Source organism: Sorex araneus, chromosome 10 (genome assembly GCF_027595985.1).
Source record: "Sorex araneus isolate mSorAra2 chromosome 10, mSorAra2.pri, whole genome shotgun sequence".
NCBI lineage: Eukaryota > Metazoa > Chordata > Mammalia > Eulipotyphla > Soricidae > Sorex > Sorex araneus.
In genome coordinates, this window is record NC_073311.1 from 59786655 (window position 1) to 59930833 (window position 144179).

Genomic DNA, 144179 nt, shown 5'->3' on the forward strand with positions numbered 1-144179 from the left:
TTAGAGAAGAGGAGAAATATGGTTGTCAAGATAATTAGCGGCAATAGCCAAATACATTTTAGAAGAATTACACAAAAGCTTCAGGAACACGATTATGAGTCTCTCCATGAACAACCTTGTTGGGAGAAAAAGCCCCTTTTGGTCTGCTTCAAAGTGCCACAAGCCTGTTGCAATGCATATTTATCGCAGGTCAATGCGACCAGGGGACAGGGTGTATCTAGCAGGTGTGCGATGACAATTTAACCATTGTAATCACACAGGAGAGGTGTTTTTTTCTGACACCGTGAGTACATGACTGTCGCATTTCTCTCCTATATGCCCAGCCTATAAGTTATGCTGATTTTCTAATAAAATTGGAACTACTTGGCCGGACCCCCTCCGTGCTGGTGTGCTCATTTCTTGGTTGAGGAGGCGGCGGCATAGGGATATGCTCTTTCCCCCGGACCCCTCTCTTTATAGGAGGGTAGATCAGCCCAGTCCTGAATGGCAGCCTTTTGCTGGACGAAGGAGCGCACAGAACAGAGGCCAGAAGGAGACCCCAATGCAATCCTATTATAGTTGTGGAATGATCTATAGCCTGAAACGGGTGGTAGTTGCAAAGACACGTACAACACCCAGCTCCCATATCCAGTGTCATGTCACTCACCCACTAGCCTGCTCCTCAGAACTAAATCTCTGAGGAGATGCAAGCCAAGCAGCTGAAATTAGAGATATGATGGTCCCCTTCATGAAAGCTCGGATTCCCTGCCTTGCTGAAGCACCAGTATTTGCATCCAAACCCCACTGTTGCCTCAGTGTTAATGGTTTAACTCCACAGCTTCACTAAGAATCTCTGCAGACTTATTCCAGTTCTATAGATCCTGAAGTTTCTAGACTGTGTGGTTGTATATGCAGCCACACAACAGCTCCAAACCCCACAGCACTGAAATTCCAATAGGAGCACATCAAATTAGATGAGAAAGTAACATAGGAACCAACAAAATTCAACAAACATAAACATCAACGCAGAAAGCTCTAAGGACTTACTAAGATGAACAGCCTAGGAAATCTTCAGACAAAGGTTTAACAACCCCATGCTGAGATATGACAATTTTCTCAAATCTTCTTTTACTGAAGTATTTTTCATAATTTCTTCAGCCATTTTGTTGTTGTAACAAGCAATATAGAACAACTTGTTCTGTGCCAGCTAAGGGGGCAGGCTTGGGGTGTTCAGGGAAATGGGGACAATGGCAGAAGGAAGGATACTCAGATGGTGGGATTGGTGTGGAGACATCAAGTGCTCCTATCAAGTGCATATGAACAACTTTATAAATCATGGTATTTAGATAAAGTAAAAACAACAGCAGCAAAGACCAAGGAGGCATACAAGAACGAAAGAGGCCAAGCCACAGCTTCAGATTCCGGGCACTTTACTTGTGGTTATTTCTCAATAAGGAAGAGAAAAGATCTTGGCAGATGGTCTCGTCTTGGTGACTTTAAAATGTACCCTTTGTTGGAAGGTGAAGCTTCGGTGACTACAAGGATTAAGAGCACGTAACGTTAAAGCGTGTCTCTGCTGAAACTCTGGGCTGCTCCTAAGCGAAGAACTCTCTTCCTGTCTGGTTGAAGCCCAGGAAACTCCAGGCCAGTATTTGATTTATAAGTGAGCGTGTGTCACTTTTGTTGCAACCTGAATTTTGCCAAAGGCTCCCCGTGCCCAGTGGCCTTTTCTAGTGACCATGCCAGAGTGTTAGAAATGTCTTCTCTGTCAAACCCTGGTGGATCCGGATTGAAGTAATTCACCAATATTGCAGGCAGGTTAACAGGGGGACAGGGGTAATATGTTTTTGGGAAAAGTGTCTGAAACCAGAACCAGATTGAAGGCATGAAAGCTTTTGACACAAGGACCATCTCAGGACCCAGGAAAGCTACTGATGAGCAGAATTCCATGCCAAGTGTGGGAGGCTTCCTGAGAGGAGGGGTGCTGGGTACCCCCACTCCCCTCCCCCGGCCAGGAGAGCCTCCACCACTGGAACAAAGGTCACAAAAAGAAACTCAAAAATACCATCAACTGCTCCAAGGCAATCACTCTAGCAACAGACTACGGGGGCAGTTTGGAAAAAGTGTGTATAAATAAGACTTGGACAAAGGAAATGAGCCATGTGTTGCAAGCACATGCTCTCTGTCTTCCCTCTCGAGGTGCATATCTTCATCTTTTCATGATTAAACGCTGGGGTGTGTGCTGGCCCTCTCCACTCTGGAGAAGCTCACGCTCTCTCTTGAGCACATATTTAAGCTTACCTCTCTTGCCTCCCTTTGCTGCCCAATAAGCAGTTGTATTTCACTAGCTGTCCCCTGAAATTCTTTTCTGGGAGGGAAAAAATGATGGATTCAAAAAAAGCACGGGTAAGATCTAGGATGGATTTTCCTTTCCTGCAAAGGGCAATTCCTTGCTCCGGCCTGAGTCCAAGGCTCCCTGGGAAATCGGGTGTTGGGGCCCATCTCCCACACTGCACAGGATGAGTGAGTGGACGTCAGGTGCAGCTTGACGGCTGCCTCCCGGGGCTGGTGGGGTGCGAACTCTGTGCCATGCAGGGGTTCACAGCAGACATTCTTGCCATCCTAGATATCCCAGATGATCCCCAGGTGGCAGAGGCGGACAGAGACAAAGAGGTAGATTTTCTTCTTTGAGGGCGCCGCCTCTCTTCTCCTCACTTCACATAGTGTGACCCGGGTAACAATATCAAGTGCAACATTTCCAAGCTTATGAATGTCACCTCAAAAGGCTGGGAAGCAGGACCCTCAGCACTGCTGGGTTTGGTCTGGGAGCCCTGAGCGTCGTTTAGCTGAGCCCGAGTACTGAGCCATCTGGTCTAGTTAGCCTATCATTAGGAGGAAGCCCTGGGCCCACTGTGGGACCTCCAACCTTTTCCCCACCCCTCTCCCCCCAAAAAAAAATCCCAAAAATCTACTTGAAGGAATGGAACAAAGGCCAAGTGTTCACTGTGTTGAAACACCAACCCAGAGTATGGGTGCCCCCCTGAGGGGGCGGTGGGCCCAAGGCCTGTATCGGGGTGCAGTTTGCCATACAAAAGGGGAAAGTGGTGGGTTGGGATGGGAGGGGCAGAGACAGAGCTAAAGTGTTTCTTGACCATAACGTGGAAATATGATGGTTCAGGAAAGACCCTTGCTACCGTTTCTCCTTCCGCTCACCACCAGAGATGTATTATGGAAACATGAATGAATATGAGAGTCTGAAGACAAAGGCGAGAAAGGGAAACCAGCTACTTTTCAGACTGACTCAGCCCTAACCAGAAGAATCCACACTGGGATAATGAACAGAGAGCCTTGGCACGAGTCCCGAGCCTGTCACATGGAGCCGTGCAGTTATCATTCAATGACCCCCACCTCAGCCCTCCCTTTGCAGTTTGTTCCTCTATGAGAGGAAGAGGAGGAACACAGTGATGTGCAAGTCCTGGGATTTTAAGTGCTGCGTTATCCTGTCTCCTATTGTGTCCTGGTGGGTTCTATACTGCTTCAGCTGGAGAGGGGAAATGTTTCCACTGGGAGCAGGAGGTTGTCATTGTTTATTTTCATGTCTGCCGTAGCAACATTCAAACAGGCCCGGATCACAGAAATATCTGGCTCTCTCCCCAGGGTGCTCTTGCTGACATGCTTTCTGAAGAAGCAAACTGGAAGTAATAAAGGGTAAAATCATGGGGAATTCCTATATCTTCTCCTAAGTCCACGGCTATTGAAATGGCCTATAGTGTCTCTGGTCACCAACTTTCCCCACTTTGGTGTCAGAATTAGAGGTGATTTTCCCCAATGTTATACATTGGGCTTTACACAATGTTTGCACAAGGTAAAATCATTTTACTACAGACAGTTGAAGCGATAGCACAGCAGGTAAGGCATTTGCCTTGCACGCAGCCGATCTAGGTTTGATTCCTCCAACCCTCTCGGAGAGCCTGGCAAGCTACCGAGAGTATCCCACCTGCATGGCAGAGCCTGGCAAGCTCCCCGTGGCATATTCGATACACCAAAAACAGTAACAACAAGTCTCACAATGGAGACGTTACTGGTGCCTGCTCGAGCAAATCGATTAACAACGAGATAACAGTGCTCCAGTGCTACAGAGAGCAAATCTGCATGGAAGGAAGAGCTAAAATGGGCCCAGGTAGTGAAAGCCCCAAGGTTTCAGATGGGAGCTGTTCTTTGCACATTTGAAAATCAAAAGGCAACGTTCAGGAACCAAGCTTAAAGGGCTGGAGCACATATGTGGCATGTGTAGTGGCCTGTGTGTGTCATCCTTGGCACTGCATGGCCTCCTATGCCCTTCAGGCATAGCCTTGGTAGTGACCAGCACTGCTGGGAGGGACCCTCCGAAAATTATGGCAAGAGAAAGGGCGACTAAATCTTGACTGAAGCATCCTTTGCAATGTGAGAATGACACCAAGTAGTTTGGGATGTTGTCTGTGAGTGACCATGTGAGATCCAGCAACTAAGAGGTCATAGACGGCTGCAGGCATACAGGTGTTAAGGTCCCCTATCTATGTCCCTAACGAAACATCTCAGACACACACGTGCAGGTAGGAAATACAAAGTCGGCTCTGAAATCAAGTTCCCAAGACAAGATTAGGACCTTGGGGATCATGGCAGCCATCCCGAGGACAGGATTTGTAGAATGACTGGAAAAATTTGTTCTTAATTCCGGTCTATCCAGGGCCACACCCTTTCCCCCCAAAAGAATAAAACAACGGCCTTAACTCAGAAGCTCGGATGAAAGAGGTGGCTTAAAACAAAAATTTGCGTGTACACAAGAAGCCAGAAGAGAGAAGGGAGTTTACATTTCTCCTGACTTCAGCTGTAACAAACACACTCTGTGAAATTCTATGAATTCTACCAGGAATATAAAGAGGTAAAGATAAATTTCGGTTACCAGCAGGGTCTATTCAATATTCTGTTTACCGTTTCATTTATGTTTTTACAGAACTACCTTTTGCTCCCCCAGCCCAGAGGTTAAAATAAGAACGTGCTTGAGTAATAAGTTGACTTTCAAGTATGTATCACTCTGACTTCTATAACGCCAGTCTGAAAAAACTCTGATTTTGAATTAAAAGAAAAGGACACTCTTCTTTTTTTTTTTTTTTGCAATTTCTAAAAATAGTTTGCTTAGCTAAATATGTAGGTCCTGCAGAATTGGCTAGATTTATGAAACATTCTTTAATAAACCAAACAACGGCTATATAAAAAGCAGATGCAATACCTTTGTAATTCAATTTTATAGTTTAAAAATATTCTACAAGGAAGTGCCAAATTCTGCCCTGCAGAGACACAGGGCTCCCAATGACGTCAATAAGAGCCAAGCACCCTCCAAGGAGGGCAAAACTATGCCCTGAGCACTTAAATTTAGTAATCCATTAGGCGCAGTGAGGAAGAAAAAAGATCAGTTCAAATACCATCTCATCAGCATTTAAACACACCAATGCTGAGTGCTGTTTGAGGCATGTGTAAGCCTACACAGCTTGCAGATGCAGGGAGAAACAGAGAAACCAAAGAGCTAATCACTTTTACACAGTGGCTACCTGATTTTCCGATGAGAAATTTGTGTCGACTTCTGTTTCTAGAGAAGCTTGCTTTCTTTCTTCCATCTTTACCATCTAAAGAGAGTGGGGAGCCCCCTTCCTAGTTTGCAACATACAAGTGGTGCAAGCAAGGAAATGGCTCCTCCTTAAGCCACCAGAAGGAGTCCTTTAGAATGGGAGCCAGCCCCCTGAGCACTCAAGCAAGGAGACCAAGGCAGAGCACTGGGAGAGAGCCTCAGGGATTGAAGCCCTAACTGCAGGGAAGTCTGCAGTTCCACTCCGTGGAGGGCTGTGGAGGTGACCTCAGCTATAAGCTGCTGCGAGTAAGTGCAGATTCTCCTAGAACGTGCAACTTTTCTTTCTGTCTTTGTTTCTTTTTAAGACTAAAATGTCTCTTGGAAAAATGAGCAGCAGAAATATTTTCAATTTCAAGGACCTACCATTAATAACGGTTCCTTGTCATATTCTGTCACCAATGGAATTTTCCACAGAATAGTTAATTCCTTGCCTGCCCCCATGAATTTCAAACATCTAGAGACATGCTGGTGAGATTAATTCGAAAGTATGACTAGAGCTGGACAATCATTACCTCTGCTAACTCTTTGCTCTTCCTCTTTGGGTCAGATTTATTTCCTGATGCCAGAATGGCCCCTCCAGAATGTTATTCCCATTAAAATATGTTTACTGTCTCTCCATAAAGCCAAGGACAGGCAACGCTCGAACCTGACAACGGGGCTTCTCTTTCCTCCAGCCCCATACCCTTAATAGCCATTAATTCTGAATTTTCTCTCCCCATTGCAGCCCCCAAACCTCCCCACTTCTCTCCGTTTGTCCCATCTGCCAATAGCCTGCATGGCCACAGGTTCCCATGTCCCAAGTCCTTCACCTGATGGCCCCAATCCCCCAGGTCTCCCACACAAAGGTCTTTTAAAAACACTTCCCTGCCAAGCTGCCCACAACCCCTCCCCACTAGCTGGATGCCCTTTCTTCCTCCTTGAGCTGCCCAAACTCATTGCTTTGTAACTTTCTTTGCTGCACTGAAGCGTCTGCTCCATTGTTTCAGTCCACAGCTTGTGATTTATTTCTCCAGTTAGCCCACAATCACTTCTGGGACAGGGTGCATATTTTACGAATGCCCTTCATCGTCAAACATCCAGACCAATACTTCCCGAGCAAGACCAGAACCAGAGGGATTTACTGATACTAGAAAGATGAGCAGAGATGCTCTTGCCCCTGGTGTGGGAAGGCCATTAGAAGCTAGTGGAAATAGAATCAAATGCTGGCTCTGTGAACACTCACTCAGAGCCAAGGGGAGCTATAAAAGGTTTTGGAGCAAGTGGCTTCTAGTCTGGCAAGACTTGCAGGGAGAATTTCCTCCCTAGAATCATGACTCCAAGTGTCACGCTCACATTCTCGAGCAGTTGCCACATCACAACCTCAACTCCGAAGACCCGCTGAAGGTGCGGACGCTGACCCGAGAAACGCAGTAGGTTTTGCAAAAGACGTAGGCACTGCCAGGCATGGAGAAAGTCCTTTGCCAGGACCGGCAATGCCCCCTCTCAGCGACTCTCTTAGCTCTGCCACTGGGGAGCAGACTTGGGTGGGAGGGAAAGCGTTCTCGGAGTGTAACGGAAAGGGACAGGAGAGAAGCGCCCGGAATTGGCTCAAAGCATGAAGCCTGCTTAGCTGGTTTGCCTGGGGTCACATCTGGAGCGTGCCCAGCATTTTTGGAGCTAGGGAGATTGGGATTTTTTTTTTCAGGTGTCCTGGAGTCTCTATTGTCTACTAAAACCAGAGATGAAGATTCAATTTCAAGAACTCACTGTGTAAGTCACTGCACCTGCTGAAGATGGCCCGGGACGGCTGTTTGGCTCATCAGAGTAGGCGCTTAGAGTCAGCATGGGAATGCAGATGAAGATGCTTTGCTATGTATCTTGCTGGTTCATCACCTAGAATCTCAGGCAGAATTTGTAGGGAGCAAGAAAGGGCAAAGGCAGCAGGAGTTTGCCCACTAAAAGCAAAAGAGCTATTTTACATTTTGTAAGTGAATCGCCTCTTTGACCAGGATATGGCAGAGTTTTATTAATATAATCAATATTCCCCCCCCAGACACATTGTAAACCAGTAGAAAGAAAGACCTGCATTTATATATTCCCTGGGGGTATTGTTGTACTGTGCATTGCCTGTGCGTTGCCTGTTTGTCATGTTACTTCAGAGTGAAGCAATGGAAGACGGTGAAAGTTACTCATCATTTAAAAGCGAGCAAGAGGACATGTTTTGCTTCTTAATTATAAGGCTCTTATTTTGCATCCTTATATCTTTTAAATATTTTCTCTCTTTTTTCATATCAGAATTTTAATCTTGCATTCATTAGAAAATATCTGTTTTTTTAAATCAAGTTTGCTTTATTCCACAATGCACTAAGTTTTAAAATTTCCTTGAGAAGGTCATTCTCCACCTAGCTAAATTTATGAAGAGACCAGAGTAAATCTGCAGTGAAAAGTAAGGGAAAATGTAATAATTATGGGAACAAGGAGAAAAGTTAAATCTGTGTGGGCTTTAGTCAAATTTTGTCTCTCTCAGCCTACGGAAAGGCCATCATGTAATTTTAGGGTACAGGGTGATGTCAGTCAAAAGAAAATAAGAACAAAGAAAGCATCATAAGGAAGACAAACTTCACAGCAAGTTCAGAATGCTGAATACTTCCCATACCAGACTTGGTTTCTTGATAGTGTCTTGGCTTTGTTGGAAGCCAAGAGCTTCTTTAGGATGGAACTCTGCCAGTTCATTCCAAAGTACCGAGAGAGCAGAAATCATCAGATCTACTGCTGATTATTAATTTTTCCTGAATCAAGATTCAGTATTATAAGGCAGGGAAGAAGTGAGCTGGAAACCCTGGCATATGTAAATGTGTGTAAATGAAAGAAGACTGAAAGGAAAATACTCTAAACTCTTGAGCTTCACTGCAGTGGGTCCTCAGAAGGGTTGCTACCGAGTCTTTCCACGTGGCAGCTGACTGCACACACAGTACAGGAGGGGGTACTGTACATTTTCCTAGTGTACAGCATATTGCTTGCTTGCAGAAATGTTATAACTTACTTCTATGCATAATAAAGACACAAAAAAGCATTATCAATGAGTTGTAAATATTACGAATCCTAGAGTTGGAGGACAATGTTGAAGCTACTCAGTCCAACAGAGCAACAGACAAGGGGTGACTACTTCCTGTGGGAAGTGAGCCTGGCACAATGATATTCAAGCTAGGAAGGCCAGTGGTCAGCGTTACATGCAACATGAGAGTCTCTCCTTGCCCTTTTTTCTAAAATCTCTTCCTATGAGTGGTAAACACTAGAGTAGGGAGAACCAGGGCACTGAATGGAGATATTTCAAACATGGCTATGGAGATTTCATGTCCCTCAATCCAATTCAACATAATTTTTCCTGCATGATATAGGTTAAAACTGTAACATATTCCTGCCAAAGAGTGACTAAATTCTCTTTAACCAGCATATGGGATGGACCATTATCTAGGACCATAAATAATGAATTTGAGGTTAGCATTTGGATGAGGAGGAAGAGTTTTAATTTTTAATTTAAGCAAATCATGTAAAAGTTTATATGCTGAAGATTTGCTGAAGACACATATTTTGTCAGACACAGCTGTAGCACTGTAGCACTGTCCTCCCGTTGTTCATCGATTTGCTTGAGCGAGCACCAGTAATGTCTCCATTGTGAGACTTGTTACTGTTTTTGGTATCTGGAATACGGCACGGGGAGCTTGCCAGGCTCTGCCGTGTGGGTGGGATACTCTCGGTAGCGTGCCAGGCTCTCCAAGAGGGATGGAGGAATCAAACCTGGGTCGGCCATGTGCAAGGCAAATGCCCTAACTGCTGTGCTATCGCTCCAGCCGACAAAATGATATAAATTAATATTAATTAATGCCTGATATCTCTTATATTAGACACAGCTATTCCTTTTTAATTTTTATTATTATTATTTTTTTGCTTTGGGGCTCACATATGGCATTGCTCAGGGGTTACTCCTGGCTCTGCACTCAGAAATTACTCCTGGCAATGCTCTAGGGACCATATGGGATGCCAGGGATCGACTCCGGGTTGGCTGCGTGCAAAGCAAATGCCCTATCCACTGTACTATCATTCCAGTTCCCACAGCTGTTACTTTTGGATCCTGGTTTCTAATTTCTGAGTAGTTGTCCCTGTCCTCATGCCTTGGAACTCCAGATACCAGTGGGCGAATGTTTTAAGAAAAGGATGCAATTGATATTTGGAAAAGATGAGTTTGACTGTATTGTGAAGAGTAAATTATAGTCTGGAAATGGAAAACTCAGGAAACTTAGGTGACTGCTTCACAGGGATCTATGCAACTAAGTCTGGGGTGAAATCATTACCATTGTGTTTAGAGAAAATCAACAGAGATGGCGGGTTTCCTTCTCTCTGCATCCTCACCAACACTTATTATTTCTTAATATTTTTATATACGCATTGGAGGCTCTTTCACAGTCAGGGGAATGAGACCCGTGAAAGAGCCTCCAATGCGGCACCATTAGGAAGGACGAGTAAAGAAAGGCTTCTAAAATCTCAGGGTTAGGACGAATGGAGACGTTACTGAGTCCGCTCGAGAAATTTGACAATCAACGGGATGATGATGATGATTTTTATATACATCTATATCAAGTGGCAATTGTTAGTTAACTTTCATTAAGTTATAATTGTTGAGAAGTAAAATAAAAATTTTCCCTTTGGCTTTATTGAGTAGCTGGGGAAATGGGCTGGCATCCATTTGTAGTCAGGCCAACCGATAGCACTCCAACTCTAACGATGGCTAAATCCACATTATTCATGACCTCAGGGAGGAGAGCTTTAATTCCACACTCAGCGACCAAAGCCCTTTCTATTCTTCAGTTTCTAATAATCAGGGACACCATTTGCTCCGCATCTCCTTCCATCTTTGCTTCCTCTGTCTCTGACACGTGGCTGTTTCTGTGAAGAATATTTGAACAGCATTGTTTTGTGGACAAAACCCTACGTGCTACATTTCGCAGAGGGAGCTGGATCAGCCAAGCAGAACATATGACGAGGCTAGCCAGGGACCTGCTACCATGGTGACTTACTCAGAGGACTTACCCTACCAGAACGCGGCAGAATTGAATTCCTTTCACCATCCTGATTGTCGTTGTCAAAGCTACCTCTTGCTTTTGTAACTAGTGGCACAATTGGGCAGAACTTTCAGGGAAAGCACAAGACCAAAGTTACTATGTGAACTTGTACAGGACGATCAGGAAATCATTTTCCTGCAGTGTCCAGGCAGCAGAGAAACTAACCCCACAGCTTGGGGAAATATTTTGCAGGAGAGTGGATACAAATGGTGTGGAGGAAGCTAGATGGCATTATTCAACAGCCGTTGCTGCAATTAATATTCTTGTTGCGTACACAATGTTTCCTCTAGAGTAATCATGGCTCTGGTTTACCTGGCCGTGGTTCGACCCAGCAGCACTTCATTCATCTTAGTTTTTGCAATCTGTTCTGCTTAATGCCTGTGTCCTGTGGCTAGTCAAACACAGGGTCAGTAGAATTAATGCCCTCCTGCCCTACAGGAGGTGCCCATAAAAGGAGTCAGGTGACTTACTCTGATGAGCTCATGGTTCGCCAACCAGGAGATACCTCTGTGCAATCGATTTCTTTGGGTTTAGCCAGGCTTTGTCTATCTGCAAACTGCGTCATTAGCAGCCCTGGGCTCTGGATCTGTAAGAGATTAGCATTCCTCACAGAGAGGCAATCAATAACGGGGAGCAACATCCGCTGTTCTCTCCACAGAGACAATATCTTCTTGTTTTTCCAGCATTATGCTTCTCACCATTGAATGTGTGTTACGAATGTGTGTGAGACAAAAAGATTGGAACAGCTAAAAAAGAAAACTCTAGATTCAATACCTAATTAGTGTACCACAGTTTCTAAAAGTTTCTCTTTACCTCAATAATTAAGCTTCATCAAATCATAGTGTTGGATTTATTCTAAGGACAACAGGTTTATCTCATTAAGTTTTGTGTTATTGCTACTCAGAACCAATGGAAAACAAAAGTTAGGTCAAAAGGAAAACTCCCTTCATGGACCTATATTTTATAATAAAACTGAAGGCACCTAAATAAGCCAAAAAAACATTAAAACCCTAAAGTAGGGTAACCGTAATTGAGCACCAGTTTTAAGAACTTGTCTCTCCCTGAAATAAATGAATTTTTAACAAGGGAGCCATTGAGCACATCCACTTGGAACATAAAGCACAGCTACCAACAAGTGTGCTCCCGGGAGCCAGAGAGGGAGCGACCAACAGGGCTCTTGCCTTACACACCGCTGACCTGGGTTCGATCCCTGACAAACCTCTTCCTCACTGTTCACCTGGTTCTGTGTCTTTGTGTGTAGGCTCTAGAGATTCTCTGGGAATCACACCAAGCTCCTTCTACCGTATATAGTGTCCATTGCTTGGATTAATATTCCTAAAGTCAGTCTGTTTTGAAAGTCGCCATCTACAAACCCTCCCAGGATTACCATTTCTGAAACACACTGGTGCTGATCTTGTCCATCTTCCCCTGGTCTTTTATTTTCTCCATCCTTCTACTACTATGATTCTCTTCCATGGTACCCGGTAAGACATGGTAGCTTTCTTCACAATGTTGTCATCACTATAGATATGAGTTTGTTTTTACCTTCCCATTAAACTATTAGATATTCAAAGGCCATGATAACAGGTATTCAGAAAATAGACGAGAATGAGAAGGAGAAAAAAATAGTAAAGAAGAGATACATAAAATATGTGGGAGTAACTGGCTACATGTTCTTATCATCTACTCGCTATGTTTAGTTTTAAAAGATTATGATAGAGTGGCAAGTTTAAAGGTAGTTCAAAGAATAATTTAATATAGACTACTCTCTGGAGAAGCCAATGTTTACTTGAACACATCTCTCTCTCTCCTTCCTCATATTTTCCTAAATAAAATGATTTTACTTTGCTAAGGAGTTGCTGAATATCTATTATCTTCTTAGAAATAAAAATGTCAGAAATTAAAAAATGCAGGGAAAAATATGACCCAAGACACAGTGAAACTAAGTTTGGAAGAATTCAACATTGTGGATCCTTATCTAACTCAAATGTGCAGAATTCTGAGAGTTCAGTCATTACTCACAATTAATCTGACAACAGAGTCCCCAAACATTGTCTGAGCACCATCTGGATAACACTTTCAATCACTCTCTGGAATTTTTGTTAGTACTTCCAGGCATTCTGGTGGGTTACTTATTTATTTCTGCAATTCAAATTTAAAATAAATTGCGGAATCTGATCAACGGGTCCTTTTGAAAGAATTTCCTCAGACACAACTTGGGAGAGATGATTGTATCATTTCTTCTTTTTAAGACTCTATGAGCCTGGAGCAATAGCACAGTGGGTGGGCATTTGCCTTGCATGCAGCCAACCCGGGTTCAATTCCCAGCATCCCATATGGTCCCCTGAGCACCGCCAGGAGTAATTCCTGAGTGCAGAGACAGGAGTAACCCCTGTGCATCGCCAGGTGTGACCCAAAAAGAAAAAAACTCTTATGACAAATGTCCCATTGAATTGATTAAGCATTTTAATAAAACTATTTTACCCAATATGATTTCTGTGTTCTTAGACACATCACAAATAAATTTTAGTTCAATGCCAATTCAGTGAACTTTTCATAGTAAAAAAGGACAATTAAAAATGGAACTTGCCTATAAGCATATAAGCAATTCAGCTTTGCATATTAAAATGATTTATCATTGGAAAACATCAAAAATTATGTCAGATAACAGTAACTTATTATGTCTTATTTGGCCCCCAGAAGAAAGTATTAAATAATTTAGTAATGATTTAATGCACATGTTATGATGAAAACATATTAGTTAAAATTTTATTTTTTCTCTTGTATAATACAAGAATCATTAGTCTTTCATTCCCTTCAAAAAAGTTGGTAAATATAATATTTATGTATGTGTTGAGAGCTGCCATTCCCTTTGTCTTAGAAGGGAATATCTTTTTCATATGATCTTAACTTATTATTTGTCCTCAAAGCATCACTAAGTATATTGTGGCTAAATACTTGTCTCTTTAAGCTGATTGATTAGGTTCTCACAGTGTGGCTATTTTTTCTTCCTTTGTTAAAATTCTTAAATTGAAATTCCGTGGTTTCTGATGCCATTAATAATGGTTTCTCATGCACATAATTCCAACATCAAAGTGTGCTGTGTCTGACTATCCTTCCTCTGTCCCTTACCCACCTCTCTACTTCTCTGTGGTAAAACTGGTTTGAATACTTAATAGCTCTCATATTCAGGATACACTGTACAACTTTATGCTACCAATTCTCCATACTCTTCAAACCTAATTGATTGCCAGTTCTTTGTAATGAGTTTTAACAGTAAAACTTCTCAAGTACATTCAAGATCTTTAGTTTGTTTCATTGATTTGTCCTTTAGTTTCAGAGATTTGTGCACCACCTTTAGGTCAATAAAAGCAGTTCTATTTTCTCACGTGGCTGGCAGCACCATGGAGAAAAGTCACAAGACTGAGTGAATGGATGTCACTACAAATCGCCAATCTCAGTTGGCCTTATGCCCCAGGTCAATAATTCTTTGAACAATCTCTGACTGGTTCCCATGCCCATGACCTCAGCTAGCATTCCACCTTTAACCACTCTTCCCAGACCTTTCTGCTCTCCTCAGGGATGAAAAGTGACCTCTCTTGCTATCTTAAAAGAAAAAAAAATCATTCTATAGATGTTTAGCTTTTGAACTTTTCTACACTACAATTATTTCCATTTTGGGTCCCTGCTTCATTAAGGTGGTGAAAATGTAAACCTTGTCTTTCTTTGTGTGTGTGTGTGTGTGTGTGTGTGTGTGTGTGTGTTGGCAGGAGAGAGTGATGTGAAGGAATGAATGGCTTTCTGCTCTTTGAGGGTCATCATCATCATCATCATCATCATCATCATCATCATTATCATCATCATCCCATTGATTGTCGAATTTCTCGAGCGGTCTCAGTAACATCACCATTCACCCTAGCCCTGAGATTTTAGAAGCCTCTCTTTACTCGTCCTTCCCAATGATGCCTCATTGGAGGCTCTTTCAGGGTCAGGGGAATGAGACCCAGCTTGTTACTGCTTTGGGCATATGAATACACAATGGGGAGTTTGTGAGGCTCTCCCATGTGGGCAGGAAGTTCTTGGTAGCTTGCCAGAGCTCTTGGTAGCAGGAAGTTCTTATAGCCTACTCCTCCCTCTGGGAGAAACTGGCAAGCTTCTGGCTCTTTGAGGGTACCTGGATATAATAGCATCTTCTGAAACATCTTCATCTCCTACCTCTACTTCTTGATCCACTAGTGACACAGACTTTGCTTAGGGAGGAGGGAGGGGCCATGCCTGGCCGTGCTCAGCGTGACATGACTTTCAGAGAGACTTTGGTATGCACAAGTAGGGGACCCCTCCACTGCTGTTGTACATCTTTGGGGTCCATCTTTAGGATAATTTTTGTTTCTACCAGGCAGCAAACAAGAACACCAGGAGAAGTGCTTGAGACTCCATCTGCAGCTTTGGCTGGGCCAAGGATCAGCAGAGAAGCTTTAAAGCCCACCTGCCCGGGGTGGCAGTTCTCGAAACATGTGGTCCAGCAGGGAACTTATCCTTACCTGGAAACCAACGAAAGAGAAATTCTCAACAATCTCACACATAACTAATAAAAAACTTTGTTGATGGTATCCAGGAATAACAACAACAACAACAACAACAACAAAATCTTCACAATTTAAGCCCTGGAGGTGGTTCTGATACCTGCCAATGTTGGAGAATACTGCTCTGACGAAGGGTTTGAGTTTGGTTCAAAGGTAATTGCAATAATTATCCAAGGTGAAAACAACAGACCAGGCAGCCACTATCTTTTGAGATATTGCCAGCTCCTCCTTGTCCTGCTGGGAAAATAGGACCAGTGATTTCTGATTTTGAACCCATAAACACCTATGCTTTTACTAATCCCCTCTGGATTAGGTCAGGAAAGAGTGTATGGGTTCCTCTGCATCCTACCAATGTTCTCTGCCATTTTTCTTTTGATTCTTCCCTTCTCACAGCCAATGTAATCCTTTGATTACTCCCCTTCTCCTAACTCTTCCAGAGTTAGGAGAAAGGGAGTATCACTCTGGTAATAATGTCTCTAAAATGTTCTTCTAGGGGCTCAGCGATAGCACAGTGGGTAGGGAGTTAGCCTTGTAGGCGGCTGACCCGGGTTTAATTCCCAGCATCCCATATGGTCCCCCGAGCACCACCAGGAGTAATTCCTGCGTGCAGAGCCAGGAGTCACCCCTGAGCATCAGCGGGTGTGACCCAAAAAGAAAAAAAAAATTCTTCTATAAGCTAGAAGTCTTTCCTTTCTGTTCTCCTAAGACCACCAGGTTTGACCTTCAAAGTCCAACAGATGCTCCCAACTCTCTTCACCTTTCCACTTCCTGCTATCACATGACACGCTCAATATTGTAGGGAAAATAATTAGAAATGTTCCCCTCATGAGAGTGACATTGTTTACTTGCCTGCTTTCATTTCCCCATGGTGCTAGAAAGTTCATCTCAGTCAGCCCAGGAATCTATTCCTTTACCCAGGGTTGCTGATTTTGTGGGGAAGAGAAAGGCGAGGAGAAGGTGGGAGCTTTTGTTGTATTTTGTTTTGTTTTGTTGGCTTTTGGGCCACACCTCGCAGTGCTCCGGGCTTCCTCCTGGCTCTGTGCTCAGGGGACTGTCTGGGGTGCCAGGTGCGGGCCTGCAAGCCAAGCACCCTGCCTGCTGTACTAGTGTCAGGTGTGGCCAGAAAGGGGCACGCAGGTCAGGTCAAGGACTTGGGAATGGGCCAGTGGGATCTGAATGGGACATTGACATGGGCTGGATGCAGGTGCCACTGTCTCTGTGGGAACTGCGAAGCTGGTTGTCACTTTTCTCACCTGAATTTTGGAATTTACTAAGGCTTAGGGCTGGAGTGAGAGCTCAGCAGGTAGGGCATTTGCCTTGCACGCGGCTGACCTTAGTTGATTCCTCCGTCCCTCTCGGAGAGCCTGGCAAGCTACCGAGAGTATCCCGCCCTCATGACAGAGCTTGGCAAGCTACCCGAGGTGTATTCGATATGCCAAAAACAGTAACAACAAGTCTCACAATGGAGACATTACTGGTGCCCGCTCAAGCAAATCGATGAGCAACGGGAGGACAGTGACAGTGACTAAGGCTTAGATATTAGTGCAAGCCTCCTGAAAATGGTAGAGGAGGAGTCACTTAGTTGAAATATATTCAGTTTCTGTGACTTTTGGCAGACTCTGGAACCTGAATGAAGAAATTCTGTTATTAGGGGTCCTGAGGGATGGCTCAGTGTCAGGTGTGACCATGAGTTCGATTCCTGGTGCTGCCCACGAGTGCTGGGAATGGTTCTGGTGACACTGCTGGGACCCCAGGGATCCAACTGAATGCACGGTCCTCCGTCCAGCACAGCCAGGTGTGAGTGGGCAGTGCAACTTAAGAGTGTGGTCTTCATAAGCACACGTGTGAGCCCTACTCTAGTCAGCACAGTGACCAAGAGTGCGAACACCACAATCACCTGGTCATCCCATCGATGACCACAATCAAGGGAGGGACGGAAAATAATAAACCATATGCAATAAGACTCAATTTTTTTTTTGGCTTTTGGGATCACACCTGGCTATGCACAGGGGTTACTTCTGGCTCTGCACTCAGGACTTACTCCTGGCGGTGCTCAGGGGACCATATGGGATGCTGGGAATCGAACCCGGGTCAGCCGAGTGCAAGGCAAACGCCCTACCCGATGTGCTATCACTCCAGCCCCAATAAGACTCAATTTTATCTATTCATTAAACACAAGGAAATTTAGTGTAGTAAGAGAAAAAGGAAGAAAGTTACATTAACAGGCGTGTGGACCAGGGTTGGTCCCTTTAATACCTCAGAGCAACAGCATGCATCACATTCATTTTGTAGAAATCAATTCCGTAGTTTACAGTGAAGCAATGACAAACTTGCAGAAGAGTTCAAAGTCAGTACAAAGTCCAGCCATGTCCCCTCTCACCGAGTATCTCCAATCTTCAACATGCCATGAGGCTTGCTCTGCCATTCCTTTTTTAAAAATGCATCTTATCACCACTAGTCTTTTTGGGAACTTCTTGAAAGTAAGCTGCAGAGTGGTGCCCCGTGGCCCCTAAGTACTGCGCTGTGTTATTTCCCCGGCAGCGACATTCTCCATAGAATTCCCGTGTAACCCACTGAGGATGCTCTCGCGAGAACACTGTTATCCGCCCACAGACTATCTCCTTCCTGCAGCTGGTCAGAGTCCTCCCTTGGTGACCCTGCATCCCTTCCAGGTGTGTGTGTTGTATTAAGATATTTATCAGCTCTCTGCTTATCCAGGTGTTCTCCTTCCCTCTCATTCCCCAACCTTCACAGTCTAAAATAGTTCCGGCTCCACAGTCCATCTATTATGTGATGTTCAGTCTGTAACTCTACAGTATATCCTTCTGTCTGGACTGAGGGCAGGATTTCTTAGCAAGAGTAGGACTTCCCAAGAAATATACTTCTCCGAGTACACGCTTAAGATGTCTTAACTTTCATCTTTTACTGTTGGTGCCTTCGAGGCTTCTCAAGTAAAAAGTCCCTCTCTCCCTCCCTCCCTCCCTCCCTCCCTCCCTTCCTTCCTTCCTTCCTTCCTTCCTTCCTTCCTTCCTTCCTTCCTTCCTTCCTTCCTTCCTTCCTTCCTTCCTTCCTTCCTTCCTTCCTTCCTTCCTTCCTTCCTTCTCTTTGCCTTTTCTGCCTTTTTTCCTTTTTTCATACTTTTATTTTTTTATTATTATTTTATATATATATTTATTCTTTTATAGAATCACCATGTGGAAAGTTACAAAGCTTTCAGGTTTAAGTCTCAGTTATACAATGCTGGAACACCCATCCCTTCACCAGTGCACATATTCCACCACCAAGAATCACAGTATACCTCCCTCATCCCCCCACCTCCCCATTTTTTTCATACTTTTATTAAAGCAACATGATTTGACATTATTCATAGGTGAGCTTCAGAAATATAATGTTCAACATCAATCTCACCACCAGTGTTAACTCCCCCTCCACCAATGTCCCCAAGTTTTCTCCCACCCCTAGCCTGACATTAACATTGTCCTTGGTATTTTGTGGAAGAAAGTATTTTAAGTTTATGTTCATGTCCTATTGTCATCAAATTGTCACCCATTTTAAGTTCCTATTGTCAACTTCTACCCACATTGTCATGTTTGCTAAGTGTGAATTTTATCTTACTACCATCCACATTTATGTGTTGACATTCTAGCATAAAGAAATTTTCTTCACATCTATTTACTTTAAAATTGAATCAACATGGTCCCATGGAGTCCCATTTTACTCATTAGTCTATAATTTGTTACTCACATTGTGAATTTTGACATTCAACTATGGCTCCTATTTGATGCTTCAGATCTTTTTAAAAATAAGTCCCAATTATTCTTTAATAAGTACCTTGTTACTTTCTGTTCCAAGAAGATAATTCTACATCACTTTGTACTTTCTTGCCCCAAACTTGGAAACAATTATTTCTTGAAGAAGTGCTATTCTAAGTCTGGCTCTCTGTGTGTTCATTGATAGAGAGATGCTATTGCTTCTCAACTAAGTCAGTATACAAAGCTAAGAAATATATTTGTATATTCTATTTGAACAGAGATGAGTTTACCTGGATACCTCTGAGCACTAGGCACTATGAATCATTATGAATTCTACCTTTTTAATCTGAATTTCAACTTCACTGTTTTCTTAATACAGTGTTTTGGATAAATGCTACCAATAAAGAAGAATTAATGCTTCAAACTTTTTACTTTATTGTCAGAATTTTAGTGCTATCAGTTGTTTCTGCCTCGCCAGATATGTGTTTCTTTCTCCCTCAGAGCTAGGATAGGTATCACGAAAAACACTGTGTTTGTAAGGAACATCTCATTTTTCCTACACAGTAAGTGCAAACCAAGTACTACTTTCTAATTTATGAAGGGTCCACATTAGGCTCTTTGTTGTTTTGGGGCCAGATCTGTGAGATTCAGGGCTTATTCCTGGGTCTGTGTTGGAAGGTCATTTCTGGAGGTACTCAGAGAGAAGGATCCATTTTTGGAGAGTTAAAAGACAGCAGCTTTTGGAGTGAAAAAAATTATTCTTTTTGGTCTTTACTCATTCTATTCTTTAAAAGCATCTGGGATAAGTCTACCATCCTGATTCAATATAGGACTTTTCATATTTAATCATTCCAAAGGTTGAGCTATAATCGCTCTTGACTCCTGGTATTCATAGTAAATCTTAATTTTCAATGTGTATTCTGACCATTGAGTTGATTATGCAGGTATAAATAAAAAAGATGTTTAAACATGCTATGTGGTTTTGTTTCTGCTATGCCTTTTGCTAGCATCTGGGATCAATCACACCAGCATGCAGCTGGGGTAGAGAGGTGAAACACGTTATCCCTCAAGTCCAGTCTTTGGCAATATCATATAGAAATGATTCTTTCCTTATTCATCATCTTGAATCCAGGAGACAATCAACATCTTAGAAGTGATGTTCCTACTTCGTGGATCATATTTAAAGTAGGCAGCATCACAAGAGATTTACCCATGTAGGTCAGGCTGACCCATTGTTGGTGAAAATCAATCGGAAGTTGTGTTATGTGTTATGTGTATAAGTATTCACTTATACAGATTTGGTTGTTCTTCCCAACTGGAGGTTCACTGTAATCAACAACCAGAGCACTGTTCCACATAAGGGGAGTGAAGTAAACAGAATGCCCTTCACCTGCTTTAATCAAGATCCATGACGCGAAGAAGGGACAGTTGCTCAGAAGAACATCTGGCTGCCAGAGCGGTAATGCAGGTCGGCTTTAGATGTGAATGTTTGGAATTACTTAGTTGGAACAACACAATGTGTCAGCATTAGCCCACATATAATCACAGCAGTTCCTGTTGTGTGCAGGCAAAGGGAATGAGTGGGAACCACATGTTAACTTCCATTTATGGCTCACACCCCGGGAATACCAGTGGGAATTACACATGTTGACGAAGAGATGTGACCCCACTATTGTATCTGGGTTCCAAAGTGCCACTTAGCGGCGTGGCACCCTTTAAGATACCTTTCGTGTACTGATGGGAATTGCTTTTTTTTTTTTTTTTTCCACAGTTGGGCTGATGTTGATGTTCAATCTGCTCTTATGCCTGGGAAAAACAAACCAGTGAATAAGGCTCTAATAGCCCTCTGACCAAAGCTAATTTCCCCCATAAGATATAGTTTGATGATACTTGCTTTGGTGGGTACTTTTAGCCAGAATTTCGTTATTATTATTATTATTATTATTATTATTATTATTATTATTATTATTATTATTAATTTGATTTTGGGACCACTCCTGACTGTGGTAGGGTTTATTCTTGGCTTCATGCTCAAGGATCAGTCCTGGCAATGCTCGGGGACTCTATAGATTCAACCTGGGTCAGTCACGTCAGAGGCCAGCCCCTTACACTGTATTATGTTCTCAGTACTCTTAGCCAGCAGTTCATTAGAAAAGTGACTGCTTATGATGGCGGTGGGGGTGGAGGCCTTGGGCCATTCTGGATTTTTCTATTTCCATGCCTGTGCTTCTAGAGTATATTAATAACTGTGATTCCAGAGCTTGGTTTATCCTAAACCCTGCTTTAATTCAAAATTATTTTTAAAGAGGAGTGTGAGGTATCACTTCACTTCACTTGTATCACTTGTCATCCCGTTGATCTTTGATTTGCTCAAGCGGGCGCCAGTAACGTCTCCATCTGTCCCTGTTGAGTGCTAGTGAAGCCCAATGATATCTGCTTGCTCCAGGAACAGGAAGAGCCTCAAATCATTCATTCAGGGATTTGACAAAGAAATCTGACCATCTAGTTGGTGGGCGGCCACGAGGTCTTCTGACGTTCCGTGGAATCCAGTTGGTGACAGCTCTAGTCCAGCAGTCGTCTCTGAATCACATTACATGACCGGCCCATCTGATTTTTGATGCCTTGGCAAACGAGACAGCATCCCTGATTCTTGACCGTCGATGGAGGTCAGAACTCCAGATTCCTTCTCTCACTTGAGTGAGACGTGATACTCCTAGCATAGCTCTTTTGATTCTTCTTTGGGATACCTGAATAGCGTTCTCATCCTGTTTGCGTAGGGCCCAGGTCTCTGAGGCATATGTTAGTGCAGGGAAGAACGGTGGAATTAAAAAGATGTGCCTGGAGTCGGAGGTCCTTAGACCTCTTAACCACTTCTTTGACGCTCTTGAAGGCATTCCATGCTGCTTTCTTCCTCCTGCGCAGTTCTGGTGCCAAATCATTCCTCATGTTGATTTCTCGACCCAGGTACATTTACCACTATGTGTGAGGTAGAATCATAAAATTATTACCTAGGGAGATTAGTTCATAGGTTTAAACTTTATTTTTAATCTTTGGGTTACATCAGGTGATGGGCAGGGGTTACTCTTGGGGGTGCTATGGAGATCCTACGGGATGTCAGGAACTGAACCTAGGTAGGGCATGTGCAAGTCAAGCGTCTGACACAGTGTGATATCTCTCCATCCCCCAAGGTTTAAAATTTTTAAAAAATCAAAATGGGATTTATAAAGTCAAATATTGAGAATTTTGGACATAGAAGTAATTGTAAAGGGTTGGTGAGATAGTGCAGCAGGTAGGGAACTTGCCTTGCATGCAGCTGACCCAGGTCTGATTCCGGGCACCCCATATGTTCCTCTGGGTACCACCAGGAATGATCTCTGAGTGGTGTTCAGGAATAAGGGCTGACCACTGCCAGGTGTGTCTCAAACCACCACCCTGCTCACTCCAAAGTTAAAGAGTCACAATAAAAGAAATAAAAAGCACAAAGGGTCTTTTATATATTTTTCCATTTCTTAGAGCCAGTTTGTCTACTCAACTTGCTCATGATTTATCTTTTTATTTGCTTGCTTACTTTGCCTCAAACTTCTACCAATTTTTTCTAGTTGCTTGCATAATAATAATATTAATAATATTTGTTATGATGATGGTGGGGTGATAGCACAGTGGGTAGGGCATTTGCCTTGCACACGGCCAACCCAGGTTCGATTCCTCCACCCTCTCGGAGAGCCCGGCAAGCTACTGAGAGTATCCCACTTGCACGGCAGAGCCTGGCAAGCTACCTGTGGCATATTCGATATACCAAAAACAGTAACAACAAGTCTCACAATGGAGACGTTACTGGTGCCCACTCAAGCAAATCAATGAACAACGGGATGACAGTGCTATAGTGCAGTTATGATGATGATGATAATAATGACCTTTATCATTCTTTTTGGCTATACATATCAGAAATCTGACTAAGTGCCTTATAAATACAATTAATTTTTAATTAGCAGAAAAAATGTGGAGGACTGGGGTTGTGGCTCCACAGCAGAAGTCATGTGTTATATGCATGAGGCCTTGGGTTTGATACTTGGCACTGCAAGAAGGAAGAAATGAAGGGAGAGGAAGGGAGGAAGGGAGGAAGGAAAATAAAAATGAGACGGCAAGAACACATAAGCAAATAGACATCTCAGGATAATCATCTGGAGGTCCTGGATTGCTCTTTTCTCCCTGATCCTGCCCTTTGCGTGGGGCCTTGTCTTCCAACTCAGAGCAGGCTGCTCCCTCTCTCCATGTTACGTCCGTGTTTCAGATACAAAGAAGAGGTAAGGCTGGACAGAAAGGCATGTGTCAATCGTATCATTTCACGTTAATCGGGAAAACCACAAATTTAGGAGTCCTTTCCCGGGCAACTTCCTCTTCTATCTCACTGGAGAGAACTGTGATCAGACGCTGCAACTGCAAATCAGCTTCTGAGACAAAGGAGTATCTGTAATTTGGCACATTGCCGCCCCAAGCAGACATTTCAAATGGTGTAGCTACTGACCCCAGGGCCCATGCACGGATGCAGGCAATCAGCAGCTTCCCCCACGGTGTAAACCAGTCCATTTCAGAGCATTCTTGCTTCCCGCTATTCCATCAATCCACTGGCAGATATAATGCCTATGTGTAATGATTCTTTGCCCAAATAAATTATTTTTGACGCTTCCTGGGGCTCTGATGAGCTCCCCCCCCCACAGTGCTCTTAGGAAGTGACCTGAGTTCCATCAAGGTATATATGCAAGAGCAGGCTGCTTCCTGAGGCCTGTGTGCTGCTCATCTATGCAGGCTCGGTGCCCCGGGTTCCTAAACCGCACAAAACGCTGAACAGGCCCAGGACTCTCATGCCTGCATGGTTCTGCAAGGCTGCTTCATTATTATTATTATTATTATTATTATTATTATTATTTTATTATTTATTTATTTATTTATTTATTTTTGCTTTTTGTGTCACACCTGGAAATGCACAGGGGTCACTCCTGGCTCTGCACTCAGGAATTACCCTTGGTGGTGTTCAGGGGACTATATGGGATGCTGGGATTCGAACCCTGGTTGGCCGCGTGCAAGGCAAATGCCCTACCCGCTGTGCTATCGCTCCAGCCCCAAGGCTGCTTCATTATTTGCAGTATATAACCCTTATGCGTTGACAGTGAAATAAATACCCCCCCACCCCACCCCCCCACACACACATACACACACATGACTGTGCATCACTGCCAGCTCTGACAATGAGGGCCCAGTTGGGTCATTTCCTAGGTATCGATAATACTTTGAACAGTATCTACTGTCATCTACTGTTCAAGTTTTAGATGCTGTTTGTCTATCACCCCTAACACTCTGAGTGGAGAAAAAGATCACATTATTGGTTCATGAGATTAATACCGGAACCCTTTAATTGATGCTTTCTGGATGGGAGAATAAATCAACACATCAGTAGTGAATATCCCTGTTGTAAGGCCCTCTACTGTCATTAAAAATCCCTTCTCTTAGGAAGACCAGGGCAAATCTATCTATATAAATGTGCCTCATGAATGCATTCCTTTCTGTACAATTATTATGATAAAAAACTTTTTTTGGTTTGGAAAACACCATCAAGCATACATCATATAACAATTATGAGACCTATACATCCATGGATTTTGTTGAGAATGTGTTTAGAGATATTACACACAACATTCAATAGCATGAACTTCAATATGCAGAAATCCAAGGCCCACATATTACTTTGGGAGCTACAGCAAGACTAGAGCTTTTCCTACAGCTCTAATGAAATGAAGCAAAAGATTGCTTAGAAGTTCCAACAATTAGAGAATCAGTTGTGTCTAGGGTTTTCATTAGGTAGTTATTTATGTATTTTTTTAGATGTTATCTTAAAATATGTTTTCAGGGAACCATGCTCAGAGTTACTAACAATCTTCCCTGGTAGTCATTAGTTTGAAATATCTTTACCATCATTGGCTCAGAGACTAGCCCCATGAATTTGTTTTTATTCATTTTTTTGTATGCTCACTTTTATGAATTGCCCTAAAATATTCATCTTTGTGCTTAGTTCAAACTTAAAGGAATTACATTTGCATTTTTATTTATGAAAATGTGTCTTTTATTTTATTTTTAGGGGCAGGGTCTTTTTCATCCATGCTTGGAACTCAGGCTAACTTCAATGTGCTGGGGGTTATTACTTGTCCTGTCCAGTGTCCCCCACATACAAGATACGTGCGCTACCACTTGAGCCATATCCCTGACCAACAACACCAATATTTTGAATAAATTCGGGTGAAAGGAAAACAAATTCCAAGTGAAAGCTCTTAGCTTTCATGGAGTGCAGTTGAGGTAGCGGCTGTGTTATATTTTGGAAATATAACACCTATCAGCAGGAGGGGAAGAAGAATCTCTGCTTCCAAGTGTTCTGAACTACAGATTTTCCTGTTTGGGGTAACTCTCTATGCCTAAGACTCCAGTGGACCTTGACTTTCTCAGGCATAATGTTTTGGTATGAAGTTGTACACTCAGAGCTCAATGTGAGCTGGATGTTCCTTCTTTCTCGTTGATACTGAGCATAATAAGCCTGGCATCAGAAGAACGACAGATCTGGTAGAAGACAAATGGTGGAAGACAAAGCTGATCTTTCTTCTACCATGAATAGTAGCACATGATATTCAGAAAAAAAGGATTAGTCAAAATGTTTGACATTATTGCAACATACATTTGTTAGATTAGGGAATTATTTTTGGATGAGTGCGACCCTGGCAGCATTCAAGGTTACCCAATTATTCTCTTCAGTGCTGTGGGGTCATCCTGTTCCTATCCAGTGGGACTGCATGGGCAGTACAGTGCCAGAAATCTCAACACGCAAGCCATATGTTCTCCTGCATGAGCCACCTCCCTTGTTCCCCTTCTTTTGACACTGCAGTACAGATTATTCTGATTTCCCCCCTCAACCTTCTATAGAATGTGGTCTCTGTCATAAATCCACTCCTTTTTATGGACTTCTTCCTATTTGAGTCAGTAGCTTCCTAACCAGTCTTCATATGGTTTCAAAGTTTGTCTTTCTGAGGCAGAACAAAGCTGGTATCTAACAGATCTTTTTCTCTGGAACCCATCCTTCATTGGGAATGAGATAATAATTAAGCAAAGCTCCAAACAAATAATATGCCCACAGAACTCACATGTTTCAAAAAGTTTACATGTTCCTTTCTCCCCAAATACATATGGTGTTTTATTTAATAATTGGCATTATGAACCACAATTCACAGAAGAACAGAGATGGGAGACCTTTGCTTTGTGTTAGATAGCTGGTGTCAGAAAGGCCAGAAACTCCCAGTATCCTAACTTCCTAAGCTAACCCAAATCGCCTTCCCCCGGGAGAGCCGAGTGAGTTCTCTTGAACAGCTCTCAGACCAGCTCTGTGCCAGCTCACTGCCAAGCTCAGTAAACACAGAAAAACCTGCTGCCGCTGTTGCCAGGCAGGGAAAGATAAGTGCTCCTGGTCAGGGCTGTGAGAGGGTTAGTGGCATTGCCATTGCCAACGGATTGTTGGCACTGCACCTTATCAATTCTCTCCCTCCCCTCCCCTCCTCAAGAAGAAAACTCAACTCTTACTAATCCTATTTCATAAAGGAATTCTTAGGTTCAGTGAACTAGAAAGAAAATTGGGAAAGCATTTGTTTCTGGCTTTTCTTTTATGATACCTTATGAGAGGTGCCGTGGCTTTCTGAGGACGTCTGTGATTCAGGTTTGATGTAGATATTTACAAAGCATATGGTTATAATATTCATGAAAATGCCAATAATTAGCATGGTTATTCAAATCTATAGCTTAGCACTTACTGTGATTTTAAACTCGCCAGGGGAAAAACTCTAAGGAGGAAAAAATAGAAACTCCAAAAATTAGTGCACTTGACATTAAGAAGAAATCCTCAAATTGGTGAGTAGAAAGTCCTTCTTAGGTTGAGCTATTTTGAAGTAACACAATTACACTGATTTCTGAGCACAGGCAATAATGATCTTGTTTATTACTCCTGGACTTCACAGCCTCAAGAAAATTTCCTTTAATATTGCGTTTGTTTTGATACTTACGAACAGAGAGAGGAAGAACACATATTAATATCTCTATGGACAGATAGGGGCAGATTTGGAGTGAGGCAACGTCAACAAAGGAGTCTTTGTGACTGGATTGCTTACTCTGAGTCTCACTTGGTTTCACCCACTTCACATTTCCTTAAGTGATCTCAGCTTGGAGGATTCCTCTTCCAGATGAAGATAGATGCCTACTTTTATGTCTGCCATACTGCTCATGCTCTCATTATTGAACAGCCCTTTAATTTTTACCTCTTAACTTCCTCATCTGCCATTTGCAGATGAAAGTAGAACTTATCTTCCGGTGCTATTAAAAATGCAAAATACGTGACATGCTGCATGCTGGAATACTGTGTTTACTGTTTCTCTTCTGTTCTTGTGCAACCAGTCATGTTGGACGCAATAGGGAGACCTGTGTACACATAAGACCCATGTATGCGTGCATGTGTGTGTGTGTGTCCATAATTTATACACACCACACACACACACACACACACACACACACCATTAACAGGGATTCTACGGTATGTCTGGGAGAGACAAGCCTCATTTTCTCTATAAGAAATGACACCTCCAGCAACAGTTCTCAAACTTTTGTCTCAGAATCCTTTAATAGTCTTAAAAATTTACTGAGATTCCCCCAGAGCATTCTCAGTTGTGTGTGTGTTTGTGTGTGTGTGGTGTGTAAATTATGGACACTGTTTCTAAACCATTAGAAATGCAGAAGAAAAAATTTGGAATATGTGGTTCTATTTAAGTAATGATTAAAAACTTATGATGTGTGATGTGTCAAAATAAGAGAACTTTAAAAGGCAGCTCGAGTGTTTGAAATGGAAGAATTTCATGAGCAAACCTAGCAGAGGTCTATCTTTCCTGGAAGAGCAAGAAACAGTGAGGCTGGTTGTGTTTGAGACACAGGGGACACGATTCTCAAGGGCTTCATGTGTGTGTTGAGTAACGAAACACACGTGTGCACAAATGGAGCAGGTGGAATTCGTGGATGGTGTTCTATGGTTCATTCTCCAAAAATCCTTGAGAGGCCTTCCTTCCATACAGTTTTCCTCTAAAACCCTTGAACTGAAAGTTACAGAATGGTCATCCTAGACATAAAGTCACTGAGAAATGACAGAATTAAAAACACCGACCTTATGTGAATCCATAATGCCAAGAATGTGACAAGAATATGAATATAAAAACCACGATAAGTTAGATTATAAAGAAAGTCAGACAGATATTAGTCTTCATATGATATCATCATAATGTGTACTTACGTTATGTGTGTATTTACACACTGCACACAGACCAGGCACTGTTTTAAATGACTTCTATGTTTTGGTCAAGGATTCAGCGCTTGCTTCGCATACCTTGGGCCCTGGTTTGATCCCTCACCCCACATGTCCTGTCCTGAGCGCTCTTGGGGCTCACTCCTGAGTACCACAGATGTGCCCCCTCCCACCCCAAATTCCCTTAAATACCTCCTACATCTTAACTTATTTTAACTTGCATAAAAGGTCAATGAATTAATTAGGCAACATTATTATTGGTTCTATAGTGTTGGAACATTTCCTTGATTTTTGTCTGGATAATAAGATTTGCTACATTGCATGATAATAAGTAAGTGTTAAATTTTAGCAAAAATAGAGGCCTAACAAGTGATAATAATGATCATTTTCTTTCCTTTCCCTAGTCTTTTAGTGTAGTGCTACTAATATTTATCATTTTAGTTCAGAACCTTTGGACTGGAGCGATAGCACAGCGGGTAGGGGGTTTGCCTCGCACACAGCTGACCCAGGTTTGATTCCTCTGCCCCTCTCGGAGAGCCTGGCAAGCTACCGAGAGTATCCCACCCACACAGCAGAGCCTGGCAAACTCCACATGGAGTATTCGATATGCCAAAAACAGTAACAACAAGTCTCACAAGGGAGACGTTACTGGTGCCCACTCGACCAAATTGATGAACAATAGGACGACAGTGCTGCTAGTATTCAGTTTTCATAAAAGCAATGTTGGGATTTCTCAATGAAAGAGATTATAAAGGAGAAGAGAAAATAATGTACATTTCTTTTCAAATCTCTCTTTTCCTCCCAGCTCTTTCTTGATTTATTTTAGATTTGTGTTCCCAGCATTGTGCTTATTTTCCCAACACTTAATAGAAACATATCTTGACATCTGTGTTGCACAATCATAAGGACAAAAAAGAAAAAAACTCAACAAAAAACACAGCCCTGCCTTTATTTCATTTATAGAGACCAATCTTTCCTTTGAGAATATAATTGCTAACGTTTGGAATAATTCTTGAGACTTTCCACAAAGCTGCTTGTATTTAAAATATTTTTCAAAAACATATGTGCCTGTTTGCTTAAGCATATGCTGTGTTTTTCTTTATCAAAAGCTGTTGATTAATATTTACATAAATACATCACGCAAAAAGATCAGTCATTTTTCTGTGCTGTTGATATGTCTGGAAATACCATTTGGTTTCCACTGGAACATGCTATCTGCAGAAGGAGAGCAAGATCTTTTGGCTTGATTCTGCATTTAGGTGCTTCCACTGGTGGGCAGTACTCACCACTACTGGGCCCGATTTAAACTGGCTCTTTGTTGTTAGAATCCCCAAGTCCCCATTGAGTTTATTTGGTATGTGAAATTTTCCTGAAATTACCCCAGAATTCCCTGTAGTGCTATTATCCATGCAGAAATGACACATTAGAAACACAATTAAACGAGGAATTGGTTTTATTTCAAAAGTTGAGAGTTCCTATTTTTCAGGTTTAAACCTCAAATCAGTTTTATTCAATGTTGAAATGCAACCTCATTTTGAATCCATGAGTCTTTATTTTCACCGCACTCCATAACGAGACTGCCACTGTACTAACAATTGATGACTAAGGGCACGGAACTGCAGTTGAGGGGCTTACCACGCACACACAGTGAAAGGAGGTGCATTGTGAAGAATGTAAAATAGGAGGATGGAGAGGTAGTACAATGGGTAGGGCGGTCTGCCTTGCCCAGCATCCCCTATGGTTCCTCAAGCACCGCCAGGAGTGATTGCTGAGGCAGAGTCAGGAGTAACTCCTGAGCATTTCCGGGTGTGGCTCCCCAAAAAACAAGCAAACAAACCAAACCAAATAAAGAGTGTACAATAAGCCAGGAAACTATCGGCATATACCCTTTGTTTCTTTGGACAGGGACCGTTTAAATGACAGCTTTTTCTCTGTTAAATTTCTTATTCTATGGTTGCTCCATTTGTAGGGTTGTGGAGGTGGAACAGCAGCAGATAATTCCATACTTAAATTTCCTGAGTTAATCTTTTATGAAACTGAGATTGTCTACATGACCCAGTATCTCACGGCTTCTCAGCTGGTCACTGGTTTGAATTTCCAGCCTTTGTGCAATCGCAATCTACTGGCTGAGCTGTCACCCCCAGTGCCACAGCACTCTCATTCATAATTTGGGGCTAATGTCTCTCTTATTTGCACTATGTTCCATCAAGACTATACTTTAGAAAAGTTTGTATTAGGTGAAATCTTTTCAGTTTTTTCTTTTGTTACCTCATGACCCCTAGACATATTTTGGTAAATCGTTCACATGACATTTTTTATTTTATGCCTTAAGATAAAGGATATATGGATGGATATTTTCTTGTCTGACTTCTACTAAACTTCCACTCCTTCTAGAATATTCTGCATATTCTTATCTTACTATTCTATTATCTATTATCTTACTATTCTATTCTTATCTAGAATATTCTGCATATTCTTATCTTACTACAGGGTCTAATGAAAAGTTACGCAGATACTTGAACACCAAGTTGGCCGAATTCAGCTTTGCCTAATATTGTTCAATAACTGTTGCCATCATCGTGGTAAAACTTCAGATTCCTAGGCACTTTTTTGTGTTTTCTATATCACATACAGTCTATTATTCACACTAATATTACATGTTAGAAGAGAGAGAAGATTCTGGCTCATTAGCATGATATAGGTGGAGGCACAAAAATATATTTTAGGAGCTAAAGATTTCTGATAAATTAAATTTGAGAAAAACTCTGCCTTGGTAGAACGTAAATTGGTATTGATGTTTCCTGGTTACTATTTGGAAAGGAATTCAATTCAAAAGACCAGAATCTGAATGCTTCTTGATTGAGAGAAACTTCTATGAGTCAGTCCCCTACAGGTACAAAGGACACTGTAATTTGTTAGCATGTCCACTCGAAAGGACCTTAACATGTGTTCCCTGCCTCGTTTTTATTTTGTTTTCCTTGGTATTTATGAGATGGCATTTTGCCACGAGGGCCGTTTGAAAGATCTGTTGTTGGAGTCTGAGTTGGGAGGGCAAAACCCAGAGGAGAAATGCTGGATTTGAGGAGCCAAGAGGCCTGGCTTTGGGCGGGCAGGAGAGCAGGCTGCCTGCGGAGCCGTGTTCATCCCTGAGTGAGCAGTGACTGGCAGAAGGCCCCATTGGCTCGCTCCCAGACCTACACAAGGGACAGTCCCGAGGCCCTCCAGGGAAGGGATGCTCTTAGGCTCGCTTAGGCAGACTGAGAGGACGCTGGAGTAACGCCGGTGGGAGCCGGGTCCACTGCTGGCTGACTGGGCTAGCGGGCTTCAGGCAGAGTGCGAATGTCCAATGTCACGCACACAAGCACATCCAATAATTTGAAACTTCCCCTTCTAGAAAAAAGATCGCCAAAGGAAACTCCAGAAATAATGAGTCTAAACTGTCTCCAAGCAGTACAAGGTCTGAGTTTAACTGGTATGTGTGTTTGGAAGCAAATCTGTTGGGGACAAAAGGAGTTCATTTTAAAATTTAATTGGCCCTGCTGGCCAGGATATGATTAATGGAGCAGATGTCCTTCCCTGGGCTCCTCTGAGCAAGCACGGTGTCTGTCCTTTGATCAGAAATAGGGCAGTTAAACTATCTTTGGTTTTCTGACAAAGTTTTAATGTTTTGTGTGTGTGTGTGTGTGTGTGTGTGTGTTAATGGACTTTGTGCGTCTTTGTGTCCATGTGGAAAGGATTGTGTCCTGAACACTGTATTTCTGAGCTTCTTCAAAAACTTTCACAACAAAAGGTAAATTGTGTGTAACTGTGGATCTAGTTCTTACGTGTATCTGTATATTCACGATAATGCTCAGGAGTGAGAAAATGAGGCTGGGGTGGGGGTGGGGTCAGGAGATAGAAAGGAGGGAGCATGGTGGGGCTGAGTTCAGGCTTGGATGACTTTGAACACATTACTCCACCTGTCTGCACTTGGTAGCAAAACACAGTACTTAACTCCTTGACTTATGAAAAGTCAATGTGATCACGATCACGATCACAAAATCCCGTGAATCATCAATTTCTCGAGTGGGCTCAGTAACCTCTCATTTCGTCCTTTCCCTGAGATCTTAGAAGTCTATGTCGACTCAGCCCTCCCAGCGATGTCGCACTGGGGGCTCTTTCAGGGTCAGGGGAATGGGATCAGCTTGTTACTGGATTTAGCATATGAACACACCATGGGAAACTTGCAAGGCTGTCCCATGGGGGCAGGAAACTCTCAGAAGCTTGCCAGTTTCTCCCAGAGGGAGAAGTAGGCTACAAGATATTGCTTCTGAGAGCTTGCTTAAAAGTCTCTCTCTGGATGTTGGCTGTTGATAGAATTACACACACCTGGGCTCCTCTGCCGGTACCTTCAAGCATGAGGCCTGTCCGAATGTGTGGAGAGGGGCCTCGAGCATGGCTGCAGCTAGGTTCTGGTGGTCTTCGGCCACTGAGAGCTCTGCTCAGGGTGGGGAGGGAAGCTGGAGCCCATCCCCTCCAAGAAGCCCTGGGGAAGACAGCCAGGCGTGCGGGCAAGAGACTTTATGTGATAACACTTGCAAAAACTGACAGCATCTATTTTGTACCAACTGATAGAGAAGATAGTCCCCAAATCAATGACCTCAGAGACACGGGGAGAAACCAAGATGGGAAAATCCATCACAAGGTCTAGAGTTGAATGCTCAGAGTTGTAAGAGTGGAACACGGGACTTCATTAGAACTATGATGATTGGTTAATATAGAGCAGACACAACCCACAGGAAAATGGCTGGTGCCGTCCTCTCTAGTTAAAAGGGGGAACCTTTTTTTTATCATCAAAGAGCCATGATTTGCAAAGTTATTGATAGTTGAGTTTTAGTCATACCATAATTCAACACCAGTCCGTCCACCAGTGTCAACTTCCCTGCACCAGTGTTCCCACATTCCCTCCCCATCCCAATCCTACTCCATGTCTGCCGATCACCTTGATGGTCACATTATACAGTGTCGGTGGTTGCCACTTAGACCTCATGTCTTCAGTTCTGTTGGGGTTTGGGTATGCGGCTCTACCCCTCTCTCAATCACTGGTATACCTAAAGCCCTGACGCCTGTTCACTCATTCCTTCTCGCTCTCTTCCGCACTTGATTTCTTTCCTCTCAGTCTCTCTCCTCTCTAGACACTGTGGTCAAGGCTGATCTAGGCATCTCCCCTTCCACTACCATACAAAATAAAAAAATAAACTAATGCGACTACATGAACTGAAAGAGCTTCTGCGTGAGCAAAATAACATGGGCTAAAACTAAAAGGGAACTTTATTTAAAGCTCAAAGTAGGATTCAGGAATGAAATAAAAGTACTAGGCTAAAACTTTTAGGGTATATTATTTATAACACAGAGAAGGAAATCATCCATATTCTAAAGCTAAATTTGCTTTTAGGGCCGGAGAGATAGCTGAGCCGGTGAGAGTACACGCTTATGCAGTGCTCGATTTCCAACACCGCCTGGTCCCAGGGCACCACCAGGAGTAATTAGCCATAAGCAGCCCCAGAGCACTGCCAGGTGTGATTAAAAACGATAGTAGAAATAAAAACATTAGCTTTTCAACAGTTTCCAAATACTGAAGAACTTCTGCCTTTGCATACAGGTTATTTATCATAACCCTTTTAATTTTTTTTGATGATGTGTATACTCTGGGTTACTTTGAAAATGAAAATCATTTTGTTTAGTGACGTCTCTACATTTTAGAAGGGTTTTTAGAACAGAACAATATTAATTAGGACACTTGGAGCTAAAATAATCACCATTTGTCAATAATAAAGCAGCAGGGCCAGAATCAGCGTCGAGGCAGCGTTCTGTAAGTACAGTGTGGGACCTCTTTAGTGTTAGCAAAAACGCTTCCAGGGATATAAAGCTGTAACCCCAGAAGTGGTTTGTTGCCTTGTGTGGCAAGAGGGATTTTGCAGATGTAAGTAAAGACCTTGAGATGGGGACATTTAGTTGGACTTTTGTGTCAGTCCAATACAATCACACGAGTTTTTTTTTTAATTTTTTAAAATTTTTAATTAGTGAGTCACAGTGAGGGTACAGTTACAGATTCAAACATTTCGTGCTTGTGTTTCCCTCATGCAGTGTTCAGGAGCCCATCCCTCCACCAGTGTCCATTCTCCACCATCAATGAACCCAGTATCCCTCCCATCCTCCTGTCCCATTCCCCCCACCACACCCCGCCTCTGTGGCAGGGCATTCCAATTTGTTCTCTCTCTCTCTCCTTTTGGGTGTTGTGGTCTGCAATAGGGGTATTGAGTGGCCATCATGTTCGGTCACTAGTCCACTTTCAGCATGCATTTCCCTTACCACGCGGGATCTCCAATCACATTTTACTTGGTGTTCCCTTCTCCATTTGGTATGACATTCCCCCAGCGTGTGAGGCCGAGTTCCAAGCTATGGAGTCAACCTCCCGGTATTATATACTATTATTCTTGGGTATTAGTCTCCTACTCTGTTATTTTATATTCCACAGATGAATGCAATCTTTCTATGTCTGTCCCTCTCTTTCTGACTCATTTCACTTAGCATGATACTTTCCATATTGATCCACTTATATGCAAAGTTCATGACTTCATCTTTTCTAACAGCTGCATAGTATTTCATTGTATAGATGTACCAGAGTTTCTTTAACCAGTCATCTGTTCTTGGGTAGTCAGGTTTTTTCCAGGTTCTGGCTATTGTAAACAGTGCCACGATGAACATATAAGTGCAGATGTCATTTCGACTATACTTTTTTGTTTCTCCAGGGTATATTCCCAGAAGTGGTATTGCTGGATCAAATGGAAACTCAATTTCTAATTTTTTTGAGAAGCGTCCATATTGTTTTCCAAAGGGGCTGGACCAGTCGGCATTCCCACCAGCAGTGTAAGAGAGTCCCTTTCTCCCCACATTTTCTCCAACAGCGGTTGCTTTTGTTCTTTTGGATGAATCACACAAGTTTTTAAAAGTGGAAGCAGACAAGCATTACAAGTAATGAATTACATGAAAGACCCTACCTACTGCTGTTATTCTGGAAGATGTAGAGAGATAGGCATTCTCTAAGGAATACAGGTACCCTCTGAACTGGAAAAGGCATGAAACTAGAGACTTTCTGTAGCCACTCAAAGAAAACCATTCTTGCTGACACCTGATTTTAAGCCCAGTGAGATCCGGGTCAGACTTCCCTTCTACATATTAAAAAAAAATCTATGTTGTTTTCAGCAACAGAATTTGTGGTCATATTTTACAACAGCCCCTAGTAAATGAATTCATTAATTTTATTTAAAATTTTGATAGTTTGCTCATCATAGATTTTTTTCATTAGTACTGATATTCTAATACATATTGTGCTGCTGCATTATCTTTTTTGGTTACTGGGCTGCTCTGAAGTTGACAATTGTCCTACTTGTTTCTCCCTAGATGCTCTTTTGTGATTTTTTCCCCTCCAGGATGCATCAAAGCCTTAGCATGGATAATACTGATGTTGGCCTCTCGTAGAAAAATGATCAGCAGGTTGGTAGACTATGCCTCTTTTCACTTTCCTTTGTCCAACCTCAAGAATGAATGTCTTATAATATAACTGAGATTTAAATGATCACTAATGCATGGGAGCAGCCCCTTGGCAGAAAGTATGTGTGGAAGACCTAGTTTCTGGACTGTCTTCATTGATTCTGGAGAGTCTAATACTGAAAAATCTCGATGTGCTTCCAGCATTGACTTTCACAACTTTATTTTATCACCTAAATGAAGAACATTTTTAACGTTAATTCAATTTCAATAATTTACTTTGGGAATAGTGTCATGGACTACTTAAAAAACCTTAAGGTTAAATCCAGGCTTATATTATAGACTGTCATTCTATGATTAGAAAAGAACATAGCCCATTGTTCTTGCTTTTTTTTCCAGTTGGCCTGGGAGTCTATGATATTATAGACAAGTCCAAAACAAAACAAAATAAAACAAAAAATCCCCTTTGGTTTCATTGAGAAAAACAATGGAGAAGCAGTTATAAAACCATTCAGCTTTGTAGCACTGTTGTCCCATTGTTCATCAATTTGCTCGAGCGGGCACCAGTAATGTCTCCATTGTGAGACTTGTTGTTACTGTTTTTGGCATATTGAATACTCCACGTGTAGCTTGCCAGGCTCTGCTGTGCAGGCAAGATACTCTCAGTAGCTTGCCGGGCTCTCTGAAAGGGACAGAGGAATCGAACCCGGGTCAGCCACATTCAAGACAAATGCCCTACCCGTTGTGCTATTATGAAACAAAAATGAAATTCTTCAAAATTTGAACTAGTAGTCAAGAAGAATTATACAGTGGTTGTGCAGGAGAAAGTCTCTTTTTCCAGATATGTTGACCTATTATTTAGCTATGATTTGATGTTTTTTATTGTAAACTATGAAATTCAGTTAGCTTAGAAGTCTATATTTTAGTTAGCGGAGTTATTTGATAACTATCTTAGCATACTGAATTTCTTGTAGGGTGCCTGCCAGTCACGGAGTAAAATAGGAACAATGGCTTAGAGTCCACAAGAGTGAAGTGGTTAATGACCAAGAGTTGATTGCTTTGTGTAATCACTTTTTCTCTCTTCTATATCAATGCTTGCTTCACTATGCTGCATAAATTTACTGGGTGCCAGGACATGGCCCCAGTGAGTTAAACTAATTTTGTGGGTGCTTATGAACATAACAAGTTGGGTGCCAGGATGCGTTCTTACCTGACCCAAAGCCTGTGCTCTTGCTGGGAGCCTTCTGCTCTTGCCTAGCAGGACAGACCGCCAGCGGGTGTGAATACACTCTTCCAAATTTGATTTCTTGATGTCTCCATGTCTCCTTTGATCTGACCCCCCAAAATTTGGAGTTCACTAGGGATTTGATGTTGGACCCCAGCACAACAGGTGCGTGGCTGTGGACAGCCGCAGTTTGTTCAAAGGACCACTTTGCCTTTGCTTTGTTCAAACCGATGCCCAGTTGCCCAGAGTGTTGGCAGAATCGATGCCCAGAAACCTCTTAGATTTGGCTATAAGGAGGGAGTCCTGTTTCTCACTGGGGTGTTGGCTAATGATCTCTCTGGGCCTGGAAGTCACTGTCCGGGACTGTGTGGAAGGTTGGACGCAGCGCTACTGCCCCGAGCAGGCCCGGACACGACACGCCGAGATGGACCACAGGGAACATTTCAAACATCTATATATAGAAGATATGTAGAATGTACACAAAGTTCTCAAAACCATGTTACAAAGGATGTTCCAGTGTCCCCCATTTTTCAGATAAGATACATATAAAATATAATATTTATATATAAACACCAAAAGGAAGATTACCATATGCCAGGCACTCTGAAAAACTTTTCACATATTAAGGCTTCTTTTCTTTTCTATTTTTTGCTTTTTTTTGGTCACACCCAGAGATGCACAGGGGTTGCTCCTGGCTCTGCACTCAGCAATTACTCCTGGTGGTGCTCAGGGGACCATATGGGATGCTGGGATTCAAACCCAGGTCAGCCGTGTGCAAGGCAAATGCCCTACCCGCCATGCTATTACTCCAGCCCCAACTTTTCACATATTAATTCACTTAAAATACTCAATTTCAAGATAATCCTTTTTAGAAATGAGGAAATTGAAGCATAACAACTGAGCTACTTTCCAAGGGTCTTGTACCTATAAAATGGAGACCGTAGCCTACTTATTTGAAGTCCTACTGGTGGTGAAGAAAGAATAATGGTATGGTTTGAAACTTGGATCTGGGCTGCTTCCAATTGCCAGCCTCTGTGGGCTATTCCAAGTTGCCCATAGAACCTTCAACTGGAGTCTCACCATTTAACATCATAAGCCCAGTCTCATTCTTTCCTTCCCCTGCCACGGTCATGTCCTGGGCCCTTGAACAAATGCCAAACTCAGCTCTGGGAGGCATCTGCAGACTCCAGGTTCCTTCCCCGGGCCTCACAGTGCGGATGGGGCCACCTGGGAGGTTGCTCATCCCAAGACTCTCTTGCTTGTAGGGCTGAATCCCAGCAGTACGAAGGCAAAGAGCTGAACTCTTTCTCAGAGAGGATTTATGATCCCGACAGCTTGGCTCAGGCAAATCTTTATTGCTCTCGTACCTTGGGAAAGGTATTATCTGGCCAGGGTGGGTAACGATAACGCTATTACATCAACAGAACCTATCATAGTGTTAAAGTACAGCCAGTAAAATCTGCTTTACTGTAATTAGCAACACTTGGGAATATCTTTAAAGGGACACTTCAATGTGAAGGTCACTTTTAAGATTCCACTCAGAAGCTCATGATTTATCTGGCAGATCTATAGGTTGCATTCAAATACAAAAGGCTTTTTAAGCAAAAAAAAAAGAATGGATTGAAAAAGGAATAATAATAATAATAATAATAATATATTATTATTATTATTATTGAAATTTTGACCCCCAGCCAGAGGTTAGGTGCTCTGGGCTTACTCCTGGCTCTGCACTCAGGGATCAATCCTGGTGGATCATATGGAGTGCCAGAGATGGAACGTAGGTCAGCCCTATCTAAGGTAAACCCTCTACCAGCTGTTCTATCTCTTTGGTCCTGGTATCATATTATTTTTAGCAAATATCTTTTACTAGTTGATTGCAATCTTGAGTTTATTTTGGAGAATGTATTGTAAGAACCAACTGTGTTTTTTAAATTTGTTTTAAGATTAATATAAAGCTAACACGTCATTTCTCTGAAGTTAAACTCTTGGTGATATGTATCTACATATAGTTTCATGTACAGCAATGTACTTATTCCTGTGGGTGTTTCAAATTTTATAAATTCAATGTGTTAATGTGTTTTAAATGATAGGAGAAGGCTATCTTTTTTTTTTATCCATTTTTGCTAAAAAGCATCACAATGCAAAAAAACAGTGAAGAAATTTAAAAACAAATTTTTTTTTTATTAGTGAATCACCGTGGGGGTACCATTGCAGACTTACAAACTTTCATGCTTGCGTTTCAGTCATACAACGATCGAGTACCCATCCCTCCACCAGTGCCCATTTTCTACCACCAATGGTCCCAGCATCCCTTCCACCACCGCTATCCCATCCTCCCCCAACTCCACCCTGCCTCTGTTAGCAGAGCATTCCCTTTTGCTCTCTCTCTCCTTTTGGGTGTTGTGGTTTGCAGTAGAGATATTAAGTGGCCATCATGTCTGGTCTATAGAAGACAATGAAGGGATATAGTGAAAAAATTCAATGAAATGAACGCCTCACCAAGAATACTTTATCCGGCTAAACTCTCACTCAGACTTGAAGGAATGATACACTATTTCATGGATAAACAACAGCTCAGGAACTTCATAGTCTCAAAACCAAACTTAAAAGAAGGACTAAAGGGGCTACTATAAATAAAACAGTGAAGAAATCTCTTGCCGAGGGGTCCCCATACCTTTAGCTTCCTCTCTTACCCCCTCTCTTCCAATTAATTAGCTATTAAATAGAAATCTCAGGATCTCCATTTGCCCTTCTTCAAAGTGTTTCTACCTCTATGTTCCTTGGCCACGTAAGCAGAACTGTACATTCACTTTAGTTTTTAATACTTTCCAGCAGAGGGAGATGGCATAATAGCTATTGTGTTGCCACTTTTAATTCCACCTTTCAAACAATTTTCTGTAACATCGGAAGAGATCATATCTGAGTAAATGTGATACTTTTAAGACAATAAATCTGACCTGAACTTGTTTCTTATAGAGACTAAGCTACTTTGTAACTGACTTTGAGTGAGTGGCATAAAATCGACCGTCTTTGATGCACTTTCAGATAAGCAGAGGGAGAGGGTGAAATAATTTAAAAGTGAAGTTAGAAAAATATTCCTCCATGTACAGTATGGTGATTCTAATTAGCCACACTGAACTGGATACTTGTAAGTTGCTTAAACAGTAGATCCAAACGTTCTCTGGTATGAAAGTTATGATATAATGGCTGTGTTAACTACTAGTCTTTTAGGGGTAACCATTTTTCATGGCAGATGTCTATCAAATGATCACACCGTACATTGGAAATTGGCACATTATATGTCAATTATATGCCAAGAAAGCTGGAAAAATGTCTCACAGAAAGAAATGCAAGTTTCATTAGCAGTGTTTCTTTTATTCTTACATTGGCCCTGGTAATTTATCAGGGCTTTAAATAAATAACCTGGATTTATTGACTTTTTCTTTAAAGTTTGCAGAGACAGATTCATTCTAGAAATGTGCCAAGTTCTGGTGGTACTGAAAAACAAAGCGATCTCTTTATTCTTTGATAACTTGAAAAATTAAGCGTGCCCAAGTTTTCTTAGCATGGACAATGTGGAAAGCTCTGTTTTGGGGGCAGGGTGCGAGTCTGATGGTTCTGTGATGGTCGTGGGTGACTGGCATGATTTTCCCCCTTTGAAATCTGGATTTGGTCTCCCGATGTCAAATTCCTTACCCTTGACCTTAGCAATCAAATGCAGCGAAATGTTAGGTCTCAGGATCCAGGCGATGCATCTCCTGAAAACTGTAACTGTTCTTGAAACAATGTAACTTTGAAATACCAGGATGTAGAGTTATAGAAAATGACATATTCTTAATCAGGGAGTATATAAGCTATGAAAAGACCCTTTAAGAGGAATGGGAAGAATATGAAATTTAAATGGTGTAGATAAAGCAAAATTGAAAGTGAACTTTCAATATGAAGTTGGTTTTTTTTAAAAAAAATTTTTATTAGTGAATCACCGTGGGGTACAGTTACAGAGTTACAAACTTTTGTGCTTGTGTTTCAGTCATACAATGATCAAGTACCCATCCCTCTACCAGTGCTCATTCTCCACCACCAATGATCCCAGTATCCCTCCCCTCACCCTCCCCCCCACCTCGCCTCTGTGGCAGGGCATTCGCTTTTGTTCTCTTTCCTTTTGGGTATTGTAGTTTGTACTAGAGGCATTGAGTGACCATTGTGTTCGATCTGTGGTCTACATTTGGTTCGCATCTTCCAACCTGAGCTGGTCCCCAAATATGCTTTACTTGGTGTTGCCTTCTCTATCTGAACTGCCTTTCCCCCCAGCACTTGAGGCCAGCTTCCAAGCCACAATATGAAGTTGTTATTATTATTATTTTACCAGGTGAGCTGTTCTCATTATCACTTTCTTGATAACTCCTTACTTAATATACAGATAAGCAAAACATAAAGTCAAAACAAATATTTTGCATGTTTTCTCAAATAACTGTATAATAAAACAAAGGTTATTCAAGAAAATCTAGAGACCAAACAGCAGAGCAGTTAGGGTGTATGAGGATACGGACCTGACCTGGGTTCTAACCTTGGAACCACATGGTCTCCAGAGCATTGTGGGGGTGTAGCCCTGGAAATGCACATCACCCCAGAAAAGCTGAGATGATCCCCGACACAGACCTGAGTGGCAGGAATGAAGCCTCATCATGGCTAGCCAAGCATCTATGCAGAGACACTTTCTTTTTTACCTAATTATCCCGCGCTCAAGAAGTGAAACAATTGGTTAACCGAAACTAATTCCCCTCGGGTACTTGCCTGTCTTGGTTTGTGCCTTCAACTGCACAATAAAGCAAAACACGTACCGGCCGTGAACAAGCCTTGGAGCTGGCTGCAGATCACCTCTGAGCAGGGCCCCGCATGACGTCTACCGCCTTCGGAGGACGCGTGTGGGGACGGAGCACCGCGGGAGGCTCTGAAGCAGGTCTAACGGCTCACACACCGTACGGCTTCGGAGTTTCATTCTGGTGAAAGGCTACTTGGCAGAAGAATGACTCTCAAATTGGGACCCACATCCTGCCCCGAATTCCACAAAGATGCTAGGACATTATGTTTAACAGGACCTGCTGGGCAAGGAAGCTATTTCTTTGCCTTCCCCACTGAGTTGTTTTGTCAGCGCCTTGCAGAAACGCTGTCACCACCTCAGGCAGCTGTGACGTTCTAAGAGCTAAAGAAAACTTGGGGCGACTGAAAGGGTTTATGTCACCCACCGAGCTTCAGGGTGTCACTCAATCTCATCAAGCAGAAGTTTTTCCAAGTCTGATTCTCTTTTGTTTCAACTCCAGACATTTCTTCTTATATCTCTCCTTCCTTCCTTCCTTCCTTCCTTCCTTCCTTCCTTCCTTCCTTCCTTCCTTCCTTCCTTCCTTCCTTCCTTCCTTCCTTCCTTCCTTCCTTCCTTCCTTCCTTCCTTCCTTCCTTCCTTCCTTCCTTCCTTCCTTCCCCCAAGTACTTCTTTTATATCAGAAACAAATTGGTCCCTTTCTTTCTGTTTTTTGCTTTTTTTTGTGGGGGGTCACACCTGGCGATGCACAGGGGTTACTCCTGGCTCATGCACTCAGGAATAACTCCTGGTGGTGCTTGGGGGACCATATGAGATGCTGGGAATCAAACCGGGGTTGGCTACATGCAGGGCAAATGCCCTACCTGCTGTGCTATCGCTCCAGCTCCTGGTCCCTTTCTTTCTTCTTGAAAAAAAAAATTCATTTTTCTTGGTCATTTGTTTTTGAGTCACACTATTTTTATGCTGTTCACAAACCTTGCAATAATGCTATGCTCTTAACTCTCTTTTCATGCTTATTGTACTTCCTGATTTTATTATTTATTTAATAAATGCCTTGAAGAATCTTGTTTGCCTCTGGCAAAGACTCAATCGGTTTTCTGGAAATCACATCAAACTCTTAACTCCCTGGCCTGAAACAATGGTCCAAAATGAAATGTATGGTTCAACATGGAAGAGAAATCTATTTGGTGTTGGATTTATTCAACTTGGTTTACAGATGATTAGGAAGTAACAAGGAGGTTTTCAACCAGTTTCCAAATCAAACAAAGCTAAACCCAGTAAATTTAAGTAATTATTCTTTTTTAAGCTAGAAATTTTGATTATTCTTCACTTTGATCTTCTGTTAAATTTTGTGTTACATAAACTTTGCTTTAAATTATGTTACTTTACTAATTTAGTCACTGTCACTGTCATCTCATTGTTCATCAATTTGCTTGAGTGGGTGCCAGTAACTTCTCCATTGTGAGACTTTTTGTTACTGTTTTTGGCATATTGAAAACGCCATGGGTAGCTTGCCAGGCTCTGCCGTGCAGGCGAGATACTCTCGGTAGCTTGCTGGGCTCTCTGAGAGGGGCAGAGGGATCGAACCCTGGTCAGCCGTGTGCAAGGCAGACGCCCTACCCATTGTGCTATCGCTCCAGCCTACTAATTTAGTAATACAACTAACATTTTCAAAATTTAACCACTTTTATTCAAGTTTTAGAAAATTGATTCATTACACAGAATAAAGAATGGACTATATCTAGATCATTCTGTAAGAGTATTTGTGATAAACTATTTTCATGGAATGATCAGGTCATAAGTTTGATAAATTAAATTCGACTGTAGACCTTTAGAAAATTGGCTCTGAAAGGCACTTCAACAGTTGCTTAGATACTTAAATGTGGATTCAATTTATTTACTTATATAAATGGTTTTTATTGTATTTTCATCATTGATAAATTTATCCTCTTAATATTTTATAATTACATTGTGTTGATGTCTTGGAATGTTTTTTTACCAAGCTTTTTAGTATCTCTGTGCCAAGTAATGAATGAATTAACTCATGTTGATTTATATTGACTCTTCTCTCCTTCCCTTCTTCCTTCCTTCCTTCCTTCCTTCCTTCCTTCCTTCCTTCCTTCCTTCCTTCCTTCCTTCCTTCCTTCCTTCCTTCCTTCCTTCCTTCCTTCCTGCCTCTTTTAATCATCTATATACATACCTTTCATAGAATATACTGCAAAGAGGAAAAAAACTAGAACTCAAAAAACTCTGGGTATACACTTCCCCCACTGTGTCCTACAGTGTTGGCCAGAGATGCCCACCTTTTGGGGACTTCCTCTCCTTTTTATAAAATGAGAATGGTACTATTTGCCATACTATCCAAGGGAAGCCTCAAATGGAAAAGCTCTTTCCAAAAGTCTTCACAGTGCTTTGCCGAATCATAATTTCAAATGAAGGGGAATTATATACTTCTCTGAGCATCAAGATGAACAAGGATTTGATGTACTTGATAACATTCACAATGTCTTTTTCCCTAGATGTTTACAGTAGTTTTGTGTGAGTTGATTACAATTTCAGACGCTAAGTCATCACACTTTTGGTGGAAGTTCCTCAGTGTCGTCTAGTTTGTAAGCAGATGTGACTCAGATTCTGGCTTCACCAATTTAGCGTGGTAGGATCTCTGGCAAATTTCTTAATTCTGCTTATCCTTTTTTCTTAAGAAAGAGGATAAGAATATATCTTTTCATTAGGTTGTTGAAATTAATTAGAAAATCATTTCAGGTGCTGGGGGACACAGTAAGGAATTAGGTGCATGGTCTTGATTAAATCTGGCTCAACAGGACATCCTAAGTGTTGCTGGGTCCATGCCCTAGAGGACCCCTGGGCACCACAGGGTGAGATCCAGGTAATCCAGTGCCACAGGCTCCAGGAGGCACCTACCTTTGGGTTGTAGAACTGAACATTGATGCTCTGGTTGGCTGAGCATCACTGGGAGTGACCCCTGGGTCCCCTGGACACTGCACAGGAAAAACCCTTAACATGAAAATATGACTTTAAAAACACCCAATACTGTCAGTGCGAACATTAATGAATGCTGACTCCCTGATTATGATGATGATTCGTGCTAAGAGGAAGGCAATTAATGATCTGACCCAGGCCATTTATCTGTTAAAACTAGATGAGCAGCTTAATGGGACAAAGTGGAGACAAGTAAGATCTTAGACCTCGCTATGTGGACTAATTAGACATCTACTGTGCCACATGCGTTCAGAAAAATGTTCCTTTGTCCCAAAGGATAAACATAAATATGATCACTTGTAGGACTTTATTTATTTTTATTTATTTATTTATTTTTTGCTTTTTGGGTCACACCCAGCAATGCACAGGGATCACTCCTGGCTCTGCACTCAGGAATTACCCCTGGCGGTGCTCAGGGGACCATATGGGATGCTGGGGATCGAACCTGGGTTGGCCGCGTGCAAGGCAAATGCCCTACCCGCTGTGCTATCGCTCCAGCCCCGATCACTTGTAGGACTTTAAACAATGATTTTCATGGGATTGGAGAGATAGTCCAGCAGGTAGGGTGTTTGCTTGGAGCATGATTGACCCAGGTTTGATTCCTGCCACCACACATGGCCCCTCGAACCCACCAGGAGTGACCTCTGAGCACAGAGCCAGGAGTAAGCCTTGAACGCAATTGGGTATGGTCCCCTAAAATAAAACAATCAAACACACCAAAGATTTGGAAAACATCTTCCCATGTTGAGGTTGTATGTATGCCATGGTACCTAAGACAGAAATTTCATCCATAAGTTTGTGTTCATTTCTAAACAGTTCCTCCCTGTTGATGAAGTGGTTGTGCTGACAGGGGCTCACTCCTGTGCCGGGTCGTGTGTTCACACATGAGGATGTGGTGTTTATGCACTCAGCAGAGATGTGTGAGCAGGGCCATGGGGTTTGGGCTATGGTGCTTGCACACATGCCAGTGGCACTGTCCAGGGGTCTATGTGGTGCTTACACACATATGGCTGTGAAGTGGCTGGACGGGGGGACGGGGGTCAGGGACAGCTCAGAAGCCAGGATCGTGCTCGACACACGAAGGTGGCAGTCAATGAGGATGGAAGCCACCAGCCTCACATTTACCAGGCCAGCACTTTAGCCACTGAGTTGCCTCTACCCCACCCCCCTAAATAACCCAGGAGGACCGTGTTCATCTTTAGTGTCTGAGTGACTCTATGGACTGAGGGCCTTATCCTATGATACAAGCTTAACTAATGCCCCCCCCCTCTGGAGATTTTCTTAATGCTTCGACACTTGTAAATTAACCAAATGTCCTTCACCCTCAAACATGGGGAATATTTGCTCATTTGGGAACTTCCCATCCTCCGGCTCTTGTCCTTACTTTCCAGTTTGCCTGTCTGTGGGGTCCTTTCAACTGTCCTTCGGGTGATAATGATAGGATAGAAAGGGAACACCAAGGATCAAAATTAAAATCAATCTGACAGTCTCTGACACCAGTCTCGATGTGAGTCATCACAAGGCTTTTGGAAGACGACATCACAACTTCCCAGTTTTTCTAACAAATTCTGCAACTAGTTCCAGCTGACAAAGTGATCGTTCGTAGAATACGCTTGCAGAGGAGAAAAAGATGCAGTGGCCTATAAAATCATAGAGGCCATTTTTCAAATTTGATTATCTTTTCCAATAACGAGAACCTCAGAGTGAGAAAAGCAGTGTATGTGTGTGTGTGTGTGTTGGGGGGGAGGGGGTAGAGGAGAAGAAAGAGAGAGACAGAGGAAGAGAGACACAGGGAGAGTCAGAGAGACACAGAGACAGAGCTAGGAAGAACGAAAGAGCAAGCGAGCAACTTGGTGGGTGTTCGGGAACTCGATAGCTTCCTGCAGCCACCCCTTCGTGAACTCAGACTTTTCCAGACCAAACCACAGGATTTCCTGAAGTAGAGGAGCAGAGACCCAAGCATAACAGGCGTAAGATGGGTAGCAAGAAAACCACTCGGTGGAGTAAACAGGGAAAAGTGCAGCAAAACTCTTGGAGACAGCCCACTGTGTTCTGCGAGGACGCGTTGGAAGCGGGGAATGAATGATGCGGCAACTCCACGGAGACCATATGGAGCAGAGAGACTAGGACGAGGCTCTGTGGGGCCCGGGGACAGGAGACCTTTGGGTCAGCAATGTCACTGTGGACATGTGCAGCCTCCGAGAGGAGAAAGGAGGGACTCTGAGAGAGATAGCACAGCGGTTAAGGCGCTTGCCTTGCAGGTGGCCAATCTGGTTGGAAAGCTGGTACCACCTTAATCTCCCGAGCATGACTAAGAGGGACCCCTGGAGTTCCGAGCATTGCTGGCGTGTGTGCCCCACCCCCATAAAAACAAATCAAAACAAAAACATTTACTAGCAAACAGAGAGCAAGCAAGAAAAGGAACTTTGGCTCATCAGAGGGACCCAGAATCTGCTGAGACTAGGGAAAGAGCCCTCAAGGATCAAAGGGAATCCTGTGAGTACCTTAAAGCATGTGGGGAGGGGGTGTTGCTGCTGTGGTCATAGTTTATTTCACAGTGACTAGACGGCACCTGAATTAATTGTGATAGCTAATGTCAGTGTTTAGTAAATTCATGTATTTGTATTTTTTAATGGTATCTAATGAAATTCTAGGAAGCAAAGCTATTTTCTTTTTTGGGGGGGGGTCACACCTGGTGATGCACAGGGGTTCCTCCTGGCTTTGCACTCAGGAATTACTCCTGGCGGTGCTCAGGGGACCATATGGGATGTTGGGAATCGAACCCAGGTCGGCCGCATGCAAAGCAAATGCCCTGCCCATTGTGCTATCACTGCAGCCCCGCAAAGCTATTTTCTTCTCTCAGATTCTAGTCTAAGAGCAAGGGAAAACAGAGGGGACAGCAAAGCATTCATTAGTTGCTCTTGGTACCACGTTCTAGGGCAGTGTTGTGGTAATGGAAGGTGTCCAGTGAATGTTTGTTGAATAGCTGGAAGGAGCGATTTGGGGTTTCTGTCTTCCTAGTCTTAGCGTTTCTTTAGATCCATTCTCAGAGGCTGCCTGTTTCCTGTGACTGGGGGCTGGTCAGACGCTCCATGTGGGAAGTTAAGAGCTTGACAGTGAGGTTGTGAGGTTAATGCCAGTGCACACACAGCCGCCCTCGCCCACATGGGGGGAGATTCTTGTGCTCTTCACACCTGTGTCACACCTGCTTTTCATGAATTTGAAGTTTCAGCTTACGTCCTGAGCTCTGCTTCGGAGGATGGCTGAGGTCTGCATATGAATAAGTTAAGGTATTTGTTTCAGATGTATTCTTCCATATCCTACTTATCTAAGCCTAAGCACAATATTTTCTTAATTTTTCTACCTCTTAGAGAGGGTTCACAGGCCTGCCAACAATAAGTTATCAGTCCAGTAAACAATATCTCCACTTGGCTTCCTCTTCTACTGGGTTTTTCTGGCCAAGAAGCTGTCGCCTGGCTGATATATCAACTTGGCATCAAGGTTCTTTTCACTCTTAGTCCTAAGGGAGGTGGTACAGGGAAATACAGCGAGTGTGTTTATATAATTTAAACCCATTGTAAGAATCTTTACAAAGACTACGTGAAGTGGAGTAAAGATCGAAAGTACTGAAACAGACAAAGAAAGTAGGATTATTCTGATTACTTTCACTCAAGGCATGTAGCTCCTTTGTACCACGTTCTGAGATACTGAAGCATTTAAAATATCACAGGAGGGATTCAGAAAATCTCTTCTACTTGATTCCATTGTCCCGCAAACAATGTTTTCTTTATTTTCTGCCTTAGAAACAGCTTACCCACTTGCCAGCAGCCAGCATTCTCTATCAATACTGACTTCTCTTTCAACGGCAGTGTTTGACTTGAAGGTAATCCCAAGGTGACTTAGACCTGATTTTCCTTATTTAAGAAGTGTGCTTCTGTGAGTTCCCCTGCCTCTCTGTGTACTGCATCACACCTCTCTGAGACGAGGCAGGTGCGGGCACAGCTCCCATGCTTAGAAACCCACACGAGTCTACGTATCCACTCCACTTCAGTTTGTTGAAGAGAATTTCAGTTTATTAAAAAGCAGAGGCAGGGCTTTTCCATAGATACAAAACCAAGTGTTAACTGATTTTTCGGGGAGAGAGTCAACTAAGATACTGCATGCTGTCAAAGAAGAAACCTACCAACGCATGCAGCATAGGCTGGTAACTCAAGGACAGAGAAGAACAGTGTTTGCTGAGCGGGGAGACACATCACTGTGAAGTGCTGCGGGGTGGCTCCCTGGGGTGGCTTCTCTGGAAAACAGTATGGAGGCACCTCAAGAATTAAAAACAGAATTACCATACAGTGTCACCTACGGTTTGTGCCCCAAATGATCAAAAACAGAATCTTGAAGCAAAGTGGTTAGTATCTTTGTATCTCTCTATTCATCAGACATATAGGTCTATAGGGGTGTGTGTGTGTGTGTGTGTGTGTGTGTGTGTGTGTGTGTGTGTGTGTGTGTGTGTGTGTGTGTGTTTGTCTGTCTGCTTTTGATATCAGGGTAATGTTCGCCTCATAGCCTCATAGTTCCTGTTTCTTTTGGAAGAGCACGAGAATGATTAGAAGTAAATCCTCTGTAAGGTTTGAAAGCGCTAAGAAACAAACCTTTGGGCCTGGGCTTTTGTTTTGGAGATGACACTTGATGACCATTTTAATTTCTTAATAGTGATTGGAGTGTTTCAGGAGCTCTGTTTTCTCTTAGTTCACCCTTGGAAGGTTAAAAGAGTTCAAAATAGGGGCTGGAGTGATAGCACAGCAGGTAGGGCGTTTGCGTTGCATGCGGCCGACCCGGGTTCAAATCCCAGAATCCCATATAGTCCCCTGAGCACCGCCAGGAGTAATTTCTGAGTGCATGAGCCAAGAGTGAGCCCTGAGCACCGCTGAGTGTGACCCAAAAAGCAAAAAAAAAAAGAGTCCAAAATGTTATTAATTTTTCCTAGATTCTCGAATTGCATAAATACTTTCATAGTAATCTCTGATTACCCTTCGAATTTATGTGATATCTGTCCTGATATCTTCACTTTTGTTTCTGACTTGGTTTATTAACTTACTTCCTTCCTTCCTTCCTTCCTTCCTTCCTTCCTTCCTTCCTTCCTTCCTTCCTTCCTTCCTTCCTTCCTTCCTTTCTTTCTTTCTTTCTTTCTTTCTTTCTTTCTTTCTTTCTTTCTTTCTTTCTTTCTTTTTCTCTCTTTCTTTCATCTTCCTTCCTTCCTCCCTCTCTCCCTCCCTCTCTTCCTTCCTTCCTTCCTTCCTTCCTTCCTTCCTTCCTTCCTTCCTTCCTTCCTTCCTTCCTTCCTTCCTTCCTTCCTTCCTTCCTTCCTTCCTTCCTTCCTCCCTCCCTCCCTCCCTTCTTTCCTTCCTTCCTTCCTTCCTTCCTTCCTTCCTTCCTTCCTTCCTTCCTTCCTTCCTTCCTTCCTTCCTTCCTTCCTTCCTTCCTTCCTTCCTTCTTTCCTTCTTTCCTTCCTTTCATTTTTTTTTCTGAAACAGATCTTGTTTTATTATTCTTTGAATTTTTTTTAGTTTCTATTTCATTGATTTCTATTCTAAGTTGCATTACCTCCTTCCCTTTGCTTACTTCACTTAGGGTTCTCTTTGTTGGTCTTGTTTTTGTTCCCTAGGACTTTAAGCTGCAGGAGTGCCTGCCTCTGTTGGTAGCAGCATTATTCACAATAACTAAATAGTGGGAGCAACTCTTGTCTGGATAGATGAGTGAACAAACAAAATGGGCTCACGAAATACAGTGGAACGGTTATTAGCCATCAAAAGAAAGGAAATTCTGGTATGCTACAATGTAGAAGAAACCTGAGAACATTTTGCAAGGGAAACAAGCCAATCACTAAGAAAACAACTATGTTATAGCTAAAATTAAGAAGGTACTTAGGGAATTCGGAGAGACAGGGGAGAGGAGATGCAGAAATAGTTTTTTTAAATTTATCTTTGATTTTGAGTTTTGAAGCCACACCTAGCTATACTCAGGTGTTATTCCTGGCCCCATGCTTGAGTGTCACTCCAGCAGTGTTCAGGGACCATGTGGTGGCACTGGGGGTTGAACCAAGGCCTCGAAGCACGTGCTTAGCCAGTGAGCTATCTCCCAGGAAGCCTCAGGAAGTTGCTGGGTTAATGTTTTCATAGTCTTGATCGAGGCACTGTGATTGACAATACTGTTAATAATTTCATGCGTACAGCATCCCAACACCACACCCTCCACCAGAGGGCTGTTTCCTCCGCCGGTCTCGGAGGCCCCTCCTGCTCAACTACCACCAAGCTCGGTTCTGTGAACCAACTCGCCAGTTCTGTTGCCATTTGCTGTTCCCTTACTGTGTGCCATGAAATCACAAATATGAAAGAGAGCATTCTGTGCTTTCCCCATTCCCTATGACTGACTTCACTCAACATGATACCCTCTAACATGTCCCCATTGTCCCTTCCGCCACCCCCACCCCAACCCAGCCCCTGCCTTTATGGAAGGCACTATTTTTGGTCAATTATGGTTTGCAATACAGATTTTTACTCTATTTTTGGTCAATTATGGTTTGCAGTACAGATACTGAGAAGCCATCATGTTTGGTTCTTGTCCACTTTCAGCACACATCCCTCCCTTCCGAGCGATCCCTCCAACCATCGTTGACTTAATGGTTCCTTCTCTTTCCCAACTGCCTTCTCCTCCAGCACATGAGATAGGTTTCCAACTGTGGAGCAATCCTCCTAGCACTTGTCTCTACTGTCCTTGGGTATTAGTCTTATACTATGTTATTTTATATTCCACAAATGAGTTCAGTCATTTCTCTGTCCCTCTCTTTCTGGCTCATTTCATTTAGCATGATACTCTTTGTGTCCATTCACTAATAAGCAAATTTTATGACTTCATCTTTTTTAACAGCTGCATAGTATTCCATTGTAGAGATGTACCATAGTTTCATTAACAAGTCATCTCTTCTCAGGCACTCAGGTTGTTTCCAGATTCTGCTATTGTGAATAGTGCTGCTATGAACATACAAGTGCAGATGTCTTTTCTACTTTGCTTTTTTTTGTATGCTTGGGACATATTCCCAGAAGTGGGTCATATGGAAGCTCAATATCTAGTTTTTTGAGGAATGCCCATATTGTTTTCTAAACTTACCGGACCAGTCTGCATTCCCACCAACAATGAATGGGAGTCCTTATCTCCCCACATCCTCGCCAGCACTGGTTGTTCTTGCTCATTTTGCTGCACAACACAACTTTTTGATCCATTCATATACAGTAGGGTGTTTAGGTTGTTGACATATTGTATTCATCTTGCTATTACATAAGTGCTACAGTTTGTGGATAAGGAATTGCCTTTTATTTATTTATTTATTTTTTAATTTTTTGGGGGGTCACACCTGGCGATGCACATGGGTTACTTTTGGCTCATGCACTCAGGAATCACTCCTGGCGGTGCTCAGGGGACCATCTGGGATACTGGGAATCGAACCCGGGTTGGCCGCGTGCAAGGCAAACGCCCTACCCGCTGTACTATTGCTCCAGCCCCGGAATTGCTTTTTAATGGTCATAGAATTTCAATTTTGTAAGAAGAAGACTGGAGACGGATGGTGGTGATGATCGGTCAACAGCATAAATGTATTTAGCACCACTGAACTGTATACTGAAAATAATAACAACGTCCACAGCCAAGGTGCCAACAGTCATCATTCATCTATTGCAGTCCCCGAGACCATCTCTGTTCACTCCCCATCTTATGTGGAAATCTCAGTTCTGTGACCAGGGTGGAGGATTTGGCTCATTGAATATTGGATCTTCTGTTGTTTCATTTCTTTACATACCGCATATAAAGAAGATCATTGTGTATTTGTTTTTCCCCTTTTGACTTATTTCACAAAGCATGGTGTAGTCAGTTACATCTATGTTATAACAAAAGGCAAGATTTTATCTTTCTGTATGGTAGTATTCTATTGTGTATATATACCACATCTTTATTCACTCATCTGTTATTGGACAGTTGGCTTGTTTCCAAATTCTTGCTCTTGTAAATAGTTCTGCAGCGGACATGGGTGAGCATGTATCTGTTGTGGGTAGTTTATTTAGCATGATTACACTAGTGTTAACATTTATGCTTTTGATGAACAGAGTTACTGCACCTCCAACACCACCAACATGTCAAAGATCCTTCACCTCTGTCATGCTCTTACTAGTCTGCCTCATCTTCCCCCAAACCTCTTTCTCTCATCACTTGGTTACCTCAGTTCTGTAGAAGAAATCCAAGTGGTTGTTATCATGAGAGATTTTCTTTCCATTGCTTTCTTTTTTTATATCACTGTATCACTGTCATCCCATTGTTCATTTATTTGCTCGAGTGGGCACCAGTAACGTCTCCATTCGTCCCAGTCCTGAGATTTTAGCAGCCTTTCCTTACTCGTCTTTCTCAATGATTGGAGGCTCTTTCAGGGTTAGGGGAATGAGACCTGTTATTGTTACTGTTTTTGGCATATCGGATATGCTATGGGTAGCTTGTCATACTCTCTGAGAGGTGCATATACATATACATATGTGTGTGTATATATATATATATATATTTCCCTCTATGATTTTATGGAAAATGGGTAGGGAGTGTCCCATGATGTGTTGGTCCAGGAATATGTTCAGTCATGCGTGAGGTTTGGCCCGAGTGTGTGAAAAGTGGCCTGGAGTGTGGCAGAGGTTGGGTAGTGGAGGTTGGCTGCTGGGGTCGGGGAAGGCTCTCACCCACCCCCCCCTCGGGCACCCTGAGCACAAACCATAACAACCTCAAATTTGGTCCCAAACATAAATACTGTGTTAGATTTTTCCCTTCAAAGGCAAAATTTTTTCAAAGGCCGGGGGCAGAGCAATAGTGCAGTGGCTAGAGCATTTGCCTTCTACTTAGCTGGCCCAGGTTCAATCCCTGCCACCACTTATGGTTCCCCAAGCTCTGCCAGGAGTGATTCCTAGGTGCTGACCCAGGAGTAAGCCCCGAGCACAGCTGGATGTGGCTGAAAAACAAAAATTCACATTCACAACTCAACAAGGAAATCTTGGGCCAGAGTAATAGTACAGCAGGTAGGGTGCCGCCAACCTGAATTCGATTCCCGCATCCCATAGGATACCCCCAGCACACCAGGGGTGATTTCTGAGTGCAGGGTCAGGAGTCACTGCTGAGCTTCGCTGGGTGTGGTCCCAAATCCCCCACCCATTCCCCAAAAGAAATCTTTAGTTCTCTCACGCCTTCTTGTTAAGATCATGTGATGCCCAGAGGCCACAGTGCTTAAATGCCTGATCCACATCATGCACTGCTGAGAGTGGACTCCCCACCCAAAAAAGGGTTAAATAGGTGGGACATTGCTTTAACGAGGCTCTCTCGGGCAGTGAAATTCTAACTGCTGATCCGCATCATTATTCATTTGCCAGAGCACAGAATGGACACCCGGAACGAGCCCTATAAATGAGATCAAGAATTCACAACAGTAAGCTAACATATCAGTCGACTCATATTTTTTTTTTTTGTGTGTGTGTGTGTTGAGATACTCCATTTAAAACATTTAAAGTAATAACCTAATTTCAACTATAGTTACCATTTTAGACATTAGGTCATCAGAACTTCCAACAGCTTCTATGCGGACAAGCCCTTTAACGTTACACTCATTAAACTACACACAGGTTCATCCCCTACCCACCTCCACGAAGTCCTAGCAGCCACGCCCACCTCCCACAGCCTCTGACGTATTGACTCGCCCACAGGCCGACTCATGGCTAGATCTCTGAGGAGATGCAAGGTAAGCAGCTGAAGTTCATGGACACACTGGTCCCTGAGGCGGAAAACTCTGGGGCACCTTCCAGAGAGGGGGACAGGCTGAGTTCCTGCCCTGCAGAATCTCTGGTAGCCGCACCCACACCAAGGGCTCAACCCCACCACTTTAGTACTAGCCCAGACCATGGATGCTGAAGTCCTGGACACCTCCTCCTTCCTCCATATTGAAGTCCCAGGAAGAGAGCACGCCAGATTAGATGGGAAAGTAACATAGAAGCTAAGTAAACTCAACGAACAAAAACAGTAACACAGAAGACTTAACTAGCAACAAGCAGCTTATTAGATTCTCAGAGAGGTTGATGAAACATAAAAATTTTCACATTAAAAAATGGATTTTTTTGAAAGATAAAGATTTTCACATTAACAATGGATTTTTTTGTTAATGATTTTTATATTGGACCTTTGTGATCTAAGCAATTTCAACTTGAGAATTGTGTCAACAGTTGTGGCTATTGTCTACATTGAAATTTGAAGAATGAAAATAAAAAACAGGAATAAAATGGATTCTAAATTCTATATTATTCTAGTTTTAAAAATTATTCACGTGCCCAATAATCTAATATTTTTTCAAAAGTGCCACCTAACTAAATAAGAGAAACATCCATAAAATTTAGTTTTCAGACTTAAATATTGCCTTACATGCAATATATATTGTTTTCATGACATATTACTAAAAAAAATCACAGTAACTTATAATAAGGTTTTAGCAGAACTTTAATTAACCAATGATGAAAGACGTTATATTTTACATGCATAGATAGTAGGATTATAAATTAAAGCTTGGATTGTACTAACAAGAATACACTTAGATGGGAGGTGGAGAGAAACCAGTGTCAGAAACCACACAAGACCAGGTCTTCGCTGATGGTCAGAGAATGGGGCCACTGTGTTGTGCCTTGCTCAGGGAGCTTCAGTACCCAGCAAGGGGCCGTGGCTCAGCGTCAAAAGCCTGTCCAGTCTCTCTCTTCACCATCCTCCCCTTGCCCTCTGCTCAGTATGGCCTTCCACTCTGCCCGACACCTCTGACTTCTGTCTTTCTGCCGTCTCCTACCTAGCTTTGGCTCTGAAACCTCCACCTGACATACACCTGGTCTTTTTCCCTCCCCAGCAGTCATTGTTCGTTGCAGTGATATGCCAAAACAAAAGCACCCCCCAATCACGGCTTTACCACTGATAAATCAATAAGTAGAAGTGATTAAAGACGAAAGAAGGAATGAATGAACGTAAGAAACCTCATGGCAGCCTGGTGACATGGCATCTTCCGGATAGCTTAGTTTAGATGCCACGGTTAGCTGTTGCATAGGCTTCCGTTGTGTTTTGCCGTCTTGTTTCTGCACCTTGGATTTGGTTATAGAAAACCAAGGTAAATGCAGAGAAGGCAGGGCTGCTGAGTGTGATTAAAATAAACTTTAATCCTTGTTCTTTTTTTTTAATTGTGGGGGAGGGAATTTAAGATCTGTTTAATTACAAGAAAAATCACATATAGATAGGAAGGGAGAAAGAGACAATTAATCTACATTTTCTCATACAGTAATTGGAACCGTACTCTGCAAATGTTTATATCTTCCGACAAACAACTACATGTATGGTTATACAAATAAATGGTTTGTGCTGTCAAAATATCAACACCTATTTAGAAAACATTTTTAACTATTTCTTTAACTGACATAAATACAGTATTCATAAAATCTAGATTAAGGAAAATCATTCCCCTTTGAGGTAACCAGGAAGATCAAGATTAACTTAATTATGTGGAGCTGTTTTTTTTTTAAAGAATATTAATGGCAAAGGAAGAAGGCCAAATGATGACAATCAAAACCAACCTATTTAGTTTACAAGAGTATATCAAGAATGACGCACATAAAGTGACATCTTTCCTTACAGTTAAGCAGGTAAATGAAGTCACCATTCTTTTTTTAATAAAAAAAACCTAGTGAATAATATTTTCAATAGTAGAATCAGTATCATTATTTTATGTGTTAACTCAAATGTGTTTATAGATTAACTTTCATTTCATTTATGCAAATGATTTGGGAGTACTGAGATGCTATTTATTTTTAGAATCCTCAATCTAAGGAATTTTACTTGTTGTAATCAGTTTCACTGAGCCATAATTTGCCTGGAATAAAATTCACACATTTTAAGAGTAGAGGCCAATGACTTTGGATAAGTATCTACACCATCCTAAAAATTTCTCTTATGTCATCCTCTCTAGCACAGAGGTTGGGCTTTTGCCTTTCACGCGGCCGACCCGAGTTCGATTCCTCCACCCCTCTCGGAGAGCCCGGCAAGCTAGCGAGAGTATCAAGCCTGTGCGGCAGAGCCTGGCAAGCTACCCGTGCGTATTGGATATGCCAAAAACAGTAACAATAAGTCTCTCAATGAGAGACATTATTGGTTCCCGCTCGAACAAATCGATGAGCAACGGGATGACAGTGACAGTGACAGCGATGTCATCCTCTAGCAGAAAATGGTGTGCTTGCTGGCTCTATGGTTTTTACCTTTCCTAGGTTGTTATATGAATAAAGCTTTATAGCCAGTGCTGTCCTTCCTGTCTGCCAGCTTTCTCTCAACACAGTACGTGGGAGATTTGTCTCTGCTGTGATATGTATCAATAGATTCTATCTTTTAATTGCTGAATGTTGGTCTACTATGTTGCTATCTACATGTTTGTGGATTTTTGTGCTCTCTCCAGCTTGAAGTGTTATAAATAAACAAAGTTAATGTGAATACTCACATCCAGGTCTTTGCAGAGACATAACTTCATTAAAAAAATAAAATTTTGAGGTCGAGAGGCTACACTAGCAGCTGCACGGTTTTGGATTTCTGTATTTTAGTATTTTAGTAACTAAGTCCAGAGAAATCCAAAACCATGCAACTGCTAGTGTGGCCTCTCGACCTCATATCTCTTCATTCTCAGCAATGGAAAACAAATTACCAAATGCTTTCTTTTCAGCAGGTCGAATTTAGCGGGGAGAAACTCCAAATCAATAACAGTGAGTTTTTTGTTGAAATATTGAATGTAGTCAAAGTAAAGTGAAAGTAAAATGAAATTTACCAGTTACACATGCGGGGTGGGGGGCTGGGGAGGTGGGGGGTGGGGGAGAGGTATACTGTGATTCTTGGTGGTGGAATATGTGCACTGGTGAAGGGATGGGTATTCAAGCATTGTATAACTGAGACTTAAACCTGAAAGCTTTGTAACTTTCCACATGGTGATTCAATAAAAGAATAAATTAATAAAATATTAACCAATAAATTGTTAACATTTTTAAATTAAAAAAATTAAATTTTCTGGACTGCATAGTATGTATATGTTTAATTTCCTAAGACAACTTCAAATAGCTTTTTTTTCCTAAAAAGAGCTCCTTAGAATAAGAATCTTTTTGTTTTTGTTACACCAGGTTGTGTTCCCTTTTTACTTCTTAAAAACATTTTTACATGAAAATATGTTACATTTTTGGTATGGCTGGAGACATATTTTCTAGACTAATGACTCAGCTAATTTTTTTTTAGCAGCTTCTATAAATATACATTGTGAAATTTGGATGATCATTAAGAACACTTGGTAGCTGTTTTAAATGTGAAGTGTGATAAGAGATGGATAAATGACTGGAACGGTTGAGGGGATGGCTCTTCTAAAATCACAAGGGAAACCGGCAACTCTAGTGACTGTAGGTATGTGTTAGGCAAACTTAAGTACACGTTAAAGTTTCATAAACTTGGTAAGCAGCAAGGTGCAAAGATGGTCTTCTTTATTTGGACATTTAGAAGTAACTGCTCTCTTTTGGTTTACATTATATCTTTTTAAAATGGTGTACAGTTGGTTTCTTTTCCACTTAATGAAGCCATTCCTCATACCATGGAGGACACTAAGCATTCCATTCTCAAATAAAACTTGCACTGCTATGTTTGTGAGACGTCTTCTAAGGTTCAAAACTTGATAATGGCAAAAGTGAAAAAGAGAAAGCCTTTGTTCAATAAAGAAAGTTTAGACGACAGAAGACTTGAGCTTGAAAAAGAACAGATCTTGTCACTACTTAGAATTCAAGTAGAAAAACCTCTGACTACCATGATAAATTGTGTCAGAGAGTGTTTTTATCATGCATCTCTTTATCACTACCATATACTATAAAGACCATACATCGGGTGATAGTTTGATTATCCCCGTGTTTGCTGATATTCGCTTGTCCCTGGTCAAAGGAATTACGAATAATGCATGTGGCAGTCATTCAACTTATCACTAAAACTGCTACTTCTGAGTCAAATAGAGCTGCTGTTTGATGTCTGCACCCAAATGTATTGGAGCAGGAAACAAGAGTTGGACTGTCAAGTTGAAATAGCCATGTAGCCCGTGCCAGTGGTTTGGGTTATAGGATGCGCTGCCTTTATCTCCACAAACTGTTGTTTTGCTGTATTCTTTTTTTTTTTTTTTTTTGCTTTTTGGGTCACACCCGGCAATGCACAGGAGTCATTCCTGGCTCATGCACTCAGGAATTATCCCTGGCGGTGCTCAAGGGACCATATGGGATGCTGGGATTCGAACCCGGGTCGGTCGCGTGCAAGGCAAACGCCCTACCCGCTGTGCTATCACTCCAGCCCCTTTGCTGTATTCTTTTGCCAATTGTTTTCTAACTAGTTTTATGAAACTGGGATTGTTCAGGCTTCCAGGACACCAGTCAAATTTGTAAATTATATTTTAAGATTTGACTTCTTTTTTTGCCTTTACAAAGAAGAAAACACAAGAAAATTTGGAAAAAGAAAGCAACTTTTTCATTGTAAAAGCTACTGGAAGATGAATAAGCATATAGAAAGTTTTGGGGAGGTAAAAGAAAAATAAACCAATTCAGCAATACTTATTATAAAATGGAAACTGTTGAAAATAGAAGCAACCGGGCCAGTTAACCAGAGGATTTTATGTACTTCATGAAGGTAACAGTGAGAATATAACTTGGTATTTGGAAACAACAGCAACAACAAAATGGCTTTAATTCCATGGTCACACAACCACATTGTAATATTTAAAAGCATTTCAGTAATCCGGCTTTGTTTATATACCTTGTAAACAAGCAATTTAGCTATTTGAGGGTTAAACATTGGACTTAGAGAAGGATTTTAATGAAAGGCGCTGTTAGGCCTTGTAAATGGAGAGCAACTTACTCTCCTCCAAAGCCTCAGAGAACAGGAAGTTCTGTCTGACCCTCAGTGGGGACTGGAAAAGCTCAACTGCAGTGAGTACAGTACTGACGAACATGCACAAGTCCCTGCTTGATAGCAATTTGATTACTGGAGTCATATATTCAACTTTTAAGTTCTGGATACCTGCGTTCTAAATTTGTGTGGAAAAACATGGTATAAAGTGAGGCAGGAATTCATACCACAAGAGGTTTTCCGAGGGGAAGCCCATGAAGCCGATTTTCCAGGCATTGCTTCAGTTCAGTAGTCCAAGCCAACAGTCAGAGAAAACAGTAATTGTTAAGGTGAAAGAAAAAAAAACAACTGGTTGATTTATCCAAGGTCATTGATTAGACCGGTTGTTAAGTCTATTCTTTTATCTCCGCCCTTACTTCTCCAAGAGCTCTGTTTTGATCAATCACCATCATAAAGCCACTCTACCATGAACCTCACCCCCTGGTTAAGCAACCCTTTCGCTCCCACAGTCACTGGACATTGATTATGAGTTGCTACTAGATGTATCCAGGGGTCAGTTTTCTTCTTGTTTTCCTAGGTTGAGGAGTCTATTGGAATGCAATAGAGGAGATTTTCTCTGTCTAATTTCTAGAGTGGAAAAAACTTTGAAGCATGAGGAAAAAGATTCAGATCTGCAAAGTTGAAGGGGAAAGAGAAAGAGAATATACCTGGATTTTCTCTTTAAACGAGAGGAATAAGGGAAGCAAAAGAGAGAAAGCAAGTGATCCGGGACACAAGCAAGCATAGTCATGCCTACAGTGAAAACAAATTTATCTTGCTGGGTAAAAATTAACAGGCATCATAAATTCAATGACAATTTTCTTTGATACTCTATCAACTCAAGCCCAATAAAAGGAGTTGACCATGACAAGCGTCTGCTTTCCTCCCCCTCGCCTTTTACGTAACGCAATTCTTTCATTGTGATGGTGTTACCTGTAGTTGGAAAAAAATTTATGGCTAAATAAACTAATTAATGCTATCGACCATTTTGTCATGTGAAAGCTAAGAATTGTAAATAAACATCAAAGGAGGCAATTGTTCTTTTGATGACATCTGTTTATAATAGGAGGGGAGAATTTTGCAGTGTTTTACAAGTAGAAAATGTTTCATTACTATCGTTTTATGTTCACTGAGTTTTGTGTGTGAGCAGTATAAAGTTGGATATTTGGAGGAGAAACTACCCATAATGGGTTTTCAAGTATGGTGAATTTTAAGCTACCACTTTAAATAAAGGACAGACAAAAGTGTTCGCCCATTCATAAAGATATGATCTATGTTTTGCTGTAGTTTTAAAACAAAGCACAATACTAGATAAGCAGGCATCAGATAAAAACTGTAAACTCACAGATATAAGGGAATTATAGAGAAAATTCCTGTGGTCACTTCTAATTTGTGTATTAGACATTATTAATAGTATTTGTGTAGTTGCTTATTTATTAGTCTTACTAGATAAGTGACCTATATATTCATTTATTTATTGCTTGAATATATACCAGTAAACAGGTATATAAACCAGTAAGTTTCAGAAAGGGTTTTGTGTCACATCCAGTGATTCTCAGGAGTTACTTCTGTCTCTGCACTCAGGAACTACTCATTGTAGTGCTCAGGGGACTATATGGGATGCTGGGACTCAAACCCAGGTCAGTCACATGCAAGGCAAGAACCCTACCCACTGTACTATCTCTCCATCTTAGAAACTTCTGTCAAAAATGCAAATTTTCTGCACACCACTGACCCTGGTTCTAACCCTGGCACCCCAAATGATCTGAGTACAGAACCAGGAGTAAATCCTAAGCATAACACTTTTTGTTTGTTAGTTTTGGAGACACATCTGTCAGTTCTCAGGGCTGACTTCTGGCTCTGTGCTCAGGGATTACTCCTGGCATGCTCAGGTAACCAGGGATCGAACCCAAGTGGGCCGTGTGCAAGGCAAACACTTTATCTGCTTTACTATGTCTCCATCTCCCTGAGTACAGCATTTTTATTGAGGTAGTGTGGTATGCCATAATATTGTTAGTCACATTTTTTGGTGCGTATAACACACCCTTCAATAACACACCCATCACAGATAGCCGGCTTCCCTCCACCGGTGTGGCAAGGACCTTTCCCAACCCTCCCCCCAATATAGCACTGTAGCACTGTCATCCTGTTGTTCACCGATTGTCGGAATATGCCATGGGTAGCTTGCCAGGCTCTGCCGTGCGGGCGGGACACTCTCCGAGAGGGACGGAGGAATGGAACCCAGGTTGGCCGCGTGCAAGGCAAATGCCCTACCTGCTGTGCTATCACTCCAGCACCCCCCACCCTCCATATAAACTCAGTTTAAATAAGAAAAAAAACTTCAGTTTTGATGACTTCAGTTTTGATGACTTTGACTGTTCTTTTTTTATCCCACATACAGATCTCTCTCTTTCTCGCTCTATGTCTCTGTCTCTGTCTGTCTGTCTGTCTGTCTCTTTCTCCATGGAGGTAGTGACACCTACAAACATAAATAAATAGATCTAATCTCCTTTCGTAATCCAGTAGAGGGCAACCATAGGCATCGTGGGGGAGCTCCGTACCCAGTGCCATGTGCTGGGAAGTTTGTTTTCTTTCTTTCTTTCTTTCTTTCTTTCTTTCTTTCTTTCTTTCTTTCTTTCTTTCTTTCTTTCTTTCTTTCTTTCTTTCTTTCTTTCTTTCTTTCTTTCTTTCTTTCTTTCTTTCTTTCTTTCTTTCTTTCTTTCTTTCTTTCTTCTTTCTTTCTCTCTCTCTCCTCTCTCTCTCTCTCTTTCTTTCTTTCTTTCTTTGTTCTCTAAAGGAGCTTTTTCAAAACATGTTTCTTGCTAAAATGATTTCAAGGCTATGAGTCCTTGAAAATGTTTACTTCCTAAGAAGCTCTGTACTGCTTCTTCAAATCAATAATCTACCTTGATGGAGTATTCTGGGAAAGGTGTTTGTTTCATTCCGTTTTTGTACTTTCCCTCCAGTCTTTTCTTAGTCATGGAGTCTCATTTAATCTGCTGTGAATCTCCTGGGCTTTCCTTCGCATGGAAGTTCCCCTTTTGATCTTGCTGCTTTCAATAATTTGTCTCTGTCTTTGGTTTTCATTATTCTGAACAGTGTGTCTTGGAGTTTCCTTAGCTGAATCTATACTTTCCTGGGATCCTTCAGCTGTATTTCTCAATTCTGTGAAGTTCTTAACTATGATCTTCTTATTGATTTATTTATTATTGATTAATTATTTATTGTCATCAGATTAGCTTTCTTGGTTGTCAGGGATTCTGATGATTGTTATACTATTTCTCTTGAGCCTAACCCATAGTTCTCTGTTGGGCTGTTCATTTCTTTCCAGAACCCCCTTCCCCAATATCCCCAACCCCACATTTTGTTGTTTTTATAGCGGTTTCCTCCAGCTCATCTTGCAACTTTTCTATCCTTTCCTCAGCTGTCGTCGTTATGCTGCTGAGGCATTCTGGTGTGTATTTCGCATCATTTACCATGCTGCTTATTTCTGTCCTTCCTGCTTATGCTTTGCTCATTCTAGCTTTCATACTTGCATTTTGCTGATAACCTGGGCCATCACCTCTTTGAGCTCTTTAAACTCCCCCTGGAGTCATTAAAGCCATTTTCGGATGGTTTATAGAGCTGGTTGGTGTTGGTTGTGCCTTCCAAGTCACTGTCTTCTTCACACGTTTTCCAGTGTTGCTGTTGTGCTGAGGGAGAATCTTTGCAGTTCGACCTCCTGGGGGAGGTGGAAGCACTAGGCGAGGAGTTGCTGTCTTACTTCTTTCTCTTCAGCCAAGGAGAAAACGTATAACTTGATTGATTAAGTAGGAAGCAGAAGTCATTGGTGTGGGCCCATTAATACAGTGGAGGTCACGTGATAGGAATTATATATGTATATATATTTTATTGGTGAAACACAGTGAGGTACAGTTACAGACATACAAAATTCCATGCTTGCGTTTCAGTCATACAATGGTCGAGTGTCCATCCCTCCACCAGTGCCCATTCCCCACCAATAATGGTTCCAGCATCCCTCCCCTCACCCCCACCCCATCACCCCTCACCCCACTCCACCTCTGTGGCAGGGCATTCCCTTCTGCTGTCTCTCTCTCTCCTTTTGGGTGTTGTGGTTTTCAGTAGAGGTGTTAAGTGGCCATCATGCTCGGTCTATAGTCTACATTCAGACCTCATTTCCCATCCCGAACTGGCCTTTACTTGGTGGTCCCTTCTCTATCTGAGCTGCCTTTTCCCCCAGCATGCGAGGCCGTAGCCATTATATTTTAAACTATTCATTTTATTGGTGTGATATTTGCATTTCCCATTGTGTTTAGAAACAAGTTCACAAATTCTTATTAGTCATTGTTTTTTACTATATGTTTTATATAGCGTCTAATTTTAGTTATTTAAAATTCTTTTTCTGATAAATTTATAGAAAAACACTTATCAATTAATGGAATTTTCACATAAATTGTTTTTCGAGGTAGTTTAAGATCATTTAGAATGCAAGCATTTTAACTATTTAAGGTTCCATTCTTTCAAAGGAGCTTAACACAGTTGGATCTACTGGGAAATTTTAACCTTTTATCATGCTCAACAACACGGAAAAATGAAATAAAATAGTTTTGTAGTAATTTAACTTTTGAACTATAATTTGACATTCTGGCTCTATGTCATATTTACATAAGTATATGACTGTTCCATTGGGGGCAGAAACCCATAACAGTTAAGCAGAAAAATGGGTTTATGAAGAATATGTTATGGGCTAAATTTACTCCGTCTTCCAATTCCAATCTGATAATCCTCTCTCCTATATTATAACCTAAATAAGGTTTACTATATTTGAAAACAGGGTTTTAAGGAATGAAGCAACTTTAAAATCAGGATTGGGCCTAATTTTAAAAGCCTGGTGTCCTCATAAGAAAAGGAAATTTGGACATAGACATGTATAGAAGGCTATGGTATACGAATAAGCAGGGAAATTGGCCAAGAAATCAAGCCTGTTGATCCTTTCATCTTAGACTTATAGTTCCACAACTCTAAGAAAAGTCGTTCTGTTTCTCTAACTCTCCCACCTGTGGAATTTTGCTATGTCACACATAGACAACTAATACATAAACCACACCTTGATAACTATGAAGGAACACATCTTTACAAGAAAAAATGTGTTATTTTCTTCATATTTATTTTTTTTATCTCTGCCTTATCAGTACATATCATGGTGTCAGTTTCATTCAATATTAGGAGTCATCAAAATATTAGAATATTCACTGAATGCAATAAAACTCTCAAACCCTGTGTAGTTCTTTTCCTTTTTGCATTTCAGTTATTTTTTGAATCTTCTTCCCATGGAAAGATCATAGTAACTGAAGTCAGAAGACCAGGGTTTTACTTTATACTCTTTTCTGTACTAGCCTAAGACTGGTATCATTACCCTCTCTGACAAAGGAGAGAGCTGATAACATTTTATCAAATAGCTATGAAATTTAAATATATTGTAAATGGGAAAACTCTTGGAAATTAAAACACTGTTACAAAACAGTAGTTCTAACCAGAAACCAGACCTCTGGACAGGAATTTATTGGCAACTAGAGATTTGTACCAGCTAACTTATCTTTGTCTATCAGCTAATTTATCTTTGCCACTAATAAGTTATTAAAAGCACAACTCCATACTAAATCAAGACTTTAATGTATGTAGTAATTTTGGAGAAGTTATAATTTGACAAATAAAAATCCTAAATTTATGCTACAAAAGGGTAATTTTTGTAGTTTCTGGTAGAGTTTATTTACTCATTATTCTTTGATGAACCAAGATAGTTTTTATTGAAATTTACTTAGAGAGATGTGCGGGGAAAGAGAGAAAATATGTGTTCAGGAGAGAACAGAGGCTTCTTCAGAGTTGAAGAACCAAAGAGTCATAAATACAAGTAAACAAGATGCTGGCTTAAGGAAGAACGCAGACTTGAAGAGCAGGCTTGGTTGAGTTTATTCAAAGACTAAAGGGATAAGCAATTTCTTTCCTCCTTGAACTAATAGTTTCAAGTTCTATTTTACAGTGGTTGATAGAATCATCAGCCCTTATGTTTAAGTGGAATTTTTATTACTGGCAGTGGTTAGGGTAGATAAGATTTGTGTTCATGACATACAAGCAGTCGATAGGATTCAAAGGCAACTCTCTGCCATGGTCTCTTCTCCCGTTTATCAGTCACATGTTAAGGAGTAATTTGAAAAACACTGAAGAAACTATCTCTAAAGTCTGTGATGAGTTAGTCCTGTTCTAAGGGCAATTCTTTTCAAACGTGATGGTGGGAAGGAAACATCAGGGCTGTGGGTCTCACGATGGCAGCAGACTGAGGGTCATGGCCAGTCAAGTTTCACTGCAAGGTGGGTCTCAGTTGTGGCCAGAGCGACAGGGCAGCGGGGAGGGCACTTACCTTCCATGCAGCTGACCTGGGTTTGATCCCGTGTCTCTTATGGTCCCCTGAGCCTGTCAGGAGTGATTCCTCAGTACAGAGCCAGGAGTCCTGAGCACTATGGGTCCCCGTCCCGCCCCCCCAAACCAAACCAAAACAAAACAATTAGCTTCAGACTTTATTTGCTGTTTCTAAGACCTGACCTGGAGTTGTAAACTAGATAACAATCTTTCCTGTCGAATCAGTCTCTGTTCTTAAGGCTCTCAACTCCTCGTATCATTTTCCATTTTAGTTTCTCATACACACCAATGCTAATTTTAGATTTTTGCCTGTTGTGTACATTTTGAACCTCTGAGACGACAGAGATTTAATGGGATGGAACCCTGGACCCTTTAAACGTTCAAAACTTTAACAATGATACTACTCTACACGGAAACCGAAAGCTTTGCTTGTTGGTGGAGGAGACAATTTCATAGCAAAAGCACTCTTCATGTCATGTTTCCTTGGGTAATATTTAGATTTGGAGGTTTTCATAGAAGCTTTAGAATCTGAAATATGAGAAATAAGTATCCTGACTTTGAAAAAAATTCTTCTTCTTATATGTCTGTGTGGTAAAACATACATACCATAAAATTTTTCCATTTTCACCATATGCTTCTTATCATTAAGTGATTTTTTTTTATTCTCAAATTTCCTGTACTTTTAAGGAAGCTACCTTTATCTAAATGACAAGCAAAAATCTATATTCTAATCCAAGTAAGCCCAGGTAAATGCTTCCGTAAAGGCTGACTTTCCTTTCCTTGTGTTCACAGAAGACATGCAGAAGCATAGAGAGGAAGAACCTCAGCTGCAATAACTGTCTGCAGAACTCAGCCCTGACATTGCTCTGTGCTCCAAACAGATGCTTCCCTTTTTGAAAAACAATCTGCTTGTGGGCTTTTATACTTCATAGAGGAAATATCAGCATGTTCATAAACTGGAAAGCTTCTTTCTAAGCATCCCAGAAGAGTTAACAGAAGTGGGTAGGAGAGAAAAATGGAGGTGAAGATTCATTTATTCACATAATGTCCTCCATCTTTGATTTCTTTTATTCTCCTTTTCCCACTATTTTAAAGACTGTGAGACCTGCTGTGAGCGACTATTTCATTCTTTAAAATGCTTACTGACTAGTTTATGCAACATGGTTTTGTACAATGCTGTTTGAAACCAGGACAAAGAACTCCAGGGCAACAGACACTGAAAGGGTCGTCTTCTCATCCTGGACTGGATTTGAGACACTGGTCTGTCTCAAAAACATCAATAACACAGATGTTTCAGGGCAGAGAAAGATGCACTTATTGAGAGATAGCATTCTCATCTCTCATAGAAAACAGCCTACTTCATCAAAAGTCAGATATCTGAAAATATAGCTTGTGTCCTTGTGGCGTTTTCTTCTCTATAAAGGACTAGGCTAGTTTTTTTTTTTTTTGAGGGGGGGGTGTTGGTGGTGGACCATACCCAGAGGTTCTCAATGCTTACTGCTGGCTCTGTGCTCAGGAATCACTCCTGGCTGACTCAGGGGAATCATATGTAGTGCTGGGAGGATCGAATCTGGGTCAGCTGCATGCAAGACAAGCACCTTACCAGCTGTGCTATCTCCCTGATCTCTAGGCTCACTATCATACTGTCACTGTCATCCCATTGCTCATCGATTTGTTCGAGCGGGCACCAGTAACGTCTCTCATTGTGAGACTTGTTGTTACTGTTTTTGGCATATCCAATACGCCACAGGTAGCTTGCCAGGCTCTGGCGTGCGGGCACGATACTCTCGGTGGCTTGCCGGGCTCTCTGAGAGGGGAGGAGGAATCGAACACGGGTTGGCAGTGTGAAAGGCAAACGCTCTACCGCTGTGCTATCACTCCAGCCCGCCTCTAGGCCCAGTTCTATAAACTGTCTCCAGCTTTTGAGCTAGACGCCGTTTTTGCCTTTGGCCATTTGTTGCCTTCTTATTACATTTCTTTTCTTTGTCCCACATAGATGAGGGATCATTCGGTATCTAAAATTGAATAATTTCTTGGTAAAAATTAGATTTTGGGGACTTTGTATTTGGTAGTCAAAGTTTTTGTCTTCTCTCTTTTTTTAAAACACTTAAAGGACAGTTTCCAAAGTTTTCACTCGATGTGTATTAATTCTGAACATTCAAGACACTAGACTTATATTTAGATGTTTCTCAAGTGATTAAAAAAAACAGTTTTAACTGTCAGTGAACAAAATGAATGAAATCCAGGAATTCAGTAATTATTTCTCATTATTTATGTTTGTGTCTTCTCTTTCTCTTAATTTGAAGGACAAAGCGTGGTTCTATACTAGAACAGAAGTGCTCAACACAATCCAAATGGTTAAGTCTGGTTTGGCAGATGGAGACGTGAGGTTTCAGAAACCACCATCTTTCTGTTCAAACACGTCTTAAAGGGATAAGTACATGATTAAGGGCTCATAATTATATCTGCTCTATCTGTAACAGAGTTCATATTACACTGTGTAAAATGCTATCGCCTCTTTTTAAAGTTCAATTAAGGGTATCTACTAGAGTCTACCCATGTTTGAGATCAGAGATGAGACAAGGGAAAAGGTTGAATTCTTGCTATCAAAGGGCTGCTAAAGGACTCTTTCCGTGAATCAATAAGTCTATGATCAATTAGATTGCTATTACAGTCACTGGGCAAATACAGATGCTGCTTCCTGAGTGTGTGGTATGATACTGGGCAAACAAGGTGAGCAAGTGCAAGTCCAGTGCCACTGCTTTTGACCAGGATGGGCAGGATCCCACACTCAACTGTGTGCAACCCATCGCGCCTCTTCAGCTCATCACTACAGTGTGGAGGAAGGATTACTGTGCTATTTCACAACCGTGGAATCTGAGGTTTGCCCCAACAGAAGAGCTAGAAGGTGGTTAAACCACAATTATACCACAGTCTATCTCACTCAAAACACATGTCAACATTTCTGAACCAGAGGATGCCTTACAAATCATCTTTTCAACTTTAAACCTCTTGGTTTCCATTTCCTTTGCTTCACTTTCAAAAGTGAATTACTCTGAAGTCCTGATAGGTCTTTAGAGAAACAGCAAAAAGTCAGTTTAACACTACAAGCTCTGAACTTGGCTTCTTGGGACAAATTTCTGCTCCTCTATTCGTTAACTGGAAATTGACTGAATCTTTGTTCTTTTATTTCCTATTATATAAAATGCGGAAATTAATGATGTATACTCTGTCAAAATGGGAATAACAATTCAACAAGGAGTTTAAAAAGTAAAGTTATAATAGTTAAGAGCACATACCTTGAAGTAAGGTTGCCTGGGTATTGACTAACTGGGTGATCTTGTGAAAGTCAAATTAGTTTCTGGATATTAATGCACTGGCATATTCCTAAGCAATGCAGATAATATTATATGTATCATAAACAGAAATATAAATTAATGAAAATTTATTCAGCTTCCATTTAATCTCTCTCCATATATATGCATACATACATATATGTATAAACTTGGGGACTGATAGGATTTTTAGATAATACTAAAAGGCCTGGGCAAAGTTTAGGAAAACCAAGTGATAGAATAATTTTCTAGGCCTGAAGCTATGCCCACTTTTCAATTAAGGGCATAGATATCCATCCCTTTTATAATTGTCTCCTAGTTTTCTATATTTGTGCTTTTATTTCTTTTATCATCCCACCTTTACCTACAATCAGCTCTTGAATAATCTCTTTCAAGTCTGGTCTCCCTGACTTGTGTTTATTCCCTTGAATTCCTCAAATGAATTAATGTCAAATTAATCTTCTCAGATCCCACCTCCAACATTTATACATCATTTATAAGTTAAAACAAACTATTCACATGAATCATGCTTTTCCATATCGTATGCATGTTTTACTTTTACCTCTGCTTTGAATTTCTTTCTCCACAATTCTGTTTGGCCACAGCCCATTTTCCTTTGAAAACTTACATCCATCCAAGGCCGCCTTCTTAAGAAGCAATCTGAGACGGCCAGCTCTTTCATCCCTCACCTCCCACTCTCTCGCGCGCTGCCTCTAATGGCAGACACAAACCTCTCTGCCTTGTTTCACTCTCATGTAACGCCTGGGGTTCAGAAGAGTGCCCCTTCTGCTAGGGGCAGGAACAAAAACTGGCTTTGTTCAACAAAACCTCTGAAAAGTGATTCTGGTTGTTGAAAGATCTCAGAGCATGTCAATGGCAATACCACCAGATAACTAGAGTGCTTAAGTATGTGTGTGTGTGGGAGGGAGGGGGATTTTCAAGAGTTCAGAACAGAAATGCTAGGGAGGTAGTTAGGGGAAAAACTTTACAGGAGTGAAAGGGCGTAGCAATATAACGAATATAATATAACAAATATATAATGAATATATAAATATATAATTTATATAAATATAATGAATATATAAATATAATGAATATATCTATAATCCTATAAAAAGTGGGATTAGAACGCGATTGCTGGAAAGAAGAGACTATCACTGAAATACTTTTAAGAATAAGGCTATATACTATCCAGTTAGTACTGCTTGCTAGACTGTAACCCTCACCTTAAATATTCAGCAAACAGTTCTTCATTGCAACAATTAAGGAGCTTGCAGGAAAGAGATGGTCACTCAAACTTGGGAACTAATAGGACTTTTTAGATCATGTTAAAAGACCTGGGCAAAGCTCAGGAAAACCAAGTGACAGAATTGTTTTCTAGGCTGTGCAGAGTGCGAATAACTGCAAGAAGAAGACCAGAGAAATAAACTAATTATCTACACACCCAGGACTTCACATAGGTGAGGTAAGTATTCCACCACAGCATCACAGCCCTACCTCAACAAACTAGTTAGCGGGGAAGCCCAGTCATCTGAGAAGATTTGTAGGGAGAGAAATAAAGTCAACATGTAGCAGGAACCCATCAGAAAGGAAACTGGTGAGATAAGGGCCTTTACTTCACGTTATTCCCATGTACCTTCCACCTGTCAGAGCCCACTGAAGTCAGTGGACATAGAAAATAAGAGTGGAACAATTATTTAAGTCTCCTCGGTCCCAGAGAAAAGTGGATACGATGGTGATTTGGACATATACACAGAAAATATGCAGCACATACAAATTCTGTGAGATCAATGAAAAATATGATCCAGGTTAGGGTCAACACATAATAGACAGAAGGAACTGCATCGAGAGGCAAGATAAGAAAGCCAGGACTTGGCTTACCACTAACTAGTTTACCACCCATGTGGAAAGCTCATAATCCTCCTCCTTGATTTGAATGGGGATTTTATTTGGATCTCAAAAGATGAAGTGACAGCTAAAAGATAGTTTTCAGGAAATTAGTTAGGTCAAAATAGATTTACCTCTAAAGTTAAAATAGATTAAGCCTTAAGGCATGTGTATAGTTCAGAATCAGTGAGTTTAAACCAGCCAAGAGAAGATGGACAGATAGTAAATATTAGGGCATATAAACTCCCCTAACATTTGGTTACTACTGGTCCTGTGGAAATGCTCAAAACTTTTGTCTTGTCTTTCTCTTCTAAATTGAAGAAATTAAAATTTAGATGGAATAAATTGATTTATTTGCATAAGCTCTCCACTTGGCTTCATATTGCTCACTATGCCATATTTTTCTATTTGTTTTTGCTTTGTTTTGTTTTGGGGCTATACTCGGTAATTCTAGGGGCTTATTTCAGACTCTGCTCTTAAGGATCACTCCTTAAGAGTGGACTCAAGTGACCACATAAGGTGCTGGGAACTGAACCTGGTTTGCTTGCGTGACAGACAAGCACTTTTCCCACTGTACTATCTCTCTGGCCCTTGTCATAGTGTTCTTTTTTATTATTATTATTTTCATATTGGGAATAGCTTTGTCACTGTAGCACTGTCATCCCATTGTTCATCGATTTGCTCTAGCGGGCACCAGAAATGTCTCCATTGTGAGACTTGTTGTTACTGTTCTTGGTATATCGAATACTCCACGGGTAGCTTGCCAGACTCTGCCATGCAAGAGCCTACTCTCTATAGCTTGCTGGGCTCTTCCAGAGGGACGGAGGAATCGAACCTGGGTTGGCGGAGTACAAGGCAAATGCCCTACCTGCTGTGCTATCGCTCCAGCCTCTTGGAGAGCCCAGCAAGCTACCGAGAGTATCTTGCCCGCATGGCAGAGCCTGGCAAGCTATCCATGGCATATTCGATGCCAAGAACAGTAACAAGTCTCACAATGGAGATGTTTCTGGTGCCCGCTTGGGCAAATCGATGACAATGGGAGGACAGTGCTACAGTGCTACATTATTTTCATAAAGTAGTTTACAATATTTGATTACATTTAATATTTGAACACCAATCCCACCACCATTACACCTTTCCACCACCATAGTTTGGATATTTTCATCCTGAACCCCAACCCCTGCCTCAAAGAAGAACCGAAATAATTTATTCTGTATTGTTCCTTATAAATAAACCACTGAAAATTCTCCAAAAAACTTTTCTTAGATAAGAGTGTGTGAAGATTATTGTATTTCATCCCAGGACCATTAAGCCCTTCTAGAAGACATTACTAACATGTTGTTAAGGGTTAAGCCTTGTGTGCATCTATCTATCTATCTATCTATCTACACATATATATCTCTAAAAATATATTTCCCTCTAAGATTTGTTGCCTTCTACTTTAAACCCCATCACGTGTGGAGAACTACTCTTGGAGTATGAGTGGTGTGAGGTGTGAGATTTGTGACCACGTGATTCAGGGATAGGTTTACTCATGGGTGAGGCTCAGCCTGAGCATGTGAGGTTGAGTTGTGGAGGTTTTCAACTACTGAAGCTGGGTCTCTTGGGGTGGGGAGGGGCCTTACCTGCCCCACCACTGGGGAGCCCCAAATGAAACAGCCAGGTGCGGGGTCTGGTGGCATGGCTATGGCAATGCTGTTTTATGGTCTCTTCCAAGAGAGAAGGACAATGAGTCTCTGGACCACGGCTGTTGATGAGATTATCTCCATACTGTTCTTAATGCTTTGTGTTAGTTTTTTTTTCTGACTTAATGTTTATTTTTTACTTATAGGTTTTGTTATACATATTTACTCAGCACAGAGAAGACCTGTCTCATGTCCTACATACAGAATACATGCTAGCATTTCCTGACTGTCTGATCACGTAAAAGTTTCAAGAATAAATTCTGACACAGAGTGTGTGTCATTTGAAAAGTCTATAAAATATATGTAAGGTCAATAGTTTATATAATTGGATGATAAACACCTACCTACCTTAAACCTATTGGAAAGGTTCTGAAATTGTACATTGATCAAATGTCTTTTCCCTAGAGGACTAAAAGCAATATATATAAGATGTACTATGAACAAATAAATATTTTTTCTAGGAGAAGTTGCCAGAGCATAATAACTACTCTCTGAAGCAACTATAACTAGGAAAACAGAATAGCGTACTTCTCTTTAGATCTGGTTATTCTCACTGTTTTGTGATTTTCAATCAAGTATGCCTAGAACCCTTTAATATTTCCCTGGAAGCTAATTAACTACATATGTTTATTCAAGATAAGGTTCTATGGCCTAACTTAAACATGTATTAAGCCAATGTGGAATTAATTATGCATACTTGTATCTTTAATCTAAAAAATGAGAAAATAAATGATTACATAAAGCATCTCTGTAGCACTGGAGCAAATGAAGGCAGAGGACGGATGGGATGGGTGGTTACTGACATAAAAAGTTGGGAAGCTTGACTGTTGTGTGAAACCTGTAGAATGTTTATGAAGTTTAGAATAATTTAACCCAATTCTTTCTTTGATCCTATAAACTATAGAAGGGAGGCTAATTAGCATGCCTTGATTTATACAGAGAGAATAGAATTGATGTTTAAGTTTCTAATTTTTTCATATCCCTTGGTTTGCTGCATGCTGGTTCAGTTGTTACACTATACTCGATTGATGTTTAATATTCCAGGATGTGTAAAGGGCTGTGTTGTAGGAGTAAGTTAGGATATACCACTCAGATCTCTGCTGGATTGATCTGGAATCATATATTCACTTTATGGATGGTGAGACCAGTATTTCTAGATTTTCTGCTGCTGGGATCACAGTGTTGGCAAACTCAGGGGTGTAAGAATGGAAATAAATATCATGGAGCTAGCCATAGAGTCTAATTATGCTCATCTGTTTAGAAGAAGAAATACCTCCTTCTTGGAGGTTCTGGTTTCTAGTGAATTTCTATTTAATACTCTAATAATTATCATTAGTAGAGCTTACCTTTTTCTATTTGAATTTCCTCTAAAAATTTTAATAATATATAGGAGTGTAACAACATAATCAACTTGTTTATAAAGTGTTATTGTTCATGTGTGTTTGAGCGTTAAATCTTTTTTTTGTATAATTTATTGATTTTTTAATTAGTGAGTCACAGTGAAGGTACAGTTACAGATTCACACATTTTCGTGCTTGTTTTACCCTCATGCAATGTTGGAGAGCCCATCCCTCCACCAGTGTCCATTCTCCACCACTTATGAACCCAGTATCCCTCCCACCCCCCTATCCCATCACCCCCACCCCACTCCGCCTCTGTGGCAGATGAGCGTTAAATCTTAATACTAAATTCTTAGTATCTTTCAGAAACTCATGCATACAAAAGGGAAATGAAAGCAGTAACTAGAATTTGCTAACAATTGTGACTGGGCAATTTCTAGAAAAGTTAAGGAAAAAGGAATCTTCTATCATGTCATGGAATTTCAAGTCAGAAGCAATATTTTCTTCTTGGAAAGGATGCTTCCTGTTAGTTTTCAACACACATACCTGATTTTAGAGTAATCCACATTGAGTCAGACCAGATTCTATTTTTCTTCTTCATTTGACTTTATGCTTATATTTCTATGGTTTGTATTAGAAGAAGAAAATAAAACAGGACATGAAAGTAGTTTGAGTACTAAACAGTCCGAAAGGAAATGGCAAAGGTACACAATTCCGTATTTCATAGTTTAGACAAAAGAAAACATTTCATTTGTTAATAATATCTTCTTAAGAATATTTACACAGTTGATATAATATATCAGTCTGTGCCCTTTGTATACTTTAGATAACATTGTTGGATTTCCTTTGCCTTAACATGAGGTAGACTTGCCAGTGAGGAGAACTGTGCAGGCAGGCACTCCCTCCTTTACTTAACAAAAGACATTTATTAAGTAGCCGTTGTTATTAGTTTACAAAAGAGTTTTCAACACTGGGTCTTGACTTCATCTCTTCGGTTTTGGAAAAGCCACATTCTTTAGACTGTCCCCTCTTACCTCATTTTACCAACTGGAGATATATTAAATTACAGTTTTGAAAAACTGGACAAATCATAGTTAACACAATTTGCAATCTCCCTGACTACCTACTTATCTTTTCTGTTTCTGAATAAACAAATTCATAAATTCTACAAACAAAAGTGCTTTGTTGAAAGTCATACTCTTGAGATAGTTCTCTATATATCCCACAAAAAACAGAACTGCAGGCGTTTTTCGTGAACCTTATTGGAAGTTTGCTGTGTTTCTCACCTACAGTGGGTATAATAGTCACCCTCTCAAAATCCAGATCTTGTTGGGGACAGATGAATTATCCTAGAGAAGCAAGAGATCATTTATTCCCACCTAGGGGGGCTGGTGCCAGGAGTACCTGTTCTCAGAGTCCAAATAGAGTCAAATCTGTTTGAGTCTTACTTCCTTGGCAGTCAGTACTCAGCACAGAATGCAAAATGTTTTACTGAGTGAAAATGACTTAAGGGAAATAAGCATGTATGTATCACCTGACATTGTTTTCAGTCACATGCCATATGGACGAACATGAGTGACAATATATGGAAAACAGGGTTGTGGCTTAAGTGGGAAAGTACATGCCGTATACATGTGATGTCCTGGCTTCAAGTCCAGGCACAGCTTGGTTTCCAGATGCTTGTGTTTTGTCACAATGACGACAACAACAACAACAACAACAACAGAAACAACAACAAGAAGGCAGCAGCCACAGAATTTTTGATGTTAGTTTCATGCAGCTAGGAAAGATACTCTCAAGTTTCTCTGGGAGAAAAACGAAATATATATTGTAGAATGGAGAGTTTTGAAGGATGGATGTACAACATGTGTTCATCAATCTATGAATAATTCTATACAAAAGAATGCTTAAAAAATAATTCTTTTGAACAAGGAGTGCACTTCCACACACAGAAAACATGATGAATGCGACTTAGGTTGTCATGACAGCCTTCCAAACCCTATTGAACTCAGACGAGAGCTGCATAGTGCTTGAGTAGAATAAATTGAAAACACTTCAATGAGAAAACAGACAGACCCCAGGTTATAAAAGAATGAGACATAAAACCGCCTGTCCCCAGACTGGCTGGGAAAAACACATGGGACCTTCTTTTCGATTTCATTTTTACCAGACTGATTAAGGGCAGTGAGCTTCTTCAAGCTCCAGTGGTAATACAGAAAACACAAACTTTACTTGATGGGATGTCCCTAATCATGGCCTGGTGAAATATGGCTTCTCAAGGGGAAATGTTTGCCAACCAAAAACTGGTCACCCCTTGGTGACCATTTCTATATGAGAGTGTTTACTAGTCCATTGATAGAATTGATCACACATATAGGATCTGATTGCGTAGAAAAGGGAATGAAAAGGAAGAAAGAAAATGATTACAATCAAGCCTCCATTTAAACTTCTATGTTTTCTCTCTAATACAATGCCCTGAACACAGAATATGAAAGAGTTGCTGAAATAGAGACCCAAGCCTGTGAACCAACACCACTAGGCAGGGCATATCATGGGTAAAATGCAATACCAAAAAGTACCACATGCTTCCTGATTCCCTCCATGCAGGAATCTCCCTTGAGCCATCAATGTTCCCATCATGAAGTTTCTCTTTTCATTGAAGGGAACACAATACATCATCCCAGGTACACGGCTGGTCAATCAGATGAGTGCATGGTGGATCTAAGGAAAACTGGGTAGGAGGCAACAAAGAAGGGGCATTTCATTTTGGAGCACTTTACATTTTACAATAGATATATTCCAGTGCACAAATGGAGCACTGGAATATATCTATTGTAAAATGTAGAGTTTTGAAGTTGCTTTAAGATAACAAGCAATCAGAAGGGAACACCAAGTAAAATGTGGTGGAAGGACCTGCTCGGGATGGGAGAAGCGTGCCTAAAGCAGACTATAGACCGAACACGATGGCCACCCAATACCTTCATTGCTAACCACAACACCCAAAAGGAGAGAGAGAACAAAAGAGAATGCCCTGCCACAGAGGAGGGGTGGGGGGAGGGGTTAAGGGGGTGGGAGGGATGACGGGGTCATCAGTGGAGAATGAGCACTGGTGGAGGAATGGGTACTCAAGCTGTGTATGACTGAAACACAAGCACGAGATTATGTAAATCTGTATCTGTACCCTCACGGTGATTCATTAATAATTTTTTTTAATTTTATAAAAAGATAACAAGCAATCAGAAAACAGTGATAGAGGCAAATCATTTAGGAAGTAATAAAACCTCCTTTGCAGTAATATATAACAATTGACACAAAGAGTTAACTTCCGTAGATAGAAAAAGGAACAATTCCTCTCTTAATAAGGAGGGTCACAAAGAAGGAAGTTATTCCAGGAGAGACTGATGAGGGACAGAAATGGCAAAAGCCACACAAGAACAGCAGAAGAAATGCCTCTAAAATTTACCCAGAGAGTATTCCTTTTAATCACACAAGCTAACAGCAGTCACTGATTCTGTACTTGAGAATTGTAGAGAAATGTCTGCCAACGGTGCCCTTGGACTTCTGCCAAAGTTAATAAATTCTGAGCTGTCTCGGCCATTTTCACTAATCCCTGCTTCACAAATCCCAGAAGGACAGATTTTTTAATGAAATGGATATTCAAACTTGACTGCCTCTACGAGTCTATTACAGTTCAAATTTTGCGATGCAGAGTAGGAAAGGCACAGTGTCTGAAGCGCAAATGGAATTTTGCTTGGATAAAATTTGTTTCTAAAAAAAATTGTTTTTAGCAGTCCATAGTACACTGGTTTGTCTCCTTCAGGCCTGTATTAGTGACTCCTGCTGATCTCATTACTCTGATAACGAAATACATATGTGGACTTATATGTAACTTGTCTATTTTCATTGTAAATATGAAATTGTGATTATGCATCCCTCCCTTTTATTTTCTCTGTTTAAAAGTAGTAGCTGTTACTCAAATAATTCATTTATTTCCTCCATTTTAGGATGAGTGTGAGTTGATATTTTTTATACAGAGCATGTCAGCACCACAGAATGAAAATAGTTTTTATAACTCAAAGTGAACTGGGGAAGCAAAGGAGTATATATCTCTATATAGTATAATACACATGTACATATACTATCATCATAATCATCATCATCATCATCATCATCATCCCATTGATCATCGAATTTCTTGAGCGGTCTCAGTAATGTCTCCATTCATCCTAGCCCTGAGATTTTACAAGCCTCTCTTTACTCGTCCTTCCCAAAGGTGCTGCACTGGAGGTTTTTTTCAGAGTCAGGGGAATGAGACCATTCATTGTTACTGGTTTTGGCATATGAATACACCATGGGGAGTTGCCAGGCTCTCCCATGTGGGCAAGAAACTCTCGGTAGCTTGCCAGGTTCTCCGAGAAGGAGAACTAGGCTATAAGATGTCGCTTCCCGGAGCTTGGTTTTATAGTTTCTGGATGTTGGCTGTTGATGGGATTACACGGTACCAGGGCAGTTTCTGGGTATGACCGCCTAGCTACTGGAAAATAGGGGATCTGGGCGGAAGAGGTCCAGTCCTGATCCGAGCAGGCTTGGAGACCTCAACCCTGGGTCCCAAACACCTGGGTTCCTCTGCCAGTTCCTTCATGTGTGAGGCTCGTCTGAACGTGTGGAGCACGGCCTTGAGCATGGCTGGTGCTGGGTTCTGGAGATCTTCAGCTGCAGGTGCTCTGCTTGGAGTGGGGAGGGGAACTCAATCCACCCCCTCGAAGGGGCCCCGGTGAAGACAGCCAGGCGCCGGGGCAAGAGACTCTGTCGTACATATACTGTAACATATAATATACATGCACATGTAACACACACTTTTATACTATTCATATGTATATGTATATCTACACATGTTATAAATAAGTATATAAAATGAAAGAAGTATGTAGTGGTAGAGATCTTAAAAAAAGTTATTCTGGTTTCTCACCAAATGGAAAACTCCTGATATAGGAACTGAACTAGAACCTTCAGCTCCTGTTCAGACACCCATACTCCACTCTGCTTTGCTGACTTTAGGAGTAGGTCCTCTATCATCCTGGTCCTTGGGTGGTGTCCTGGACTGTCACTGTCACTGTCACTGTCATCCCGTTGCTCACCAATATGCTTGAGCGGGCACCAGTAATGTCTCCATTGTGAGACTTGTTGTTACTGTTTTTGGCATATCTAATATGCCATGGGTAGCTTGACAGGCTCTGCTGTGCGGGCAGGATACTCTCGGTAGCTTGCCAGGCTCTCCAAGAGGGACGGAGGAATCGAATCCAAGTCATCTTTGTGCAAGGCAAACACCCTACCCACTAGGCTATTGCTCCAGCCCGGTGTTCTGGACACTGGAAGCAAACTTTTCAGAAGCTAGTTCTTCAAATACTGACAGATAACTAGTTTGGTTGTTCTTTTCTTCTTTTTACTAAACACCCCAAATCCACAAGATTGAATCTCCAGCCATTTATTAGTCTCTGTGTCTGAGTGACTTTAGAATCAAGTTCAATTTGTTAACCCGAAATGGGCCGAGCAAAACTGTTCTCTACAGTCAGTGTGGCTTTGGATATTACAGGAGGATGCTTCATCCTCATACCACCAAATAGATTTAGACTCTTATCAGGTCATCATCATCATCATCATCATCATCATCATCATCATCATCATCATCATCATCATCATCAATCCTCCTCCTCCTCCTCCTCATCATCATCCTGTTGGTCATCGAATTTCTCGAGCGGTCTCAGTAACGTCTCCATTCGTCCAAGCCCTGAGATTTTAGAAGCCTCTCTCTCTCTACTCATCCTTCCAACGATGCTGTACTGGAGGCTCTTTCAGGGTCAGGGGAATGAGACCCAGCTTGTTACTGGTTTTGACATATTAATACACCATGGGGAGCTTGTGAGACTCTCCCATGTGGGCAGGAAACTCCCAGTAATTTTCCAGGGTCTCCCAGAGGGAGAAGTAGGCTATAAGGTAGCCTAGATTTGTGGCTGCGTGCTTCCAGGAGCTTGCTTTTAAGTCTCTGGATGCTGGCTGTTGACAGGATTACATGGCACTAGGGGCAGTCCCTGGGTGTGACCACCTAGCTCTATCAGGTCATAGAATTGAAAAGTTTATTTCTTGATTATTTTCAGTTTTACTGCATATTGAGCTCTCTGGTATTCTTTCAGAGAAATTATTTTGAAGATTGTACCACCACACTTTGGAATATGTAATGAACAATTTATGACCTGATTTTTATATTATGTATAATAAACTGTATCTATGAGTTTCATCACATATTTTCATTAATTGGTGATCCTATTGCATATATATTTTTCTCTCTTCCACACCATGTCTCTCTCACCCATCAATGATTAGTGCTGAACCTGAGAGGTGCTGACGTATTCTTAGGTTCATTCTCAAGTAAAGCAATCGCAGTGAAAAGAATTCCTGGAATCAACAGGTGGTACAAGGTTTGCCCCAGTCCTTCCATGGAGTATTTCTTCCCCCTCCCCCCTCCCCGCCAGATGTTTCCCTGCATCACAGTCAGGCATTGACGTTTGTTCTATAGCCTCCAGTTTTCTTTCGACTTCTTTTTCATTCCTTCTTTATTTCCCCCATGATGCTTCATTTATGTTAAGACTTTTAGTTTCTAGATGCTGTAAGAAAAGGCTCAGTTCCTAAAATGTGGGCTCTGTTTAAGGTCTGTCCTTTTACTGAATCTGATTGGACATTAGCTTAGGGGGAAGCCCACAGTGCAGGTTCCTGGAACAGCAAAGTCAACGTGGAAACTCCACCACCTGCCTTCACTGGGTTGCTATATTTGCAAGACTGACTCTTGGTGCATCAGAATCAGTGGTTGAGGACAGAAAGAAAGAGACAGCCCTAGACCACAGCGATGCTTTCCCTTTTCTTTTTTTGTTTCAGGACTGTTTCATTCCTGAGCACCTCAAAAAATGAGTATTCATGTAGATTTTATCAATCAATATTAACTCTGATATTATAATTTTGAATTAAAATATTTTAGCTCATTCAAAATAATAAAGTCAATACATTACTTTTATGAAAATATCTGTATGTTATTTGTGAATCTTTTCAAACCTCTTTAATATCTGGTTGAGTACAGATAGTAGATTCTCACTGCATTCTGCCTGGTACAATATGATATTTTGGTCAGAGTACAAGAGGAATCTGGTCTGTATAGAAATCTAACTTGAAGGTCACAGACTATTTCAGCAACATCTTTTAGAGATGTGTGGCATTGTGGAATTTGAAATACATTAATAAACTTTACTTGATACATTTTAACTGGTCTCTTTTGTACCTTCCCTAATGCTTGATTTTACAAAATAATATATTAATAGGTGGGAAACTCTTTTTTTAAAAAAATTTATTAGTGAATCAACATGAGGTACAGTAGTTACAAACTTACGAACTTTCATGTTTGCATTTCAGTCATACAATGATCGTTTACCCGTCCCTCCACCAGTGGGTGGGAAACTCTTGATTTCCTAAATTAAATCAGTCTTAATAAGTGGAGACATATTTATTCTTCTTTAAAACATTTTTATTGTTAAAAATTAATTGCTGGTCAGCTGATAGTGCCACATATGAAACCTAAAGTTGTACAGAAGGAAGTGTTTTACTGAGCACATCGCTAGTTCTTTGTTACAATATTTATTTATAAATATGAAAATTATTTTCATTTAAATAACCAGTAAACTCATCAAAAATGTCTCAAACACTGAGAAATTATCAAATTCATGGAAACAAACATGGGACTTGAAACTTGAATTTTATTAATGGCAGTAGACCTTTTTATTTCTTGAAAATAATTAATTTCTTGGATTTTGAATCAATTATAAGTTTGATGGCTGACTGCACAAAGATGGCTTGTCTGCTATATTTTTATTACAAGTGCTGTTCCATGGCAGAAAGAAACTAGTTATGTTTGTGAGGCAGAAAAAGGGCACATGCGCTTGACTTGATACATTTTTGTAGTTTTTTGAGGAATGGAAGTACTTTATGTGAGTTCTTTATCCGATCACAGAGCAGAACAAAATGATGGTGGTAAATTTCTTTCTCTATTTTAAAAAAAGAAAGAAATTTACTTTCCTTTACAAAATGTATTAACCTGACCTCTGAGGCTTACAGTTGGGGTTAGAGGGTGAATAAGAAGGCTCCTAGAAAGAGCAGATGGGGAATATTGGTATTGTGGTTGTTAGGTGTGGCATAATATCATTGTATGACCAAAGCATAGATTTTAACTTTAAGGTAAACTGTTACCTTACTAATAATAAAAGAACAATTTTTAAAAGAGAAAGGAGAAGCAAACTATGTTCTGAGCTAAAAATTATGAATCACCCTTCATTAGATGTGAAGGAACGGTCTCTTTAATCTCATGGTCTTGTGAGAAAATTCGCCAACAGTCTTTTTTTTACCATTCACTCCTAAAGATACAAAATCTAGTCTGTTCATGGTTGCTTGCTTCCCAGATATTTCTACGATTTTTTTTCAGAATAATAGTGACAAACAACAGACTGCCCTACAGAAAGGAAGGCAGGAGCTGGTGAACTATACTTTTAACGGAGCCAAGAACTAGCACAGCACAGAAAAATGACATCTTCCCAGAACTGGTTTTATTTTAGATGAGAACAAGCTTTGTAAATCTGATAACCAACAAAAATAAAGCCCTCTGGTTACTTCAGATAAAGTGAAGGAAAACAAACTCTTTCAATTTCCTCTTATTTTACAGAAAGTTTGGTCACAGGGGAATCGTTTGACATTATGGCTTTATGATAGGTTTAGATGAATTTTACGTTCTTTATTTAAGCCTAAAATTTTTAGTCTTTGTTAAAATATTCGAGTGACTATGCACAGAAAACATGGAGAAAAAACTGCTTTAAAGGGTCTGATCCTAAACAGTGGCATAGCAAAGTGATATCTTAGCTGGTCTTCAGGGATTTGAAATATTGAAAACTTAAGGCTGGCGCATAAATCTCTTGGGAAGTAGATTTTACCACGGAGAAATGGTTGTCTTTTGTCTCTCTTGCTGACTTCCCCACATAAAGCACTATGCAGGGGTGTCAACCCACAGCCATGCTGTCTGAAATATCACGGCCAGGAGATTTACCTAGAACCCAGAAAACAGAGCTGGGCAGCCTCGTTGGCACAAAGGCATCAGGAGACCAGAAGTTGGTGGGACAAAAAGTGAAAGCCTCATCACCCAGAGACAGAATAAGTGATGTGAAGACTTTTTTCTCCTCGTTTGACTTTCTTTTGGAAATTCCCAGAAAATAGTACTTGGAATCCTCATCAATAGCAGGATGCTATAATCAAGTATCAGGGTATTCAATTCTGATTAGAACAAGTTCAAAGAGTTAGACAAAGGTTTCCACCAAGGACAGTTTCTCAATAGTCACCACCCTGGAAATTCCACTTATGAGAGCCCTACTGTCTCCACCACCTTATGCACATCTGTTTGCAATCCCTCTCTACCCACATATGGCTTTCCATGCCCATTTAGAGGGCTGGGAGGGATATAGAAAAATATTTCCTTGCAAAATACTTTTGCTCTCTCCTGTTTTTTCTGCAGTGAGACAGCACAACTTGCCCAGCTGTCAGCTGAGGCTCCTTGGTGATTTAGAAATGTGTATCAGCAGAACATCATTCTGGTGCACCAGGACAAATTCAAGGGGGAGACAGCTGAGTGGTTACTGGTTCTGGGGAAGTTCTGTGTGGCTACTGATTCTGCTCCTTTAATTCCTTCCTTCTTCTTTTGGTTCCTCTCTAGTGCTCCTTTCACCTCTTTGAGACTGAGATCACAGAATTTAGGACTCACCATTTCCTCTACTTTCTTTTTTTTCTCTTTTTTTTTTTTTTGCTTTTTGGGTCACACCCAGCGATGCTCAGGGGTTACTCCTGGCTTTGCACTCAGGAACTACTCCTGGCGGTGCTTGGGGGACCATATGGGATGCCGAGGACGGCCGCGTGCAAGGCAAACGCCCTACCCGCTGTGCTATCGCTCCGGCCCCCATTTCCTGTACTTTAAATGTGAGTTTCCTATGCTCTTCCCAACCTGCAAGACAGAATGCAAAGCTCTTTGAACCACTGACCACTGGTGACTGATCTCCCACATAGCTGATCGCCCCTTCCCAGAGGTGGGGGGTGGGACATTTCCAATCCTTTAATCACCTGGTTGGCTAGACTCCTGCTCCCCCTTTATAGACCATTCCAAAAGTGATGTCATTAACACAGACAACTCCATCTACCTAGGAAATCCCTAGGGTTTGGCAAGCTGTAATTCAGGAACCATGAGTAAACACTTGAATGACCAAATACTTAACGAAAGTCACAGTCTCACAATATTCTCCTAAAATAAGTGTAAGAAAGTCAAACACGAGCAAAGTGCTAAAAGACAGAAGACAAGTTCTGATTTTTAGTATTTCTTCTTTCTCCCTGCATGGGAGCTAGGAAGAAAATAAGAAATTAAATACATTAGCAATCTTCTAAATGTAGTGGGTGCCTTTCCAACACAAGATGCTATTTTCTCTTGTTTTATTTTCACTTGGGGGGAGGGGCGGAGTTCTTCAGCAGTGCTGAGGACCATCTGGGCTAGCCAGGGTGGTACTTAGAAGGTCTTGCCAGCAAAAGAATTGAACTTGGGGCCCTGACCATGCCAGGAACACACCCAGCCCTCAAATACAAGTTATAAAAAATTCAACAATGTGGTGACATTTATTTGGCATTTAAGTAGTACGGTGTCTGCTTTACCTGGTACCTTCTGTACTAGGCAAGATTTTCAGAGCTTTAGAAGTTTCACATGAGTTGATCTTTCCAACATTTACTGTAATAAAAAATGAGTTTATTACAGTATACAACTAAACTGTAGTAAATGAGAAGAAAGCAAGGGAGAACAGATGAAGTTAATTCTCTTGGGTAATGTTGCTATAAAGTGAGTTTGTGCTCTTAACTTTGTAACTTGGTTAGAAGGGTCAGGATTACAGATTTGAATTAGTTCCTTAATTTCTTGAAACTTTGTTTTGTGCAAAACCACTATTTCTTCATAATCTTTATTTTTTATCTATATTTGTTATAATATTTTGGTTGTCATTTGTAGGAAACAGTATATCACTTCTGGTTATACATGCAATAAGAATTTTCTGTTTTTAATCAGTTAGGGAAAGTCACTGAAATAATCTGCCATTTCCATCACAGGATGTTTTGAGTCCCCTGCTTTAACTCAGCCGAGATATTTAGATAAGCAGAGAGAGGTGAACGCATTTTGCTTTCCAACTTTCCAAGGCGCGTTATCACCTTCTTCTGTGAAAGATGAATCTGACTCATCAAAGGAAGCCTCCATTAAATAGAATCCCTTTCCCAGGACTTGGGAAAACCAGGATTTGGATTTCACATTTGCTGTCATATTGATAGGTTTCTACATGTGGATTTGGTGTGGTTTTACAGAGAAGGGACAGAAAACTAAACTTTCAATTTTTCCGTGTCAAAAAAGGCCAAGAAATCTTCAGGCTCTCAGGTGACAGAAAAAGTCTACACCTTCTAGATTTTTGGCCTGGTTAGATAAACCTTGTGTTTTAAAATAAACTTTTCGTATTTTCCATTATGATTAACAGTGTGACGCTTTCTTTCTGTGCAGCCTGCATGCTCTATGCAGACAAAGCAAAGATGAAAGCAAAAAACAGAGAAAAATGTTATTTTCTCTACATACCTAAATGAATACATAAACACATGACATATCAGAGTATTAAAGTATTAATACTAGTTACTACCTCATAGATAGCTAGTAGAATTTATTTATGCTTCTATAACAACATTGAGAATGGAGAAATTTATCCGGGACTTTGATTGCAGTTAGTAGGAAAACTGATAGTTGTGATGACCAGTAATTTCATCTGTAAGGGGATGGGGACAAAAATTCATCCACCCCTTTGGGTTGCGCTCAGATCAGTTAAATGGGAAAATAGACATCAGGTTAGTGGAAGAAAAACAACAAATTAATCATAAACATGGAGAGAATGTATGTGGCTGCAGATTCCAGGAGGAACGGGACCCATGGAAAGTTGATATTATTGATCTATAAATGGGATAAAGACTTGGGCATCCAAGAAAGAGAAAGGTATCTGACAGCATGAGGAGAGGCTCAATGGTTTTGGCAGGAGCTGGTCAGAAGCTGGTGATATTCATCCTTTCCCAGCATAGTAGCAATTTCTCTGGGGGCTCCTTGGGTCTGGCCGTCACTCTATGAGCCAAGGTTATGTGTGTTGGATAAAGCGTGCTCTGGACATCTTGCTACAAGGCTGGCTGAACGTCTGAGAAGCCAACCCAACCTACTCCTCTCACTTTGGACCCCTTTAGCTTGCAGTGCTTTCCCCCAACTGCCTCTGGGTACACATGTTCACTGGGCAGCAGGGCTGTGGGAACCAGACAGGGTTGGCGGGGGGACACCACAGAGACCAATCTTCAGGGACTCACTGCTTGCTTTGGAGTGTCAACCCAGATTTTGACAAGCACTGGTGGGGCTTCAGAAAAATTAGTTAACTCCACAAACATTCGTTTTCATCATTCACATTTCTTCAAATATCTAGCTTATATGGTTGTTATGACAAGTCTATGATTAATAACATCATCAGCAACAATAACAATAACAGACCATGGGGCTAGCCAAATTTTCTTCTGAAATTCCAAGCACAGTATTCACTCAGCGGCTATGAGCTGTTTCTCCTCTTTGATTTTAGAGACTAGCAGAGACTCCAAGTCAGGGCAAGCTTTCTGAACAAGGAGCTATTAAAGAATCCTCATGAATCTGGGTGAGGTTAACATCCCCCCTCCCCCAATGATGTATTTTTGAATGGGAGTTATGTGTAAGTCTCCAGGGACCAAAATAAAATCACGATAATAACGGGGCACTGTACTTTAAGGACACTGCAGTATAGCGCTGGGCGGGGCCTGGCTTGATCATGCTTCTCAGAGCGATGTGAAACTATTGCTTAACCTCCACAAACACAAATGGCCCAAAGCCTCACGCCTGGCTAAAGAATTCAAATCAAATTTTATACACAGAGTTCTCTGTAATCCTTGATATATTTCATCAGTAGTTGAACAATCTGGTTCTTATCAGTTCAGTTACTCAGCTTATCTGTAGATAGCCAGAAAGTTAGCCGAATATCTCCAGGAAAAAAAATTATACCTTCAGATTAATTCTCTCTTGGAAACAGAAAAAAAATAACAGAAGTCAGTAATTCACGGGCAAAGAATGCAAGCACCAGAGAATCAGCTTCATTCGGGAGAAGGAAAAGACTATCCAGTTTATAGTGATTTTCAGTTTATTGAAAAATGACATGGGATAAAGTTAAGTTGGGACAGACTTCTGCTAGACATGCTATGTATTTAAAGTGATGAGGGGAAGGCTAAGTGTGTTTCCCCCCACCCCTGCTTCTTCCCCTCATTCTTCTATTGTTTTGCAGTGTTAAATGTTAGTTATTGCCACACATCTGCAAATGCAGTGTATAGAAGATTAGCTTACTTAGAGCAGCCAAAAAGTCAGCAAAGCACCCTGATGACCCACATCTGTTCTCTTCTTGGAGCCAACTCCACATAATGTGAATGAGTCAGAGCAAAACACACGGGAGCAGTCAACAGCAGCCCTTTCCCTTCAATTGAGAGAGGGCTGGGATTTAGGACTAGGACTACAAGGGCATAAAAGCCTGCCTGGAGTTTATTCCCCAATCCAGGACAAGCATATGGCATGAGGGTGTGTGTGTGTGTGTGTGTGTGTGTGTGTGTGTGTGTGTGTGTGTGTGTGCTCGTGTGCGTGCACATGAACTGGCTCCCAGAAAAAAAAAAAGACTTTTACAACTTCCTTGAAAACCGTCAAGAGACTCGAATGCATACATTGTGGTTTATCAGGCCTCTCTTTTCCCCTTGATCTAAATCCTGTTTCAGTGTACACTTACTGAACGTCTCCTGAAACGCTCTAAAAAGGACTGCCTCTCTCCCTTCCATCCAGTTTAATACTGTCACTGGCTACAGTCTCAGCTAACAGAGCTTGTTTGTGGTCAAAGGGATATGCATACTGAGAAGGAAGCGGATTCTATTCACCATTTTTTTGGTTTGTTTTTTTTCAGAGTTTGTGAGCCCACTCTAACTAAAAGTAAAAATCACTGTATCACTGTCATCCCGTTGTTTATCGATTTGCTTGAGTGGGCACCAGTAACGTCTCCATTGTGAGACTTGTTACTGTTTTGGCATATTGAATATGCCACTGGTAGCTTGCCAGGCTCTGCCGTGTGGGTGAGACACTCTCGGTAGCTTGCCGGGCTCTCCAAGAGGGGCGGAGGAATAAAACCCGGGTTGGCCACATGCAAGGCAAACACCTTACCGCTGTGCTATCGCTCCAGCCCCCCAAAAAGTAAAAATAAAACCATGAAGTAATTTGGCTGCTTTCCCAAACTCTCTTCTTTGAGGAAGAGTTCAAGTTATTTGGTGAGGGAAAGAAAAACTCACAGGGGCCGGAGAAATAGTACAGCTGGTAGGGCACTTGCCTTAAGGCTCACGCAGGTTCAATCCCCAGCACTACGTACTGTCCAGCCAGGTGTGGCCCCCAAACCGAAAATAGTTTGAAGAAAGGAAACAATTGATGTTCGTATGAGGACCCAAAAAGCGTGTATGGAGAGGAGGCAGCTTTGCACTGCTACACACAACTCCGAAGCTTGTCTTAAATATAATAAATGGGTTTGGTTTATGTCATAAGAAATTATAATTTATGGTATTGCTGAAATTTTATGTATTCTCATGATCGCTATAGATTTAAACAATATAAATTTTTGTCCTCCCAAATTATTGACTTTTTTTGTAATTTAATAGATGTTTAACAAAGAATAAAGAAGTTTTCTTATAATGTATTTATTATTAAAAAAATAAATTATTTCAATATTAAAAAAAGAAGAAGCAACCTCAGTGTGAGAGGTAGAGACTAAAGTTTCCTGCTGGGCATGAGAAGGAAGGGGGTGTGGCCACCTCATGTCCCCTCCCTCCCGAGTGTACCTCCCATTAGCCAAAGTGTGAAATAGCCACCAAAGGCAAGACTAGGCTCAAGGCACCTGAGTTACGGTTCAAATAGTAAAGCAAATGCTTTGCAGGTGTGAGACTGTGAGTTAATCCTATATCCTGGAGCCAAATGGATATCCCGCCTCCCCCTACCCCAGCCCCCTGTGCATCACACACACACACACACACACACACACACACACACACATTGCTGGGTGTGACTGCTGCAACAACTAGAACCAACAAGCATAGACTGAAAGTTGCTACTCAGATCAACTTTCATTCTTTTTTTTTTTTAATTTCTGGGTCATCTCTGGTGGTGCTCCGGGCATAACCAGGTGGGTGTGGGGACCATCTGTGGTGCTTGGGATTGAACTTGAGTCATCCTACCTGCTGTACTATGGGCAATTATCCAGAAGCCTTTATTTCTTTGCTACTGACCTTAATGTTATGTCACAAGAACAAAAAATGTTTCCTAGAAAGACACTCAGCTATACTTTATTAACTTTCACATCCAGGTATAATTCTTGGAGAAATTTTTTGCTCATCCCATTACCCATCGATTTGTTCAAGTGGGCACCAGTGACGTCTTTCATTGAGAGACTTATTGTTACTGTTTTTGGCCAGCAAGCTACGAAGAGTATCGAGCCCACACGGCAGAGCCTGGCAAGCTACCCATGCGTATTGGATATGCCTTGGAGAAATTAGGTAAGGATTTTTACTTTTTTTTTTAGTAGTTCCCAAAAGGCAAAAATTAAATTTCAAATTAAAGCTGAATTTATTGGTTAACAGACCAAAAAAATCTTGGAAGTGTATATGAATTAGGTCTGGCTAATCTAGATGTGTTAAGGCCAATAGCATCCTTCAATCACACATCTCTCTCTCTCTCTTTCTTTTGTCTTTCTCTCTCTCTTCCCTCACTTTCTCTTCCCCTCTCCCTCTGTCTCTAGAAGTGTCTTTACATAGGTCACATAAATGAAAGTTGGTTGCCCACATATATATTTGCAGTATCATACTTTTTGAAGAAGGCACTTTTTCACTGAGGACATTCCTAGAAGCAATCCTGAAATTGTGGCTTTATTGCCTTGGGTTGAATTCCACAACCACCTCTGAATAGTCCATTGGTTACAAGCTATATGTGAGTGGCTCTGCTTCTCATCACCATCATCATCCCAAGATGGTGAGGACAGTTACTATCTGGAGTGGAATAAAAAAATCTGCTAGGGCTGAGAATCCTGGACAGACAACTTCCGAGACAACTTCCAAGCTCAGAGCTCACAAAGAGTCCTGATGGAGGGGAAGACAAAGGCAGCCCTCAGGAAGTGTTAGGAACCATTTGCCTGAAGCATGCTTTTTAGACCCCTCAAATTCTTGCTCCATTACACTTACACCTTCTCTCTTTACTGATGTCCATACCACAGCCCCAGAGCCTCCGATGGTGCCTACATGGGAGAACTCAGTAATGTTCAATTTCGTCTGCGTAGAAGATTTCTATATTCTGTCATAACTTGCTCTGCATTTGCAAATGAGGTTGACCTCCATTAAAGGAAATTACCTATAGGAAATCAAAGTGTTTTTATCAGAAGAAAGGAAACTGGGAAGAAAAAGACAGCTTTCTCTGCCACATGTTAGAATTACTATTGGGACATCATCAAAGGCCATGTATTTTTGTTCACTCATATTCTATGACAAATTAAGAAATGTACAGTGTATAAAGACCTATGTGATCAAAGAAATTTTAAAAATAATTCTGGGAGCCAGAGAGATAGTACAGTGGGTAAGGCACTTGCCTTTTACACAACCTGGGTTTGGTCTCCAGCGTCCATATGGTCCCTTGAGGCAGTCAGGAGTGATCCCTGAGCACAGTTAGGAGAAAGCCCCGAGCACTCCCCGGGTGTCTATGAAAAAACAACAATAACCACCACAACAAAAAAGAAACCCAATTATTGATTCAAATATTTAGCTGGGAAGTAATAATTTTCTACATGATTTTTCTAATAATTTTTTCCAGAAAATAATTTTCTGAAACAACTTTTGTCTTTTGACCTATGTCTATATTTCTATTGTTTTCAGAGGAGTATGACCACTAGGATGTATGATTACATGTATAGAAAGATATTGTTAAGAAATCAGTCACACAATTTTTAAGACTGGTGAATCCAAAATCTGCAGTTTGTCAGCAGAATAGAGACCTTGGGAAGAGCTGACACACCAATTAATGTACCAGAGTGGCCCGTTGCAAAACTTTTCCTTGTACTCAGGGATGCTCAGACTTTTTCTTGGAGTTTGTCTACTGATTAGATGGGGCTCACCCACATTATGGAGGGGAAACTACTCTATTCAAAGTTCACTAGCATAAAAGTTGACTTCACCCAAAAGCAGCCTCGCAGAAACATCAAAACTGGACACTGAGACCCAGCCCAAGCTGATACTTAAAATTCACCATCACAGATGGTAAGGAATTATGTTGTGGCAAATCAGGTTTTACCATTTTGTTATTATTTTCATGATCCAATATTTTGTATACTTTGGAATTTTATATTAGCTCTTTTGACTATGACAAAAAATTATTTTTTGACTTTTCCCCCTTACTTATATGAAAAAATATATTTGAGGACAGGAGAGATAGTACAGCAGGTAAGATACTTGCCTGGCATGTGGACAACCCAGGAATGATCCTTGACCTCCCATACGGTCCCCTGAGCCCCACCAGGAATGATTCCTGAGAGCAGCTAGGTATGACCCCAAAATCAAAAGAAAAAAGATAAATACATTTGATCATGGTTAAAGTACGTTCTAGTTAGTATTATTAAAATGTGTTAAAAATATGAGATTGCCTCTTTAGATCTTTAAGAGAAAATATAGGATCTTGTAAATCCAACATTAGCAAAAAGTAAAAATTGTCCAGTTTACTAAGGTTTTCAAAAGCTGAAAAAATTAAAGAGCTTGAAAATGAACAGAAAAAAGTCTTTTGTTTCCTAAAGAGTAACAGACTTTAAGAAAGGGAGAAGGTGCACTACAGTTCACAGATGATTTTATAATGGCCAAGAAAGTTTAACTCATTAGCTTAGCAGGACATACGGTCCCTTGACACACTCATTCAAATCATTCCCACCTTCTGTCTATTTCAGCAGATAAATTTGCTATCTAAATCAAAAGTTGCTGTTCTCAATAAGTTTCCTCCCAAATTCCAAAAGTAAGATAGTTGGCCATTGGTAACTTGGAATCAGTCCTATGTCTTAGATTCATTTATATCGACTGATTTACTGTTTTCCTTAAGCTGTTTCGTTTGTGAACTCTCATCCAAGAGAAAGTGGAATAAGTGGAATGTGTAAAGCCTTCAGACCTAAAGAAGCTGGTAAGAAAAAGCTTGAGCTTTAGAGCCTGTTAGCTCTGACGCATTCTGAGTGACAGAGTTTCAGATGACAATTTGCTAGAACAGCTATTTCTTTGCCGTAGTACTTGGAGAGGACTTCTAGCTCTTATTAGGGCCCGACGGTGGAAGGGGTCGGTTAAAACGCACGCGCATGCGCTGAAATGAAAATGACACGACAGGAGTGCTCATTTAAACATCATGACATCCAAGAAGCAATGGGTCTGGTTTGGGTTTCCATTCTTTGTTAATTCGAGAACAGGCAGTAATTCCTTGACCCGTGTAGCTGTTCTCACCCTGACCTTCATCTGCGGCCCCACCTACACCCCCACCTTTCCGCTACTGCTTCTAAGAACAAACTCTTCTTGGCTAAGACAGTAGCGTCAGGGACAGGGGGTAGAGCTCCAAATGTGAGGCAGTTCGTGGCCCCGGGGCAGAGTTGGGATGGTTCGAACGTGCTCCACTCGGCCCAGGCACCGTCACATCCCAGGCGTGAACACTGAATTCTTGGTCTCACGCGGAGACCAAGTACTGCCGAGACCCACCTGCTAATTCTCTGAGCACTTCTTGGGGGATTCCTCTTCCACCCGCCAAAGACAAAGCAGCCACCCCCTGCTTCTCAGTCTGGGAGCTCCAGCTGACTCTCACCAGGGTCAGTCTCCTCACTCCCAAAGCTTCTGTTTTTAGTTCCATGTCATCCCGGAGATACTTCTTAGCCAGTCCCCAAACATCTCATTTTGTTTTCCTTATTCGTGTCCTTCAAATGGCTTCTTACTTTGTTCTTTTGACCCCAACTGGGTATCTGGTATACTACAATTCCCCTTTTTTTCTCTTTTCCAGGGTCACACCTGGCAGTGCTCAGGGGGTACTCACTGCTCGGTCTGTTCTTGGGGATGACACAATGCTCTAACTAGAACATGAAAGGCAAATGCCTTAACCTTTATTCTATCTCTCTGGCTCCAACAGTTCAATTCTAATATCAACTATCTGGAGGTATCCCTGCCTCTACTCAGCAAATATAACCGAGAAGACTGACCCTATTTCAGATCCCAGTGGCTTGTCTGGGTGTCTTTCTGTTAAGCCTGTCTGTGATTTCCTCAACTTTGAAAACTCATTGAATCCTCTAGAACCACCATGATTATGATTATAGTTGCATGATAAAGCACAGAGATCAGAGTTATATAAACACAGGCGTAGGCAAGGCCAGGTGGTCGGGAGAATGTAGGACACCCATGTGCTCTTTGCCTAGAGTCTGGATAGCACCTTCTTAGCACCTCAGTGAATGCAAAGCACAAGAAGTGTCACTGAGCCTCAGTGCCCAGAGTTTTTAATGTGTGTGGGGGGGGATGGGGTGGGAAAATGGGTCTAATCCCATAGATTTGGTTAATTGAGTCCATCCTAGAGTCAGTGATTCACCCAATGCAGATTCTTTTACCTTTCCCGTAGGTTAAGCTGGCCTTTCTGGTGGCCAGTACTTTTAATTATCATTAGTGTTGTTCAATTTTTTATTTAAGCATCATCAGGATTTATGATAATATACATAGTAAGGTCTTAGGCATATGATAATGACACACCCACCACCAGAGTGTCAGATGTCTCCAGCACTATCTCTAGATCCCCTAGGAATCCCCCCCTCTTAGTAAATGCAGTTCTTATAGGCTGACTCTCAGGGTCAGTTATCACTGGCTGTTATATTGTTCACATTCTATATTTCTTGAGGTATTCACATATTTCTCATTCATATATGAGGAAGATTATTTGGCATTTGTCCTTCTTCCCTTGACTCACTTCACTCAGTAGGATATCCTCCACTTCCCTCCATTTAGCAGCAGAATTTCACCTTTTTTATAGCTGAGTAGTATTCCACTAGATACTATTGTTCTCTTATTCACTCCTCTGTCCCTGGCACTTGGGTTGTTTTCAGATCTTGGATATTGTAATTAGTGCTGCAATGAGTAAAGGAGTACACCTATCTTTTCAAAAAATGTTTTTGAGGTCTTGGGGTAGATGCCAAGAGGTGGCATTAGCGAGGTCATATAAAGCTTGACTTTTAATTTTTAAAAAATTCTCCATACTATTTTCCATAAAATCTAACCTGTGTCATTACTAGCATTAGGGTATGAAGGTTCCTTTCCCCCTCACCCCACAAAGCACTAATTGTTTCTACTCTTTTTACTATCTGCCATTCTCACCGGTATAAGATATTATCTCACTGTTGTTCTGATTTGCATTTCCCTTATGATCACTTTTTAATATGCCCATTGACCATCTGTGTATCTTCCTTGAGGAAGCATCTGTTTAGCTCTTATTTTTTGATGAGGTTGTATGTTGGTAAAGTTTGTGAGAACTATGTAAGTCTTGGGTATTAAATCTTTATCAGATGTTCAATGAATGTTTCCTCCCACTTACTAGGGTTTATTTTTATTCTAGTCATCATTTCTTTTACACTACAGAAGCTTTTGAAGTTGATGCAGTCCTACTTGTTTATTTTTGCTTCGGTTTTCTTAGCCAATTACATCTAGTTCTTGAATATGCCTTTGGAGACAATATACTGGAAAGTTCTGCCTATGTTTTCTTCAGTGTACATTATGAATTTCAAACTAAAATCGAGGCCTTTTATCCATTTTGTTAACTTGTTTATACTATGAAAAATATGGACCTGGATTTTTTTCCCTGTGCCTAACCAGTTTTCCAAGCACCGTTTGAAGAGGCTTTTCTTGTTCCCCTTGGAGCCTAATGTGGCTATCTTCATTGGCATGAGAAAGATACATCACTTAGGAAATGCTAAGGATGTTGAAGCTCTATAGCCGGAAAAAGGAACAAAGACCAGAGGTAAATTTTTTTATTATGGAGTCCAGGAGGCAAGGTAAGCAGTCAGTGCAGGAGATTAAGAATATATGCATATCACTGTATCACTCTCATCCTGTTGTTCATTGGTTTGCTTGAGTGGGCACCAGTAACATCTCCATTCATCCCTGTCATGTGCTAGTGTAGTCCGATGGCGTATTGGGGGCTCTTTCAGGATCAGAAGAATGAGGACTGTCGTTGTTACTGTTTTCAGCATATCGAGTATGCCATGGGTATCTTTCCAGGCTCTGCCGAAGAATATATGAGTAGAGGAGGTAACTCTGGGAATAAGGAGTATAGGGACTAAAGCAGCCAATCCCAGTGGAAGAAACTTCCCCTTATATATATTATGCCACAAATACATTTTTCCACATGCAATCTATTTGCAACTTAGTTTGGCCAGGGTAACTTGAACTACTTTTGATGAGAAATTCTGCTGCTTTCTAGACTGAAAATGGTTCTCCTGTTAGGTAGTGACATGGCTGACACAACAACTAAAAATTATTCTTTTACTGATCAAGGATTTACTACTTAGTCCTTTCATCACTCACTCTAAAAAGTCATTAGGTTTTTTCCCTTGGATTTTCATTATTTCAATAAAATACCAGATGTTTCAATAAATATTAGTGAGACTCAACTGATTTCCATAATTGTTGATTCCCTATGATCCGTAATGCACATTGCAAGTTGAAATGAAAATAGACAGGTTTTTTCTCTTCTCTGTCATACAGATTCAAGAGCTGAGTAATGATATTTACCAGTTTCACACTTTCTTGTTTCTTCCAAGCAGATATGCTCATGTTGAGATGCTAAAAGCCTTTGTGGAATCTCAGGACTTGCAGGAACACAGTACCAAAAATGAAGAAATAAGGTGCCACACAAATCACAAAACCCAAAAACATAACCAAGTGCTGAAAGAGGACTTTGTAAGGCAAAATAATGAAATAAACTTGCTAGTGTAGATGAAATATTCTGAGATCAGAGAAATAAAGATCACAGAATGCTGAAGTTTCCGACAATGGTTATTTGGTGTTGGGAAAATAAGTAGGAAAATGTAAACCCCGTTAAGGAAGGACTCAATACTGGGGAAATGAAATACATCCCTTGAGACACAGTTTTGTTTCTGGTGGAGCAAGAGGTGTGTATTGATGAGTGAGTCTACAGAACTGTATCCTATTTGGCAAAGAGACAAAATATATTCTATTTGGCAAACTGTATTCTATTCGGTCATTGAAGACTGCAGCTGGAAGACTGCAAAATAGAATGAGATGGGCACAGACTACAGGTCAGATAGTGATTTCAAAAGCCGTTCAAAGTGTCTGGGCAGGTGAGACTCCAACCGAGCATGATTGTAGGAATGGGCAGAAAAGTATAGAGACAAAATTAACTTTGAAAAGCCACAGAACTCGACAAACAGGGCTATTATACTAGAGAAACAGTACATGGTAAGGTGCTTATCTTACTTGCAGCTGACCCTGGTTCGATCTTCAACAGCAAATATGGTCCCCCAAGTCCCTCCAGAAGTGTGCTCTGAGCACAGAGCCAGGGGTAAGTCCTGAGTTCTGCTGAATGTGGCCCCCAAAGCAAAAAGAAACAAATAAGAAAACCATGTCACTGTAGCACTGTCCTCCCATTGTTCATCGATTTGCTCGAGCAGGCACCAGAAACGTCTCCATTGTGAAACTTGTTGTTACTGTTTTTGGCATATCAAATACACCATGGGTAGTGAGGGCAGGATACTCTCAGTACCTTGCCAGGCTCTCCAAGAAGGACAGAGGAATTGAACCCGGGTTGGCCGTGTGCAAGGCAAACGCCCTACCTGCTGTGCTATTGCTCTAGTCCAAGAACCCTACTGAAAAAAGTTTAAAATAAAACTGAAGTAGAAATATCAGAAGCTCAAAAATATATAGTATCACAATTGGCTGAAATACCAAGACTAGAAAATAGCCAGGGATAAAGGGAGTCTAAAATGTGAAATGTGGGAGGAATTTTGATTTTGTCATGGAAGTAAACACACCTTGGGGAAACCCAGAAGAATAAGAGCATTGTTCATCTGTGCATTTAAGTTTGTGAGAATATATGATAAATTGAGAATGTACTGGAACAGTAAGCTTTGACAATATATACTAATATTAAAATGCTTTTCTCACTATCAGTGTTCTACACGGAAATAAAGGCATGACATTTGCAGTACAAAGGAAGCTTGTCTTTTAAGTCCAGTACTGCGTGGAGTGCTCAGCATACTGAGGCAACATCTGGACAATGCTCGCTTTATAAAACCAATTAAGTAAGCAAACATTGACTCTGATGGTATTCTAACAGCTGAAGAGCATATTTCAAAATAAAACAAAACAGGAAGGCAATTCTTGTTTCAAGGTAAACATTTTCAAGATGAGCACTCGCCTCAAACATTGCATGCAGTACACTGCAGAGTTCAGCCAAACGATCCCTTCTGCAAATTGCACCCAGGTTGGCTACCATGTCACATCCGTTAACAGAGAGCCTGTCCACAGAAGTTCCTGACTCATACACTTGTGGTCAAAGGCATTTTTCTAGGCACTCACCTAACACTTTTTCTTTTAATATAAAGTGAAAATGTTTTGTGAGTGAACCATCGATGTACTTATTAAACGCCCTGCAGCTTGTGACTTTTCCCTGGAGTCTGAATAAATGGGACACCAAGCTGATCTATGTATAGTTAATTATTAAAGGCTTAAGGTCATCTGTCTGTTTTTACATGACCCTAATTCCCTTCACAGAGAATTACAGAAGGGTTAGTTGAGCAGAATTACCAATCATTTCCCACAAGTCGCCAATCAGTGAGATAGTCATGTAGACATTTGCTGGCACTCTCATTGTTTTGGGGCAAATTTAGAATGTTGTAGGAAATTGATTATGCATTGTTGCACTATTGTCCCATTGTTCATCTATTTGCTTGAGCTGACATCAGTAATGTCTCCATTGTGAGACTTGTTGTTACTATTTTTGACATATCGAATATGCCACGGGGAGCTTGCCAGGCTCTGCCGTGCAGGCGGGATACTCTCGGTAGCTTGCCGGGCTCTCCAAGAGGGATGGAGGAATCAAACTCAGGTCGGCCATGTGCAAGGCAAACACCCTACCCGCTGTGCTATTGCTCCAGTCCTACTTTATAAAATAAAAAAAAATTTTTAAAGAAAAGGGAAAGAGGACTGAGAGGTACAGATTGCAGTTTATTTATACGGTTTAACCAAAACCCTGGGCCTAGAGCAAAGTCACGTCCTGAGACTCAGTGAATCCAAAAGCAAACAAGAGTGACTTGACACTGGTGCAGGTGTAATCCCCCTTCCCGAGAGGGCAGCAGATGTCAGGAGGACACAAATAACCTCACCTCAGCACTTCACTGACAAGGCAACGCCCCAAGAATAGCGGGCAAATTTAAAGCCAATCTCAGGGGATCCACACTTCTACTTATTCTTCTCAGTGAATTTTGTGTGTGGGGAGATGGGGGCAGGAGGGTGGGCACACCCGGCAATGCTCAGGGATTATTCCTGGCTCAGAGATTACTCCTGGCCACACTCGTGGGACCATCTGAGATGCTGGGGATTGCCCGCATGCAAGACAAAACTGATCATCTTACAACTAAATATTATTAGAAGAAATATATGTTTTTGCTTTAGAGGCCATATCTGACAGAAGCTAGTCATGTGTTACCGAGGACTGAACCTTTAGTTCCAGCATACAAAACATGTATTCCAGTATTTATAGATTATTGGTGGTGGAGGAGAGAGAATTTCGGCCACACTCTGGGTGGGATGCTCAGAGGTTTTCCTCAGCTCAAAGCTCAGGAACAACTCCTGGCATTACTTGGGGAACCCCGTGCAGTGCTGGGGACTCCAGCAGAGATGGCAGCTTCAGTCCCTAGACTCCTTATGCCAGAGTTACTTCCTGTACTCATATACTCTTTATTTCCTGCACTTATGCATGTCTTGCCTCCTGGACTCCTTCAGCCCTTTCCAGATGTTAAGATGATCACTTAGTGGCCTTTATGTTCCTAATGATAAGCATGCTTTGAAATTCAGACTTTGAAATTAAAAATAAATACTTAGACTCGAATATTTGTACCAACTAGTTTAATAATTGATAATGTGTTAAATCAATTTCTTATAATTAATGTCATTTTTTTCTCTCTAGACTCGACCTGTGATCTTCTACAAAGGTCAACTTTTGGCTTATTATTCAAGTCTTGTTTTTGCTAGTTTTCCATATTGTTAGTTTTTGATCTAACGAACTTTGAGAAATTCCTTGTTCTTTAAACATAGATTGTTCTTTTTTTCTTGATTTTCAATTATTACCAATCTTTCATATTTTCTAATAAAAGCATTTATGAACAAAAAAATACAAAAGAGAGTGTGTTAAGTGAGAATGACTGACGAGAATAAGCGCAAAGCCCGTCTCTCTCTCTCTGAGGGCCTCCTCACTTGTTCTTCCGGTGTCCTCCTCAGACTCTTCCAGAGCTCCCGTCTTTATCTTCGAACCCAAAAATGACATTTGCAAGTCTCTAACTGGTCTTCTGAAGGAACAGGGCCACTTGGCGGGGATCAGTTGAAGCAGACCAAAACCTAAACTCTTACACACTGTCTTTTGCAGAAATGACTTTGAGAAGCAGTAAAAATGTCACAGTCGTTTTGCATGAAGGAATAAGCAGGCAGTCTACACTCCCCTTGTGTCTGTAATCAATACTCTCTGCAGCAAAGGTAGGAGGAGTGGTCAGTGGTTGGAACTAACCACAAGTGTGTGTGGGGTGGAGGGTAAGCAAAATAGAGAAGAGACAGACATGACAATAATAGTTGGGGATGGTCACGCCGGACAAGAAATGAGGGTTAAAAGTAGGGAAGGGATATTCTTGACAATCTTCCAGTATCAATGTTGCAAACAGCAGTACACAATGCCCAAAAGGAGACAGACAGACAGACAAAGGGGGGGAAGGGGAGAGAGAGAGGGAAAGGGAGAGAGAGAGAGAGAGAGAGAGAGAGAGAGAGAGAGAGAGAAAGAGAGAGAGAGAGAGAGAGAAAAGAGAGAGAGAAGTGCTTGCTATAGAAGGAGGCAGGAAGGAAGTGGGAGTTAGGGGGTGATAGGATAGTGCTGCAAAATGTACACTGGTGAGGGATGGGTATTGGAATATTCTATGACTGAAACCAAATCACAAACAGCTTTGTAATGGTCAATCTCATAGTGATTCAATGAAAATAAAATAAAATAAAATAAAATAAAAATAAAGCAAAGCTATAGGGGCCAGATCTGAGCATGGCTCCAGCCCTCCCTGCAACAGAGCCTTCATCTTTTTGCAAAACCCAGTGCGTCAGGTTTGGCTTGCTGCAAAGGGGAATGAGTTCACATTCAGCTTTGGCATTTATCTGTGTAACTGCTTATATATGCGCGTACATACATCTTATGTCTTGAGACACAGCTACATCTATGTCCTCTGTCTCCAGTTAATTGTGTGTAGGTATCTATCCAACACCACTGGCTAACATTCTTTGATAAAAGAGAAACAATTTTGGCAGTGGATTGGTAGTCTGGAGGCCTCAAGGTTTGGCTCCACTGTCATTTCACTTTCTCTACCTCTAATTTGGGTCCTGGTTCTTTTTAAACAGGTACATTTATATCTATGGTCACGGTCACTAAATCTGTGTTACCATTTTGAATGCTATCTGTTTGAACTTAAGATAAAGATGAAGTGCTAAACCTTTTCCCATACTGACCTGCAAAAAGTCAGAGTTACTTTGTTTTTGAATGTGGAAATAGTGCTTTATTCATTCACGTAGGCAAAAAAATCTTTGTTTCCTTCAAACTCATTTATTATTAGCCAGTGTTCAGTCACGGGAATCCTGAATTCTGACATACCTTGAAAATCCAACCAAAGTAGTGATCAGTGTTTCAGTAGAGTAGAGACACAGAAGACCATGGGTGAAATATGAACCACTTGGTCACTAAGGCTAATTTCAACATCTCTTCTGTCCGTAGACTATTAGTTGGGGGGAGGGAGGGTGTCGGTTCTTATACTTCTCACAAGAAGTGGCTGCTTCGGCACTATTGGATTTTTTGAAGAACTTTCTGTTTTGTTTTGTTTTTTTTCACACACACGTCTAATCATGGAAACGATAATCATTTCCAATGTTCAGCAGCCTCAGGAAACCTGAAATATATTGTAAATAAAGATCCCCTCGTTTGGTGGTATGTATAAAGTTTGTCCAAAAGATGATAAACATTTCGCAAAATGGAAAATATGTAACTATAAAACCTCAGTGAGAACATTTCTAATGTAAGCAGAGTTAAAATGTTTGCTTAAAGCAGACTCGCCTGACACGACTGGCACAGGCAAGCCTGTGTCACCAGGTCTTCTCCTCTCTTTGGTGTGAAACGTGGCCAGTTTCTGGGGCTTGAAGCCTTAAGCTCACTGATCCATCGGACTCACAACCAATGTCACCTGCATCAAAACTCGTCTGCTGAAATGACCCGCAGTGTTGGGCTTCATCGTTTCTCTGATGGCTTCATTGTGGAATCACAAGAGACTTTCAGGCCACACAGAGCAGTTTTTCTGGTTCTGCCATTTAGCGTTTTCAATGCAGATTGACTTAAATAATAATAATAATAATTTAAAGAAGCAGTGAAATTTGGGTCGTCTCTGAGAAGCAACGTGTAATTTGTTAACTAGATTATTGAAATTCTCCCCTTTATTTTTCAAACTTGAAGAAAATTGTATTATTTCTTGCTTGCTTACCATTGATAGTATCATCATGTTAAAATGTAAATGTAAAATGTTTACAAAACACCAACCTTTACATTTTTTTTTTTGGATTTTAGGCCAAAAACTTTTAGCAAAGTTTTAGCAAACCTTTTAGAAAACTTTCTAAAAAGACTGTTAAAAATATTATTTTGGTGGCCATCCACGCCCTTTGTAATGAACTAAACAAATTTATACTTTTTTGCTTTTTGTTTTGTTTCTTGTGTAACTCTCTATAAGGTGATATTTCTGCAGCTTAGTCATGGAGAAGATTACTGTGTGGAGTCCTAAGGATTTTAATTTTTTTAGTGCATTCTCTTATTTATAGTAATTATTGAACATTTATGTTTTTGTTGTTTCTGCTGATGAAACTTTACCCACATAATAAACACTGAAAATCCCTGTGCACCTAAACTTAATTTATGAATCTGCATAAACTGAGGGCTAATAACAGCCAGAATGCATTCAGGAATTATTAATACATTCATTTTAAAGACACGAACAGTGAGGTAGAGACTACCACAAACTCAGGTTCCATCCATCTACACCTACCTTTATAGCTTGTTCATCATCTTCATTTATCTCTACTATTTCTGCTTCCCACTAGCAAAAATAATTGCAAATTTTGTTTTGTTTTCTCAGTTGCATTCCAGTTATACTTAGGTAGTTAAGAAAAGCTTAAATGATCATACATTAACTCATGTCAAACGTAAGCACTAGCTTTCTTTCTCTATGCTTGAAAAAGAATTCCAACTTACCATATATTTCAAGATTGAAAATAAGAATTTATGCACTACTGCATCCCATGTATGTCCTCAATAAGGAAAATACCATTTTTCCGACATGAAATAAATACTTAACACTATAATTTTCAGAGAACTTTATTCCACTAATCACAATCAAAAGGCAATCTAATTCATTTGCTGAGTCCAGAAGTATGTGCATGGAAAATGATGCCAAAATTTGCTTTAGATGACATCATGTGTTTTATCTGTAACTGATATGGAAGCAAACAGACTCTAAGATCAGAGTTTTAAGGTGAGAATTTGAAAAAGTGTTCTTTATTATACCAGACTCTGAGTTTAAAAACAACGGGACCCAAGAGTGGAGATCCTCTGCTTGCCTCCCCCAGTCTCCAGCCACCCAAGGGTCACGCCTATAAGTGTTGGCCCTGTCGGCACCAAATAATCTCGTCATCGGCCCACCATCCAGAGCTCACGGCTGCTTCTCCGGGAAGGGAGCATAACATGAGGCCCCCATAGCCGTGCCGCCAGACTCCGCACCAGGCTGCTTCACCCGGGGTGCCCCAAAGGGGGCAGGCGAGAGCTCTCCCTGCCCAAGACCCAGCTCTGGCAGCCCAACACATCCACAACCCAACCTCCGTCACGCTATAGGCCACTCCCCACATGCTGGGCGGAGCCAAGCCTCACATATGAGTGAACATATTCCTGAACCGCAGGGCCACTTTTGTGGCCGTGCGACACATCATAAGACACTCCCTTCCTGTTCTCCATAATTAACACACCACATTTGATGGGGTTCAGATAGTAGGCAACAAATCATAGAGGGAAATATATATATGTATATATATGCATTGATATATATTTTCGGATATATATACCAAAGCTCACATCACCCAAACTTTAACAACATGTTAGTGATAACCTATAGAATGCCAATGTCATAAGGTTCCTGCCAAAATAGAACAATCTTCACACTATTTCCTATATGAACACTTTTTTTGTAAGCATGTTCTGCAGTTCTTCATAACAGACAATACAAAGTATATTATTTCAGTTGTGTTTTGGGACAGGGCTTGGGGCTTGGGATGGAAACATCCCGAATTTGGTGGTGGGGAGGTGTAATGGTGGTGGCATTGGTGTTTGAATATTAAATGTAATGAAATATTGTGAACTAATTTATAAAATAAAAAAAGTATATAAAAAGACTCTGAGTTAAAAAGAGTTAACTGATCTTTATGTTGACTGAATTTCTTTTCTTTGCTATCCCAATGCTTGAATTTTACAGACCTTTCAAAATAGTAAAGACTCACAATTTATGGCTTTTGTTTGGGGAAATAATTATTGTTCTGTTCTCTGTCATGGAAATATACATGATAACACTGATATCACTAAGTTATAACTTTTCTGATAAGATTTTTATTATGATGCTAAATGATTGTTCGCTCTATGAGAAAAGGGAGAGGCAGGAAACAACGCAAAAATCCCAACACTCTAGTGTTTATTTTTTCCTGGGATATTGTTGTCATTCTCAGTGAGCTCAACCCTGAAGGGGAAAAAATATGTCACTTTTTGTGACCACTCTCCCCTTTTTACGTAAAAGTATAGACTGTGGGAAAGGGGGTATCTGTCTAGATATTATCCACATGCACAGAAAAGACAAAAATGTAAAGCATTGTAATCAGTACATCTAATTGTGATAGAAAATAAATCACGGAAAGCAACGTGAGAAGTATTTCAAACTCCATCTAAAATAAAGAATGGTAGCAAGAAAACAGGAAACAGGCCAGAACAGGATTCGGTAATAATTCAAAGTGTGATTTAAGGCCTGTGCGTCTGAGCTCTGGAACAAACTGCTTTTCCCCTCTTGTGATTCAGACCACTTCACCAGCATTTCACGGCCTAGTCTTCTGATCTCCAGGACTGTTAGCAGTGTAGACTATTTTCAAATCGTTGAGCCCAGTGGAGGTTCAGCACTGTCCTCAGACTGATCAGTTCCTTCTCTCTACTCAGGGAGACAAGTTGGTTCTATTTGTCATTGAACAGCTGGGAAAGGCCTCACCTACCCATGAAGTTCCCTTTATATCTTCACGCTATTTTTTCACATTTCTTTCCATATATCTGCTGATCAAATAATTATGACATTTAAACTTGCTTGGCTTTTACTAGCCATTTTTTTGGTGGGGGGATCACACCCGGTGATGCACAGGGGTTACTCCTGGCTCTGACTCAGGAATTACTCCTGGTGGTGCTCAGGGGACCATATGGGATGCTGGGAATCGAACCTGGGTCGGCTTTGTGCAAGGCAAACGCCCTACCAGTTGTGCTATCACTCCAGCCCCTTTACTAGTCTTTTTTTTTTTTTAAGCCATGCATCATGATATTGCTCTTAAGAACTTTATGTGCTTTCTTCGGGTTATTCATAAACGAATTGCAGATGACAATCTGAAAGTTGTTTCATCTTCTATTTTTTAGTTAGCATAGATTGTTCTAGAATCTAAGTGCTTTATAAAGATTATATAAACTTTTGCTCACAGTTATGTGGATTTAAACATTGTGCCATTTGCGTGAACTACCTCAGGACATGACAATGAAAAAATCTCTTTTAATGCCTTTCTTGATACTAGACTGGCTTTTCCATTTGTGGTAGATGCCTGCCAGGCTGATGGGCTGCAATTCTTCTTTATAGCCAACAAACTTGAACTAGACTTGGCACATTTTTCCAACTCTGTAGACCACACTTAGAGAAGAGCTTGAATGCCTCTACTAGTTTTAAGGCTTTAAAAAATCTTGTTTATCAACATTCTGATTTATCAGAGTCATTTGTCCTCCTCAAAATAGAGAGAATATTCCAATTTGATTTGTTGTCAAACGCAAATTCAGAGTTTATTAACACTGCCAACTCCTGTTCCCCAAACAAACTTCCTTATTTGCAGATTTCTGTGCTTCCTTCAAGGTACATCAGGAAGTTGACCGCATATGCAGATAGTTATTAATTATAAAAGTTTTCCTTCAGGTAAATAAATTCTATATGGAGATTTCTCATTATCTTTGTGTTGAGTGTTTTTTGAAACAACTAGAGATCAACAAATAAACCACATAACTCTTAGGAACAAAGTTTGAATATGAGTGTATGAAGACCTTATTTATTTACAACTTGAGTTCAGTGTTCAAAGACATCTCCTTAGTGGTGATGTCCATTTGTTTTCAGGCAAGGTTGTTGTCTGTGATAATTTGATGCTGATAGAAACCGATAAAAAATAAATTACTTCTTTTTATGACTAGTTAATATGGCAAACAAAACTTTTTAACTGGCGTTTGGAGATACGACCTTCACCTTGCCTTACGACAAACCCAGAGCAAATACTAAGAAGACAGAAATCTTTAAGAAAATCTCAAGATATAAACATCCTTCTTTCTAGAAGCATCAACCAAAGGTTATAAGGCTCATATGCGTTACATATTCTTGGTAAAGCAGACATTTCTTTTTCACGGATCTCAGTAAAAGTATCTGTGTAAGAGAAAACTCAGTAAAAGTATCTGTGTAAGAGAAAACTGAACTCATTGCTTCTATTCAAGTCAAAGTCCCAAATCTCAACAAAGTGAAAAATTGAAAACATGGCTTCAAACTCAAAATCCCTCTTTTCCCCTTCTTTCCCCTTCATCAAACATCCTTTGTGTGCTCCCTAAATTCCAGGCAGCAATCAGAGTACAAGAACAGGGAGGCCCAGTGCCAGCCTTCTGGCAGCTCACAGTCGGAATCTGGAGGATGATGATGTACACAAGGCCCCGTGGTCCCGAGAGGCTGCTGTGAGGAGACAGGAGACCCAGGGAAGAAGGAAAAGGGACCCCTAGACAACAGGAATGCATTTCACTGGAGTTGTAAGTCGGTAAGTTTTTTGAATGCTATTTCCTAAACCACTTTTTATGTTTTTGTTCAGGAAAGTGTGAAATGTTAGTTAAGTGTGAAATGCGAGTTTACCCTCAAAAGCTTTATTTTTTTACATTTTTAAAAAAAATTGTCACTGTGGCTTACATGGTTGTTTCCCCCAGGTTTTCATACTTGCAACACTCCCACCAACCATCCCACCACTCTGTCCCCTCCCCTCCCCCCACTGACCTTGATCTCCCTCACCCTCCCTGTGTTGACTTCTTAACACTTTTTTTTTTAATTTTTAAATTGTATTAAAGAACCGCGATTTACAAAGTTCCTGAGAGTTTGATATTTGACTTCTAATGCTCTAGCACCAACCTCAGCGCCAGGACCAGCTCCCTCCATCCGTGCTCCCGAGTCCCCTCCTACCCTCCCAGCCTACCGTCTCAACAAGCACATTTTTTTAAATTGTAATTAATCACTGTGAGATAGTTACAAGCTTTCATGTTTGGGTTACAATCTCACAATGGTCAAACACCCATCCCTCCACCAGTGCACATTCCCCACCACCAATATCCAGGGTATACCCCCCCTTTCCCACCCTCCCCCTGCCTCCATGGCAGACAATATTCCCCATACTCTCTCTCTACTTTTGGGCATTGTGGCTTGCAACACAGGCACTGAGAGGTCATCATGTTTGGTCCATTATCTACTTTTGGCATGCATCTCCCATCCCAGCTGGTTCCTCCAGCCATCATTTTCTTAGTGATCCCTTCTCTATTCCATCTGCCTTCTCCCCTCCGCTTGTGAAGTAGTCCTCCAGCCCTGGGGCAATCCCCCTGGCCCTTGTATCTACTGTCTCAACAGGCACATTTTAAGTTCGGTTGTGGTATTTTGGGTCTCATGTGAAAACACCAAAAAGTGCTGTTGACTCTGTTGTGGTTTGGGTACAGAGCTACACCAATACCCTCAAAAGATTTTGACTGAGCTGAAAAGAACATTAATTCTGTGTTTTCAAATTCAGAGTAAGCTCCCTGCTTGGCTGTAGTTGCCCCAGATCTGAGATGCTTGTGTTCAAACTCGTTTTCCAAGGAGTCAGGCAGGAAAACTTACAGCTCTTGCTTCTGCTCTGTGGGTGAATTGGTTAGCTCCCCGTTTCTTTTATGTAACTTGATAAACTCATTTCGGCTGCACATTGCCTCTACTTCTGTCTATGGTTTTCTCAAAGTAATCAAGGTTTGGGGGGATGAAGGGAGGCAAACCTGTTTCTACTCACAGGCTTTTAAAAAAAACAAACACCAGCTTAATGCCAAGTGTGACTAAGGAACAGGTTAGGTTCCTGGAAATGGTTGGCCAAAGTTTGACTGTATTTTCTGTACTTGGCTTAAACACAGTGAGGAGAGACAAATTTAATAAAAATATTAAAGCTAAGGACAGGGATATGGGGATGTGAAAAAAGTTAAAATTATGATGTTGGTCATTTCCATTAAAATAAACCCCCAAACTTAAAATTTCCTGCCTTCTTTGAACTGAAAAAATTTCTGGACTTGTGCAATTTCTTAAGATCTAGCCTCTACCCCAGGAGGTTATTCTAGTGCTCCCAGGAGTGAGAAGAGAAGGGGAAGTTCAACCACTCAACTTTTAAAATTCTTTATTAAATTATTTAAATTACTGGTTAGATATACATACATGTATATATACATATATCACATATATATGTATATGTATTTCCCCCTTCCTTCCTCTTAAAGACATTTCCTTTTTTACCAACTCATACGTTCTTTCTGGATTGTTTTGTTTCTTCTTAAAGCCTGAAAGTGGACAAACCACACTAGCCATGTAGACACCTGTTTAGTCTAAGAAAATACTAAGCAATACTGTATTTTCCCTTTCACAATATTTATATGATTTATTTGTAACTTTTTTCCTGCTTAGATTGAATACCAAGTGATTTTGGGTTGTTGTTATTTTGTTTATGATTTTGGGTCACACCAGGCAATGCTCAGAGGTTATTTCTGGCCCTTCACTCAGGACTCACTCCTGGCGGGCTCAAGGAACCGTATGGGGTGCTGGGGATGGAATCTGGGATGACTTTGTGTAAGGCCAGTATGGTTGCTGTCACCCCTTATGTATCTTTTCTCGAATCTCAGAACCTAAAAGAACACTTGGAAATAATACAGATTTTCCTCCCCCCACCAAAAGTACTGACTACACTAAACATTTAGCTGCTAGTTCATTCATTGCCATTGTGTTTTACTCAAGTCTTAGACTCACAGAATTTTTATCTACAAAATCTACATTGAGTAGTCTAGATTTCCTCCAGAGGAGCTGCCATTCTTAAAGACCTTGGCCAGTAAGTGGGAAAGTTATATCCACCCCCATGCTTTTGGCAGCATTATTTGTAATAGATAAAGAAGAGAAAAAATAACCCAAAGTGCCCATTTGTCAATGATTGTGAAAAAAAGGGATGCCATATAATGGAATATTATTCAGCTACAGAGTAATAAGTTTTACCATTTGCAGCAACATGAAGCAGCTCCAGGGGGATTATGTAAGTGGGAAAAAAATCCAGAAGCAGAATGGTAACTGGATAATTTCACTTAAGAGTACATTATGAGGACATGTAGCTGAAGCATGGACAAAACAAAAATAAACCAGTGGACATCAATAAGACAGAGGTCTCCAGAGGGCAAGAGGATGAGAGAATGATGAAGGGGGCTTCAGGTAGAGTGGGGATATTAATGATTTTGTTTTTTAAAAACTAGAGTGATGGACTTTATGTCCCAGCATTTATCTATTCTTGCATCTGTCTTCCAGCGTGACATTGACTACTCCAAGGAGATGTGTTCTTATATTCTCACCGCCAAATGTGGTCTAGCTTTAGGACCAGGAGGCCAGGTCACAAAAGGTGAAGCAACTCCTTCTTCTCCCTCTGGTGCGCTGCTTGTCCTGGGAACCAAGCCACTATTTGTGAGAAAGCCCAGGCCATGTGTCGAGGCCATAAGAAAGTGTTCCCGCCAATACTCCTGCTAAGATCTCTGTCCACAGGCAAACGTTCGCCAGACATATGAGTGAGTGGGTCTGCAGGGGCCTGGGGGTGCTTGGAGCATCGGGGCTCCAAAAGTCTCAGAGCAAAGCAGTGCCCCCTGTTTGACCCTCACGGAATTCCTTAACCACACAGAACCTAACCACCTTTCATGACTACTTTCTGCTACCTCGTATTGGGATAACACTGTACCATTCACTACTATCGTTACTGGAAGAAAGATGTCACTTTCATTTTGGTTCTGTTACAGACTCACCATCTTTAAGTATACATTTCAGTGGCCTCAGTATATTAATAATCCAGTGAAACCGTCACTGCAATCACATTCCAGAATATTTCATCACTCTATAAAGAAACGCTGTACGTGTTAGTTGTCTTTCCCCTTTTCACTTCCCTTTGGTGATTATAAATCTACTTTTTGTCTCTGCAGATTTGCCTATCTGGGACATTTCATTTAAACAGAATCAGAAAACGTGTGATCTGCTATGTCTGGTTTCTTTCACTTAGGATGTTTTCAAAGTTCATTCATGTTGTACTATATATCAGTTCTTTACACCATTAAATAATATTTTGTTTGAGTAAAGGCCTATTTTCAGTTTGCTTGGAATGTATATACTTGGAATGGTAATTTTATGATTATGAATTTTGAGAAGCCATAAATTTTGTTCCATAATAGCTGTAGTAATTTATATTTTCATCAGCAATGTATAAATTCATATTTTCTCCACATTGTCACCAACACTTATTATTTTCTCGTTTTTTGTCATCTATTATTGCTATCATTAATGTTATTATGGAGAAACAGGTGTGGTATCTCACTGTGGTTTTGATTTGCACTCATCTAATCATCTAACAATGATCAACATACTTTTATGTGATTATTAAAACATAGAGAGATACAATGCATCTCCTGGATAAATGTTTATTCAAATACTTCTCACATTTTGAACAGTTATTTTAAATTGGGCTAGAGTTAGGATAGAGAAGAGAACATTATCACAATGATAGTTGGAAATGATCTCTCTAGACAAGGACTGAGTCTGAAAGGAGGTAAAGAGATTATACATTGATAATATGATAATCTTTCAGAACCTGTATTGCAATCCATAATGGCCAAAAGGACAGAGAGAAAGAGAGAGGGAGGGAGAGAGGGAGAGAAGGGAGAGAGAGAGAAAGAGAGAGAGACTGGGGAGGGGTGGTGGGAAGGAAAGGGGGACATTGGTGGTGGAAAATGTCCACTGGTGAAGAGACGGGTGTTGGAATATTGTACAACTGAGACTCAATCATGAGTTTTGTAACTGTATATGTCACAATGATTCAATTAAAAATTTTAATTAAAACATTAATTGGACTATTTTTCTTTCCATTGTAGAGTTATATGAGTGCTTATATATTTCACACTCTAGGCCCCTACTCAGATTTGCAATAATTCCTCCCATTTCTTATGTTGTCTTCTCACTTTCTTAAAAGTGTTGTTTGATGCAGAAAAGTTTCCAATTTTTTGCGGGTCTGACTTGTCTATTTTTCCTTTCTCTGTGCTTTTGTGTCATATTTAAGAAACCAATGTGCAACCCAAGACCACAAAGCTATCCAGTATGCTTTCTTATGGTCATTTTAACTCTTAAACATAGGTCTATCTTCTATTAATTATTTTGCAAGTGAAACATAAATTTGTGAATAATCTATAAGTTATTTGCATATGGTTATCTAGCTGTTCCAGAAACATTTACTGAAACTATTTTTCTGAAGTCAGAGCAATAGTACTGCAGGTGAAATGTTTGCCTTGCATGCAACTGACCTGTTTTTAATGTCTGGCATCTCATGTGGTTCCCCGAGCCACCAGGAGTGATCTGTGTGGCCAAAAAACCCCAAAACAAAAAACATCTATTTTCCTCACTGAATGTCTTGGTACCCTATCAAAAACATATATCTATATCTGGGGTGATCTTGGGATGGGAGCGATACTGGCGCGCTCTCCACCGAGATGCGACCTGGGTGGCTGCACGTTTGTGCGGCTGCTCAGCTGCTGATCGGCCATGATCCGGAGGCCAGCTAGACTAGTTCTGATACCAGCAGCTGCTTGCAGAAATGTCTCTAGACTATGAGCTAAGCCATAGCCCCATGCTGCCCCAGGAAGGGAAATGATGCAATTTCTAACATAAATCTCCCTGGACTTAGTTACCAAAACACAAAAATCCCAAACTGCGTGGCCGCTATTGTGGCCGCGTGACTTCTTATCTCTTCATTCTCAGCAATGGAAAACTAATTATCAAATGCTTCATTTTCAGCAGGGCTGTTCTTTGGGGGGAAACTCCAACAACAGTAGTGAGTTTTGTGTTGAAATATGAAATGTAATCAAGGTAAAGAGAAAGTGAAGTGAAATTTATCAGTTACGCAGGCAGGTGTGGGGTGACGGGGGTGGGAGGTACACTGGGGTTTTTGGTGGTGGAATATGTGCACTGGTGAAGGGACAGGTGTTCAAGCATTGTATAGCTGAGACATAAGCCTGAAAGCTTTGTAACTTTCCACATGGTAATTCAATAAAATAAATAAATTAAAAATTAAAAAAAAATCTATATCTATAGAGAGAGAGCATAGATGTAGGGGTTAATTTCTGGACTCCTCATTCGATTCCACTCATATATATGTCTGTCCTATGCCAGTGTAACACTGTCTTGATTGTTACAGTTTTGTAGTAAGTTTTAAGATTGTCCAGTGTGGAGACTGGTGAGATAGTACAAAGGGAAGGTAGATTCCTGCATGCAGTCAACTCATGGTTGATCCCCAGCACCCATATGGTCCCCTAAGTCCACTGAGAGTGATCCCTGATCATAGTACCAGGGGTAAACCTTGAGCACTGCTGTGTGTGGGTCCCATACCCTTGAATAAGGAATAAAATTGGAAAGTATCAATTCTCTAACTTGGATTTTGTCTTTCAATATTGTTTTAGCTGTCTGGAAGCCTTAGATTTCCTTGTATTTTGAAGATCAACATACAAATTTCTGCAAAAAAACTAAAAGGCAGAATTCTTTTAAGAATTTCATCTTATATATAGTCCAATTTGGCATCTTAACAATATGATTTTCCTCCGTCCCTCTCAGATACCGAAAGTATCCCACCTGCACAGCAGAGGATGGCAAACTACCCGTGACATATTCAATATGCGAAAAACAGTAACAATAAATCTCACTGGAGACATTACTGGTGCCCGCTCGAGCAAATTGATGAACAACGGGATGACAGTGCTACAGTGCGATAGTGCATAAAATCATGGAATATGTTTTTATTTCTTCAGAGCTTATAATTTTTTAAACAATGTTTTGGAGTTATAATTGTAAAAATCTTAGACTTTGCTGACTAAAATTATTCCTAGACTTTTTACTATTTAAGATTATTTTATATATAGAATTATTTCATTCATTTCTCTTTTTTGGGGGGCACACCAACTGTTCTTAGGGCTTAGTCCTGTGGTGCCAGGGATCAAGCTGGGGTCAGTCATGTATAAAGCAAACTCCTTACTCCTGTACTATGTCTCTGGTCCCCATTCATTTTGTATTTAGACGATTTATGCCATTATATAGAAATATAGCAAAACCCATGCTTTTATCTGTAATCTGCAAACTTGGTATGTTTATTAGTTCTAACAGTTTTTTGTGAATTTATTAAGATCTTTTTATTAATGAGATATATTCTTTCTATAAATGGAAATACTTTTACTTATTTTATTCCAATATAGGTGTTTTATTTATTTATTTATTTATTTATTTGGCTTTTTTGGGTCACACCTGGCAATGTACAGGGGCCACTCCTGGCTCTGCACTCAGGAATTACCAGTGGAGGTGCTCAGGGGACCATATGGGATGCTGGGAATCAAACCCAGGTCAGCCACGTGCAAGGCAAATGCCCTACCCACTGTGCTCTCTCTCTAGCCCCTATAGGTGTTTTATTTTTCTCACTTATTGCTCTGGCTAAAATCTCAAGTACAAGTTAAATAAAACTGACAAAAGCAGACAATCCATCTGTTCTGATCTTAGTGAATAAAGAGTTTAGCACTTCATCCCTAAGAATGATGATAAGTATGAAGATAAAAAGCCTTTGTAAGACTGAGAAAGTTCTCTTTCATTCCTAGTTTGCTGAGTGTTTATATCATGAAAGAATGTGAGATGTTGCATATTGCTTTTTCTATGTCTATTGAGATAATCTCATTTTTCTTTAACTATAATAATATATTTGCATGTCATCCTTGCACAGGGCCATGCTATTCTCTGTATAGTTCCAATTTTAGTATATGTGCTCTGAGCAAGGATGACATGAAAATTCGTGAAGCGTTCCATATTTTTAAGTATTATCATCTGAGCGATAGCACAGAGGATAGGGCGTTTGCCTTGCATATGGCTGATCTGGGATCAATTCCTCCGTCCCTCTCGGACAGCCCAGCAAGCAACCGAGAGTATCTCACCCGCACGGCAGAGCCTGGCAAGCTACCCGTGGTGTATTCCATATGCCAAAATCAGTAACAACAAATCTCACAATGGAGATGTTACTGGTGCCTGCTTGAGCAAATCGAGGAACAATGGGATGACAGCGTTACAGTGCTATAATTATATAGCATTACATTCACTTTCATATGCTGAATAAATTTCCATTCTTAGAATAAATTCATGTTCTATGATACTTTAAAAATTAGGGGTCACAAAAGGGATGGCATTTGCCATAGTACAAAAGGTATGGCATTTGCCTTGCATGTGGCTGACCCAGTTTTGATCCACAGCACCCCATATGGTTCCCTGAGCCTGCCAGGAATGATCCCTAAGCACAGAACCAGGAATAAGTCCTGAGTACCACAAGGTTTGGCAAAAATGCCTCACCAATTTAATCCCTCGTTTTTCACAGAGGGTGCTGGCTGATGGCTGCTCATATCAGTTGTGGTGTTTGCACCTGTGTTTCCTATGGGATTATATTTCTTTACGTGGGGTGTCCTTTAGCTACTAACACTTTCTATATATGCATATCAATATTTTGTGGGTATAGTAAAGGAAATATATGAACAGAATAACCAAGACTACTTCATTAAAAAGGTCTATCTTGATTATTTATATACTTAAAATAAATCTAATGAAGTAGGACAGTGAAGTCACACCATCTTTGGTAGCAGATAAATGTGCTTTTTTTCTTCTGGGTGATTGTGAGCACGTCAAAGTATTTCTAAAATTTTTCTATTGCCTACAAATCAGTGTAACTACATCAAGAGATGCTTAGACGAGTATGTGAGGTGAAGCAGGTACTAAATTTTGTATAGCTTATGAAAGGTAGAATGTATGTGATAAATATTCACTGTATCACTGTCATCCCGTTGTTAGTCAATTTACTAGAGTGGGCACCAGTAATGTCTCTATTCCTCCCAGCCCTGAGATTTTAGCAGTCTTTCCTTACTCGTCATTCCCAATGGTTTGAGGCTGTTTCAGGGCCAGGGGAATGAGACCTATCATTACTGTATTTTGGCATATCAAATATGCCATGGGTAGCTTGCCAGGCTCTGCCCATGTGGGGGTGGATACTCTTGGTAGCTTGCCAGGCTCTCCAAGAGGTATAGTGTATATATATATATATATATGTATGTATGTATGTATATATATATATATATAAAACTGTCTATGATTTGTTGCCTACTGTCTGAACTCCATCTAATATGGTGTGGTAATTATGGAAATTGGGTAGGAAGTATCTTATAATGTGTTGTGCTGCTTAGTGGCCGTGCAGTCAGGAAAGTGGCCTGGACCGTGACGGTGGTTGGGTAGTGGAGGTCGGCTGCCGGGGCTGGGTCCCTTGGGGTGGGGAGGGTTCTCACTTGCCCCCCTCTGGGGTGCTCTGAGTGAAAACAGCCTGGCGCAGAGTCCAGATCTAGTCTGATGATAAATATTAATTGCTATAATATTCTTACTAGCAAGCCATGATAATAAAATCCACACAACTTGCTATAACTGTCAGTTTCCAGAGAACAGACTGTGAATATTAAATTCACTGTCAGAGAGGAGATGGCTATGTCTGGATATTAAATCTCCAAGCTCAGATTAACACCATGCACAACTAGCATACTCCAGCAGTATTTGCAACATAAAGTGATGAACCCCTGAAAGAAGCACTGTTGCTTCTAACCAATGTGGCACCAATTATCCCAGCTGGGGACTGGATGCTTTGACTGTAACTGTGATGAAGTAGACAATGGGCTCAAGAACAGTCTCCTGGAAACTACAAGAAGATTCTAGAAGATTCCAATTGAATAGATGTATGGAAGAACTTAGGGATTTGAACTCTTTAAAAGGTCCTTTGTTGACTGGGGTAGGCAGTTGCTTTTGGAAACAATGGCAGAGAAGCAGATTTAAACTTGTCACCCTCTGGGAGGTTTCATAGGTTTGGCTGCAGGGAGCCCCAGAAAATTAGGAGTAAAAAAAAAAAAACAACTGTCCTGTCCTGGGAAGCAGGGAGAAAAGAGAGCTCTAAGGGAAGCCAGAGACCACTCGCCTTTTTCCTTATCTTTATTTTCTCTTATTTTTAGAATTTCACACCTAACAAACTGTGTCCATTAAAACCTTTCTGGCCTCTGAAAGTAGAGACTTTTTTTTTCTTTTGCAGAGTCAAATACTGGGGAAGAACAGGCGAGTTGCTTCAAACTGTTGATGGACTGAAGAGAAGAAATGGGGACCACCTGGCCTCCCAGTCTGTGCGGGACCCAGGGGACCATAAGGGTGCTGGGGATTGGATTCCTGGGTCCCAGGAATCCAGTTCCCAGAAGAGGGAAAACAAGCACGACAGACTAAGGCCCCTCTCAGCACGCCCTGCGCATGCACAGAGCAAACAGTCAGGGTTTCACAGTCCTGAGTCCCGGCCGCGCGCTCACATGTGTTTATCCCAGCCTGACTTACCCCAAAGTGGCTGCCGGGAATTTAGCATTTGGAATCACATTAGGAACCACCTCTATGTCCCCCGTGAGATAAAAATGTTGGCAAGGAGAGTCACACTAGAAATTGTGACTGAACGGCCAGATAAAACCTGTGAGATAACATAGACCCTCGTCTATACCAAGAAATATATTTGAATTGTGTGTGTGTGTGTGTGTATGTGTGTGTTGTGTGTGTGAGATGCTGGGGATGGAACCCAGGTCCTTAATATGTGAGACATATGCTCTACCGTTGAGCCAAATTCCCTACCCTATATTTTAATCCATTTAATCCTCTAAAATCTGATTAAATACATCACTTGGATATCACTTTAAAGCCTGTGAAAGCTTTTGGACTTAAAAAAAGAGAAACATATTACTAGGGTGCATAAGCCATTAAGACTAAAACCTTCAGGATTAAATGGAAAGATACTTGCTTGTCTTAGGGTCAATTAATATTAATTATGATAGTAATAATAATAAATCTATTTAAGGTGGTTACAGCCTTCCTTAGGAGATCTAATATGTATTTTCACCCAGTGCATTAAGAATCCAGGATAAGTGGTATCTTGGTTTAAAAAAGAAAAACAAAACAAAACAACTTAAGACTCAGAATGTTTGAAGATGTCAGTGATTGTCCTGGTCAATATCTCTGACTGTTATTAAATTGATATGGTTGATGAGGGGTCACTCCTCTTCCTTACAAACACATCAGAACTGGGCCAGAGAGATAGAACAATGGGTAGGGTGCTTGCCTTGCACGTGGATGACATCAGTTCAATCCCCAGCACCCTGATGGTCCCCTGGGTCCCACCCTGTGAGATCTCTGAGCTCAGAGTGAGGATAAGCCTTGAATACTGCCAGGAGTGGCCTCAAAATGAACAATATAAAGCGAGTTGCCAGAGATAACAAAATACTTCCTCTACTGATTATCTTTCAATCCTAAGAAAATTTGGATGTTTAGAAAGAGTTGAGACTCAAATCTGCAATAATAATGTTCATGAGAAACCTATTCATTTTACAGAGATTTAAAATAATTTAGATTTTGAAGTGGTAGATCAGTCTTAAAACGGTCACCTAATTTTTTTTTATCAAATTACATATTTTAAAAGCAGAGTTTATGCAATGCTCTATGTTAATTTTTTGTCAGCTTTCCAAAGCTGACTTCAGTATTTGAGAAAGCTTATCAGTCAGACAACTTAAAGTATTTAATTTATAGATGCACGCTTGAAAACTTGCACGCATAAAGCCTTGCTTATGTTTTTAATTAAAAACAAGCATTGTTTAAATGTACTCTCAAGTGCCATTTTCATGGAAAACATGATTAAAACCTGGCAATTCAGACAATTCATCCATCCCGTTAAAAATATGTACTTTTCCAGAGTCTTCAGAAAGAAATAAAGTCAAAATTGGTCTAATCAATGACTTTGAAAACTGTATTTGGCTCTCATAAATTATCTTTAGAGACAACTTTAAATTGCACAGTGTTTTTTATTTCAATTGGCAGACACAAATGTCAAGATGACAACCTCTGGAAACTAAAATGAATCAAGAAATTAAATAAAAATTTACTCTCGCATGTACTTGCTACAAACATATAAGTTCATCTCTGTATTAGAGAAGCATGTATAAGATTGCTCAATCAAAAATATTTAAAAATTAATATTTCATGTATAAGTATGTACTCAGTTTTGAGTAAATAATATGTGTTTTCATTTTGCCTAATGGGTTTGTTACTGTCGATATATAAGTCCTCATGAAGTACACAGGACTCTGAAAGGTATTCAACACAATTACAAAATTTAAGCCTAAGAAATAAAACAAAGAACATATAATGAAAAGGTGATTCATAGATTTCTTAATTAGCAAACATTAAAGAGATTTTGATTGCTTTTTGTCACTTATAATTTATAATGTTTTCTTTTTTACTCAATATGGTAACTCAGTAAAAGCAAGTTAAAAGAACAAAGCACTACTGATTCACCTTTTAAATCAACAAATGTAAATGAAAACACAAACACTGTAAAGTTTTGTGGCAGAATATAATTGTTATAATCATTTTGTAAGGCAATTTGGCAGTAAGTATAATATTCTAATTAAGAGGACTTGTCACAGGAAATTATTCAAAATAAATAGAAATATATTTAGAAATATATATGTTATCAGCTTGTTAAAACAGCAACCAAAGTCTGGAGAAACCAAATAACAAAATATGAAAATTCTTATACAAATGCTGATAGATCAGCAAAGGAAATTGTAAGCTCTCAAGCTGGTAATTATGAAGCTTCAGTAAACAGCATGGAAAATTTTAATAGTATGTGAAATTCTTAAAAAGACACAAAAGAGGATCATACACAAAACATACATAAAAAAATGAAGATATTTATTTAGGTCTTAGGGTTATGCAATAGACTAAAGGAGAAGTTTACACTAAAAGTACATTTTTTCCCCATTTTAATAATATTGTAGTAAATTACCTTTATGACTGGATTGGATATATGCATATTTTAAAGTTACTAATTGAGGGTCACTAAATTGAACTCCAACTACCTCTGAAAAAAATCTGACATTATTTCTTATAATAGCTCTAGAACTAATGAAAGTAATTGAGAGAGAGCATTTGACTTTTCAGAAAGCTGGTTGAGTCAGGCTTGGATAAGACCAGGAAATAAATTGACTGCATGGTCTGTCCTGTTGCATAAGTTTTAATCCTATGATATTCCAGGCCGGTGTTTTGGAACTCATCCATGTATAGAATTAGCAGTTTGAACTCTGACCTCTCCACCCTTGCCTCTCATATTGCTCAAATTGGTTTATCAATACTTACTTTCACTCTTCCTTTTTAAAAGGACTTACATATAAATTTCTTAAAGTAAGAAAAGAGCTATTTGTTCTTGCATAGGTAATAACAGCAGTCTTTTTTTTTGTCTCTGTTCCTCATTCCTAAATACACCTTTCTTCCATTTAAAAAATTATAATAAAATAGATTAAACTGTATCATCTTAATACTTTTTTGTAAAAAAATAGTTTTATTGAAAGAAATTTTGGGAGAGATGTGAGGGGAAAGAACTTGAGAGGAAAGTGAAAGAGAAATGTGTTTAAGAGAGAACAGGAGCTAGAGAAATGCCATCTTAAACATTTATAAGTGTACAGTTCAGAGATATTAAGTACATTAATTCCTACATACACTTGTGTTATGGAAGTATTTTCCATGACCTTGATACTTTGTTCACTGAGCAGTTGGTTTAGACTTGAGAGGGTGGCAGAACCTTTGAGCCTGTAAATTCCCCAATATTGAAATTGTATTCTTGTCCTTGAAGTTTGCTTGTATTTTATTTACTCGTATGTTTTTGATGCTGGAGACAGAAGAACCCAGGGAGCTAAAGTACAGTCTCTCCCACGGAGTTGCAGCCCTGGCTATATCTTCATTGTTGATGATGAAAAAGTGCTACCTTTTCAGGGACACTTCTATTTACTTCTTGAAATCACTAGGCACATCCTTGTAGCAATCATTCTGCATTGGAGCACTGGAGCACTGTCATCCCATTGTTCATCAATTTGCTCGAGCGGGCGACAGTAATGTCTCCACTGTGAGACTTGTTGTTACTGTTTTTGGCATATTGAATACGACACAGGTAGCTTGCCAGGCTCTGCCGTGTGGGCAGGAATCATTCTAGTTTTACTAACTTGAGGAGAAAAAGGCAGAAAAGGGCCCTTCAGTTCCATCAGTTAATATGTTAGTGTTTGCTTCATGCCCACCAATTGTGGTTTTGGACCCCAAAGCCTAAGGTCGAAGGACTCTGAAGAAGGGATGATGACTCACGTGTTGCAGATGAGGAACTAAGCTTTGCAAGGTGAAGAGTTTGGCTACAACATGGAAGTCAGCTCATGGTCCACACTGGGATCCATGCAGATATTCCCATCGCTGTGGGTACCCTGCTCAGTGATTGTGCATCTGCAGACAAATTCAAGTGTGCAGACCACACAGACGGACTTTGAACATGCTGCAGAGAGGTGAATATTCTACATACTACCTTTTTTTTCAATCTCATTTTTACCACTCTAACTTTCGGGCACTAAAAAAGCACACAACTCCTGATGATTGGAAGTGGGGCACACTTTAATGACTCTATTATAGACATAATTCCTTTCTGGATCCTAATACAAATCTTTGCGTTTGAATCATACCTGCTAAACTTGCACTTGAGAGCTAGGATATAGGAAATAGAACAGTGTTCACATTTAGAATATGTATACGCAGAAGAAAATGTATGACATAGCATATAGACCAGGCAGAAGGGCTTGAACACATGTGCTAAAATTACTCAGGGCTATAAGGATTCTTCGGGACCTAAAGCTAGCTGAAGAATGGACAGCATTGCAGATAGGGCATGCATGTGGACAAACATACAAGCACATACACATGTAACCCATGCTGCTACTAGATAGTTAGGCTCTGAATCACTCAGAATACTGATGTAGGTAATTACTAGCTTAATCATTTTTGAAAAACTTTCTTAGTTTCTTTTTGAAATGCTTCAGACAGGACTGGAGAGAGAACTCAAGCAGCTGAGTGGATGCTTTCCATGAGGGGCACCTGGGCTGATCCCTTATACCTCATAGTCTCCTGAGCACTGTAGAAAGCAAACCTTAAACACAGAGCTGGGAGTAGATCCCAAGCACCAGGGGTATTCCTGCCCAAATACAATCATCATCATCATCGTCGTCGTCATCATCACCCCTTTGATTGTCGAATTTCTCGAGTGGTCTCAGTAATGTCTCCATTCATCCTAGCCCTGAGATTTTAGCAGCCTCTCTTTACTTGTCCTTCCCAACGGTGCCGCACTGGAGGCTCTGTCACGGTCAGGGGAGTGAGACCCAGCATTGTTACTGGTTTTGGCATATGAATACACCATGGGGAGTGTGCGAGGCTCTCCCATGTGGGCAGGAAACTCTCGGTAGCTTGCCAGCTTCTCCCAGAGAGAGAACTAGGCTATGTCTCCCGGGAGCTTGGTTTTAAGTCTCTGGATGTTGGCTGTTGGTGGGATTACACAGCATCAGGGGCAGTCCTGGGTGTGACCGCCTAGCTACTGGAAAATGGGAAATCTGGGTGGAAGAGGACCAGTCCTGATTCGAGCAGGCTTGGAGGTCTCAGCCCCGGGTCCCACACACCTGGGTTCCTCTACTAGTACCTTCATGCGTGAGGCTTGTCTGAACGTGTGGAGAGGGGGCTTAAACATGGCTGTGACTAGGCTCTGGAGGTCTTCAGCTGAGGAGCTCTGCTCAGGGCGGGGAGGGAATCTGGAGCCCACCCCCTCCAAGGGGCCCCGGGGGAGGCAGCCAGGCGCGTAAGCAAGAGACTCTCAAATACAATAAAAATAAATGTTTTGGAAATTATGAAGTAGAATGTATATTTTCTTGTCTGTTTTTGTTTTTGTTTTTGAGCCACACCCAGCCCTGTTCGGGGGTTATTCCTGTCACTGCTCTTGGTCCTGGTGGGCTTCATGGGACCATAATGGTGCTGGGATTGAACTGGGAGTCCAATGCATGCAGTGCCAGCACCTTAACCACTGTACTAACTCTATGGCCCTCTTGTCTTTTTTTTAGGATAACATTTTTCAGTGATATCTGTACACTCTTCACTATTTTAATCTTTGTGCTCAATCTACAAATCACTTACTATCACGTTTTACAAAACAAGTAGAAGCTTAAAGAAGCAAGAAACTTGATCAAGTTCTTGTTACTAACAGAAAATACTGCTACCAGGAATTGAATCCAGATCCTGCTGACCAGCTCACACCAAATTTATGAGCTCACCACACTATTAATCTGCATAATATCAGGCAAACGCCGATACTATTCTACCTTCGTACTTAAATACTGAAATGAGCTGCTTCATAATAGAGGTGGACCATCTGAACTCACAACTACAATGCATCTATAGGAGTTTTTCAGATAGATATAAAATATATTATAAATATATATTACACACATATATAACACATTATAACGCATTGTAGTATATGCACTAAGCACAGCGGTTGGGCGTTTGCCTTTCACGTGGCTGACCCGAGTTCAATTCCTCCGCCCCTCTCGGAGAGCCCGGCAAGCTACCGAGAATAACACGCCTGCACGGCAGAGCCTGGCAAGCTACTCGTGCGTATTGGATATGCCAAAAACAGTAACAATAAGTCTCTCAATGAGAGACGATACTGGTGCCTGCTCGAACAAATCGATGAGCAGTGGGATGGCAGTTACAGGCATGTATACTTAACACAACATGTGTTATATATGAAACAGATATTATGTACATTTGTACTTTATTTGTGGTCCTGGAACACAGAATATAGACTCAAATGCCCACTCTGTGAATCTATATTCAGTAGCTAGCCCAAAACAACAGCGCTTGAACAAGTGTCCTCCATGTCCCCTTCTGCTGATCAGGTAGCTTTTTGCTGTGACAAGTGCAAGGTTTGCAGAGTTAGGTAAACATACACAAACCCAGTGGACAAGCACTAGCCATCTAGCCCAATTTCTTCCATTGTAAAGTGGGTGCAACGTTCCCTACTGGGAAGCGGCTGGAGCAGGACCACTTAGCCAAGAACCCTTGTTAGTGGCTGGTAGGCAGTGAGCCCTCGGCCAGCTGCGGTGGCCACTGGGTTGACGGTGTGTCACTGCAGCCCCAGGGCTCACCATCATTTCTCTCTGCTATCAGTGTTCCTGTTATATCTGGCTCTCTCCCGCACTGCTAGAGGCTAATCTCCTGGGGCTTGGAAAACAGTTCCTGGATTCCTAACCGAGCAGAATGGACTTGTGCAAGAGATTGGACTGAGAAAAGGGAGCAAAGTCAAGCCAGGAACAAAACAGGGGAGGAAATGCTGAGAAAACACGGACCGCATTCCAAAACGCAGCCCATGCCGTGGAAACAGGGGCAGGGACGTGACAGGAGCCAGATATTGGGGGAGCACTGCATATCGGTGGCAGAGCCGAAGCCCAGGGTTCTGTGCGATTACACGCTCTCCGGAGACCAGCAGCTAAGGCCAGGGGCACAGGGAAGATGGGCAAGACCACGAGTCCTGTTCGTAACTTCCAAGGGTCTGTTTCCTCGCCTTTCTCATCATGAGTTTTATACGTCCCGCTTCTCTTCATGCTCTGTGGTGACGGGCAGGGTTGCAGTGCTCGCCCGAGCACTTTAGCTGTGCTGCTCTCGCACAGTGGTGGCAGCGACAGGGATCCAGCACAGCACAGGGACAGGGACAGGAGTCAGATGCACAGCCTTACGTCTGCAAGGCAGGCGCTCTGCCCCTGCTAGTCTCCACCAAGCCCCTTCTTCCCTTTTTTTCCCAAATAGGAACATCACTAAAGTCACATTAATTTAGAATGGTATTATATATTATATGTCTTATATATAGTATTATATGTTATAATAATATATACAGCGGTTGGGCATTCGCCTTTCACGCAGCCCACCTGAGTTCTATTCCCTTACCCCTCTCGGAGAGCCTGGCAAGCTACCGAGAGTTTTGAGCCCTCACAGCAGAGCCTGGCAAGCTACCCCGTGCGTATTGGATATGCCAAAAACAGTAACAATAAGTCTCTCAATGAGAGACGTTACTGGTGCCCGCTCCAACAAATTGATGAGCAACGGGATGACAGTGACAGATTTTAGGTGTATGAATTTTAGGTGTACAATGTTACACTGTGATTACCACCAACAATGCAGTGGCCCCTTTGCGCATTTTTTCTCTCCCTGATACCCTTCCTCACCAGCAGCCATTGTCCTGTTCTCATGCTCTTCCTAGGCTCATTCTTGGAGCCAGCAATGATGTGGGCTAATGCTCCCCCCAAGGATTTGGGGTTTTTGTTGGTTGGTTGGTTGGTTTGGGGCCACACCCTGCAGTTCTCAGAGGTTACTCCTGGCCTTGCACTCAGGAATCACATCTGGTGGGCTTGGGGAACCCTGAGGAATGCTGGGGAATTGAACCTGGGTTGTTTGTAAGCTCCCTATCCACTGTACTATCTTCCCAGACCTCCAAGGCTTGAGTTTTCCCACATATATATTTTGATCTTTTCTATAAGATCAGTTTCTTCAACCAGAAAACAAACCTTTCAGATCTAAAGTCAGGCGATCAGATAAGACATTGGGGCCATTTGCATAAGGAATAATCAGCAATTTTAAGGTACACATTGTCCTCAGTTGATTTAAATCTTGTCTAATCAACAGATTGTTGACAAAGTTATAGATTTCTCATAGTACATATGTATACTGTTGCTAGATAAAAAGATAGGATACCCAAGGTGCCAGAAAAATAGTTCAGGTGTTGAAGCATGTGTGACGCCCTGAATATGATCTCCAGCATTGCATGCCATTATATATACATAAATATATATATGTGATGTGCAGGAAAGCTTGAATTTCAGATAAACAAGAAATGTGTTCTAAATATAGCACAGGGCACACTTGTCCTTAAGAAATCATTTGTTACTTGTGTAAAATTTAGATGTGGGTATTTACTATCCTTTTGCTCAATTTGTAAGTCTCATACTGACCGCCTCAAAAAAGAAAAAGACAACCCAGAATACTAGTTTAAAATAATTTCGGGGGAGGGATGAGGACCTGGGGGCCACTTCTGGTGCTACTCAGTCAGCTAGGCCAGCCAGTCTTATGGTTGGGCCAGCAGTGTGGTAGAGCTCAGGTCCAGCAGTGCTCCTTTGAAGCCACCATGGACATACTCAGCGGCATCCGGGGACCTATAGGGCGACACCTACTGGTTTGGGGGTGTCGTGCTATTCCAGGATCGAACACGTGTCCTAGCTTAAGTGCCCTTGCTGCACCCTCCTCCACCTTCCCTCCCCGCCCCCCCACCAAGTTATCTCCTTAGCTCTGAAGTTACTGAACACTTCTAGGAACATGAAATATTTTGAGAGGCGCTGCTTTTCTTACTACCACTGATAAATTAAGTACAGCTATTAGTCTCATGATATCTCACTGAAACTGGGACTTAAAGGTTAATTTCTAGCAGAAAAGAGGAAGAATTCATCAGAGTGCTGGTCTGTGTGCCTAAGTCACTCACATGCATTTTAACTCATTTACCTCCACCACGATTTGAACCTGTGGCTGGGAACGTCAATTCTGGTTTCTGGCCTGATGGGGCATTTGGAGCTGGGGATTCCGGCTACCCTCACTGTTTACTATGATGCACTGATAAAATAGAGCCAGTGGATAAAAATTTTTTTCTTTGCTAAAGGAAAAAAATGCTAAAGCTTTGCAACTGTATCTCACCGTGATTCAATTAAAACTATTTTTAAAAAGAAAAGAAAAAGCCCATTTTTGATTGCTTGTAGCACGAATGTTACTAGGATTTCTCAGAAGGCGTCAGTTTTCCCATTTTTAAGGAGGTTCAAAGAGAGGCTACAGGGGCCAGAGAGACGGGACAGGAAGAGAGGTGCTGGCCGGGCATGCAGCCAGCCCCAATTCCATCCCCCAACCACCAAAGCCAGGATTAGCTCCTGAGCACTGCAGGGTGTGGCCCCAAACCCAAAGCAAGGGAACGAAGCCTCCTGGTCTCTGCTGCCACAGTCCTAAAATACCTCACAGCAGCAATTCCCCACCCTCATGCTTCTGCTGCCTACCCACTTGCCTCGGGAACTCTGATGCTGTGAAAATCAGTTTAGTCCAGGAAAACTGGCCATTTTCCAAGAGCTAACCATAGGCAAGTCACACTTGCTATTAAATATTAAGCATTACAAGTAAGTGAGGCTAATAAAACCACTTAAGAAACAGATGCCATGTTAGCACACCTAATGACGGACACCTAAAGAGATGTTAATATGCAGCTTTCATGTGTTTGGGGATTTGGGGGCTTTTGCCATTTACCACAGTTAATCTTATATAAATTCTTAATCACTGGACATCAAACTGCTACCACTTAAACTGGGAAACGATATTGATTTTAAGAAACTGTGTTATTAAAGACTGGAGTTGAAAGTCTAATATATGTACCCCCTGCCAGCAATTAGGAGCTCTCACGCCTCTGTTCTGAGACAGTTCCTAGTAACGCGGCTGAAAATTGAAGCCAACGCTTTCAAATAATGTCCAGAAAATGTGTTGTTTACTGCATTTAACTTTCAGATTTTATGGTCATTTAGGACCTCATTTTCATTAAATAGGAGATTATTATCTTAGAAAATACTATAAGGGAATATTAGTTATGAAATATTTCCTAAGAAATCATATTAGTTAATTCCCCTAACATCAGAAGCAGTAATTCTGTGATCAAATATAACAATTTTTACATTAAAAGATTGATATTTTTCACACATCAAGCTTTTAATTTTAATATTGGAGCTTTGTTATCTGATCAATTACAACTCTATAATTATTATCAACAGTTGTGGCATTTTCTACATTAGAAAATAAATAAATACTTTTCCAAAAAGAAAAGCGTAAGGTAATTAAATCTCCATGAAATAATTTCATTTATAAGTATTACTAATTTTGTTTACAAATAAATTGAAGAATTTTTTTTAAAATAGAAGAAAATGTTAAACACACAAAAAGAGAGATTTGTAACTTTAGTGTGCCTGTGTAAAATTTCACTAATTATCAATACATGATGATCATTTTATATTTTCTGTCATATTCACCTCTTCTCCTCAACTAAAGGAGTGGGATGTCAAGGGATGTTTAATCTTTGACACTTTCTTGCTTCTTCAGTAACTATTCCATTATATATACTTATGTGTGTGAGTTTGTGTGTATACATCTGTACACATATCCATATATATACATCCCCCATACAAGGACTCTAAATCCCTGAAATTTTATAATCATAAAAAATATAATAGTTTGCTAAGATTGTCAAATATTTAGTTTATATTTCGCATGTTTTTTTCCTCAGTTAATTTCTTTGAAGTAGAACCAAATAATACATCTACTGATTGTGCTTTGTATGTATGTTTTTAAGTTTCTTAAAAGTGTAATCTTTTACACTTTTCTCACATAAAGATGTGTAATCTCGCATAAAGATGATCTACTGTATACATTTCTCCCATATAATAGTGACATTTCCCTTACTACCACAAAAGTAGTAAAAGTGAAACAATGATTTAATGTTGATTTTTTAAATCTCTGTATTACTGTTATCCTGTTGCTCATCGATTTGCTTGAGTGGGCACCAGAAACGTCTCCATTGTGAGACTTGTTAAATCTCTGTAACAACAAATAAAATAGTTCATTTTATATTAATTAAGAGTTCACTTGTATCACTTGTTATCACGTTGATCTTTGATTTGCTCGAGCAGGCACCAGTAACGTCTCCATTCATCCCTGTTGCATGCTAGTGTAGCCCAATGGTATCTGCTCAATCCAGGAACATGAAGAGCCTCAAATCGTTTGTTCAGGCGTTTGACCATCTCATGGACGGGCGGCCACGCAATCTTTTGGCGTCCTATGGAATCCAGTCAGTAACAGCTCTAGTCCAGCGGTCATCTCTAAATCGCATTACATGTCCAGCCCATCTGATTTTTGATGCCTTGGCAAATGAGACAGTGTGCCTGATTCTTGGTCATCAAAGGAGGCTGGAACTCCAGATTCCTTCTCTCACTTGAGTGAAATGTGATATTCCAAGCATAGCACTTTTGATTCCTCTCTAGGATACCTGAATTGCATTCTCGTTCTGTTTTCGTAGGGCCCAGGTTTCTGAGGCATATATTAATGCAGGAAGATTGGTGGAGTCGAAAAGATGTGCCCAGAGCCAGAGGTTCTTGGTCCTCTTAACCACTTCCTTGACTCTCCTGAAGGTGTTCCATGCTGCTCTCTTCCTCCTGCATAGTTCTGGCGCCAAATCATTCCCCATATTGAGTTCTCGACCCAGGTACACATAGCTGCTGCATTCAGAGATGTTCGTTCCGTTGAGGGCAAGTGGAACATCAGGGACTAGTTTTTTTTTTTAGGAACATTGTCTTGATGCAATTCAGCTGTAGTCTGCCCTTACCACATTCATGGTTGAAGTTGGCCAGCATTTGTGCCACTTGGCTAATATTTGGCATTATGAGAATGATGTCATCAGCGAAGCAGAGGTTGTGTAGTTGCTGACTGTCTGTCGTCAGTATCATTCCTTCCCATTCCAGTTGTTGCATGACGTTCTCGAGGGTGGCACTGAAGAGTTTCGGTGAAATGGTATCACCCTGCTGAATCCCACTCTTTACATCGATGATTACTTCCTTGGAGAATGGTGAGATCCTGGTGGTGAATCCGCAATACAGCTATCGGATAATCCTGATGTATTGAGTTTGAACACCCTGTTTGACTAGGACTTCAATGACCACTTCAGTCTCAACAGAATCAAAGGCCTTCTTGAAATTGATGAACGTTAGACAGAGCAACATCTTGAACTCTCTCTCGCAAAACCTCAATGAGCTTGGTCACTATGTGGATATAGTCAATATTGCTGAATCCTTTTCGGAACCCAGCTTGCTCCCATGGTTGTCCTTTGTCTAGTGTTCTGTCTATTCTATTTAGGATGACTGAGTGAACAACTTTTAGACAATGGACAACAGGCAGATTGGGTGATAGTTGCCTATGTCGTGGATGTCTCCCTTCCTGTACAACACAATTGTCCTGCTGGTTTTTCCATTGAGATGGAACCTTGCATTTGAACACGTAGTGTGTGAAGAGCCGAGCCAGTGTATTGACGAGTACTGTTGGCAGATTCTTCAGGTGTTCAGGTCTGACCTTGTCTGGACCGGGTGCTGTACACATCTTTACTGACAAAATGGCATGTCGGATTTCAGAAGGGAGGACGTTGGGAATGACATATCCATCCTGTGGAATTTGGTATGTGGGCAGGTGGACGTGGCTATTGAAGAGATCCGAGTAGAAGTCATGAATAATCCTCTGCATTACCTTTCTGGAAGATGTGTTAGATCCATCAGGATATTGGAGGGCAGTCATCTTCATCTTGTAGTTGGTGAAGGACAGGTGAGCATTGCGAATATGTTTCCCAGCTGTTGCCGCATCGGCCAACACTGCTCATCTTCTCTCTTTGAGGTCTTCTTTTATCGCTTCTCTGCACAGCTTTGTGAGCTCGGACATTAGCTTGTGATTGCCTGAGGCTCATGCCAAATCACTTTGGAGAATGAGCTCGAGAGTGTCCAAAGACAGGAGTCTCTTTGTGACTTTTCCACTCTCGGCATTCCTCATGCAGTCATGGAGGTGCTGAACTAGTCGATCGTTTTCCTCATCAATGTTGTCAATGACGGCATCTTCCTAAATTGCCGCAATTGTGCCAAAGAGCTCCCAGTTGGTGGTCATTCTGGGAGTTCCCTTCTTAAACTTAAACTTTGCAGTCCTTTCTCCCCACTCTATGAAGTAGAATTTTGCACAAAGGAGACGGTGGTCCAATCCTGTTTGGAATTTTGGGACAACAGCGACAGGCAAAACCTTCGATTGAATATGATGTGGTCAATTTCACTGTGGAACTGTCCACCAGGAGACTCCCATGTCCAATGTTTAAATTAGGCCTTCTGGAACTGTGAGTTACCATGGATGGTCTTGGTTGACATGATGAACTCAGACAGTCTCTCACCCAGTTCGTTCTAATCTAGGCCATGGGTCCCAATGTGGAGTTCTTCGGGAGACCTTCTCGGCCCTATCTTGGCATTAAAATCACTGACAATGATCTTGTAGACGGTGTGGTCTTCTTTATAGAACTTCTCCAGCTCCATGTAGAACTTTTCCGTTTCTTCTTCATTGTAGTTGGATGTTTGTGCGTAGACGACGAAGATAGAAACTGCCAGCAGTGAGCCACATCTATTCAAGCGTAATCGTCCAATTCAGGTTGTTAAGGCATTTGAATGAATTAATGCTCATAGCCAAGTTCGTGTTGACAAGGACACCGACACCACCGATGCCTCTTTTGTCACATGTTCAGAGGAACAGTTCTCCTCCAGTGTCGAAAATTGTATGATGTGTTCAATGCCTTCTCGTCTCAGTCAGACCAACGATGTCATACTTATCTTCTGCACTTGCACCACCAGATCCTCGATGGATGCTTCTGATGCCAGCGTATGTGCGTTGAAAGTACAGACAGTCATTTTACTTCTTTTTTTTTGGCAGTCTAGTTCGTCCCTGAGATTTTATCAGCCCCTCTTTGCTCACCCTTCTTAACGCTGCCGTATTAGGGTCTCTTTTAGTGTCAGGGGAACGAGGCCCATTGTTGTTACTATTTTTGGCATATCGAATATGCCACAGGTACTTTGCCAGGCTCTTCCATGGAGACAGGATTCTCTCAGTAGCTTTTCGGGCTCTCCTAGAGGGATGGAGGCTTTCAGGGCCGCCTCTAATCACCCTTACAGGTGTTCTCCTGGTTCACACCACATTTGAACCCCATCAAATATGGTGCGGTAGTCAAGAAAAACGGGTGTTAAGTGTCTTATGATGGAAAAGGGCCTGGAGCATTGCAGTGGCTGGGTAGTGGAGGTAGTGGAGGTCAGCCGATGAGGTATTTATCTGGCTCTGGGTGTGATCCCTGGGGCACCAGAGATTGGGGGAAGCAGGCAGAGGATCTCTGTTTTCGGATCCCATTGAGCCTGGAGTCCAAGGTCACAAGGTTCTGCTTTACCTGGTTCTGTGGGGCTTCACTCATGAGTGAGGCTCGGCCCGAGTGTTGGGCAAGTGGCCTGTAGCATGGCGGTGGCTGGGCAGTGGAGCCAGTAATTAAATACTTAATTAGTAATTAATTAATGATTACTTAATTACTTAATTAGTAAGTGATTAAGTGTTACTTACAAAAAATTGGCTGATTTCTCTTTTCCTTATTTGATTCAAGTATTTCTTATTATATATGTGTAGAAGAAATAAATGGTATATTCTATAATACAAAGATAAAGGCAAATGTTAATTTTGACATTTAAAATTCTTTTAAATTTCAAAAAACTTTGGGGTCATATCCGCCAGAGTTTAGAGCTTACTTCTGGTGATGTTCTGGCATTCTATGTGGTTCTGGGGATCGAACCCCGGTTAGGTCTCATGCAACGCAACTGCCTTAACCTACTATTTCTCCAGCACCAATATTTTAAAAGTTTTGACACTAGTATCTTCTAAAAAAATAACTTTCTGGTTGACACACTCAATTAAGATTGTAGTCAGTAATTGTTGATTTTCATGTGCCATACTAATTACACACCTTCTTTTAGTTATTCATATCAAGGTCTTTAATTTGGTTGTAAGTTTGTAATGATTATAAATAAAGATTCCTTTTGTTTTTATTGAATCACTGTGAGATAGTTACAAGCTTTCATGTTTGGGTTATAATCACATAATGATCAAACCCCATCCCTCCACCAGTGCACATTATCCCTTTGTATCTTAACCATGGGGATGCAGTCAAACTGGCAGGAGATATTTATGAATTTCGTTTAGGCATATTATAGTTAATTAATTATATCTGATAGTCCAGTTATTAGGTAATGATGCAGGCGGGTGGGGGCTGCTGGCATGGATTTCAGCTGAATTTTATAAAGATTGGGACCTTTATAAAAGGTCCTTTTATAGGGACCACACCAGCTCCATCAATGCCCCATCAAACGCCCATCCGCAGCCCCTCGCTGACAATGCCCTAGCGCAAGACGCGTGCTGGATGCTGGGTGAAATCCCTCTACCACCGACTTCGAGGAAGGGCATCCCACTCTCTACATCTCGACTCGCCGTTGTCCACAAACCCAGTGTTCTGGGATGCCTCCCTTCCCCCTGGGCTTTTCGGGACATGAGTCATTCCTACATTCCAAATTGCTTGTGTGTGATACCTCTGTGACTCTCCGGGGAAACCCAAGCTCTTTCTCAAATGCGCTCCTCCTCTCTCTCCTTCACAATCCGTAAACCAAACGTGTCTGTGTTGCTCTCTGTCCTCTGCAAGATCCAATGAGCCGGGGGCGGGGGTGGAGGGGGACTGGACAGAGTTCAGGACCCCAGTGCCCAAACAGGGACCAGGTGCTCCCATTGACTTCTGTGCCCCTGACCTCTCTGGACACTTGTTGATGAGATGGCAAAGGGTGAGGGTGTCGGAGGGGGGCTGGGCATAATGGCAGTAGTAGGACACTCTGGGGTCACCCTCTCGCTCAGTAGCTCTCCACAAATTCACTGCCAACAAATAAAAATCAATTGGAAAGTAATCCTAAATAATCCTAATAATATTTTTATTTTTCATTTTCTATCTTTTTTTCTTTTTTTTAATGGGGGCCACTCTCCAGGTCTAATTGATGTCACTCAGCCTGTGGCGCTGACTCAACAGTTCTATGGTCAGTTCAGGGACATGGGCGTCCGCTTGGGCCAGCGGTGTGTGTGCAGAGGGGGAGGGACATCAGGGGGCCAGAAGAAGGTGATGGGGACCACCATGGTTATACCCTGAGGTGCTCAGGGAGGTCATGTGGTACTGGGCATTGAACTCATGGCATCACAAGTGCCAGGGATGTTCTCCATTTGAGCTCTCTCCTCAATTCAGTAATTTTGTCACTTTTATAAAAATCATATTTTACCTGATTTTATGTCAGATATGCATTTATTCAAAAGTGCCTTTTGACTGAGTAGTGACCACTTACTACTAGACTTGGGATTTCCCCCTCTGGATTATTTCATTCACTTACCCAGGACATTAATCACGAAGGTGCCCATTATTAATGATGCCTCCTTACTTGCTTACAAACATGTAGGGCAAATATTAGAGCAGAGAGACTGCCCTAGACAGCCATTATTATTATTTAGCAGGTGCCTAACTTGACCCAAAAAGGTCAAGTTTTGGTTACAGAATAAGTTAGATGATGGCAACTAGTTTTCACTTTGTGAATAAACATACCCTCTTCATTATCCCGTCTCCAATAAATAGACATTTGCCCTGCAAAGGAAAGGAAATTGCCACAGTACTAAAGCTGTTTTCAGAGATATATTTTATGTCAACTTTCTGAATGACAATATTAAAATGTCTTTCTATTTCTTTTCCGTTTAACAACAGATCCTTAAGCAAAGGGCTAATATGCAGTTGGAGATTTTGAAATATTCAGCTAATGCTTAGAAGCCACTTCATCTCGGCTATACAAGTTGTAAGCACCTTATCACTGTCACTGTCACTGTCATCCTATTGCTCATCGATTTGCTCAAGCAGGAACCAGTAACGTCTCCATTTTTGAGACTTGTTATTGTTTTTGGCATATTGAATATACCATGGGTAGCTTGCCAGGCTCTGCCGTGGGGGCAAAATACTCTAAGTAGCTTACCATGCTCTCTGAAAGGGGCAGAGGAATCGAAGCCGGGTCAGCCACGTGCAAGGCAAAAGCCTTACCGCTGTGCTATCACTCCAGCCCTTATATACACCTTATATACACTAATTTAATCAGAGTAACAACTCTAATAGGAAATTACTATTACTATGGTCTCCACTTTACAGATGAGGAAACTGAGGAATAGAAAATTTAGCTGACTGGAATCAGTCAGAGAGATAGTAGCACTGTAGCACTGTCGTCCCCGTTCATCGATTTGTTAGAGTGGGCACCAGTAACGTCTCCATTGTGAGACTTGTTGTTACTGTTTTTGGCTTATCAAATACACCATGGGTAGCCAGTCTCTGCCGTGTGGGCGGGATACTCTCAGTAATTTGCCAGGCTCTCCAAGAGGGACAAAGGAATCGAACCCCAGTCAACCTCGTGCAAGGCAAACGTTCTACCCTCTGTGCTATCGTTCCAGTCCCAGAGATAGTACGGTGTAGTAATATGCTGTTATATGCATACATCGAAATAAGGTTGTGTCCCAGGCACGGCTTCTTGTCCCCTGACCCTTCCAGGAGTGACACCTGAGCACAGAGCTGATCACAACTACATATGGCCCCAAAACAAGACAAAAACAATAAAATAATAAAATTTTAAACAACTTCAATGGTTGTTACACAGCTAGCTGTGCTATAACATGGGTTCAAACTTCTGTCCATGAAACTTTTCTTCGATATCAGCTTTTATGGGTCAAGAAGATCATGACAGTTATTATGTGTCGGTCTCCTAGACCTTGATTATGGTGGTGACATATATTCCTGTGTTAAAACTCACCAAACTGTGCATGTACAATAGATACACTCTCCAATGCATACATTATATCTCAATAAACTTCCTCTATTAAAAAATAATCACTAAGTTTCACTTTATGGTCTAGCAAATGAGAACTGTTGAGTCTAGTGTACTCTACAAAATAATTCATATATAGAAAACAGTTCACTAAAAAAATTTCCAGCTATGCAACATCCCTTTGAGATGGAAGAAAACTATTGGGAAAATTTACCATATGGTGGTTAATAAAGTGAATCGGTCACTATAAATTAGCTTCCAATTTTCTATATCACACTGATTTATCTGTCTGCTGGATCACAGCCACGAGATGCTTGCAATGGTGATTTTGTTTCTCATCCTTGTCACTTTTGTCTTCATGCTATGTCCCCTTTTCACAGGTGCCTGTCATCCCAGAGGTGCATTTCAATTTTGTTTTGTTTCAGCCACTATGATACTTGCTACTGAATTAATCTCTTGACTGCTAATAATTATCCTTTCTTGATTGTGCTTTTGACCTAAAGTTCTGTAAAATTTATCACTATCACACCCACAAACTGCCACCAGCGCCATGTAATTCCCTCAATAGCCAAGATCCAGAGACTATATAAAACAAAGCTCCCAGAAGTGTGTGGCTGAAAAGTCACATGCAACCTCTTATAGTCTACCCCACTGATGTGTCTAAAGCAGCACACATGTGTTTGGTTTAACATACCTGCTTGTATTCTCTGGTGTACATTCTCCATCCTTCTTGGAGAGCCCAACAAGCTACTGAGAGTATCCCGCTGGCATGGCAGAGCCTGGCATGCTCCCCATAGCATATTTGATATGCCAAATGCAGTAACAATAACAGGTCTCATTCCCCTGACTCTGAAGAGCCTCCAATGGTTGGCAAAGACTGTAGGATAACATAGCCTCAGGTAGTTTAAGTTTTTTGGGAACTTTCCTCTGTGTTTATTCAATCCTCTGTCTTTCATCGTCACACTCATTTTTCTTAGCTCCTCATTCCTCCATCCCTGCTCTCTGGATTCTCCTTTTCTTCCTAGTCTCTCCCCCTTACTTCCCTCTCTCCACCTTGCCCTCTAGGCTATATACAGTCTGGTAGCAATCAACATAAGAAAGCCCTTCCTGAGGGCCCACCAGGCTCAAAGGAAACACCACCTAGGGGCATTCCAAAGCCCTTCCTGAGGGCCTGCAGGCAAAATACCTCTTAAGGTGTTTTTCTCTTTTCCTCAGTCCAAAAACTCATTAACATATTAATACTAGTTATTTTTGTATGGACACAGTAAGAGATACATTGAGGCTTGCACAGGGCAGCTCTCCTGGGAACATCTTGCACACTCAGACTACAGTGCTCAGGTCAGACCAATCATTCCTAACCCTAGTAGGGTCTGGATCTAGTTATTACTTTTTGGATCATGACAGCATTTGTCCATGACCAAGCTCTTAACTTATAGTTAAGCATTAGGCACTTTGGCCAGGCCCATCTCGATGCCAGGGTAGCACATAACTCACCGCTTGCCCTGGGTCCATCCTGTCCCTCGTTGGGACCCTGCTTATGGGGGTGCTAGGAAGTAAGGGCAGAGGGATTTAGGTCAAGAGAACAGGAGGAAAATATCATAGAGTCGTAGAGTCAAATGACTCCCAGGTTACACAAGCATAGCATTTACTACTATCTTCCTGTGCCCATACGAAAGGGCATGGCTCTGAATAAACTATGCAAAGGACTCAAGGAGAAGAGAAAAATAATATTTACAAGTCAACAGAACACAAAGAAAGAAGTTACAAATAAGCACAGAGGAATGGGAGTACTGTGATGGGAGTAACCCAATAAACCTAAACTACCTGAGGCTATGTTATCCTATGTCTCCCCCTAGAGAGGTTGCTAAAATCTCAGGGCTGGGATGAATGGAGATGTTACTGGTGCCCACTCGAGCAAATCGATGAACAATGGGATGACAGTGATACAGTGATACAGTGATCACTATGTGATCTTTAATTTTTTGGTTAATATCTACTTAATATATGTTTTTATGGCTTTTCATTTTCTTTCACCTATTTTTTTTTGAAAAGTTAAAAATTCCTTAATTTTTTATTCCTGGTACCACTACCACAATTTACAGGGCAATATACCTGATGTAATGAAAAGAAAAAGAAAAAGACAAAACTACAACAGATAAAAGACCTCAGGAATGTACATCTAATTGACACTACATTGCATTAATCAATAGCTGCACTTTTGCAAACTGTGGCTATGACAGTCCTGAACAAGAAGGGTTTCCTGTTTAAGCTGCAGTAACTTTTCTGACTATGGATCATCGCTCCTTCTGTGGCAGATTTTTACAGTTCCTCTAATGGATTTGGGACGACTGTCTCAAAGTAACCTGCAGCTTTCCTGACAACTCCTCGCTCTCGCTCCTGCTAAGAACTGTAGCCCTTTTCTGCTGAGTTTCACCTACTTTTTAATATTTAGTGTCAGCATCAAATTTCTGTCGTCCAAATGTAAACAAATGTAAGACACGTGCCTGCTCCATCATTGAACACATCCCCAGCCTGACCTTCTGCTTTTGATCTTTCCCTTTCCTCTATTTTCTAAGGATTTGCCCTTGTGTTTGCTTTTCTTTATAAAAAAAGTTCCACAAATACTTCATTCATTCTTAATTAAATTAATGATATTTTGATGACATATTTATTATTTTTGCCTATTTCCCATGTTCCATGTTTTATGTTTTTTCCTTTTCTTCTCTTTTTTTTGATTTCTTCTCATTTTTCTGATTAATCAATTTTGTTTAATTGGGTGATATTGGTGACCCTCAGGGCTTACTCTTGGCTCTGCCCTTCATGATCATTCGTAGTAGTTCTTGGGACACCATATATAGTGCCAAGGATGAACTGGGTTGACCATGTGCAAAGTTGATACCTTACCATGTCATCTCTTGGGCCCCATAATAAAATTTTTGTTAATTCTTCTCTCCTTGATAAATTGATAGTTTTATATTATTTTACTAACTTTTTACTATTTAATTTGAGATTACAATATGCATATGTTACATTTAAATGCTTAGTTTAAATATATAACTGATATTATTCACCTCAAAGGATAACTCATAGGTCTAGAGCACTTGCCTTGTATGACCAAAGCCCTGAGTCTGGTTTCTGCCCCACCTGGTTCCCTTCAGCAGGTGTGTGTGTAACACTGGTGGTCCCAGCTTTGCAGTAACACTTCACCACAGTTTGAGTATCATCGTGAATTGTTCCTGGATCCCTGAGTGCCACTGGGAAGGTCCATCCCTAAAGAAAAAATGACTGTATTTCCTTTTGACATCTCAATGGACTTTGTTCCCCCAATTATCTAGATGAGCACAAGGAGAATCTAAATAAATCCTCTGAGGCAGAAATAGAACAAACAACATTTTTTGTACTACAAAAATTAAAGTTCATTAAACATTAAAACAAAATCACAATCTGAGATTCTAGATTCTTTCTAAACTCTAGTTCTGCAGAGCAAATATACACCAAAATTTCATTAATGGGAAAGTAAAAATTAGACTTTAGGTTGTGTAACTTGTGGTCAGTGAGAAAACCTGTGATGAAAGAAAAGATGCAGCCATAAATCCATAATTTCCTCTTAATGAAGAAATTAAATTGAGGTTATTAAGTTTGGAGAGTGACCTTTTTAAATTATGTAAAATTTGTTTAAAGAATTAATTAAAAATAACTAAATGAAATATAGAAAAACATTATAAACAATAAAGAAATCCTAAAATGAATCCTTTACACCGCACTAATAATAAAATTGATAAGATTACTTAGCTATGAAAGAAAATTGATAAAAATAAAAACACAGAAATAGTATAGAAGGGGTTTACTGCTCAGGATTCCTCTTGGTACTGCTGCATTTCTGCCCAGACAGGTATCACCCAGTCCTTTGTTATGTTCTGTTGGCTTTGCACTTGGGAGTCAGAACAAAGGAATGAAACTTTTGCTGTTGCTCTGAGTAATGAAGTGTTTTGTGCTTGAAAAAAAAAAAAGAAATAGTATAGAAGAATATATGATTAATGAATTATTCAAATACAAGAAAGTCCAGGGCCCAGAGATGACTCAGAGCAAAAATGACTTGCCTTGGGGATGGAGCAATAGCACAGCGGGTAGGGCATTTGCCTTGCACGCGGTTGACCCAGGTTCGATTTTCAGCATCCTATATGGTCCCTTGAGCACCACCAGGGGTAATTCCTGAGTGCAGAGTCAGGAGTAACCTCTGTGATCGCCGGGTGTGACACAAAAAGCAAAAACAAAACAAAACAAAAAAGACTTGCCTTATAAGTGTGAGGTCAAGAGTTTGAACCCTAGTGCTGCCCACATGTGCTGTTTGGGAATCCCACACCCTGTGAGGTCTAGAGCTCCGCCACAGGCAGAGCTGAGTACTGCAATGGAAGATTTGCAAGCAACTCACCCGATGTGGGACTCCCAAAGATAACTGCAAACAGAATGTGTGTGAACAACACACTAAAGGAGTTTGACCCCAGAAACTCTGCCACCAAGTGTGTATGAGATCCCTGGTCATCACAAAAACAATAGCACAGGGAAGGAAGTAGAAAAATAGAAAGTAAAAGGCAAATTCTTGGCTAAAAAAATGTTATTCTCATCTATTTCCATTACACAGCATTTCCATTTCATCAGTAAGACAACCCACTAAATTTTGGAAACTATCCCACATCAGATCAGCTTCCATTATTACCCTCCTACCCTTTTTCTCATCTTCACAGGTCTTTGTAGCCCACTTTTAGCCCCTCAAGTGCCAATTACTGCTCCACAAACAGCTAGAATATCTCACAGAAATTCTGGTTTAATCATGTAATTTCCTCTCACAAATCTCCAACCTCGTGGCTACCATTCCAAGTTTGCAATTTCCTCTCACAAATCTCCAAATCCCCATGGATACCAGAATAAAAGGTGACCTCTAAGAGGCATATCAGGCCCTTCTTGTTACTGCTCTCATACACTTACTACTTTAATCAATGTCTATACTGAGAAAATTACTTCTTCAGCTTCTTTACTCTTGCTCTTCCTTCTTCTTGCCTTTCCCCAGATATTGAAATGAGTCACTTCCTTCTTTCATTAAGCTCAGATTTACTGATGACCCAACCTCAAAAGTGACAACTCTCTGACCCAATCATTCTTGGTTCCCTTTTCCTAATCAATCTTTCACCTCAGTGGCTATAACTGCCTAACATTTGTATATTTAATTCTTACTAAAGTATAAGCTCCAGGAGTAAAATTTGCCATTTTGATCACAGTCCGGCAAACTACCACGAGTATCTCTCTTGCACAGCAGAGTCTGGCAAGCTACCCGAGGAATATTTGATATTTGAAACAGTAACAGCAAGTCTCACAATATACATGTTACTGGTGCCCGCTTGAGCAAACTGATGAGCAACAAGATGACAGTGGCAGTGACTATTTTCCAGTAGTTAGCTTAATGTATGACACATAGATATCTCAATAACTACTTATTGAATAAATTGATTAGTGATATAATATAATTTGTGACTAGAAAATATCCAGAGACTATTGAAAGACTTGTAGAAAGTAATAAAATTTGTTAATGTTTCAAAATGAATCTAGTAATAAAAATAGAGAAATATTTCAAATGAACCTAAGGACTAATGTGTAGAATTCTGCTGTAAGATATAGAGTAATATTTGAAAGAGTAGAGAAATATGCCTTTCTCACAAATAAAAATCAATATAGTGAAGAGATCAATTTTACTTGCAATTAATCCACAAATTTAATATGATACTAATTACAAAATAGTAGACATGTTTTGAGTTTTTTAAAAAACATTTAAGCTGAAAGAAATAACCATTTGAGATTAAATATAAAGATTTCTAGAAAGTTATGCAGTAGAATAGTTCTACTAAGTGTTAAGCAGAAGTTCAGTAATTAAATATAAAGTATATAATGTTGGTTGAGAATGGCCTATATCAAAATAGCCAGGAACACACAGTACTGGCAAGAATTAGGTGAAAAAAGAAACTCTGGGGTCCAAGAGAGGGGAAGGTGCTTGTGATGGGCTCAGTTGACCCGTTGGGTTTCCTAATTCCCACCAGGTCTGATCCTTGACGTAAGAGCCAAGAGTAAGTTATGAGGATGAGGCTCAAAAGTCACTGTCACTGTCACTGTCACTGTCATCCCGTTGCTCATCTATTTGTTCGAGCGGGCACCAGTAACTGTCTCTCATTGAGAGACTTTTTGTTACTGTTTTTGACATATCCAATACGCACGGGTAGCTTGCCAGGCTCTGCCACACGGGCTCCATACGCTTGGTAGCTTGCTGGGCTCTCCGAGAGGGGCGGAGGAATCGAACTCAGGTCGGCGGCATGAAAGGCGAATGCCCAACCACTGTGCTATCGCTCCTCAAAAGTCAAAGTAAGAGAGAAAGACCCCCATCTCTGTTAGAAGCCTGATTCTGCTTACATGGAAAAAAAACAGTATGGGAGATCACTCACAAAATTAAAAATAGAACTACCATATGATCTAGCAATTCCACTCCCTGGTGGCTATCCCAAGTCCACAAAAGTGCTAATTTGAAACTACAAACATATTTCTGTGTTTACTGCAGTGTTACTTACAAGAGCCAAGATCTGGAAACAACCCACATAAAAGATATTAGGGCTTAGAGAGACTGAGCAGTTATGCAAGACTATACAGCTAATAAGTCATGAGACCTTTGAGTCTGAGCCGAAAAATCTTACTCCAGAACCTGTGTTTCTGAACATTACCTTAACAGTGAAGAGCAATCTGTCATCCGGACATTCCTGCATGATAGGTGGAAATAGTTACTAGCAATAAAATCAAAGAGTATGTTTCTTTACTTAGTCAACATGCTGTTTTATTAAGTGTCTATTATGTAGCACTGTAGCACTGTCATCCCGTTGTTCATTGATTTGCTCGAGCGGGCACCAGTAATGTCTCCATTGTGAGACTTGTTGATACAGTTTGTGGCACATCAAATACACCATGGGTAGCTTGCCAGGCTCTGCTGTGCGGGTGGGATACTCTTGGTAGCTTGCTGGGCTCTCCGGGAGGGATGGAAGAATCGAACCCAGGTCGGCTTGTGTGCAAGGCAAACACCCTACCCGTTGTGTTATCACTCCAGTCCGTAAGTGTCTACTATATTGAAAGTATTTCCCTGAGCCTGGGCTACAGCCCAGTAATAGACTGCTGGGGCTCAGACCGTGGATAATTGCATTCCGGCAGGTGACAGGGTCTGAGCAAGTGACACCAATAAACCGACTCACACACCAAAGTGAAAGAAACTGGTGACAGAGAAGAGTAAAATAGAAGTGAGCCCTTGGGCCAAGGGACAGCGGAGGGAGGCGATCTGATTTGGGATAGTGGCCAGGACACTAGTGGACACTTAACCCATTTCTGTTGCCTTCTGAGGCTCCTTGAGAATGAACTGGGGCCAATGGATCAGCCAACTCCTCTTTGAAGTCTGATATTCAGCCTCCCTGTCCCATTTCCCTCTCTTTCCTCTCTCTGTAGGGTGCAGATGATGCCGAGAAAGGACCTAGAGGTTGGACCAGTGGTTGAGCCACTGTTCTACCAAAGGCAGGTCTCAAGAGCTGATTATAAAGGCGGGCCGTAAGAAGTGACATAGACCCATCAGATTCCCCACTAATGAGTGGGTGGAGAAACCACTTTATGGAAGCTGATAGTTGGAGGTTGCTTGGCAGTTCATATATTCTGACACATAAAGTGCTATGCAGCTCAGGGTGAGAATTTCAGGGAGAAGAAAGAGCATGTACAAAGGTCCTGAGGCAGGAAAGAAACAAGTGTCAGCAGTAAAATGCACATGCCCTCTAATTAGTGAGGGTGAAGGGGGCTTTGGACAAATAGGCAGTTAGATCATGCAATGAGGAAGAACTTCACTAAAACACAACAGAAAGTCGCCAAAACTTTGGGACAAGTTGAAAATAAGTTAGATGAGTGTAAATGACAGTAGTTTCTAAGAAGAAGAGTGTCATGATTTCCAGTCAGAATGCCACTCTGCATTTTAACAAAGAGTGAATTAGAAGGACAAGGCTATATATAGAAATTAGAAGGCTATGTAAATTTTATGGCCCAGTAAAAAGCAGGGTGCATAATTTGTAAAGCCCTTGGTCCAATTTTATTTAAAAATTGAAGATGGCAACAACATAGTGTTAAAAAATGCAAAGCTCCGCTGAGCACGAGGTGGCCCAGTGCAGATGTTAAGCCCAGAAAGCCTGCACTGAATATGCAGCTCAGTGAAAAGGCTCACAAACCGGTCCAGGAAAGAGGTCAGAGTCACTCAGGCAAGGCGAATGGCAGTTGAGCATGCATGAAAGTGCAGAGAGATTTCAGTGAAAGGTTTGGGTCTTTTTAAAGCATTTTTCATCATTTACTCTTGGTATCAAAAATAGTTCAACTCTTCTTGCAAAGACAAAAACAAAATAGTACATGCTGAACACATACATCACATTTTTCTTTTTTTTTCTTCTTTTTTAATGCATGCAACGGCATCTGATAATAAGAAAAAAAATATCAGGACTACTCCCCCAAGCCCTGATAGCAGGATAGAAAAGGTTTGAGGGTTTTCTCCAGGTGGCACATGTACCATATAACATTGATTTGTCCTTTCTCCCTTGCCACAGGGAGCTTAGGTTTATTGGGTTACACCCATCACAG

General features: G+C 41.0%; 1 pseudogene; it reads right to left on the minus strand.

The window, feature by feature from the left end:
- Nucleotides 1-114655: 114655 nt before the first annotated feature.
- Nucleotides 114656-114746, minus strand: LOC129399198 (U6 spliceosomal RNA; annotated as a pseudogene).
- Between the last annotated feature and the right edge of the window lie 29433 nt (nucleotides 114747-144179).